This window comes from Chionomys nivalis, chromosome X, assembly GCF_950005125.1.
Source record: "Chionomys nivalis chromosome X, mChiNiv1.1, whole genome shotgun sequence".
NCBI lineage: Eukaryota > Metazoa > Chordata > Mammalia > Rodentia > Cricetidae > Chionomys > Chionomys nivalis.
This window is the reverse complement of record NC_080112.1, coordinates 1,679,992-1,805,727: the sequence shown is the minus strand read 5'-3', so window position 1 is coordinate 1,805,727 and position 125,736 is coordinate 1,679,992. Positions and strand designations below refer to the sequence as shown.

General features: G+C 45.6%; 6 protein-coding genes across 17 annotated transcripts; 2 read left to right on the top strand and 4 right to left on the bottom strand.

The window, feature by feature from the left end:
* The first annotated feature begins 15,447 nt into the window (after positions 1–15,447).
* On the top strand, positions 15,448–17,022 carry Avpr2 (arginine vasopressin receptor 2). Of its 2 annotated transcripts, none has more exons than XM_057760511.1 (3): positions 15,448–15,472; positions 15,749–16,633; positions 16,817–17,022. In XM_057760511.1, exons 1-3 carry the CDS (start codon positions 15,448–15,450, stop codon positions 17,020–17,022), a joined length of 1,116 nt encoding a protein of 371 aa, XP_057616494.1. The 2 variants fall into 2 exon arrangements, with proteins under 2 accessions (XP_057616494.1, XP_057616495.1); XM_057760512.1 differs by having other exon boundaries at positions 15,749–16,545; positions 16,817–17,002.
* A 713-nt stretch (positions 17,023–17,735) lies between these two features.
* Arhgap4 (Rho GTPase activating protein 4) lies at positions 17,736–33,999 on the bottom strand. 3 transcript variants are annotated; one of them, XM_057759535.1, is made up of 22 exons: positions 33,880–33,999; positions 29,374–29,581; positions 29,131–29,293; positions 28,869–28,931; positions 28,376–28,588; positions 27,112–27,240; positions 26,782–27,003; positions 24,627–24,728; positions 24,264–24,455; positions 24,083–24,167; positions 23,807–23,834; positions 23,547–23,649; positions 21,331–21,391; positions 21,168–21,245; positions 20,956–21,090; positions 20,756–20,861; positions 20,431–20,664; positions 20,282–20,355; positions 20,023–20,206; positions 19,612–19,698; positions 19,220–19,319; positions 17,736–18,123 (listed from the first exon to the last, which is right to left on the bottom strand). In XM_057759535.1, exons 1-22 carry the CDS (start codon positions 33,944–33,946, stop codon positions 17,890–17,892), a joined length of 2,868 nt encoding a protein of 955 aa, XP_057615518.1. In that variant the 5' UTR covers positions 33,947–33,999; the 3' UTR covers positions 17,736–17,889. The 3 variants fall into 3 exon arrangements, with proteins under 3 accessions (XP_057615518.1, XP_057615519.1, XP_057615520.1); XM_057759536.1 differs by having other exon boundaries at positions 20,023–20,203; XM_057759537.1 differs by having other exon boundaries at positions 20,023–20,200.
* Positions 34,000–40,361: 6,362 nt separating this feature from the next.
* Positions 40,362–45,614, bottom strand: Naa10 (N-alpha-acetyltransferase 10, NatA catalytic subunit). Of its 3 annotated transcripts, none has more exons than XM_057760388.1 (8): positions 45,475–45,614; positions 44,959–45,057; positions 44,562–44,620; positions 43,516–43,561; positions 43,308–43,423; positions 43,060–43,104; positions 41,370–41,454; positions 40,362–40,694 (listed from the first exon to the last, which is right to left on the bottom strand). In XM_057760388.1, exons 1-8 carry the CDS (start codon positions 45,493–45,495, stop codon positions 40,458–40,460), a joined length of 708 nt encoding a protein of 235 aa, XP_057616371.1. In that variant the 5' UTR covers positions 45,496–45,614; the 3' UTR covers positions 40,362–40,457. The 3 variants fall into 3 exon arrangements, with proteins under 3 accessions (XP_057616371.1, XP_057616372.1, XP_057616374.1); XM_057760389.1 differs by having other exon boundaries at positions 40,385–40,785; XM_057760391.1 differs by having other exon boundaries at positions 40,589–40,781.
* Positions 45,615–45,831: 217 nt separating this feature from the next.
* Positions 45,832–53,687, bottom strand: Renbp (renin binding protein). Of its 2 annotated transcripts, none has more exons than XM_057759993.1 (11): positions 53,602–53,687; positions 53,287–53,396; positions 53,052–53,127; positions 52,870–52,945; positions 52,546–52,718; positions 51,904–52,128; positions 50,778–50,859; positions 50,070–50,245; positions 49,243–49,374; positions 46,056–46,143; positions 45,832–45,968 (listed from the first exon to the last, which is right to left on the bottom strand). In XM_057759993.1, exons 1-11 carry the CDS (start codon positions 53,632–53,634, stop codon positions 45,844–45,846), a joined length of 1,296 nt encoding a protein of 431 aa, XP_057615976.1. In that variant the 5' UTR covers positions 53,635–53,687; the 3' UTR covers positions 45,832–45,843. The 2 variants fall into 2 exon arrangements, with proteins under 2 accessions (XP_057615976.1, XP_057615975.1); XM_057759992.1 differs by having other exon boundaries at positions 53,531–53,681.
* A 3,107-nt stretch (positions 53,688–56,794) lies between these two features.
* On the bottom strand, positions 56,795–81,486 carry Hcfc1 (host cell factor C1). 6 transcript variants are annotated; one of them, XM_057759130.1, is made up of 26 exons: positions 80,354–81,486; positions 74,024–74,172; positions 73,544–73,704; positions 72,570–72,778; positions 71,733–71,817; positions 71,099–71,205; positions 69,953–70,132; positions 69,514–69,873; positions 69,060–69,220; positions 67,350–67,547; positions 66,758–66,982; positions 66,494–66,598; positions 66,063–66,282; positions 65,822–65,964; positions 65,549–65,687; positions 65,151–65,371; positions 63,141–64,608; positions 62,835–62,998; positions 61,845–62,421; positions 61,205–61,525; positions 60,941–61,059; positions 60,715–60,852; positions 60,100–60,285; positions 59,149–59,449; positions 58,662–58,725; positions 56,795–58,501 (listed from the first exon to the last, which is right to left on the bottom strand). In XM_057759130.1, the coding sequence occupies exons 1-26, from the start codon at positions 80,544–80,546 to the stop codon at positions 58,462–58,464; spliced, it is 6,234 nt and encodes a 2,077-aa protein (XP_057615113.1). In that variant the 5' UTR covers positions 80,547–81,486; the 3' UTR covers positions 56,795–58,461. The 6 variants fall into 6 exon arrangements, with proteins under 6 accessions (XP_057615113.1, XP_057615114.1, XP_057615116.1 ...); XM_057759131.1 differs by having other exon boundaries at positions 61,205–61,522; XM_057759133.1 differs by having other exon boundaries at positions 61,845–62,289.
* A 13,556-nt stretch (positions 81,487–95,042) lies between these two features.
* On the top strand, positions 95,043–95,811 carry Tmem187 (transmembrane protein 187). The gene is given in 5 exon segments (XM_057759487.1): positions 95,043–95,123; positions 95,125–95,202; positions 95,204–95,406; positions 95,408–95,663; positions 95,665–95,811. Coding segments are annotated over 5 exon segments (765 nt in total).
* The last annotated feature ends 29,925 nt before the right edge of the window (positions 95,812–125,736 follow it).

Below are 125,736 nucleotides of genomic sequence, written 5' to 3'. Positions count from 1 at the left end.
GTTCTCAATATTGTTTGTTATATTTATTATTTGTTATCATTGTATATAGTTGTATTTGGTTTGGTTCTATCTTATTTAGACAAAAGGGGGAGATGTAGGGACATAGCCCCACCCATTGGGGGCGTGTTCGCCTCGGGCTAATGTTTACGGATAAATCTGCCGGGGCATGAGCCCAGCAGCCCCTTTTCTTTTGCTCCGCTTTTCCAGTGCTCCGCGGGAACCTGTGGTCCTGTAAGTCTATTTCCTTATTAAAGCTGTATATATCTATATAATCTGTCTGCATTCATTTGCGCCGCCACAGACCTGGATGAAGGGGGGAGGGCCTTGGACTTCCCACAGGGCAGGGTACCCTACCCTCTCTTAGGACTGGAGGGGGGAGGGTGTGTGGGGGAGTGGGAGGGAAATGAGAGGAGGGGAGAAGGTGGAAATTTTGAATGGTATTATTTATAAAGCAAAAAATAAAATAAAAGCTTGAAAAAAATCAATGAAAAAAAGAGAAGTACCTCTGAGGTAGCAGCTGGCCTGGGGGTGCCTAGGCCTGCCTTCCTGGGACTAGATGGCACCCAGCCTGTTCCCCAGCCTGATACTTCCCCCACAGGTGGGGCACCCACCCCCCTTTGGTGCTAACAGCTCTCCCCTGGTGGTATGAGGGTGGGGTGGCCAGAAGAGGAGTCTGGGTTCAGGGTGGAGAGTACCCCTGTCCCCAGACCCCTGACTTCATGCCTTTAGTAAACACTGTGCCTTATATTTAAAGAAAGAGAGAGAGAGAGAGAGAGAGAGAGAGAGAGAGAGAGAGAGAGAGAGAGAGAGGGGAAGGGTCTTTTGACAAGGAAGCAAAAAATATCAAATGGAAAAAAAAAGCATATTTAACAAGTGGTGCTGGCATAACTGAATATCAACATGTAGAAAAATGAAAATAGACCCATATCTATCACCATGCACAAAACTCAAGTCCAAATGGATCAAAGACCTCAACATAAAGCCGGACACACTGGACCTTATAGAAGAGAAAGTGGGAAGTACACTTGAACCCATTGGCACAGGGAACCACTTCCTAAATATAACTTAAGCAGTACTGCCACTGAGAGAAACAATTAATAAATGGGACCTCCGGAAACTGAAAAGCTTCTGCAAAGCAAAGGACACGGCCAACAAGACAAAACAACAGCCTACAGAATGGGAAAAGATCTTCACTAACCCCGCATCAGACAGAGGTCTGATCTCCAAAATATACAAAATATTCAAGAAATTGGACACCAAAAGATCACATAATCCAATAAAAAAAATGGAGTAAAGACCTAAACAGAGAACTCTCAACAGAAGAATCTAAAATGGCCGAAAGACACTTAAGGAAATGTTCAACATCCTTAGCCATCAGAGAAATGCAAACCAAAACAACTCTTGAGATTCCATCTTACACCTATAAGAATGGCCAAGATCAAAAATACTGATGACAACTTATGCTGGAAAGGTTGTGGGGAAAAGGGAGCACGTTTGCATTGCTGGTGGGAATGCAAGCTGGTACAACCCCTTTGGATGTCAGTGTGGCGATTTCTCAGAAAATTAGGAAACAACCTTCCTCAAGACCCAGTAATACCACTTTTGGGTATATATCCAAAGGATGTTCAGTCGTGCTACAAGGACATGTGCTCAACTATGTTCATAGCAGCTTTGTTTGTCATAGCCAGAACCTGGAAACAACCTAAATGTCCCTCGACCGAAGAATGGATAAGGAAAATGTGGTACATTTACACAATGGAGTACTACACAGTAGAAAAAATAATGACATCTTGAATTTTGCAGGAAAATGAATGGAGCTAGAAAACATTATTTTGAGTGAGGTAACCCAGACACAGAAAGACAATTGTCACATGTACTCACTCATAGGTGGTTTTTAAACATAAGGCAAAGAAAACCAGCCTACAAACCACAACCCCAGAGAACTTAGACAACAATGAGGACCCTAAGAGAGACTTACACAGATCTAATCTACATTGGAAGTAGAAAAAGACAAGATCTCCTGAGTATATTGGGAGCATGGGGACCTTGGGGGAGGGGAGAGGCAGGGAGGGGAGCAGAGAAAGATGTAGAGCTTAATAAATATCAATAAAAAAAACCCAAAAAATAAAAATAAAGAAGAGAAAGAGAGGAAGGGCCTAGAGATGGCCTAGTGGTTAAGAGTATTGACTGCTCTTCCAGAGGACTTGGGTTCAATTCCCAGCAACCACATGGCAGCTAACAACTGTCTGTAACTCTAGTTTCAGGGGATCCAACATCCATGACAAAACAGCAATATATATAAAATAAGAATAAATAAATTTTAGAAAGAGAGAGAAAGGGTCTGGAATAAGTATAATAGTAGACTCTTTTGCAAAGTACATGGGATCTCTTTCCTTCTTTCTGTTTTTAGGTCCTGGAACTCACTCTGTATATCAAGCTGGCTTCAAACTCACAGAGATTTGCCTGCCTCTGCCTCCCCTGTGCTGGGATTAAAGGCAAGCATCACCACCACCCAGTTGGAACCTCTTTCTTAAGAATAGGTTCTGTTGGGCTGGAGAGATGGCTCAGAGGTTAAGAGCCTCTTCCAAAGGTCCAGAGTTCAATTCCCAGCAACCACAGAGTGGTCACAGCCATCTGTAATGAGCTCTAGTGTCCTCTTCTGGCCTGCAGGCATACATGGAGGCAAAACCCTTATTTACATAATAAATAAATATTAAAAAAAGAACAGGTTCTATTGACTGAGAAACAATGCTCACAAGTCTGGGATAAATATAATAGTCTCGGGGATTTGGTTGAGGCCTGGCTCTATAGATTGCAAAAGATCACTAGATTATTAACTACATCTAATCACAGAAAAGAAGTGTAAAACCCTTTTATTAAAGAGAAAAGCCTGCTAGTTTAACAGTTTTGGTTTCCTTACTGCCATCTGTGAGCATGAGGACCTTGTGCCCTCAATGATCCCATGAATCACTAATTAAGAAAATGCCCTACAGGTCGGCTTACAGAGGCATTTTCACAATTGAGGCTCCTTCCTCTCAGATAACTTGGGCATGTGCCAAACTGACATAAAATTAGCCAGCACATATTTTTTAAATTGTGTCTGGTACTATAGGCCTATAATCCCAGCATTTGGGTAGCTAAAGCAGAAGGATGACTAAGAGTTTAAGGTCAGCCTGGTCTACATAAAAAATTCAAGGCCACTGTGAGACTTTGTCTTAAAATAAAACAAAACAAAACATGAAGCTGGGCAGTGGTGGCACACGCCTTTAATCCCAGCACTCAGGAGGCAGAGGCAGGCAGATCTCTGTGAGTTTGAGGCCAGCCTTGTCTACAGAGTGATTTCTAGGACAGCCAGAGAAACCCTGTCTCAAAAACAAGCAAATAAACAAAAAGAACAAAAGAAAATAAAAACCTGGACAAATAAGTCCTAGTGTGGTGGCACATGTCTGTAATCCTAGCACTTGAAGTATGGTGGTTTGAATGAGAACAGCCTCCATAGGATGATATATTTGAATGTTTGGTTGCCAGTTGGAGACTGTCTGGGAAGGATTAGGAGGCGTGGCCTTGTTGAAGGAGATGTGTCTCTAGTGACAGGCTTTGAGGTTTCAAAAGACTCATGGGATTCCCAGTATGCTCTCTGCTTACAGATCAAGATGTGAGCTGTTAGCTGTTGTTCAAAGTATATACCTATGTGACCTTGCTCGGCCATCATAAATTCTATCCCTCTGGAGCCATAAACCCAACTATACTCTCTTTCTTTTAGAAATTTCCATTGTCATAGCATTTTATCACAGCAATAGAAAAGTAACTAAGACATGAAGGCAAGAGGATAAGGTGTTTAAGGCTAGCCTCTGCTACTTAGCAAATCTGAGTCTAGTCTGATATCCCTGTTTCTTCTCAATTGCTGTCACAAGACACCATGACCATGGCAGCTTATAGAGGAAAGTGTTTAATTGGGGCTTACAGTTTCAGAGGGCAGGCTCATGACCATCATGGCAGGGAGGATGGCAGTAGGTAGACAGGTAGGCATAGTTCTAAAGCTGTAACTGAGAACTTACATCTGATCCACGGGCACAAGAGGGAGAAAGAGAGGCAGAGGAAAAGGCTAACTAGAAAATGGCATGGACTTTTGAAATCTCAAAACCCACCCACAGTGGTACATACAGCTCCCCCAGCAAGGCCAAACCTCCTAATCTTTCCCAAACAATTCTACACACTAGGGACCAAGCATTCAAATATATGAGCCTATGGGGCCAATCTCATTCAAACCACTACATCAGTGCTACATGAGACGGTTTAAAAAAAAGAATTTTTTTTTCTGGGATGGAGGATGCTATGGTTTAGTGATAGGACATTTGCATAGCATACACAAATTCAAATGATAACTAAAACGTCAATAAGGGCTGGGGATGTTGTTCAGAGATAGAGCATTTGCCTATTGTGTACAAAGACCTGGGTTCAATCCTCAGCACTATAAGATAAATAAATGAATAAATAGTAAGTGAATAGTCAACCAACAGAAGATACATTTTTTCATTTTTCGAAACAGGGTTTCTCTGTGTAGCTTTGGAGCCTGTCCTGGAACTTGCTTGATAGACCAGGCTGACCTTGAACTCACAGAGATCTACCTGCCTCTGCCTCCAGAGTGCTGGGATTAAAAGGCATGTACCAACACTACCCGGCCCCGAAAATATACTCTTTAAAGGCTCAAATTGTCCTCCCAAATGTCAGAAAAGGATAAAAAGATAAATAAAAATGGAGCAAATAGAGATCAGACTGTTTGACTTTGCTGGGGGAAAAAACAAACATTTTATTCACCCCAGATAGGATGCCAATGACAAACCAAAGCAATGAGTCCATTCATGTCTACCATGATGAACCAGAGTTTAATTGTCCTGGAACTAGCTCTTATAGACCAGGCTGGCCTCGAACTCACAGAGATATGCCTGTCTCTGCCTTTTGAATGCTGGGATTAAAGACATAAGCCACCACTGCCCAGTAGAATCAATATTCTTAAAAAGAATTTGGGAGGGGTTCATCAAGTCATTCTGCCTTGGAGGTTTTTTACATGCTTGTTGTCCAACAAGGGCTACAGATGGAGCTAGCTAAAGCTGCCTGCCTGGGCCTGTCTCCTTTATACTCTCTGTGATGGCTGCTCAGGTCTTCTCATGGGGTGGTAGGGAAGTTGGGCAGCTAACATGGCTGTGATGGGTGAATATACCAGCTAATAAGATAGAAACCACATGCCTTGATTTTTCTGACCCAGCCTCAGAAAGCAAGCAGCACTTTTTTAGCAGATTATCTTAATCACAAGCAATATGCAAACCTACTCAGATTGTAGGGGGAGGGCTAAATTTCAGCTCTTGATGGGAGGTGGCAAGGCTCCAGGAGAACATGTGGGATGGAGTTATTGTTGGGGCTACCTTGGAAAGCCACAATCTGCCACACACCAGTTAAAAGGCAGAGACTGTCAACCTTAAACAAAGTAGCTATATGGTATTTCCAAGAAGCACCTTTAAGCATAAATACACATTGAAAGTCAAAGTATAGAAAAAGATAAACCAAGAAAGCACAGAGCACAGGAAAGCTGGTATGGCTTTACAAATACCAGATAGAGTAGAATTCAGCATAAAGAGTGTTACCAGAAGTAGGACGGACACTATAGGGGACAAATAACAAGACCTAAAAGCCAAATCTTTCAATACATAAAGTAAAAAATTGTTCCCTTTAAAGGGCTCTAGAAATAAATCTTCCAACACAGTTTGATACTACAACATATGTTTTTCAGGAATTGATCAAATAAGAAAAAAATCAGTCAGAATATAGATTTGAACAGTATTATCAAGCAAATTAATGTAACTGATATTTAGGGAGCACTATATCCCCATGTGGGATAAACCACTCTTCTTTAGTGTAGATGGGAAATTCAGCAACATCAACAAACACCAATAAAGCACAAAGGACGTGAATATCTCTCTATTGTGAAGCTGAATTAAAGAGTAACAATGATGGGCTGGCAAGATGGTTTAGTGGGTAAAGGTGCCTATCACCAAACCTGGTAACCTGAGTTTGATTCCCAGGACCCACATGGTGGAAGGAGAAAAATAACTCCGAGAAGTTTCCTCCCAACCTCACATAAATAAATGTAGTAAAATTTTTTAAAAAATTAAAGCTACAATAAGCCGGGCAGCAGTGGCACAGACCTTTAATCCCAGCACTTGGGAGGCAGAGGCAGGCGGATCTCTGTGAGTTCGAGACCAGCCTGGTCTACAAGAGCTAGTTCCAGGACAGGCTCCAAAACCACAGAGACCACCACTGGCAGGAACTGGTCATTGCAGGTTAAAAAAAAATTTTCTTTTATAAATAAAATGTCTGAACACATTACCATTCAAGAATTTAACAGTTTTTTAAATTGTACCATGTGGGAGATTTTACAAGAGGTGTTTATCACCCTACATCTACGGATCCTTCTGGGATTCGTAGTTTTCATTGGCACTAAATGGTTTGATAACAGAAATATGATAAAGTCTTTATGAGATGAATCCAGGATTCTTTTTTTTTTTTTTTTTTTTTGGTTTTTCGAGACAGGGTTTCTCTGTGGTTTTGGAGCCTATCCTGGAACTAGCTCTTGTAGACCAGGCTGGTCTCGAACTCACAGAGATCCGCCTGCCTCTGCCTCCCAAGTGCTGGGATTAAAGGCGTGCGCCACCACCGCCCGGCCTGAATCCAGGATTCTTAAGGCAGAGATTGAACACTTAAAAACAATTGAGAATGACAACAATCTTCTCAAGAATCAGTTTGAAGTTCTCCAGGAAGAGAACAGATCTTTGTTTAACATGACTCAATCAACCGAGCAAAATTTTAAAAAGGTACAGGCTGATGTTAAGGAGAAATTCATTACTATGGAAGAGGGAACAGCTGATTTGGATCATAAGCTTCAGTCCCTTTCTGTAGGAACTGAAACATTAGTGGCTGATATTAAGGAGAAATTCATTACTATGGAAGAGGGAACAGCTGATTTGGATCGTAAGCTTCAGTTCCTTTCTGTAGGAACTGAAACATTAGTGGCTGATATTAAGGAGAAATTCATTACTATGGAAGAGGGAACAGCTGATTTGGATCGTAAGCTTCAGTCCCTTTCAGTAGGAACTGAAACATTAACTGAGAGAATCAAAACTGCTGAATGTGACAATCGGATTTTGTCTAAAACCTGTGACAGATTGACAGAAAGACTGTCAATACAAGAAGGCACGGTTTATGCCATAAAAATTATGTCCAAAGATGAGATCTTATCTCTATTGGACAAACTTCATACTTTAGAATCCTCAATGAAGGCTTTGGAACATAATTCTGGATAGGAGATTCAGATATTGCAGAAGGCAATGGTGAATAGAATTGAAAAGATTGAGGAATTTCTAAATTCTGATAAAGAAGAGCAAAGGGTAGAAAGGCAAATTTTAACTACATCTGTGTGTAAATCTCTCCAGGACAATTTCCACAAAGCTCTACCTACAGCTCTACCTGCCTTTCCAGTAATAACAACAGAGAAGGTGATTGGTTCCAGAAACCCTAGGGTCATCAAGGAATATACATGGGAGCCTGTCCGTATGAATGATCTCAAAGAAATTAAACAGGCTGTCATGACTTTTGGGATGCACGCCTCTTTTGTTAAAGAGATGCTAAAATCTTGGGCCACGACAAGCAGAGCAACCCCCTCAGACTGGCTCCAGCTGAGCTCTGCGGTACTTGAGAGTGGACCACAATTGAAATGGAAATGCTTATTCAGGCAAGAGGCTAGACTTTTAGAACAGCAGGAAAAAGTGAAGGGAATTGACATTTCCCTAGATAAAATTCTAGGTGAGGGGCTCTTTTCCGACCCTCAGGAACAAGCTAATTTGGATGAAAACATACTCTCTGTGTGTACTACAGCAGCCTTAAGGGCTTGGGACAGGGTGCAAGACCCAGGACAGAGGATGGAATCATTTGTCAGAGTTAAACAGGGTCAGAGAGAACCCTTTACTGACTTTTTACAAAGAATAACTAAAGCTGTACAAATAGGGATATCTGACCCAGAAGCAAGACGTATAATGATTGAGTCTTTGGCTTATGAAAATCCAAATGTGGAATGCAAAAGGATTTGAGGGTCTTTAAAGCTCAGATCAGCACCCTTGGAAGAATGGGTCTTGCATACACTAGATGTTGATACATTTGACTATGGCACTGAAGCATGGGTAGAAGAAGCAATTTCCAATGGTAAAAGGAGGCACCAGAATACCAAATGTTTTAATTGTGGCAAAATGGGTCATATGAAAAGGAATTGTAGACAACGGATTTTCAGAAATAATAATAATGCATCTTCTAGAAATAACAGAAATAGGAGGACTCAGCCTTCAGGTTTATGTAGAAGATGTGGAAAAGGCAGACACTGGATGAATGAATGCAGGTCTACAAGAGATAGACAAGGCAATCTGATACAGATGGGAAACGTGAGGGGGGGGCCTCACAGGCCCCCATGGCAAACATGGTTCAGTCATTTCCAGTTACTACAGAGAACGTGACTCGTCAGGACAATTAGAAAGCCCCATGCCTACTGTTACAAGCAATAATGATCAGAAAGATGAGTTCCGTGTGTTTTGGCAAACTTCTATAAATGACCAAAGACCAAAGCTGAGAGTGTGTGTAAATAGCATTTTTATTACTGGCCTGCTGGACACAGGTGCGGATGTAAGTATCATTACCCCAGAATCGTGGCATCCATATTGGCCTCTTCAGAATGTAAATGTTCAGCTCCTGGGAATTGGAACCCTATCTCGAGTAAGGCAGAGCACGAGATGGGTTGAATGTATAGGACCAAAGGGACAAATAGGAAAATTAAGGCCATATGTAGCCAATATTGCAATGAATTTATGGGGTCGTGACCTATTACAACAATGGAATACCCAAATTAACATTCCTGCTACTTCTAGAGCCTATATTTCTGGGGATAATATTAAAAGATATTACAAACGAAGAAAACCAGCCATTTGGGCTGTACAAGAACAAGCAATTGATGTCTCTTCAGAGATACCAACAGCCTTGCCTCTAAAATGGTTGACTGAGAAACCAATATGGAGAAAGCAATGGCCTTTAGCTGAGGAAAAGTTACAGGCTTTAGAACAGCTGGTACAAGAACAATTAGATGCTGGACATATAGAAGAATCTACCAGCCCTTGGAATTCTCCTGTATTTGTGGTTAAGAAAAAATCAGGTAAATGGAGAATGGTGACAGATCTCAGGGCCATCAACAAGGTTAGTCAACCTATGGGCCCTCTGCAATCTGGAATTCCTTTGCCCTCTTTATTACTAAAAGGATGGCCTCTCATAGTTATTGATTTAAAGGATTGTTTTTTCACTATACCTTTACAAAAAGAAGATAGAGAAAAATTTGCCTTCACAGTGCCTACTTATAACAATTCTCAACCTTCGAGGAGGTACCACTGGGCCGTCCTCCCCCAGGGTATGTTAAATAGCCCCTCCCTGTGCCAATATTTTGTGAACCAACCATTGCAAATAATATGCAAGAAATTTCCCAAATCTATAGTATACCATTACATGGACGACATTTTGTTATCCGATTCAAACATGGATACCTTGAACAGACTGTTTGAAGAAATAAAGATACTTTTACCTAAATGGGAATTGCAAATTGCTCCTGAAAAGATTCAGAAGGGAGATTCTGTCAATTATTTAGGTTATAAAATAGATTTGCAAAAAATTAAGACACAAAAGGCACAAATTAGGAGAGATCACCTACAGACTCTCAATGACTTTCAAAGACTGTTAGGAGACATTTCCAGTCTACGACCGGTTATTGGGATAACACCTGATCTAATAATTCATTTGAACAAAACCTTGGATGGTGATAAAGATTTAAACAGTCCCAGAGAATTAACAGCTGAAGCAGAAAAGGAACTGACAATGATTGAGGAAAAATTACAATAGGCACATGTGGACAGGGTCAATCCAGAGCTCGATTGTATTCTCGTCATACTACCATCAAAAATTTCTCCTACAGGAATTTTAATGCAGAGAGATGATATTATCTTGGAATGGATCTTTTTACCACATAAACCAAGTAAGAAACTGAAAACTTATGTGGAAAACGTCTCTGAGTTAATTATAAAAGGCAAGTTGAGACTTCGTCAACTAGCAGGCATAGACCCAGCAGAAATTATAGTGCCTTTCACTGCTGATGAACTAAAGAAATTATGGGAAGATAATGAACCATGGCAAAGAGCTTGTGCTAATTTTTTGGGAGACATTAATAACAACTATCCAAAAAGCAAGAGGCTTAACTTCATAAAGAGAACTTCTTAGATCCTTCCTCGAATCGTCCGTGATGCTCCAATAACTGGAGCCCGTACATTCTATACTGATGCCAATAAATCAGGGAAGGCAGGTTACAAATCAGAAGACTTGGGTAAGGTGGAACAAAGTCCTTATGATTCTGTCCAGAAGGCAGAATTATATGCCATTCTTATGGTGCTAAGGGATTTTAAAGAACCTATTAATATAGTTACTGATTCAGAATACGCAGAAAGAGTTATTTTACATATTGAAACTGCTGAATTTATACCTGATGATACAGAACTAACCTCATTGTTTCTCCAGGTTCAAGATTTGATCAGGAACAGGCTTTGCCCTATGTACATAACACACATCCGATCCATACGGGTCTGCCAGGTCCTCTAGCACAACGGAATGCAGAAATTGATCAATTATTAATTGGTAGTGTGCTACAAGCCTCTGAATTTCATAAAAAACATCATGTTAATAGCAAAGGTTTGAAGAAAGAGTTTTCTATTACATGGCAACAAGCTAAGGAGATTGTAAAGAAATGCCCTACTTGCTCTTTCTATAACCAAACGCCACTGCCTGCAGGGGCTAATCCAAAGGGCACCCAAAGGAATGAAATCTGGCAGATGGATGTGTTCCACTTTGCAGAATTTGGCAAATTAAAATATGTTCATCACACCATTGACACTTATTCAGGCTTTCAGTGGGCAACTGTTTTAAGTTCAGAAAAAGCTGATTCAGTAATCACTCATTTTTTAGAAGTCATGGCTATCATGGGTATACCTACACAAATAAAGACGGATAATGGTCCTGCTTATGTCTCTAGGAAAATGAAACGGTTTTTTGATTATTACAATATCAAGCATGTTACAGGTATACCATACAATCCTACAGGTCAAGCAGTCATAGAAAGATCAAATCGAACTATAAAGGATATGTTGAACAAACAGAAAGGGGTGGAAAACACCCCCAGAAATAGGTTACATAATGCTTTGTTAACCTTGAATTTTCTCAATGCTAATGAGAAGGGAACAACGGCTGCAGAAAGACAATGGATAATGGAAAAATCTACTGAACTAAATCAACCAGTTTATTTCAAGGATGTGCTGACCTCACAATGGAAGCCAGGAGATGTGCTGTGTTGGGGAAGGGGTTTTGCTCTTATCTCCACAGGTGAGGAAAAATTGTAGATACCGTCAAAATTAATAAAGGTTCAGTTTGAAGAAGAGAAGCCACTTGGAAAAGATAAATAACAATTCATTCACAAGGATGGCGAGCATACTGATGGTAAGAAATACAGATAGGTTGGGGGCAGGGTTCTTTCTTATCTCCACAGGAAAATACTCATCTTCAAAGAAATTAAGGGACCCTGAATATTTAATTACTGATGGATGGACACATTTTGTAAGTATTAATTTTTTTATATATACGTCTTATTAAACATTTCTTTATAAATATGTAGAGCTGGTTTTGAAGTTGGACTCTGGCTCAGTCCCTCTCCAATTCCAAGCCTGTTAGTAAGAGAAAAACCCAGAGTTTCTGGAGTTTCTGTCTCATGTCAAGAGCCATGATAGGGGACAGAAAGAAATATGAGTTTAGAAAACATCTTTGCTTTTCTCATATCTATCATACTTTTCATTGAATATATCTATCATGCCTTTCATTGAATATATATATGTATGTCTATATGATTAATGTTTAAGTTTTTCACAATGAACATGGGTTTTTCCTGAAGTGACATTTGAAGTTTCCAGGAAGAAGATGGGGCCCCATAACAACAACTCCACCTGGTTGATATGACGTCATGATACTGATAGCGCTACTACAAGACCCGTTTTGGGTACCAGCTGCACAAGACAATCCCAACTTGGTTAGCTGAAATGGTGCATATCTTGTATAACATTCTGGCCAGACCGCCACAAAATACTCAGAGACTATTTGCAATTTTAAAAGACATTGATCTTGAAATTTAACCATCATTTTACTTTCACAGGATCCCCCAGAAAGAACGTCGCCCCCATGACAGCTGGAAGTAATTCTAGAGAAGGATGTCCCCTCTCCCAGTAAAGTTTGCCCCTGGGTTTAGGGACATCATTTAGGGGTTGGGAGATTGGAGAGGAATTTTATAAGCTCAGGGATCATTTTGAAAAAAAAAAAAGAAGAGGGAATGATGGGATAATAGATTTATAATTGTGAGTTACTGTTTTTAGACAAATATATTGGTATCGATTCTTGTATATTGATACAAAGTTAAATTATATTGACTATTGTATGCATGCATGTTTCTACCTCTGTTTAAAACATTTTTTATGTATTGACATATATTGTATTGATATATATATTATATATTTACCATATTGCAGTGTACATCTCTACCTCTGATTAAGATACTTATATAATGTTTGTGTATTGATATATATTTACCATATTGCAATGTATATTTGTACAGTGTTTATATTTGGAGGTCATTATCCTCATTTGTTACACAGTCATTTATTGTCTTAGTCTTTAAGTTAGATAGATATTGAGAATTATATAGATTAATAGTCATCTAAGTTTGTCATTTATAATTAGACTAATCAGGTTCTTTAGATATATAGAGATTATACTCAGTATAGATAGATAATCTTCAACCTCTTCAAAGAGCTGTAGAAAATGGCCTTTAATCTAACTCAGAGTTTCGTGATAGTGAGACACAATTGCTCCTGGCAACACTGCTCTATTCCCGAGAAAATGTTGAGCACCAAAGACACTCCACCTGGAGCCTTTCTTTTTGGCAGAACTGGCCTTTGGGCAAAGAAATGCCCATACCTCAACCACTGACAGAGATACAGAGCATGCATCAATGGATAAAACAGGACTGTCATATCCTGCCAAGACAAGTTAGATAGTTTTGAAAAGTTCCTTGCCTTTAATAATGGTATGTCAGTTATGTTAGGCCTTAGCCAAAGTTGGTTGACTCAACATTGCAAACGAGACTTTGGGTGATTGCCCAGGTAGTCAGTTGTCTCTGTCAATTGTTGCACATTTTGGATATATCTCGTTTGTTAAGTAATATTTATTCCCTTCTCAGATCTTTTTTTAAAAATATTTATTTATTTATTATGTATACAATATTCTGTCTGTGTGTATGCCTGCAGGCCAGAGAAGGCACCAGACCCCATTACAGATGGTTGTGAGCCACCATGTGGTTGCTGGGAATTGAACTCAGGACCTTTGGAAGAGCAGGCAATGCTCTTAACCTCTGAGCCATCTCTCCAGCCCCCCCCTTCTCAGATCTTTGACGGAGTTGAAGATTATAAAATTGTAGTTACTCTCTACATTATTTAGACTTCTTGAGATAGAATGTTTAGCAAAACTTTTGTTCTCAATATTGATTGTTATATTTATTATTTGTTATTATTGTATATAGTTGTATTTGGTTTAGTTCTGTCTTATTTAGACAAAAGGGGGAGATGTAGGGATAAGTCCCGCCCCTTAGGGGGCGTGTTCACCTCAGGCTAATGTTCACCTATAAATCGCTTCTGCTTTCCTGGTCTCTGAGGGAACGGTGGTTCTGTAAGTCTATTTCCCCATTAAAGCTGTATATATTTTTATAATCTGTCTGCATTGGTTTACGCCGTTACAGGAGTTGGGTGTGTGGGAGAGAGGAAGTCCTAAACATCTGGGTCCTTAAGCTCTCTGCTCAGGTTCTTTCACACGGGACCTTGGATCCTGAGCCTGCTGTTTGTGCGCAAATGCATGAGTCTTCACGTTGGGTGAAGCATGTATTTGAGGGTGTGTGTATGAAGAGAGAGAGAGAAACAGGTAACTATACTGGAGATCAGTCTGAAAAGCCTTCTTCCTCCTGGAATGGGTGCTTACAGGTGGGGCATGAAGAAGAGGGTGCAGGTGCTCCTGGTTCCTACAGGCTCCTGGAGAGGAACCTGGATCACACATGGGCACATTAGCCCTGGTTTAGCCTTCCCTTCCTGTCCTTCATCTCTGGGCAGACAGCCCTAATTGAGGAGGAGGGTCTTGAATGGTCCTGAGAGGTTCTCCCATCCCCAGGCTTTTGGCACAGGGAGATGAAGATAAAAGAAGGAGCTTGGCTTGGCTAAAGAAGGTCAGAATTGGGGGCTGGAGAGATGGCTCAGAGGTTAAGAGGTCCTGAGTTCAATTCCCAGCAACCACATGGTGGCTCACAACCATCTGTAATGGGGTCTGATGCCCTATTCTGGCCTGCAGGCATACACACAGACAGAATATTGTGTACATAATAAATAAACAAATATTTAAAAAAAAAAAAAAGGTCAGGATTTGTCATGAAAAAGTAGTGATTCTGGATCAGTTCCAGCCTCAGTTTCCCACTTAGGAGATGAGGTGCTGCACTAAATAGTTTCCCACAGCACTGCTGTACCAGATGTTCTAGAAAGATGGACCTGTGGAATAGGGGCAGGCAGGATGGAGGCTGCTGCTGCTAAACCAAGGGGCCTGCGCTTGCGAAGGGTGTCCTGGGACTGACCGAGGAAGCCTGGGGCAGAAAGGGAAATTGGAGAACAGGAACTTACTTCCTGGTAGAAGGAGGAAGGAGGCCAGCGAGACTAGGGGAGGCGGGAGGCTAGGGGAGGAGGGGGAAGTCTCCTGTGCAGGTCATTCCCTGAGGCTGGGTTGGGGCGGGGCCGACAATGGAGAACGGTTCTGAGCGCTGAGCCACCTTCACGCTGCTGCCCAGCTGCCCAGAAGCCCAGGAGCTGGAGCAGGTAAGGGGCTGTAAAAGGGCTCTGAGAAGCATAGTTGGTCTCTCTTGTCCAGTCCTTAGCCCTCCAATGGTGGTCTATCCAAGTTGCTGTCTGGGCAGGGGGATCTTAGTGTTTACCTCTGATGCATAATCACCAGTCTGGCTCTTGCGTGCTGCCTGGATGGAATCTGAGTTTCATATGTTGTTCTGTCTGATTGTTCTTTATATTCCTTGCCCAGGACCTCCACCCTGTGAATGCACCTTAAGAGAGGTGCCTGCCTCCTGGCACCTCTATCCTGTGCAGTGACCCTGGACAGCGGGGCTGGCCCCTGGAGTGAAGGCTGAGTTGGCCCCCGTGACAGGTGTGCAGGTCACCTGCAGCCACCCCCACCATGCTCCTTGTGTCCACCATATCCGGTAAGGTTCCAGTCACTGGGTTCCTACTTCCCCTTGCTTGGATGAGCCAGGTGGGCTAGGTGGGTTTGATGAAGCCAACAAGGCCCTTTTTCTAAAACCTCTTTCCCTTTCTTGTGAGCGGGTTGAAGTCCCTTCTGCTGGGAGCCAGGAAATGGGCAGTAAGACCAACAAGGGGTTTAGGTGTCAGCTGCACAGGCCACCATCCCTGGCGCTAGGGAGCCTACAGGGCACCCCACTAACTTGTCGTCGTGTTCCCCCCCCCCCCCCTCCGCCTAGCTGTGCCTGGGCCTTTTTCGCCCCTTAGCTCTCCCAGCAACAGCAGCCAGGAGGAGCTACTGGATGACCGAAACCCATTGCTAGTCCGGGCTGAACTGGCCCTGCTTTCTACCATCTTTGTGGCTGTGGCTTTGAGCAATGGCTTGGTGCTGGGAGCCCTAATACGACGGGGCCGGCGTGGACGCTGGGCACCCATGCACGTCTTCATCAGTCATTTGTGCCTAGCTGACCTGGCTGTGGCTTTGTTTCAAGTGCTGCCCCAGCTGGCTTGGGATGCCACTGACCGCTTCCATGGCCCTGATGCCCTGTGTCGGGCCGTCAAGTACCTGCAGATGGTGGGCATGTATGCCTCCTCCTATATGATCCTGGCCATGACGCTAGACCGCCATCGCGCCATCTGCCGCCCTATGCTGGCATACCGCCATGGAGGTGGGGCTCGCTGGAACCGGCCAGTGCTGGTGGCCTGGGCCTTCTCACTCCTTCTCAGCCTGCCTCAGCTCTTCATTTTTGCTCAACGAGATGTGGGAAATGGCAGTGGAGTGTTTGATTGCTGGGCCAGATTTGCAGAGCCCTGGGGCCTTCGTGCCTACGTCACCTGGATTGCCTTGATGGTGTTTGTAGCACCTGCCCTGGGTATTGCTGCCTGCCAGGTTCTTATCTTCCGAGAGATTCATGCCAGTCTGGTGCCAGGGCCATCTGAGAGGGCAGGGAGGCGCCGCAGAGGGCACCGGACAGGCAGTCCCACCGAGGGAGCCCATGTGTCAGCAGCCATGGCCAAGACTGTGAGGATGACATTGGTGATCGTGATCGTCTACGTGCTGTGTTGGGCACCCTTCTTCCTTGTGCAGCTGTGGGCAGCGTGGGACCCAGAGGCTCCTCTGGAAAGTGGGTGTGGGTGTGGCTAAGGCTGGGGATGAGGGAGGTAAGGGCCTGGCTATAAACATTCAGGTATTCCACCTGCTTTACCTTTATGCCCTACTAGTGGGTTCACATGTGGTGCCCCCATGGCTTGCTAGCATGAGCAAGGGACACCCTAAGCTCCAACCTGGACTCTTCTCTCCTTCATAGGACCTCCCTTTGTGCTGCTCATGCTGCTGGCTAGCCTTAACAGCTGTACCAACCCCTGGATCTATGCTTCCTTCAGTAGCAGCATCTCATCAGAGCTGCGGAGCCTGCTTTGCTGTGCTCAGAGGCACACCACACCCAGCCTGGGGCCTCAAGATGAGTCCTGTGCCACGGCCAGCTCTTCTCTGACCAAGGATACACCCTCCTGAGCAATCACTGGGCTTTTTCCATCCAAAGGCTCCCTGTAGCTGACTGTCTCGGTTTGGCCCTGGGAGTACCAAGAGAGGGGTACCTTGGCCATCCTTGATCCTCCCTAGGTCTCATTGTCCTCAGGTACGCAAGAAGGAATGTTCCAGGACTGTAAGGAAACCCTCAAGTTGACTCCTATGTGCCAGACATGGGAAGCAACTGGAACAGAGGCCTCAAGGTCTGGAGAGGGAACAGGGGACAGAGGTGCTTGTGCTTCTTATCCTGGCAAGTACCCTGTGGATGAAGAAGAATCCCAGGGAGGTGAAGGAAGGACCAGAATGGGGCTAGTAGAACTTCCCGTTATTCCTCCCTTCTGTCTATCTCCTTAATAAAAGTTGCAGTTAATTTTCCACGTGGAAAAGATTTTTCAGACCAGGTAAATGGTGGATAAAGACAAAGACCCCTCCATACCTATAAATATACATATGGTCAAGAGCATGTGATATGAGCAACCAAGATTGCACTTTTGGGAGCAGGTCCCCAAATGACAACAGGCAGCTAGCTCCATGTCAGAGGATCCTCTTTCCCAGGAGAAGCTGTTGAAGCTGTTCAACCTTCTGTCTTGGTATCTGGCCTCTAGCAGTGCAGGCTCTGGGAGCTGCACTGCATCAGACCCGTTTAGCACCCCCCAAACAGAGTGTAGGTTATTACAACAGCAGCCAGTGTAAGGGTCTTTATGAATTACTGCAACTTCCATCCTCCACAGCCATAGCCCAGGGTTTCCCAGCAAAGGTACAGAGGGGCTTGTCTCTAGCCTCCTTCCTTTGCTACTTCTCAAAGAGGCCTAGAGAGAAATGATGGATTGGTGACTGCTGAGGTAAGCTGCCTCAGAGCGGTTTGCGAGTTGAGTCTGGACCCTGGGGATGGGAGGCTGAGGGAGAGACTGGAGCCCCAGGTCCCCGGGAGAAGACTTTGTTTTTGCCGAAGCTGCTGCAGGCCAAGGGCTTCAGGTTTCGGGTTCCTAGACTGGGGGAGGTTGTAGATGCTAGCCCATGTCCTTGGCGGACAGTAGCCTTTCCCAAGAGCTCCTTAAACACAGAGTCCATGTTCTGCGCCACAGCCTAGCAGAAAGGAAAAATGGAGGGCCCAGTGAGTTTCCTCCATTGCCCAAATTGAGGCCAGGCTCTCTCTCCAGGCCATAGAAGAGACTGCTTGAGCCTCCAGGCCACCTCCCCCACTTCATTCCAGCTTTCTTCCTCCAGTCACTTTCAGTGTTGCTTGTGGGACAGTAACTTCGTGGTCTGGTTCTGGAGAAGGGGCCCCTCTGAGTCCTGGGTTTCCCTTTCCTCACTCCTACTTTTTCTCTGGCTGACAAGAGAGCTTCCATCCATTGTCTCTGGGGCTGTCAACATGCTGGGGACTCCCGGGTCAGTGGCTTCCCCTGGGTCTCCCAGCTGAAATGCTTTAGTGTCTGTGTATTTACCAGCCTTTACTAGGCTCCCTAGGCCTAGGAGTGGGGACACTCTTCCTAAGACTTAGCATCTGTCTTCAGGGATTCCCTGCTCAGTTTACAGGGGTTAAAAAGGACTCGGCGTATAAAGGTGACTCCCCAAGTTGTACCACTCATCAGAGCCTCAGTCAGCTGTCCCCTCTACTTCCCTATAATCTGTTTTTTTTTTTTTTTTTTTTTGGTTTTTCGAGACAGGGTTTCTCTGTAGCTTTGGTGCCTGTCCTGGAACTAGCTCTTGTAGACCAGGCTGGTCTCGAATTCACAGAGATCCGCCTGCCTCTGCCTCCCGAGTGCTGGGATTAAAGGCATGCGCCACCACCGCCCGGTTTATAATCTGTTCTTTTACTCTCCCTGACTTGCTAATGACCAAAACCTAGCTCTAGGTGCCAGCCTTGAAGTCTATCCTGGAGCCCCTAGCCCACATCAGCCTAGACAGTCTGGCTTCTCCCTAGCTCACGAGTACCACAGCAGGGCTGATGATCTTCTGCCCTCTTATCTCTGCCTCTATGTCTCTACCCCTGTCCCTCCCACCCTGTCTCTTCTCCCTTGTCCCCCATGCCCCTCCCTAAATTGTGACTGGACTTGCTAGCACCAGGTGCCCCTGGACTGGGACTAAGGATAAGAACAATGAGCCTCACCTTGGTAAGGGCAGAGACCATGTAGAAGAGGCGCCCCCTGCTGGTTCCATAGCCAGTCCTGGCTCTTACCTTATCTATTTCCACAGGTCGCTCAGGGGAGGTGGGGACCAAATAGTGTCCTCTGTGCCCAGAGGCACCCACAGCCTCCCGTGGGATGCCTAATTCCAGCCTACAAGGCACAGATTGGAAGATTGGCAATGGCCCTGGGAAATCCTTAACATAAGCTGGCAGTGCCCATCTTATTCCTCTAGAATCCCTCCCAGTCACAAATAGGGCTGACTCTGTTCTGGGCACACTTAGAGTCCTTTATGCAACAACGCCCCCAATCCCATGTGGCCAAACCCAGAGCCCATGCCCTCAAGCTTAACAGTACAGGTAGCCTCTGATCCACGGTGCCTGCTGCTTCTAACAGCACACACAGCTGAGGGGTCTTTCCAAAAGCCTATCTTCTCCTGGCTCACCGATTAGTAAACTCCAAGGTCAGGAAGCCCTCTGGCTGGCTCACAGATTCCGTCGTGGTCTGCAAACTAGCTGTCCGCTTTTCATCCCTGGGAAGGGAAAAGACTGGCTTTCTTTGTACTCTCTCCTGGCTGGAGCTTGGAGGCCAATATTCCCTGCCCCAGTCAAAGGACTTGGGAATAGTTGTGTTTGGGTGAAACCCAGGCCTATAGACTTTGTTTTAGGGTTGTGGAAGGCAGCAACCTTGGTTAGAACAAGTCCTGTTTGAGCATAGCAGAATGTCAGCGACTACTTCCAGAAAGAAGAAGGCCTGGAGACTCTACTTTGAGTATAGGCTAAAAAGCAATCATGAATATGACAGGAGATTCCAGGCAGATACAATGAGACTCTCCCCAGGATGTCAGCTCACTCACCCCTCAGGCAGTGTGATGTACTTATGGGGAATAAGTCCCTGCACACCAGCATGCTCCCCTCGCCACCAGTCACTTGATGCCCGAGCATACAGCCGCAGTACATCGCCCCGCTGGAAGGTCAGCTCCTGGGCCGTGCGGCCAGTATAGGCAAAGCAGGCCACAGCCTCCACAACTCCTTCTGCTTCTGTCAGGAAGAAATGGTCAGGCTGAGGGTAGAGTAAAGGATGGGGCAGAGCCTCCCTGCTCGATCCCTCCTCACCATCCTCCTGAGCTGTGGTCCCAGCTTCCAACTCCAGCTCCGGCTCCCCAGCAAGGCTATCCAACTGGCCATCCCTGATATTTCAAGCAGAGTAAGGCAGGTTTCCCTCCACTCGATTCCCTCTCCCCCAATAAGCCTCCAAAGCATACCCCAGGCAGCTGGCAGAAGGTGGTGCCATGCACTTCTCATAGATGGGGCCTGGCAGCATGGCCAGGGATGGGAAAACTTGTGCTGGCTGCAGGATAAGAGTCTGCACCAGCTGGTTCACCCGGCCCTGCAAGGCTACAGGGTCCTGCCCAGCAGGCACAGGCAACAGTGTGGGCCCGAAGCATACAGCCAGGTTGTAGGAGTCCATCATGTTCTCATCGCTGTACTGGGCCAGGCTGGGGAAATATGCAGGTCACAGGCAGGGAGCTATAGCACTAGTGACCCCCTCCAACCCCAAGAGCCAACTGGCTCCCCAGAAGTACTCACTGGTTGAGGAAGGTGAAGAGATATCGCAGAACCACTAGTACGGGTCTGGGCAGTCTGGATAGCAGATGGCTCACAGGCTGTATGCGCTCTCCCACAGCCTCCAGTTCTGTGGCCAAGGCAGCCCAAGAGAGCAGACCAAGTAAATTTGTATCCACTACCATTAGTGGGTGCCCTCCTACCCATCTGGCCTCAGGCCTTACCTGCTGAAGCCAGCAGCTCATTAAACATGTCCAAAGGGAAGAGTGGGGGCTCCAGGCTCCGAAAGTACAGCTTCAGCACCCCAGCCACTGAGTCTAGGTCATGAGCAGTACAACCTTCCACCAGAGGGTCCTCCCCTGTGGAGGGTAACATGGTAAAATGAGGTTACTTGTGCCTACTGAAGCCACTGCCACACTTATCTATTGGTCCTCACCTCTTTCAAAGGCATCTCGGATCTCAGAGATACGGGCCTGGGCACCCGACACCCGGAAGATGCCTTCATGCTGCAGGCCTGTGAAGGATAAGGAGCTGACAGGCAGAATCCCCTCTCCCACAAATTCCCAGTGCCAGGGTGACAGAAGATAGCCTATACTTACCATTGAGATTAATGAACCGGATACAGCTCTCCACCACAAGGGGCACAGGTTGACCTGAGCTCTGGTAACAGAGAACACATTTATTTTACTAGGACACAGCAAGTTCCCTGGCCAGTCTATCACTTTTCTCTTAATAGTGTTATAGTGGAGTTTATTGGAATCTCTGTGAAGAAATTGATTCGCTGGTGCCATATAAGTGGCACTTTACCTTTTATTTGCAAATAGTTGCAAGTATAATAAGGCAATCAAAATTTAGATGGTGACCTGCAGTCAAAGAACACTCCAGAACTTATATCTGCTCATTTAAATGGTCTGATTCTTTTTTTTTAAAGATTTATTTATTTATTATGTATACAACATTCTGCCTTGATGTATGCCCACACGCCAGAGGAGGGCACCAGATCTCAGTACAGATGGTTGTGAGCCACCATGTGGTTGCTGGGAATTGAACTCAGGACCTCTGGAAGAACAGCCAGTGCTCTTAACCTCTGAGCCATCTCTCCAGCCCAAATGGTCTGATTCTTACGGATGCTCTAGGTACATAATGGGATGGTTGTAAATGATGCTGTTATTTTTCCTCCCTTCCCTTTGAGTCAATACCTCACTAATCCCAGGTTGGCCTAATGCTTGCTATATAGCTAAGGCTAGCCTTGATCTCCTGATCCTCTTGCCTCTCTGCCCATTAAGTGCTAGGATTATGGGCTGTACCACCACACCTGGCTCTTTCAGATCTCTCCTGCATTTTTTCTGTTTAGAATTGTCAAGGTCATACAGGCCAGAAGTATGACCTATAAGCATCTTGTGCTGATCCTAACCATAGGATAGAATCTTCGACACCTTATCCCTAAAAATGTTACAGTCCCAGGTTTTCTTTTTTTCTCTTTTAGGTATATATTTAATTTTTAAAAACTTTATGTGCATTGGTGTCTGCCCACATTTATATCTGTGTGAAGGTGTCAGGTCCCCTGGAAGTGGAATTACCGACAGTTCTGAGCTGCCATGTGAGTGCTGGAGAATTGAACCTGGAATGCTCTGGAAGGCCAGTCAGTGCTCTTAACCACTAAGCTATCTCTCCAGCTCCTAGAGCCCCAGGTTTTTTGAGTTCCTTAAGAGTTCCTTTAGACCAGCCTGGTCTATAGGGGCTAGTTCCAGGACAGGATCCAAAGCTACAGAGAAACTTTGTCTGGAAAAACCAAAAAAAAAAAAAAAAAAGAGTTCCTTTAGAGGGTTGGAGAGATGGCTCAGAGGTTAAGAGCACTGACCCATGTTCAATTCCCAGCACCATATGACCGCTCACAACTGTCTGTAACTCCTGTTCCAGGGGATCTGACAACTTCACACCAATGCACATAAAGTTAAATAAATCATAATAAATTATTTTAAAAAAGAGTTCCCTTCAATGCTGGGTAGTAGTGGCGCACACCTTTAATCCCAGCACTCAGGAGGCAGAGACAGCAGAGACAGACAGATCCCTATGAGTTTGAGACCAGCCTGATCTACAAGAGCTAGTTCCAGGATAGACTCCAAAGCTACAAAGAAACCCTGTCTCAAAAAACCAAAAAAATAAAAATAAAAAAAGTGACTCTGTCTCAAAAACCAAAAGTAAACAATAATAACAAAAATATAGTTTCCTGCCGGGTGGTGGTGGCGCACGCCTTTAATCCCAGCACTCGGGAGGCAGAGGCAGGCGGATCTCTGTGAGTTCGAGACCAGCCTGGTCTACAAGAGCTAGTTCCAGGACAGGCTCCAAAACCACAGAGAAACCTTGTCTCGAAAAAACCAAAAAAAAAAAAATATATATATATATATATATATATAGTTTCCTTTAATTGTTACAGGTCACTAGAAAGCCCAGGGAGCCCTCAGCAGCACTGGTAAGTGGTATGCATGGGTAGAGGCGCTTGAGCTACACCCAGGAAGGTTGGGACTAGAGAGCTCTGGGATTATGCAGTTGCTTGGGTCACCAAGGCTGGCAAAAGACCAGAAGCAGCCGCGCAGTGGTGGCGCACGCCTTTAATCCCAGCACTCGGGAGGCAGAGGCAGGTGGATCTCTGTGAGTTCGAGACCCACCTGGTCTACAAGAGCTAGCTCCAAGACAGGCTCCAAAGCTACAGAGAAACTCTGTCTCGAAAAACCAAAAAAACAAAAACAAAACAAAAAGACCAGAAGCAACAGGGATAGCCTTCAGTGGCTGGAGTGTGGGTCAAAGCAAATACCTGGATAAACTTCTCCAGGTTGACTCCAAAGAGTTTCTGGTTATACTGGGAGGTAGGACGGGGATGGTGGCTCTTGTGGAATTTTCTTTCTGTGCACCGGGTCCTGAGAAGAATGGGAGCTGCCTCTTAGGGGAACACGCCATGGAGGAGTCTTCCCATCCCTAACCCAGCCAGGCCACAGGTGCTGGCAGTAGAACTAGAGCTGGGGAGTAAGAATAGGGGAGATGGGGACCTCTAAATAGGCCGCATCAAGGACTCACCAAGATGTTTTTTGCTCTTCCTTATTACCTGGAAAGGAGAAAATATTGGTCTGTCTCTCAGGCTGAAGATCTTCAATTAACCCCAGAGAGAAGAGGCTTGGGCTGAAAGCTCAGGATAGTCAAAGGACCAAGGGGTAGGAGAGAAGTCAGTACACCTATGCTGGGTTAGTTCCTGTATGTCAAACAACCTTTGGTCAGGAAAGAACATGGGCCAGGTTAGAGGGAGGACAGGGCAGCTCTGGGCCCTAGAAAGGGCGTGTCTGGAGCAAGACGCACCTCGTTGTATGGCTTCCTGCAGCTTTTCATGCTTGGCCTGCAACTTGGCAAGCTTGCTCCGGCCACTCAGATAGTCCTGCAGCTTCTGGAAAACCCAAAGAAGAGTCCCTAGTTTGAACCCAACTCAGTCCCCTTTCCCTCTGCTGCCCTTTATGGCCTTGTCCTGCCTGTCCAGCCCCACCGTAAAGTAGAAGGTTTCTGTCTCCTGCTGCTGATTCCGTCTGCGGCCTGTCTGTCGGGTGCCTGGGTCTGAGCTTGTGGACTTGAGGGACTCAGTGGAAGGGCTGGCCTGCAGAGGGTCCAGCATGTCCCCATCCTCTGATGCCACCACCTCTAGCAGAGCCTGAAGTGTTGCCTTCAGTGTCTTATTCACCTGAAGGGAGAGTGCCAACGCAGTGAGAGAGGACAGCATGGGAAGAAAGAAGCCTAAATTCGCAGTAAGAGAAAAGGGAAGCTACTGCCAGCTAGGAAGGAACTGTCTGGGCAGCTGAAGCCAAGAGAAAGCTCTAAGGCCTGTCCCCACCCCAGGCGCATCCATTCATGCCTCTTCTGTTTCGAGGGTCTTTCGGTCCAGGAGACTCTGGATGTTTTGGGCTCTGGGCAAAATTTCATCCCGAAGTTCCATCTCAACCTGGATCTCAGCCACCTGAAGAAGGTAGTACCAGGGACTGAGGAGGACTAGGCCAGGGCACAGACCTCAAATGAGGAGTAAGAAGAGGCCTGAAGAAACAGGATACATCTCTGTTGCTTGCCTCCAACTCCTGAGTGCTGGGATGACAGGATGGCTACCATGCCAGATTAATGGGGTGCTGGGGAGAGAACCAAAGGCTTCAGACATGCTAGATAGACACTTTACCAGTGGAGCTGCAGTCTCTGCCAAGGATATGACTTGTATCTTCAGTAAGTTTCAAATACCAATACAAAGGAATACATAATGTTTAAGTCATATGAAAAAAGGACACATGCTACAGGATAGATGAACCTTGAGGAACAGAATGAGCTGGTCCCTACAAATGTTGTAGAAGCTGACTGCTGTGAGAGACCTTTATGTGTCAGTGTTGTAGCCAAGTTCACAGAGACAGTAAGATAGTGAGTTCTAGAAGCTGGAAGGAGAGCAATGGAGACCCAAATATTTAATAGGGACAAATTCTGTTTAAGAAAATAAACGGGCTGGAGAGATGGCTCAGAGGTTAAGAGCATTGCCTGCTCTTCCAAAGGTCCTGAGTTCAATTCCCAGCAACCACATGGTGGCTCACAACCATCTATAATGAGATTTGGTGCCCTCTTCTGGCATGTATGTATACACAATAAATAAATAAAGTCTTTAAAAAATAAAAATAAAAAATAAACAGCCGGGCAGTGGTGGTGCACACCTTTAATCCCAGCACTCGGGAGGCAGAGGCAGGCGGATCTCTGTGAGTTCGAGGCCAGCCTGGTGTACAAGAGCTAGTTCCAGGACAGGAACCAAAAAGCTACGGAGAAACCCTGTCTCGAAAAATCAAAAAAAAAAAAAAAAAAAAAAACCAAAAAACAAACAAAAAAACCCCCAAAAAACAAAACCAGTCTAGAAATAGACAGGGTAACAGTCACATAGCAGTGATGCTTCACATCACTGAACTTTGCACCTGGAAATTGCAGAAATAATGTTTTACCTTTTATCATTAAAAAACTTGCTGTTCATCCCAAGGTTCTGAGTTCAGTTTCCAGCACCCATGTTAGGTGGCTCACAACCACCTGTGCAGAGGCAGGTGAATCTCTGAGTTTGGAGGTCAGCCTGATCTACAAAGCAAGTTCCAGAATAGCTAGTGCTGTTATATAGAGAAACCTTGTCTTGAAAAACCAAAGAAGAGAGAGAGAGGAAGGAAGGGAGGGAAAGAAAGAAGGAAGAAAGAGAGAAAGGGAGGGAAAGAAGGAAGGAAGGAAAGGAGAGGGAGGGAGGGAGGGAAGGAAAAGAAGGAAGAAAGGGAAGGAAAGAAGGAAGAAAGAAAGGGAGGGAAGGAAATTAGGAAGGGAGGGAGGAAGGGAGGAAGGAAGGGAGGAAAGGGAGGAAGGAAGGGAGGGAAGGAAATTAGGAAGGGAGGGAGGAAGAAAGGGAGGAAAGGAAGGAAGGAAGGGAGGAAGGAAGGAAGACAGGGGAGGAAGGAAAGGGAGGAAGGAAGACGGGAGGGAGGAAGGAAAAGAGGAAAGAACGGAGGATGCTGCACTCTATAGTTCCTCACTAGTATCTGTTATGAAATTTGTTGTTGTTGTCGTCATCAGTTTGTCTATTTGTAGACAGATTTTTTACACTGAAGCCCAAGCTATGGGCTTCATTATGCAGCCTAGGCTAGCCTTAAACTTAAGGTAGTCCTTCTGCCTTAGTTTCCCCAGTGCTAGGATAAAAGGCACGCATGGCTACAAAGAGTGTTCATTGTATAGTGTATGGACAGCCATGGTGAAGCTCTGGATGCTGGGGCTGTCCTGTGTTTGAGGGCAGCCCCTCAGTGAACTGCCACAGCAAACTGTTCTAATGGGCCAGAGGCCACAGACTGAAGGGCTAAATTTCAGCATCCTAGAATTTCTTGTTTGTTTTGTTTTGTGAAAGTGTAAATTATGTGACTGACCCACATTAGCATGAAGTCCAGAGAATGTAAAGCCCTTTGCAATCAGCTTGGGCTGTAAGGGTAGCAGGAGCAGGGGTGGAATAAACTGACCCTCACCTCATCACCTTCATGGGGCTGGTAGTCAAAATGTTCAGGGGAACAGAAGGCCATGGCATAAACCTCAAGCACCTTGGCCTTGTCCCCTGGAGGATCCAGAGCCTCCAGAGCCTCTTCCAGGCTGCCCAATCCCTGCATCTGGCAGGCTTGGGTGCGGTTCTCAGCAGCTGTGTAGCTCCGGATGGCCTGCCCCAGGGCCAAGTGGAAACCTGTGTCACAGCACTGGGAAGAAGCAAGCAGATACTGTTGTGGGTCTGGAGCCAGAGCCAATGGTTCAAGCATTTAAGCTCCAATACCATGATCCCATTTGCCTGCCCACACAGGACTTACATCCATGAGGTCCAAAATATCGTGTGAGTAGTAGTTGCTGACAGCAGCATTGACACTGGCCAGGCTGAGCAGGTACTCGTTTCGGGCCTTCGTGCACTTAAGTTTATGCTCCAAGAACTTGGCCTGACGCTGCTCAAGACACCAAAGCACATCAGGGCCACCCATTTGGAGACCATTTGTTCCCATTCCCTCTGCCGAAAAGCATGACCAATGTGCCACAGGTCCCTTATGCTTAATACATCATGAACTTCTTAACACTGCCATACACCACAGGGCGGTGGTGGCGCACGCCTTTAATCTTAGCACTTGGGAGGCAGAGGCAGGCGGATCTCTGTGAGTTCGAGGCCAGCCTGGTCTACAAGAGCTAGTTCCAGGACAGGCTCCAAAGCTACAGAGAAACTCTGTCTCAAAAAACCAACAACAACAACAAAACAACAACAACAAAAAAAAAAAAACAAAAACAAAACAAAACAAACAAAAAAAAACCCCACAACAACAACAACAAAAAAAACCAATGTCATACACCAGTCCTTGGTGCACCCTCAGTGCTCAGCTCTACTGTGCACAGAGTTCCCCACTCAACTCCCAGAACCTGTCTTGACTCCCTACCTCTTCTGTGGCTACTTCTGACCTTTTGGCAAGGGCTGATCTCCCCACCCCTACCCTTGTCTTGGTTTGAGTCCCTAACATGCCCCACTGTCATTCTTCAGAGAAGTGGAAGTGGGTCACCTGGAAACAGATGGCTAAGTAAAAGGCATTTGTATTCAGACCCCGTGACAGAGGTATGAGCTATGAAAATGTATGAGAAAGTCACGTAGGCTCCACATGGGGGTGGCACAAAACAAAAGCCATTGCCCTCAGTTCCACTTAGTGTGGAGCCTCTCCATCCTCTCCATGGGGTCTCCTTGAATGCTTCTCTCAGAATGGCACCCAGTCCTTCACTCATCCAGAGTTGTTCTGCTTCTAAAATCTTAGAAGCTAGCTAGGAAAAAGTCCTCCAGGCTTAGAGTACTCCAGCTCTCTGCTCTGGCAGGGCTATGGGACAACATGCTTAGAACTAACGTGATAGAATCAGTCTGTCCTGACAGTATGATTGTCTTTCCACATCCCAGAGCCATCAGGTCTGACCAGGAAGGAAGAATCTTGTTGGAGGATTATGGTTCTTCCCCACACTTTTTTTTGCCCCGGGGACAGTCAAGAACTTGGGGACAAAGGCCAGGGACCAGAGCTGGAGAGAGGGGGACCCACAGCTTTCCAGGCCCACCTTCTCCACTAGTCGCCCTCCTTTCTTGAGAGAGCTCTTTCTGAGGGGCACTGTCTCAGTGGTGGTGACAGTAGTCGTGGTGCTGGCAGAGGCAGCCATGGTGGCAGGCAGGGCACTCCGGCCTGACCGCTTCTCCTCCTGCCGCTCAGCTTCCCGGAGTTTGGTCTCAGCATTCATGCTCTCCAAGTGGTATGCATGATATGTCTTCTTGGTCTGCAGGGAAGCCCAAGTAAGGCAGCCCTGATAAAGGCCATGATCAGGAACAGTACCCCTCAGCCCCCCTGGGATTCAGATCTGAGGGTTAGGCCATTTCACCTAAGTATGTTATCATCTAACTACTCTGTCCCCAGAGCATAGAGCAGCCCATGCCTGCCCCCCGCCCCCTGACTCAGGTCATCCCTGAGCATCCATTCTCTTGAACCTGACTAGGAGATGCAATGGCTTGGGACTGTTCCTGCTTCCCCCTGATCAGCACACAGCGGGTCCTGCTTACTGTCTGGAGTTCTGAGACCACCTCCAGGAGCTTATCCTGCAGCTGCTGCACCAGGTCCTTACTCTAGAGATGAAGGGATATGTGTGTCTATAGCATTATCCTACTTAGTGCCTCCCACCATCCTGTGACAACCCATTCCACCTGAGATTGAGACAAGCCGACCTTGGGCTGCAACTTCCACCTGGCCTCCCATGCCTCTCAAGCAGTTAGATCCCCATGGGCTTTGTTAGATCCTGAGGCCTTCCACAACTTGTGTGACTACCTTTTTGACTATGCGTCCCACATCCTCAGCAATATGACTCAGGCGCTGAGCCAGGGGCCCAGCCAGCACCTCGCCAAGGGCGGCACTTTCACGACTCTGTTGCCGCGTGTGCTCCAGCAACACAGCCCAGCAGTGCAAGGGTGACAGGAGAGTCGGCTCCTTCCTGTTATAGCAGAGGAATACTCAGACCAAGGAGCTTAGGTCTCAGGCCCAGCAAGGCACTGCTGCCCGCGTGGTACCTACCGGAAGCTTTGCTGCTCCCGGCCGCTGCCCCCCAGGCGACCACTGCGGCTGGCAAAGCGTTCAGCCAACTTGTCCAGGCCCCGAGAGTACTCCAGCTCCACCTCTGCCCGGCGCCGCATAAACTCAGCTAGCTCCTGCAGCAAATCTCGTCGCAGCTCTCCCTGAAGCTCCAGGCAATGGAGCTGCTCACTCAACTGCCAGCGCATCCCTGCAAGGGGACCTTGGGTCAGGCCTGGTCAACATGCATGGTGTGAACCAACCAGACCAGCAAGCAGTAGGAGAGGCAAAGACAGTCATTCTGTCCACACCAAAGACTCCTTGGCACCCGACTGAACAAACTGGAACTAAGGACAGAAGAAAGTGTGTCCAGAAGCAAGGTACCCAGGCTCGGCAGCCCCTGTGCACTTGGGAAGGAAGGGCCCTGAGGCAGAAAACTCTGTGCTGTGGCTTCTGAACAGACACAAGAAGCTGCTCAGTGGCAGGACTGCTGTGGCACTTCAGGCCAGGTGAAACCAGTCCCATAGTAAGAAGGGCCATGGCCTAATGTTCCAGTCAAGGTTGAGGAGTGAAGGGACTGGCCTAAGTTTTTTGTCTGTTGTTTTCTTTTCTGTTCCTTTTTTCTTTTTTGTTTGTTTTTCAAGACAGTGTTTCTCTGTAGCTTTGGAGCCTGTCCTGTAGTTTGTTCTGTATAGACCAGGCTGGCCTGGAACTCCCAGAGATTCACCTGTCTCTGTCTCCCAAGTGCTAGTTCTAAAGGCATGTGCCATCACTGTCTGGCTTCTGTTTGTTTTCTACTGGAAGTTACCCACCCCAGGGTTTTTTCCTCTGTTCTACAGGGACTCATAGCTGAGGGCCCCACACCACCACTGGCCTTTTGACATCTTATCTCTGGCTTGATTTAGCAATACTTCTTCCCTCACCCATATCTCAAGCAAGAACTGCCTGTCCTGCAAGCTGATAGCAACACTATGCCCCACGCCCCCACACCAAAGACCCAGATGAGCACCTCAACCCACACACCATTACATCAAACACAAAAACACACTTTCTTGGCTTCCAGGAAGCAGAATGTCCACAGATAGGTCTTCAGCCATATCTTCAGAGCAGAACACTAATTGATTTCTTCATTTAGTAGAAAGGTGACTTCACATCTATTTCATTCCAGGCATATTCAAGACACAGTGCCTGCTACTCTGGAGCTGGGACCATATCGGGGGGACAGAGACATGGTAGAATGACGAGGAACAATGATGGGAGCTTATAAAATGCACACACAGGCCAAGTATGGTGGTAATCCTAATACTTAAGAAGTAGAAACAGGAATATCCAAAATGCAAGATCATCTTTGGCTACACTGTGAGTTTGAGGCTTGCCTGGGTTATAGGAGACACTGCCTTTAAAAAAGTATACAAAAAGCTACAGGAAGCCAGGCAATGGTGACATATGCCTTTAATCCCAGCACACAGGAGGCAGAGACAGGTGAATCTCTGTGTGTTCGAGGCCAGTCTGGTCTACAGAACAAGTTTGAGGATAGCCAGAGTTGTTACACAGAGACACCCTGTCTTGAAAAACAAACAAACAAAAAGTAAGGGGGAGGAATCTGGGAGGAGGGGATGGGAACAGATGACCAAAAGCTTGTGGTCCAGGATTCCAATAAGATGCCCAGGGAGAGATAAGCCAGGGGGTAGAGCCCTGTGGACTCATTTCATTTTCAGGGTCCCTATGGCTACTGTGTAGAGCCCAAGGGGCAGTTACTATATTTGTCTAAGAAAAAGATGGTAGGTATTGGAACCAGGAAGTCAGACTGTTCAAAAGAAAGTTAATATGAAGAGATCAGAATGGGTGAACTGTCTTGACAGTGACTTTCCTGGGGCTATGAGATGAAAGGCCTCCTTAGGTATCTCCTGCCCAGAAGTCCCCATCTCCCCTTCTGATTTCCTTTCTCGGTATGTCTCTTGCCTGTTCTCAGACTCCACTCTGTGGTGGGACTGACTTCTTTCCCTGAGTCCAGGGGCTCCAGATCCACCTGCTTGCATGACCTACTTATCAGCCTTCTATCCCACCCTCTGGACTCTCTTAGGGGTGGGCTTTGGGGCATACCCTTAACCTGGTCACTGTAATTGCTAAATTTCCACTAAGGGCACAAGTTAGGCAGAAGGAAGCTGGTGTGTGTGTGTGTGTGTGTGTGTGTGTGTGTGTGTGTGTGTGTCTGTAAACTCCCAACACTGAAGCCAAAGCAAAGCCTACAATACCAAGTATCATTGTCACCAGCCTCATGTGGCTGAAGTGGTATGTGCCAGCTACTCATTAGAATGAGTGGTAATGCTGCTGACTTCAATCAGGGGAGTCTCTACTAAATAAGACTAAAAGGGTTTGAAGAATGGCAATTTAAGTTCATAACAAGCAGGGTCTCAAGAATATCCAGCATACCCTTCCTTGTAGGAGGGACCTATTCTAGCTACACAGTGCCAAGTGCAACAATATTGTGTGGGTTCTCTACCAGTAGCAACAGCACTTCCTGTTCTGAACATGCACACCAGCCAGTGTCAAGGAGCTATAGATTGCAAGTCAATTGCATCTGAGGTCCACACTGGGCAGGAAACTGCTGCCTGAAGTCTCCAGGTTGATTTCAGCTCAAAGAACCCTGATCTCCTACCAAACTAGCTCTGGTCCTTGTCTAACCCCATTGTACTCTTGGCACCTTGGCTGTCCTTTGCAGTGCCTATCATCATACATGAAATCAGTGTGTGCAATTTTTTTCTCCTCAGGCCTGTGAACCACCAAGAAGGACTGCTTCTCTTCTATACAATAAGGCATTTCCAGAGTCTAGAGCAAAACAGATGTGTTAAAAAAAATCTGGTAGCACAGACTTGTCATCCCAGCCCTGGAACGTTGTGGAAGAGGATGCTGCAAGTTACAGGCCAGCTTGAGTAAAATAATGAGTTCAAGACTAGCCTGGACTACTACCCAAGCTCCAATCCCACCCACCCAAACAAAGAACAGCTGACAAAAGAAGTGAGAAATCCTGCATATTTGAATTGCAAAGCTGGGACCCAGGCCCCTCCAGCACTTCCTGTGAGCCAGGCATCCACTCTCACTTCTGCTGACCAGAAGAGCAGAATAGATGGCCTCTAAACCACGACTTTGCTGACCTGTCAGAATTTAAAGTGTGAACACAGTGCCTCTGTTCTAGCATTGTTGGAAGACCTTTTTTCTTTTTTTGAGGGAGGGGCACGAGAAATAAAAGCCACAAAAAACCGGACACGTTGAATGAGCAAGGGCCATCTTAAAGACAATGGTACCGAACTCCACTTTCTTAGTTGGAACTAACTGATCCGTGTTTGCTGATTGAAGTGATTGAAGACTTTTTAAGGTCCTTGGGTGTCACAATTTTTGTTGTTGTTCTTTTGTTTATTTGTTTTTTTTAAGACAGGGTTTCTCTGTAAGCCCTGGCTGTCCTGGAACTTGCTCTGTAGATCAGGCTAGTCTGGAACTCAGAGAATTACCTCCTTCTGTCTCCCACAGTGCTAGGATTAAAGGCATGTGCCACTACCGCCCAGCTGCTTCTTTTGAGGAAGTAGGAGGTAGGAGGAGATCCTTGTCTCCACCTGCTGGCTCACCCTCTGCTGTTACCTCAAGCTGGCTCTGGACACCAAGAAGAGAACTGTGTCAAACTTTCAAAGGTAGCTATGCTCACCACTATAGCAGTAACACATCACTAAGACATACTTTGGTATAAATTGCTTGCACCAAATAAGTGCACTGGAATTTCATCTACAGGTTGGGAAACTCCAAGGGTTATTTCATTCCTCTTTTTGGGAGCTGTTGTATGTGACACTGCTTCTCTGAGCTTGTATCCACAATAGATAAAATATAGAGCCATTGAGAGTGGTAATGGAAGTAAGGATATCTGGAAACAACAAGAAACTGGGGGTGGGGGCGGGAGGTTAGATGCTGCCTCTTTTCCTGTGTGAGAGTTACCTACCACACCCTGAAGAAATGAAGCTGTCAGCTAAGAACTTACAAAGCTCATTTGCATGTGATTTGCAATGTGTTTGCCAGAATCCAGAGATCTAATATCCTAAGGTTATAAAGTCAGTCTGGCTGGACTTCTCTAATCCACAGCCTTCCAGCCTGACCCAGGGTCAACAACCCTAACCTGCAAGCTACTTCAGAGTTAAAGGAAGGCAAAGGCGTTGAAGCTTCATGGATTCTAGTGATATTGAATGAGGTGTCAGGCCACCAGCAAAGTCAAGGTGGCCCAAAACACTCCAGCTATAAAGCCACCCTCTCAGTCTGCCCTTCCCTCAGGCTACCAGAGTCATTGCTGCCTGAGTGAACAGCAGGCGACCCAAGTTGAGTAGAAAGGACAGAGGGAGGGCATGGGCAGGCAGTTGAGGCCAAAGAGGTTCCAAGAAGCAGGACCTGGGATCCCTCCTCCACCCCGTTCCGGGGATGTCTGAAGATCAGCAGCAGACACTCGGGGTCTCCAAAGTGCCCTCTCACCTTTGACTTGTGCCTCATACTCAGCCTGCAGCCCCCGCTCCCGCCGCAGCTTCCCGTGCGCCGCCATGGCCGAGGGCTGATCGCACCTTCAAGTCCCGATGCTCCCACGCCGCAGCAAGGCAAGACCGCCGAGCACAGGGACCAGGGGCGCCAAAACCAGCACCCTCCACCAGCTACGCCCCGCCCCGCCCCGCCCCCAGCAGGTCCCCCGGAGGGGCGGGGCGACCTAGACCAAGAGCTGCCTGCTGCTCTGGTGGGCCTCAGAAGGACAAGGTGCCCCTTCCCACGTGCACAGCTCTTGAGGCAGGCTGCCTTCCTCCTCCCTCTGCTCATCTACCTAGATCATCTTGAGCCCTAAGACTCAGCATAAAGCAGCCAATGCAAGAGAGCCACAACATGCCTGGGACCACCTGCTGCTGTTCCTCACCATCTACAGAAAGCTTTATGTGGTCTCCAGTGTCAGACCACATCCCTAAGGCCACTGGCCCTCAATACTAGTGGACAATGGCGCCATAGCTGCTCCAAGCCCAAGACTGCCCCTAGGCAGCCTGCCTCCCCGGACATCAGATGCCACCCTCCTTCCTGGAGTCACAGTTCTGAGTGAGGCCTAAGGGAGTCCTGACAGCTGATGGGAAGTTCCCCAGAGGACTGCAGGCCTGTGTTCCCTCTGGGCCCCCTGAGGGGGAGGGAGCAGGGTTCAGCTACAGTTCCCCTTCTACTCAGCCCCAAAGGAAAGAACTAGCCTCATTTCCCCATAGGTAGTTACCACTTCCTGCTGCCGGAAGAGACTTTCTGTCTTTTTTCCCTTCTGTGTTGCGCCTATAGGAACCTATATGGGTGGGGGCTATGAGACAGCCTGAGAGCAACTCCTTTTGCCTCCTTTATTCAGGGATAATGGGGCTTTGCTCCACCCCCACCAACTCTAAGTCGCAGGGCAAGACCTACTCATCAGTTTGTGATGTTTTGTTTTGTTGAGATAGGGCCTTACTCTGTAGCCCTGCCTGGCCTGGTACTCTTTATGTAATTCAGGCTGGCCTCAAACTTGAGGCAATCTTTCTGCCTTTGCCCCAAGTGCGAGGATTACAGGTGTGCACAATCACACCAGGCTGTTGAGAAGGCAGGAGACAGATGACAAGCCATCGGCCCACTTCTCTCTAGCTGGAGAGAAAGCCCTGGGGTATACAGATGATGAAAGACAGGCAAGGTACTAAAATTCAAAAGGAGTCTGGACCTGTATTTGCACGTATGGATGGCAAAGTGCATGTGAGCACGCGTGACACTGACCCAGAGCTCTGGTAGGACAGGGAGACTATTCTGGTCCTTCAGTTGTGTGCAATCAATTCTCTTGGCCAGAAAGAATACTTACTCCCTTGATTCTTGGTCTCTACTCACTCCCAGTACCGAAGCCCTTCTCTAAGATGCTGCTAGGTGCTAAAAGACCCTTGAAGAAAAGGTCTGGAGGCTAGTTAGATGTTGATTTACTCCAACAGTGCCCCCTACTAAGGGAAACCAGGCACCCATGACCTTATTTGTTAAAGCAACCCACCTTGCCTGGCTTTAATTCTATCTGAGCCTTAACTAATCCTCAGAAGTCCTTCATCCACCCAGGGCCTGGCCAGGGCAGAATTCAGGAATCAGGCACATAAGAAATAGCTACTGAACTGGCCTTCAAATGTTCTCAAGTCCTAACTCCAGGAATCTGAATGGTGCCTTCATTCAGTCCCTTTGCATAAAAATGAGTGAAAAGCAAAACAGAAAACTTGAGTGATTGCCCTAGTTCTGAGGATACTTGTTTGGCATCTGAAGCCATGAGTAAAGTTGCTTTTTATATTGTTTTCACCTGTTCTCCCCCCACTTTTTCTGAGACAGGGTCTTACTATACAGCCCTGGCTGTCCTAGAGCTCAGTATGTAGACCAGGCTGGCTTTGAACTCACAGGAATTAGCCTGAGTCTGCCACCTGAATGCTAGGATTAAAGGCATGTGCCAGCATGCCTGTCCTGTTCCTTTTTGACTTTAAAAACATATTATTAGATTTATATTAATTTCATGTGTTTTGCTTTTATGTGTGCATGTATGTGCAATTTGTGTGTGTGTGCTTGGTATCCATAGAGACCAGAAGAAGGTTTCAGATCCTAAATACTGGAATTACAGATGATTGTGAACCTCCATGTGAGTGCTGAGAATTGAACTCGCATCCTCTGTAACATGCTCTTAACCACTGAACCTTCTCCTCAGCTCCTTTCTTGAGCATTTTTAGACAAGGTCTCATTCAGTTGCTCTAGTCAGACTGGAACTTGCTATGTAGACCAGGTTGGCCTTGAATTTATGAGATCTGCTTGCTTCTGACTCCCAGTGCTGAGACTTAAGGCATGCACCACCACCTCACCTGGCTAGCTCCTGCTTTAAGAATCCAAAAGCCTAGGGGCTGGTGAGGTAGCTCAGAGATTAAGAGCACTGGTTGCTCTTCCAGAGAGGTCCTGAGTTCAATTCCCAGCAACTACATGGTGGCTCACAACCATCTGTAATGAGATCTGATGTCCTCTTCTGGCCTGCAAGTATACATGCAAGCAGAACACTGTATATGTAATAAATAAATCTTAAAAAAAAAAAAAAAGAATCCAAAAGCCTGCTGGGCAAGGTGAGAGTTTTGGCTCAGAGGTAAACCAGGGTTGCACAGTGACTTCCATGCCAGCCTAAGCTACAGAGTGAGACCCTGTCTTAAAAATCAGATAAGCTGGGCAAGATGATGCTCACCTAGAGGCAGAAATCAAGACTACATATGGAGACTCTGTCAAAACAAACAAAAACAAAACCCAACAAGACAGGCAATGGAGATGGTTCCAAGTGGTTAAGAGCTCTTCCAGAGGGCAGAGTTCTTAGAATCCAAAGGCAGCTCACAGCTACGTAATACTTCACTTCTAGAGGATCTAATGCCCACTTCTGTACTCTGAGGGAACCCGCACACACACATGTAGACACAAAAGGAGAACTAGATATTTTTATTTTGTTTTCAAGACAGGGTTTCTCTGTGTAGCTTTTGAGTCTGTCCTAGAACCCGCTCTGTAGACCAGGGTGGCCTGCCTCTGTTTCCCGAGTGCTGGGATTAAAGGCATCTGCCACCACCGCCCAGAGAACTAAATTTTTAAAAGGAGCTAGATTTATAGGATTATTTATGACAGGGTCTCACTATGCAGGACAGTCAGGCATCCAACTGTTTATATTCAACATGACATCATAATGGTTAATATATTTGACTTTATGCACTTATCAGAATCAATAGAAAAATTAAAATTAAAACAGCCATAGCTGCCAGAAGGTGGTGGCACACGCCTTTAATCCCAGCACTCAGGTCCAAAGTGAGTTCCAGGACAGCTAGGGCTACATAGAGAAAACCTGCCTCAGAAAAACAAAAAAATGAGAGCGAGGAGAGAGTGTGGGAGGGATGGAGGAAGAGAGAACCCTGTCTCAAAAAACAACAAAACCACAAAGAAACCCAACAACACAACCCCCCCCCCCAAAAAAAAAACACACAGAGCTACAGAGCTGCCTGCCTCTGTCTCCGGAGTGCTGCTAGACCTTTTTTATTTTATTTTTCAGGACTTTTATCTTACGTGCACTGAAATTTTGCCTGCATATATATCTGTGTGCGTGAGGATGTCGGATCCCCTGGAATTGCCTGCATATATATCTGTGTGCGTGAGGATGTCAGATCCCCTGGAATTGGAGTTACAGACAATTGTGAGCTGCCATGTGGGTGCTGGTAATCGAACCTGGGTTATCTGGAAGAGCAACAAGTGCTCTTAACCACTGAGCCATCTCTCCAGTTCCGCAAGACCTTTTTAAAGACGTGGAAGAATGTACACTTGGTCCTGATCACATGACTGATGTGATCAGACTGGTTGGCTACTCTGGACAGAGGGAGATGAGACGAACCCTAAGGACAGCGGGGGCTCCGGAGAGAAAAAAATATTAGGCAGTGAGGTACATCCTGGAGAAGCGTCCCTGGAGCCAACCCCAGCCACCCTACAATCTGCCTTCCAGCCTCAGCTCACAAGGCACTTAAACCGTGGGCACTTTCAAGAGACAGACGCCGCTGAAACAGAGGAAGTGCTAGGCCACCAAAGCCTAGTGGGCCTGCGGTTTCACCCCCCCCTCCAGATTCTACCTCCACCCAGGAAACCTAACCGACTAGGGGCGGAGCGAACAGAAGAGCTTCAGCTGGCCACCAATGACACCCAAGAGGGTGGGCCTCCGCAAGCGCCTTCGGAAAAAGCTCTGCGAGCTCCCTCTTGCCAACTATGGGGCGCAGGCGAGGCAGTGCGTATCTCCGCCCGTTCTGCCAGGCGGCGTTTATTCTGGCACTGTAGAACCAATCAGAGTCTGGGAACTAACATCAGCGGTTTGTGAACCGGAAGATAATGACGTCAGCACGCTAGGCGGGACAAGCCGCTGACTCCACTCGTACAAAGGGAAGTACGTATTTCTGACCAATCAGAATGCAGTTTCGCTTGAAGAAGCGAAGGGGTCGGGGAGCAGCATGCGCTGGCGTAATTTTCTCGGTTTCTAAAGGATAATTTCCACAACCAAAGAACTAAGGTCCAGGACAAATCATTCAACCTATCGATGGACCGCTGTGTCACTTGCGGGAGCGGGGAAATTGTTAGTATAGTGACAGCTCAGATGTCAGGTGTAAAAGCCAGAAAGCACGTTTAGGAGAGAATGTTATGACAAAGCGTTTGAGGTGAACTCACTCTTTGCTTTTTTAGTTTAAAAAAAAAAAACAAAAATGTCGGGAGTGGTGGCTCACACCTGGAATCTCAGCACTTGGAACACTAAAACGAAAGGATTAGGATTTAGGCCAAACTTGGTTACACAGTAAATTCGTTTGCAGCCACCCTAAAATACTTGAGACCCCGTGAAAGAAAAGAGGGGAAGAGCAGGGCAGTGATGGTACACGGTCTTTCATCCCAGCACTAGGGAGGCAGAGGTAGGCAGATCTCTGAGTTTGAGGCTAGCCTAGGCTACAAAGGGAGTTCCAGATCTATCAGAACTGTTACAGAGAAACTCTGTAACAAAACAAAAATGGGGGGGGGTAAAAGAAAAAGACATGAGGGTTTATATTCAATACAAAATTATAATAAATCTCTATTTGATTTTTTTTTCTTTTTTGGTTTTTCGAGACAGGGTTTCTCTGTGGCTTTGGAGCCTGTCCTGGAACTAGCTCTTGTAGACCAGGCTGGTCTCGAACTCACAGAGATCCGCCTGCCTCTGCCTCCCGAGTGCTGGGATTAAAGGCGTGCGCCACCACCGCCCGGCTGTATTTGATTTTTTTTGCAATTACCAGAAGTCACAGAAATGTTATAAGACATTGGGGTAACAGTGCACAGAACTGTCTCAGCATAGCAACAAAACAAATAACGGGGGACAGCTGACCGGGATGGCTCACACTTGTAATCCCAGTACTTTGGAGCCCGAGGCAGGAGGATTACCACAAGTTTGAGGCAAGTTGGACTACATAAAGAGTTCCAAGCCAGTATTGGCTAAGGAGATCCTATCTCAAAAAACGAATAAACACCAGGCCGTGGTGGCACATGCCTTTAATCCCAGCACTCAGGAGGCAGAGGCAGGAGTTTGAGGCCAGCCTGGTCTACAGAACGAGTTGCAGAACAGCAAGGGTTACACAGAGAAACCCTGTTTCAAACTCACCCCCCCACACCAAAAAAATTGTTATTTTGAATAAACAAAATAAAGGAAATAAAAATGGTGAATGTCAGTATGCAAAGAACACCTTAGAGGACCAGGCCTTTGAGGCCAACAGTTAGGGCTAGGAATGTGGTTCGGTTGCTAGAGTGCTTGCCTAACATCCAAGAGGTCCCGAGTTAGGTCTCCAGCACTGTATAAACCGGGTGCGGTGGCAACAAAGACCCAGCCTCTCTAAAAATATATATATATATATTAATGTGACTGAACTGACAGGACTTAATGACTGTTGGGACGGTATGGAGGAAAGAATCAGGGCTAATGAAGAAGGAAAAGCCCAAGCAACTGGGTAGCTAAATAGGCCAGGATCCAGCTAGGACATCTCCAGGTAAGTGAAAGACAAGCAGTTGGCGTTTGGGATTTACGAGGTATGAACCGGAACTGCTGCAGGTGAGAGCAAGTATGACTGGGGAAAGGGCTGAGAGCAGGACATAAGAGGACGAAGCAAAGAGTATCAAGGTGGGAAAGTTGCCTCCGAAACGTGAGGCTCACTAGAAAACACCAAGAAATCATCTACTCTAACCCTAGAAAATTAGGAAGGCAGTGAGGCCTGCTGGCCAGGAAGGAGACAGGAGAATAGGGCACCTAAGCCAGTGTATCTGTCGACCCAACTCAGTTGCTGAAGGTGGCCACATTCTCCCAATCTGTTTGACTTGTGAGTTCAGTAGGCTCTGTCTGGGTTGTTAAGATGATATCTCTGCCATCAAAGAGCTGGAAAGAAGCACAGCCCTAGTATGCACATTCACAAATTCCCCAAGGGTGACATTTATTGTAAAAGCACATGGGAGGAGGAGGCTTGCACCAGGTGGAGCAGGCTCTAGGAGGCAGAGTCAGAGGCCTCTGAGCTGTCTTTGACATCTGTGCTCTCTGTGGTCTCGCTGACCTCGCTGAGGTCCTTGCTGTCCCCACCACTATCCTCAGCAGTCAGGCCCTTCTCCTCACGACAGGCCTCTCCCGAGCTCAGAAGCACGCTGCCTTTGCTCTCCGCCTTGTTCTCCATGGCCGCCAGCACCATGTGCCTGCCCTTTTCCTTCAGCTCCAGGTGCCGCCTCAGCTGCCGCCGGGAGCCCAGAGGGAAGCGGGTGGAAAGAGACAGGGCCTAAGTCTCCAGACAGGAGACAAGAGGAGCCAGGCCCTGGGGCTGGCTGGGGGAAGGGACACAGTGAGAAGTGGTAGGGCCACGCAGGAAATAGGACTGGGTAGAGATGCAGTTCAATCCTGGCTCTCTGCTCCTAAGCCTGTTTGCTTATTTGTAAAATGACAAGGGTCCTGCTGCCCTCAAATGGACTTCTGGGGAGCTCCCAAGCACAGTATTGCCCCCACTAATTGCTCTATACCCAGGAGGCTTGGTCAGGGACCCTTTCTCCCCAGCCCAGTTTGGTCCTAGAACTGAGCAGGCTAGCCATGACTGCTCCTTACCCTAGTAGTCCCAATCCCTTTGCAGACAAAAATCTCTTCCTACTGTCTCCTCTTCCATCCACCTCCAGGCTTCTTCCCTGAAGAGCATCCCATGGCCTCCTCTACAGTCAACCAAGGCCATGCCCCTACTTGTCAGTTTCCAAAGTGAGGGAAAGAGGGACTCTGACTCCTAGCTCCATAGCTACAAGGGCTGACACTCAACCTTGGCCTTGCCTCGAGCCACCAATGCCCCCCTGACTCACAGGTCTTTCCCAAGTACTAAATACCCTCTACTGCTGGAACTGCTGGCCTGATTTGACTGAACTCTTACCTCATCAGCCATCTGCGTAAGGTCCCGCTTCATTGCATATGCATCTTCTCCATCTGCATAGTATTTGGGCTCCACTTCACTGATTCTGAGGGTAGGATGGAGACACACGCCTGGGGGCAAATTCTCTGGTTCTTAGGCTACTAGGGTGAGTGTATCTCTGGGGGCGGGGTGCGTAAAGCAAAAGGCCAGCCTGAATGGATTTTTATTTTTTTAGTTTTTCATATGAATGGATTCTTTTCCAACAGTCTGATGGTTTTCTCTGCTCTCCCCACTGAAGCCAAGCATCGCGTAGCATCCAGGATACTTCCCATCCCTGGACTTGCCACTACTTTGTCCCTAGCTTCACTAGCAATGACTTGTGTCTTTCTGAGTTGAAGTCCTCAATTCTGCTTCTTCCTTCCTCTCTCTGATCTGCTTGCTTCCTGTCATTTACTGAACATACAGCTGGTTCCTCTGCTAGGAAAGAGAGACACTGTACCTGCATGTAGGTGGTCATCACAGACTTACTACTGAGGGGAGATGTGTGTGCACACTTGAGTAGCCCTGACAGTGGAAGGGAAGCCATTTGATGGCCTAAGACATGAAGTCAAGAGAATTGGTGTGTGTACACATGCTCATGTGTTCATGTGGAGGCCAGATGTATATGTTGGGTATCTTCCTTAATTGCTTCCCACCTTATTTTTTTTTCAAAATAGGATCTCTTCACTGAATCTGGACTGTTCCCATTCAGCTAGGCTGGTTGGTTAGTGTACCCAGGAATTGTCTTAACCTCTGATTCTCTTGTCTTAACCTCCTCAGCACTAGGATAACACTGTATGTGGCTTTTATACATGGGTGCCAGGGATCAAATTCAGGTTCTCATAACTAAGCTAACTCCTTAGCACCCCCATTTTGGAGACAGGGTCTTGCTGTGTAGCTGAGACTGACCTGGAACTCCCTGTGCCAGGCTCCTAACCCACAGTCCCCCACCTTCTGAGTGCAGAGATTAAGAGGCATGTACTACCACACCTAGCTGGGAATTGCTGACTTAAGAGTGTTAAGTAGTTCTCACCAGAGGCATCCTTAACTTGGTCAAAGAGCCCTCCATGAATCTGGGTACTGAACCCAGAAAAGCCTGAAGGCCACTGCCCTGTCCCAATGGTCTCATCTTCGCTTTACCCTCTCAAAGCCTAGTGTGTGACTCAGTGGATCCTCCAATCAGTTCATCCCAGTCACTCTCTTCAATACTCGTCTCTTGAACATGAGCTGACATCAGTCATCAGGACATCCAGAGCTATCGGTCCCTCATTGCTTTTGCTCATAGCCCTTTTTCTCTGCCATCCCCTTTCATCTGCTCTCACCTGATGCTTCCTAGTACCAGTCACTTCTCTGCCTTTCTTCATGCCCTAGCCTATCTCTCTTTACTCCTAGACCAACACTAAGAAGCCTTGTGTGTTCTTTACCCCATTGCCCTTCACCAGCCTCAATAGTACCAAGCCATCCTTCCTCTACTCAGCAAGATGTGTTGGGCCCCTTCTCTCCCACACACACAGAAAGCAGGAGCCTTCTCCACGTTCACTTGTCAGTGAACAGCCAGCCACTGAATATATACAAGGCCTCCTAGCAATGTCTGAAGTCCCTCCACCCCTTTCTCAGTCCACCTCAACCAAATGGATGGATCCCACTTAAAAAAAAATCTTGATCTACTTACTGAAAGTTGAGGGTGTTGGAATAGAGATGCAGGGCAGCCCGGTTACTGCAGGGGAATAAGGCACCGCTGAACTTCACAAACTTGGCCAGGCATATTGGCCAGGTCCTGCCTTTCTTCCTGGTCCTCTTTCCCCACTAATGCTACCTCCCATCTTCTTCTGAAGGCAGTAAGCCCCAGTATCCCTACCAATTGGCTACTTCTCCCACCCCACTCCCTAGTGTTGCCCTTTTCCCCAACTTGGCTTTCACCTCTTTCTGACATGCAGGGAGACATATTTGGCATTGAAGTTCTCTATCATGGCTCGAGAGGCCTGGTCCATCAGCTTCTGAGCCAGGCCAAGGCGCCGGTGGGAACGCTTCACAGCCTAAGAGAAGAAGGATGGGTAGAGTGGGACCTTGGAGGCTGTGTTCAACTACCTCCAGTCCACCTCTGCCAAACCGTCACAGCTCTACTCACCAGTGAGGTGATATGTCCGTGGGGCACATCATCTGGGTCCTCTTCCCTAGAGGAGAAAGTTAGAAAGGAGCCTGGTACAGGTGCAGTCTATCTGGGACACCTGTGTACAGCAAGCGTGCAATTTGTGGAGGATTCTACAGCACCCCAGATCCAGGTGAGGAGAACTAGGAACTTCTCAATCAGAATAAAGCCCCATGCTATACCCTCCAGATATGTGCAGTGTTAACAGAGCATTGCCCTGAGATTGACCCCCCAAAAATGTCAGCTGCCAAGTCACAAGAGTAGTGCTGGGACTGGAGAAATGGTTCAGTGGTTAAGAGCACTGACTGCTCTTCTAGAGGACCCAGGTTCAATTCTCCAGCAACCACATGGCACCTCACAACTGTCTAACTTCTATTCCAGGGGATTCAGTGCCCTCATACAGACATACCTGCAGGCAAAACACCAATGTACATAAAATAACTAAATTAAAAATCTTTAATAAGAGAGTCGTGGTGAATGCAACACTCTGAAAAGGCGACCCCATTGTTGGAGGTTGTAGGAAGATGGACTACTCTGAAGATGTACACTCTTCAATTGTTCAACTAAGAGGGCATGCAACACAGACAGAAGCACAACAATGAAAACATGAATCTAAACAAAATATGGGCTAGTTTCTCACTTCTACTAAGTGTCCCATACACGGTAGTGAGAGAACAAATGTGGAGGAAGGGGTGCGTGGAAATACTCTGTACCTTCCGCTCAATTTTTCTGTCAACTTAGAGCTACCCTACAAGCAACCTGTTAATTAAAAAAAACAATTTACAGCAAGCTGGGCATAGTTAATCTCAGCATTAAGGAGGCTCAGCATGAAAACTGCTAAAAGTAAAAAAAAAAAAATAGAAAACTGCTAAAAGTTTGAGACTAATCTGGGCAAAAGAGTGGGAACCCCTCATTCACCAGATATGGTTGGGGTTGACTTCCCATTCCCTTCTCCAAAGCTTTTCCCCAGCCCCTCAACAGCCAGTCGTAGCATTAGACTCTTTTCTTCCTCCTTGGTGACTCACATTTTGGCCAAGACGTACCCCACAATCTTCCCATTCTCATCCTCAGCAATGTAAGAGAGCTGGAGACAGAGAGGAAAAGGAAGTCAGGCAGAGCAGGCAACAGGCTAGAGCTCACTACCAAACTCCTGCTGTGTGTAGGATAGTGGGAAGCTGCAATGCAAGGAGCCCAGTTTCCATACTCCACACGTGTGCCTTCTCTTGGAAGAGCACAGGCACAGGTGGGAATCCCATCTCCAACCTGTGTCTAGCTTACAGTTCCTACATACACCTTTTCATTTGCCAGGCTTCCCCATCAGCCAGGGCCTCCCTGTGCCAAGAGATACTGCCCACTGCTTTTAGCCTACCGGGATCTATGTTTCATTACTGTTGCCCCTAACAAAACACAAAAGCTGCCCACCTGGGGCCAAGAGAGGCCATGATAGAAATAGTACTTCATCTGGTAGTTCTCGGGCAGGCAGAGGAGGTTGCAGTGCTGCATGTTCATCAGGTCCTCGGGCTGTATAACAGCAGGACACGGTTAGTCCAAGACTGCAGTGACTAAGAGGGCCTCACACACGCGAGACTCCTGTTCTCTGTTAATCTCCGGGCCTCCCCTTTCCCCCGGGAAGGTCAGGGTTGTGACTGACTTTGCACAAGCCTGGTTTCTATGCGCCCTGCAAAAGATGCCAGTTTCACGACTAAGCAGCAGCGCCTGGAGGTCGCGGAGCCCACTCTATACTCTATGGAGCCTTGACATCAGGCAAACGAGGGAGACTATACTCGCGAGATGTCTAAAGCAGGTTGCAGCAGCCTGAAGGTCCAGCGGCCGCAGACGTGTAGGGCCACAGCTCCCAGGTCCCTAGGTAGCATGCGCACGCGGTCACCCGGGAAAGTACCCATACGGTGGGGACAGGCTGGCTCCCCATCACCTCACCCTAGCATTGCGGATGTTCATCACGGCGGCGGAGCTCGCGGGTCCTTGTGGGTCGTGAACGCGTGCGCTCAGCGGCCACTCAGAAGCACCGCACGGACGACAGGGGCCCGGGCTGGGAATGGGGCCAGGCTCCCAGGGGGGCGGTGGCGGAAGGGGTGGGCCACTATGAGCCGCCTGCAGCGGAAATGCGCGGCTACGCGATCCGCCTCCAAACTGCAGTCAGTGAGCGCCCAGAGCCAATGGGCGCGGTAGAGATGGCGCCTTTGAGTCCACGGCGAAGGCCCGCAAAGCGGGCAGCATGGGAAGTAGCTGTACCCTCCCGCGGGGCCCACAGAGGTGCGCACACAAGCTGGTGGAGCAGGGTCAGATTTATTTCGAGCCTCCGCAGATGGGGTCAGCGGGTGAGGACACGACGGGGGTGGGCCCGAGGCGGTGGATCAGGGCTTCCAGAATCTGCTCACACATGGCCAGACACCGCGGCACGTGGAAGCAGCCTGTGAGGAGAATGGATGCCAGGGTTGGGAGGGCCCAGGCAGCTAGGTGTCACAAACCCTTGCAGCCTCGCCCCTCTCTCCGCTCACCTTTAAAAGGACCTCCCTTGATGTTGAGGGCCACCTTTCCCTCTCTGTTCAGATAGCCAAACCATTCTCCAAACTCAGGATCATGAAACTAGGATAAGGAAGGAGACAATGACAGCTAGTGTCTGGCCCACCCGAATATCACTGGCTGAGGAAGGGGCCCTTGCTGCCCCTTTGCACTGCTACCAGCAGAGTTCAAATAGCATGATCTCAGAAGAAAGCTGAGGATGGTAGGCAGTAGGACTTTCCAGCTTGTGTAACCCAGTGGGATAAGGGGCTGCAGGCGGTGTGCTAAAACGCTGGGAGAACAGGCGTTCTATGTTTGATTGGAGTCCAAGTGTTATCCAACACTTTGAATACTTAAAAACAGGCACATTTTTTACCTCATCTAAGTTAAAAGAGAAAGGGAGAGAAAGAAACAAAGAATCCTGCCAGCAAGGTTTGCGACAAGTGACATCCCTGGAGTTCATGTCCTCTACTTCACAAGCCTTTGGTCTAAAAAACCTTTAGATTATCAAGCAGAGACACATAACTCCTGTCCATCGCATACTGAGGTTTTTATAGCAGGTTCTCAGACTTCCCTCTAACCCTGTGTGATGCCTTTACTCCCACCCTTCAGGAGGCTGACACATTGCTGTAAGTTTCAGGCCGACCTGGTCATCTGCCTACCTTCACCATGGGTTCTGAACATATTTCTCACTTCTGATGCTTCAGATATGGGGGATAGTAGCTGAGCTGGCTGGAGAGACACATTGTACCTGTCTCACTGAGGCTTTTCAGTTCCCCAAAATGTAGCCCAGGTCCTTATCCTAAACCCTTCCCATTTTGTTCTCACTGATAAAATAGTTAAGTAGAACCCCTTCTTAGAAGGCATTCAAGTTTACTGTCAAAATTCTCCTTTAAATTGTGACATATGAATTGTGGATTTTAAGCTGTGTAATGGTTCATGTCTATAATCCCAGGACACAGGAGGCTGAGGCAGAAATGCTTCAAGTTCAAGGCAGTACAGTCTGTCTCAGAAAGAGTGGTGGTAGTGTATTCAAGGGAGGTATAAGCAGCACTGTATCTAATCTTTGTCGCTTTTGACTAGTCTTGTCCTTGTTATGTATTTATTTTTGAGAAGGAGTCTCACCTTGTATTCCTGACTGCCCTGGAAGTTTCTATGTGGCTCAGCTGGCCTGGAATCCAAATGAAGTCTTCTTGTCTCTGCCCCCCATTGCTGGAACTAAAGGCACGCACCATAACTGGTTCATGCCCTTTCATTTCTAGTTTTTTTGAGACAGTATCTGTGTAGCCTTGGCAGTCCTCAAACTCACAGAGATCCACCTGCCTCTGCTTCCCAAGTGCTGGGATTAAAGGCATGAGCCACCACCACCCAGCTCTCCATGTTGATTATAACTTTTGCAATTCATTTTTTTTGTTGTTCTCATTTGAGACAGTAGCCCAGGAAGGCTTTGACTTCACAGACCTCCTGCCTTGGCCTCCCAACTGCTAAGATTACAAGGATGCACACCACAATGGGCTCTTGGAATTGTTTAATGTCATCTCCACCTTGTTCAAGTTCATTCTTACTTCATTTTATGGTTAAGATTGGTGGCTTTAGCTGGGCAGTGGTGGCACATACCTTTGATCCCAGCACTTGGGAGGCAGAAGCAGGTGGATCTCTGTGAGTTCAAGGCCAGCCTGGTCTACAAAGTGAGTTCCAGGACAGCCGGCAATGTTATACAAAGAAACCCTATCTTGAAAAACCAAAAAAGAAAAAAAAAGATCGATGACTTCTATTCTTCTATTTCACTCCCTTAACATATATATTCAGTATTCAAGCAGAGATACAACCTAATGGCTCGTGTTTGGAATTAGCGCTGAGTATCTGAGAGAGCTCTAGCTGCCTGTTTAGACACACTGTAGTAGAAGCATGGTTTGGATAGTGTTGCCTCTAATCACAATAAAACCATACTGGATTTCAGTTACAGTTAGTACAAACCAGCCAGATGTAGTACACCCATCTGTCATCTCAGCATTCAGGAGTCAAGGTGGAGGCAGGAGGGACAGAAGTACAAGGTCATCTTCAGCTGTTGTTATTTCTTTGTTTGAGGCAAGATTTCCATATGTAGCTGGTTGGTCTTAAACTTACTATGTAGACCAGACTGAGCTCTTCTTTGCTGTGATCTTCTAGTTCCAGCCACACAAGGCCTGGGATTACAGATATGAACCATCTTACCCACGTCACCTACATTTTTTTATTGACAATGAGGCGTTTGTAACAGGCCAAATTTCTCTCTCTGAACGACAGCCTCAGAAACTCATCTGCTGGGCCAAGAGTCAGTAAAGTGCCTTGCAAACTAGCTTGGCAGTGGTGAACACCTTTAATTTCAGCACTCAGGAGACAGAGGCAGGTGGTTCTCTCCCACCACTGGAGAGAAAGACATAGGATGGTCCCAAGGGTTAGCCTGCTAGCCAACATAGCTAGTGAGTGACTCTGTCTCAACAAAAAGGTATGTAGTGCCTGAGGACCACCTGATGTTGTCCTCCAACCTACCTATGCTCTCTCTCTCATACATGCACACGTACACATGTGGGGAGGTAGTGTTCAACTGGTGATCCAGCAGCCTGACATCCTAGCTGTTGGATTCCCTGTCAAGACCCAGGCTGCTGGACCTGGCAGATCAAGGATGTTCCTGCCTTCCATTGCTTTGGATCCTTGCTCACAAGGTTTTCTCTGACCCCTCTATGAGAAAGTTCTATATCATTTGCTGTCTACTTTGTTTTCCACAGCTTATTCTTCTCTACATTTGTTTACTTGATTAGAGTCTGATCACCCAGAAAGGTGAATTCCTTGAGGCAGGGTTTCTTGGTTTACCAAACAAAAGGCACTCTTGGGAGGCAGAGGCAGGCGGATCTCTGTGAGTTCGAGACCAGCCTGGTCTACAAGAGCTAGTTCCAGGACAGGCTCCAAAACCACAGAGAAACCCTGTCTCGAAAACCAAAAAAAAAAAAAAAAAAAAAAAAAAAAAAAAAAAAAAAAAAGGCCCTCTTGGAACTGTCAGAACAGCTGAGAGCAATACCTCACAAATGGGCCCTAGGAGCGGCTGAGGGAGAACCTACTGGACCTCCTGTTTTTCCCTCCTGCTGCCTCTTAGACCCTTCATATCTGAACTGGGCTTCTAAGGAACGAGGAAACAGCACTTACATGGCTGAAGGTGTACTCAGCAACCTGGTTGAAGATTTGAAGCAAGGCAGGGTTCCCAGTGTCACTGAAAGCCATGAGGAAGGCAATCATGGCTTCACTGTGTGGCCACCAAAGCTTCATGTCCCATTCTAGCTGAGAACAGAGCAGAGATAGGCAGTTGAGGTCCCCTTAAAGACACTTCCATCCGATGTTCTGGCTCAGGCTGACTGGCTCAGGACTTGGTTTTAAATCATAAGACATGGGGGATAGAGTTTGAATAGTCCTTAAGAGGAGGGATAGCTTTCTAAGCAGCTCCTTAAAAAGAAAAGTACTGGGGCAGACTCCCTTTAGCTCTTAAATCAGAATGCTGTCTTGCCACATCATCTTTAAGCCTCTTCGATACTGCTGCTACCCATGGCTGGTATAGTACCCTCTGTAGACCTCCAGCAGAATCAGGACACAACTAATGAGAAGAGCAATTTCACTCCTGTCTGCCACCAAGTGAGAAAGTGCGAACCACCTAAGAGCCCTTCTAGCCACTGGCACCAGACAAAGGAGATATGTGCCTTGGCACCAGCATTTGCACACACTCTTCTTAACTGGACTCTAGGTTCAAAGTTTTGTTGTTGTTAGTTTTTTTTTGTTTGTTTTTTGTTTTTTTTGGAGACAGCGTCTCTCTTATGTTGTCTTGGGTGTCCTGGAACTCATTCTGTAGACAAGGTTGGCCTCAGAGATCCTTTTGCCTCTTGCCTCCAAGTGCTAGGATTAAAGGCGTGTGCTACCATGCCTGGCTCTGAGTTCCCCTACTATGTGCCAGGTTTCAAGCAAGTTGCTCTGGGCATTCTCACCTGGGTGGGGCAGAGCCCATCAACATCCTGGAAGTAGAAGAGTCCTCCGTGCTCAGGGTCCCATCCAGAGTAGAAAGGCAACAAGAGAAACTTGTCAATGATGTGCATTTGAAGTTTGGCATCACCTTTTTTGTGGGCATACTGGAGCAGGAACCAGCCAGCTTCTATTGCATGGCCTAGTAAGGGTTTAAAGAAAGTAAGGCAACACCTTTAATCCCAGCACTTGGGAGGCAGAGGCAGGCAGATCTCTGTGAGTTCGAGGCCAGCCTGGTCTACAAGAGCTAGTTCCAGGACAGGAACCAAAATCTACAGAGAAACCCTGTCTTAAAAATCAAAAAAAAATCAAAAAAAACAAAAACAAAAAAAAACGAAGGCAGGAATCAGAATTTCCCTCCCAAGCATCTGAGGGCTTGAGTTCCTGGAACCTCCCTTCCTCATATTAAAGATGTTTGAACTCTGTCACAACCCTTTTTCCTGAACTCCATTCCCTGCAAAAAAAAAAAAAAAAATATATATATATATATATATATATATATATATATGCCTCCCCCAGTAGATACTTAAGCTCCTGCAGCCAATGCCCAGTCCTGTGCAGACTATCTCCTTCCTGTCTGGTCCTTGGTGGAGGGAGGAGGGCAGCCCCCTCCCATATGAGGCCAAACTGAAAGCTGAGTTCTTTTTCCTGATGGGCCCAGCATACATCTTCACCTGGGTTCTGATGTCTTCCAAGGCAACCAGGAAGTTCTTTACCATCCTCTGATATATTCTCCAACACAGCTTTTCCATCCCTCTGTCAGGAAAGGGGCAAAAGAGAGATGTTTCCAGTTCCCTGTCATGCAACCAGAAAGATCTAACTTCAAAAATCCCTCCGCAGGGCATGGTGGCCCATACCTTTAATCCCAACTCTGGGGAGACAGGCAGATCTCTGTGAGTTCAAGGCTAGCCTGGTCTATATAGTGAGTTCCGGACTGTTACACAGAGAAACCCTGTCTCAAAAAAAAAAAAAAAAAAAAAAAAAAACACCTTTTTTTCTCCACCCTTGGTACCAGCCATCCACTTATTCAGTAGGACCAAAGGGGGTGTCTTTTGGTTTTGGTTTTTCAAGTGCTGGGATTAAGGGCGTGCATCACCATCACCTGAAGGTTGTGTGTTTTGAAACAGTCTTGGGAAGTCTTGGGAGGACTCAGGCTGGTCTCAAACTCTACACCTGCAAGGCTGACCTTGAACTCTAGATTCTCCTGCTTCAACCTCTGGAGTTCTGGAATAACAGAAGAACATTTTTGGAATGGCTGATTGTCTCTCAGGGGTCTGTAGGTTCTGATCCTTCCTTTAGGTCTGGATCTCAGGCGGGAGAGAGTAAAACACTGAATGACAGGTGAGATAGATTTGGGTGCCCAGAGGCTGAGGAGGGCGTAGAGTAGATCAAGGTCTCAGGATATGCCTGGGGCTCTGGCCTCTTCATTCTACTTTAGGACCCACCCGTCTGTGTCCTAGCACGCCAGGCTCTACCTTCCGAGGGCCCCCCGGACTGTATTTCAAAAGAATGTTCATGCCCGGCGACGGTGGCGCACGCCTTTAATCCCAGCACTCGGGAGGCAGAGGCAGGCGGATCTCTGTGAGTTCAAGACCAGCCTGGTCTACAGAGCTAGTTCCAGGACAGGCTCCAAAGCCACAGAGAAACCCTGTCTCAAAAAACCAAAAAAAAAAAAAAAAAAAGAATGTTCTTCCTTAGATCCAATCCACCTATCTAGAAAGCTGAAGAACATATTTCAGGCGTAGGGGCCCTTGTATAATGGGAGGATGAGGTTCACTCTGCCACTCTCTCTGTGCCTACCTGGACGTGCTGCAGAATCCTGTGGGCACACCAGTCCCCTAGTTCTGCGTACTTGCTGGTCAGTGCCTCATCTTCCTCCCCAAGCTGCTCCACCAGGCTGAGCAGCATCATAGGCACCGCCATGGGCTCTGTGGCTGGGGTCCCCGAGAGCTGAGGCCGGCCTAGCCCAGTGGGGTCCACCCGCACCCAGTGGACGATCTGGTCCATCATCTCCACAGCTTCATTCTGAGGGGAGAACAGAAGCTACAAGCCCATCTGTCTCCCCTAGGAAGGACCCAGTACTCAGCTTGTTCTCCAAGGACACCTGCTCCTTCTACAGCTCTCCAGGGCCAGCCCACAGCCAGGCACCAGAGGCCAAGCAGATCCACCCAACACTGCTTGGGGGCTCTGGGATTCAGGTCACTTTCAGGCAGTAAAGCCCAGGAAGGAAGGAAGGAAGGAGAGGACCTCTTCTACTTGGATACAGGGCACGGACAGATCCGTTTGCCCAGGGTCCCTATAGTGGTATAGGAATTGAGAGAGAGCTGAGGAGAGAAGGTGGTCACAAAATGGTAGGACAGGAATGAATGGGAGTTGTGGCAGGCTCCCAGGCCTGTGAGAGTGCACTCACACCCACAGCCTGTAGCCATCCCTCCCACATACCTGATAATGTGTTTCCCCTGTTACTTTCCAAAGCTCATTCATGGCCATGGTGTAAAAACACTCGCTGAAAATGGTCCGCTGCACCTTTACTGGACGGCCATCCCGAGTCAACACAAAGGCACATTTCTTGCCAGGTGGTGCCACCCGGGCATAATGCAGCAAAAACTCACCACCTGGGGTTGGGGAGAATGCATGCTAGGTAAGGGCTGGGAATATACTGCCTCTTGAAACATGCCCAGTCCCTTCCCTTTTCTAGACCCTTTTAGGTCCACTGAATAAATGACCCACTGAAGCTCCTGAGGAGATGGGGATAGGTGAGAGTACCTGCTTTTGCTGCATCCAGAAGCTCAGCACGGTGGAAGCGCTCAAAAAGGCGGTACAAGCGACAATACATCCATACCTGTGAGGGAATACAGTTTAAAGAGAGGCAGCTGGGGTAAGGGAAATCCTAAGTATCCCTGGGTATCTCCAATTGTTGTGTGACAGTCTTAAGTGTAAAAACTGACCTGCCTCCCCTGTAGCCAGACATATTTGAGGTGATCATAGACCTTCCCATTGCGGCCAAGACATGTGAAGAAGCCCCTGTGAGACATGTATTGTTAGAAAAAGAGGGAAGGAGACTTGCACCCTTCTTCATAGCTTCACTACTCTCCTGAAGCCAGTAGATCTGTGAAACTTCAGAACGAATTAGGGGTTTCAGAGGGGCAAAAGCCCTGGGACAATCAGTGAGGGGTAGCTAACCCGTGTTCCTCGTCATGGGAGTGCTGTAGCCAGAAAGCGACCACAGTGTCGAGCTCCTGTCCCACTCGTTCCTTCCAGACCTGCAGTGCCTCCCGTTCCTTCTCCATGTCCTGTGAAGTGATTCAAGTCAGGGCATGGAGACAGAGTTCTTCACAGCGACTTCCTGAAACAGCTCAAGTGGGCCCCAGAGCTGTTTGCTCGCACCCCACCCCCCTTAGGTCCTTGAGTCAAGGATCCCTCTTGCCTCTGCGATGGGCTTCTGACCCCACCGTTGCCTGGGACCTTCCAGAACAGCACCTCTCCCGCCAAGGATACCTCTGACTCGTAATGCTCGGTCCATATATTCATTCGCTTTCCTCCAGGAAACGGGAGTTGGTTGCAATCCCGTGACAGTCACTCAGCTGACCGAGCAGTGCCCCACCCACCTGATCCTCCTCTGGGTTCAAAGGGCCCAGAGGTAGGGGCGGGACAGTGGGCGGGTTTTACCCGCCCCCTGCCCATCTAGGCCCGGGCTGAGCACCCTTGATCTAGATCACCCTGGTGGGAACTGGATGAGGAGTCTTGTCCCATTGGGAGAGAGTAGGGAGGAGAATGACTTGGGCTGGTGATCCCAACAGATGTGTGGGGTTGGGGTTCTCCTGGAAATGCCCGATTCCTGAGACCCTATGACCCCCATATAGTGGGCAAGTCATATCTGCCAATTTGATCCTTTAGCTGCTTCAGCTGTCAGTATCCAGTAGTTTACAATCATTGGCCCTGATTGGTCAGTTCCTGGATACTTCATCCCAAAAGATGCTTCTGAGAAAACAGTGGGTAATCATGTAGAGCAGAATGGGAACCTTTCAGATCTCCGGACCTGTATAGGTTGGCTCTGAGACAGGCTGGTTGATCTGTTCCACCCATTTTTATTTTTAGAATTTATTTATTATGCATACAATAGTCCTTCTGCATGTACACCTCTATGCCAGAAGAGGGCACCAGACCTCATTACAGAAGAGCCATCCCTCCAGCCCCTCCACCCATTCTTTTTTTTTTTTTCAAAGATTTTATTTTTTATTATGTATACAACATTCTTCCTCCATGTATGCCTGCATGCCAGAAGAGGGCACCAGATCTCATTACAGATGGTTGTGAGCCACCATGTGGTTGCTGGGAATAGAACTCAGGTCCTCTGGAAGAACAGTCAATGCTCTTAACCACTGAGCTATCTCTCCAGCCCCCCCCCCCCATTCTTGTTACCCATTGGGCAACCTCATTGATCAGCAGAATTCTGTGGAGGAAGAGTTTCAGTCAGAAAGCCTGAGGTAGTTGGGGAGCTTGAACATGTTCTAAATCTTACTATTATTGCCTCTATGTGTGTCTGTGCACCACATGCTCTTACTATCCTCAGAAGCCAGAAGAGGGATCCTCTGGGGCTAGAGTTACAGTTGGTTGTGAGTTTTCATGTAGGCGCTGGGAACTGATCCTGGGCCCTCTGGAAATGTCAGTGTACTTAACTGCTAAGTCATCACTCCAGTTTCTACAACATGCCCTTAAGGATGGACAGCAATCCAAGAGTGTAAAGTAACTAGACCTGCTGCCTCATCAATGCTGCTCTAGGAGTTGGTTAGTAAAAAGAATCCAATCCCTGGATATGATTATGTTTTTGTGCCACCCACACACCCCAGCTGTGTGCAGACCTTTGATTTCATAAAGACTATGGCTGCTGGCTAGCTCTGCAGGTTGGAGTGGCTTTAGCCTGAAACACTTCACCTTTGTAGTGCTTGGAGTAAGCCTTGTTCCCATCTGTTAGGTGTCTACTGCAGCTGCTGTGTTCATTATCTACTCTCAGCTTATAGCCACGGGACCCTGGATCTGTGTAGCTAGGAAGCTTGTGTGCCATTATTTAAACTGTTTTTATCCATGTCCATCCGCTCCTCTGCCTCCCTTACACACATACCATCCTCCTCAAGACCAATCAAGGCCAAGTCTTAGTATAATACTAAAGGTGGTTTGACCCTGGATCTCATGGAAGCAGGGTGAGGCAAGACTGTGATGCCTCTTTCTGCCTTCAAGCTCAGTTTGCTTGCAACAGTCTCATGTATTCCAGCCTAGCCTTAAATTCTATTTGCCAAGGATGGTCTTGAACTCCTGACCCTTTTGCCTCTACCTCTCAAGAACTGGGATTAAAGGTGTATTGCATCACACCCAGCTTGAAGCTCAGTATTTGTTTTTTTTTTTCTTTTTTTTTTTTGGTTTTTCGAGACAGGGTTTCTCTGTAGCTTTGGAGCCTGTCCTGGAACTCCCTTTGTAGACCAGGCTGTCCTTGAACTCACAGAGATCCACCTGCCTCTGCCTCCCGAGTGCTGGGATTAAAGGCGTGCGCCACCATCGCCTGGCTTGTTTTTGTTTTCTAAGACAGGGTTTCACTATGTAGTCCTGGCAAGATAGCCCAGTGGTTAAGAATGTATATTGCTCTTACATAGGACCCAAGTTCAATTCCCAACACTCAAGTTGGTCAGCTCACAGCTGCTTGTAACCCTGGCTCCAGAGGATCATGTCTTTGTTATCTGAGGGAACCTACACATACTTATCCACCCACCTACCCACACATAATTAAAAATAAATTAAAAAAAAAGTTGGGTGTGACAGTCTATAATCTAGCACTTGGGAAGCAGTAAGATTTGTGAGTTTGAGGCCTGCCTAGTCTACATAGTGAGCGCCAGGAATGCAGTGAGACCGTCTTTAAAAAAAAAAAAAGCCTAAAAGGGAGTAGCAGCAGAGATGTCAGAAAGAAGTGAGGTGCTGATTAAACATGTCTCCACACCCCCTTCTTTCTCTAGCTCAAGCACCAGGGATGTGGAGATGCATGAAGGTGGTATGCTTACTACTCTCAGCCTGCTGGCACCTAGAGCTGTCAACACTGAGCTCTGGCTATAGGCCAGGACCACCTTATCTCCAGGCTTTCTTAGCTTTCTGCCCAGATAGCACTATTCAATCAAGTCATAGCTGTACCACCCAACTGGCTGCTGGACTGCCAGGGTCAGTAATTCTGCCTCGACCTCTTTGGACGCTTGGCCTGTGCACAAAGTTAGAGGATTTGGTCCTACATTGAGTATCCACCCTTTGTCAGACATACCTGTTCTGCTACAGCTGCCATCCTGGAGCCTCCTGAGCTTACGTTGGAACGATAGAGGCTGTAGTTTACTCACATGTCTGCCAAATGGCCAGCCAGGCCTTGATCTTGGTCTGCCCCTTAGTGGGAGAATAGGTGACCTGGCTTCCAAATGCAGAATCAGCAGCAAGCACTCAAGAGGGCCCTCAGCCTTGGACATATTAGGTAGCATGGAGGACCCAGTGACATATCTTGTTCTGGAGCCTTCTTAGAAGGGCAATTGAGAGTCACTCACCTATGGTTCCTGGTAACAAAAGATTCCCTGTTCAAGTGAACCTTGGGTAGGTCCCAGCTTCCCTTTTCCAAGGGTCGCAAGACACTCTTGACACAGGGGTAGACACCAGATGGTTATTTCAAAAAAAGTCTTTTAATTGTTCAAAATAGCACAAAACAACATCGCACTATGGTAATATTGAGTCACGGGTTACTCTACAATAGATGAATGGGTAGTACTGTTCTCAGAAGAGAAATCAAAGGGTGCTTGGGAAAAGGGATAGGGAGAACAAACGGACCAGGTGAGTGGGCTCCAACTTGACTAAACATGACGTTTTCCACAGAGAAATATGATACAATACACTAGAGGCCCTAGGTATGGGCCTGAGTGGCTGAACACATTGGCTGTCCATTTTTAAATCCTTCAGTAACTTGCTTGCAAGCATTACTCACCGCCTAAAGCTGGGGTCCTGGAGAGAAAAATCCAGAGCTTGGGGACAGTGCTACGAAATTAATTACCGAGTTTGTGTTATGTACCTACCCCCAGCCTCCATGGGATATATGGCATACCTCACCCCCTTCCTGGGCTGCCTTCAAGGTGGCCCACCTGTCCCCTGCTCCTGCTATGTTGTTCAGGGCCAATCTCTGCAAATGATGCTGATGAAGGCGAACCCCACCTTCAAACCCAAGTTTCTACATATCAAGTGCTAACCCACAGGGAATAAAGGTTAATGTCTCACACTGTTCCAAAAGCAGGCAGGGGCTAGCAACAGGAAATTAGTTGAGGAGGCAATGTCTACCAGGTCCTACCCAGGACACTGCTTCTCTCCTGCCTTAGCTGCTCTCTCAGCTTTTCCCTAGAAAGATCCCTGCCAATGATTAGTTGGGGGGGGGGGGGGGGGCGGAAGAAAAAAAAATTCGATACACATTCTGTACAGAGCTAACAAAAAGGGATAAACCCCCACACGCTAAGGCTAAAATTACAATAAAAATGTTAACTTCATTAATTTCAACTTAAAAAGTACAACAAACGCAGCAGTTGGTGATAGGGCCCCCAGGCTCAAACAAGGTGGGCCAAAGCCAGGGTCACTGGGGACCACTCTGTGCCCAATGGGAGGATTTCACAGCCACTGCTCAGACCACCCAAGGCTCCTTTTCCCTCATCTGTTTTGTAAAGAGGAAGGGAGAGGTGTTAAGTGGTAGCACAAAGGCCTCTGAGATGTGTTAAGCTTCTGATAGGCTTGCTAGATGAGACAGATCTGACTAAGCCTGAAGAAGGGCTGGGAGGTGGCTAAAAATAAAAGGGTAGTAACAAAACAAACTAGAACCAGACAGATACCCAGAATGGGGCACCTGCTGGGAAAAGCCTCTGAGGGAACTTGGGGGACACCACTTCCCCCTCTAGCCCTTGGCGCCTCTCAGGCCAAGGGTGATTAGCTACAAACAAGTGCAGGCTTAAGTGTGGGTGCTATCTCCTTTGTTTTCAGTTTTAATCTCTCTTCCCAAAGTCTCTGAACTGTCCAGTCATAATTTAACTCATGGAGGTCACCAGGGAAAGGAAGGAGCACAACTTGCACTCATTTGCTTACTCGCCACTCTTTCCAATCTGTCTTCTGCTTTCCTCCCAACAGCAATGGTAAAATGTGCTTTCTTTATTGTAAAAACAGAGGGAAGTGGGGAGACTGAATGGTAGCCAGTGGTTGGTGAGGGTGAAGTGCAAAGGCTGGGTGGGCAGGGTGGGAGGGTGGGCCCTATAGGGCGTTCCTGAAGCAGAGGGGTCTGGAGGATTCAGATGCTGGCCAGCTTCCTCACTGACCATCAGCCTTAGACTTCTTTGGAGCAGATTTCCTTATGTAAAAAAGAGAGGAAGAACAGTTATAGAGAGTCCCAAGAACATTGCAAAAACACTGATTCAGGACCTTATGTGAATATAGTACCAAGCAGCTGAAGCCTATTTCCACTCTAAGTACCTCCTACAGAAGAGTCTAGAAAGAGACTGGCTACTTACATTTCTGGAGACGACATGGGTCGCTTGCTGGCCGGCTTGGTGCCCGAGCTGTCTTTACTGGTTTCTGAAAGGAATGGGATAGATGGTAAGCAGCCCACCAAAAGGCAGGGAATACTTGGGTGTATCCTACTTGTCATGGTCCTGATTGCCCATGTCATCCTTCAGGTCCCTGATCTTTGTAGAACAGGAGCCAGAAATCCTTCTGGCTCAGCTCCTGTCGTCAATGCCCCTTTTGAGAAAGATGCCTCCTAGAAGCTGGCCTCAGCCTAGGCTACCCATTTTAAGGGCCTAACAGCTTTTGCTTTCTTCTAGCCCTCTCACCTTTCGACACGCCAGGGTATCTTCTGTGTACCCCCAGAGCATGAGAGGCTCCTCTGTAGTACCTATACACCCTTATATCCCAATGTGAAGCCTCCTTAGTCTAGCTAGTTATCTCTGGTCTCCTATGCCTCCCCTAGAAATTGCCAAGAGGTTTATAAATACTTACCTTGCAACCACCTCACTTGTGTAGCAGGGCCGTAGCCCTTTTCATTGCGGGCAGCAATGCGGAAGATGATGGCAGGCTTGGTGGTGTAGTCAATGTGGGCATTGGAGAGGCTGGAGGACTGCACGAGGCAGGAAGGGCTAGGCCCACAGTACACTCGCATGAAGGCTAGCTGGGCTGGGGTGGAGCTCTTGGGCTCACCACCAGCCTGTGAGCTCTGGATAGCCAGGTACACAGAGTACTCGATGATCTTGCCGGAGGTCACAGACGGTGGTTCCCAGGTGAGGTGAGCACCATCTGGGCTCTAGAACCCAGGACATAAAAAGTCAAGCCTTGTCTACTTCAGCCACTGTGGCTTCAGCCCACCCTGTCTATGCCCAGAGCAAGAGGGCTAGAAGTTTCTAAAACTGTTAGTAACCCCCATAAACAACCTCCCCCAACACAATAGATATTCCAGGGGCCAGTGAGATGATTCAGCGGTATGGTAAAGGCGCCTGCTGCCAAGTCTGATGACTGAGTTCGATCTCCACGACCCACATGACCTCTTCTGACCTTCACATAAGCACTGTGACACACCTATGCCCACATATACACACCCCCACCCACAAAAATGTAATACAAAAATAACCAAAACAACCCAGATATTCCACATCAAATTTTAAAGGGTTTTAAAGAGCCTCTTTAACACCCCCATTCCCTAATCCATAACTTAGCTTCTTAGTACCTCAGTTTCTGCATTTGGGAATCAGAGTAACAAGACTCAGACCTCCTTGGGATTTTCAGGATTAGGCAAAAAGATTTATCAGAAGAGCCTAGCACATAACCTCTGTGGCTACCTTGCCCTTATCTGGTATACTTCTGGTCCAGCCACCCCCGGCTCTGTTTATTTGTACCTCCTTAGGGCAGAGACAGTAGATCAATAAGGAACAGAAAGGCAGCCCTAGAAAGACTCACCTTGCTGATTTTAATGGCACAAGGAGCCCCTGGGAAACCAGGCAGACAGGTCTTAAAGGCTGAGATCTCACTAAAAGGCCCCCGGCCACAAGCATTGATTCCAGCAACACGAAATTTATAGGCAGTGCCTGGCTGTAGCTCCTGCTTCTTCAGCTGGTTATAGTCTGGGACCGTGCCCGAGTCATCCTAGAGCAAGAGGTGGAAAACCAGGAGAGAAGAAAAATGGCACAAGGCCTGAAGTCAAAAAGAATGCTAGAGAAACTAGGGGGCAGTTCAGGGCTGAAGTACTTGTTTAGAATGGCCAACATCACAGGGGATCATTGGACCAAGACTTCTGTTCAGGGATGGTTGCCCCTTAATAGCAAGACCAAGGGATATGGTGAAGTTAACTTGGTGCTGTGAGGAAAGAGTATTTTGCTTTTTTACTCTCTGGGGAGAAGGTCTCCATCTGGCTGCCCTACCATTTCTTAATTGTTCAAGTGGTATGAAGGTGGAATTCTCCTGTGAGCACTCTTGCAAAGTTGTAAAGCTAAGTTTGTTTCTATTGATAGTTGCCTCACAGGCAAAGCGGGATCTACCTACCACCCAAGAGTGCCAACTACTAGGTATACTTACATCTGACTGAACAGCATCATCTGGTGGCAGGAAATAGTGTGTTACCATTACACTGGTACCCTTAATGACCCCCACATCAAACCACTGGTTCTCCTTTTTCACAGGGGCTTTGCTGGGTGGGGGTGGCAAGTCCGGTTTCTAGAGAACAGAAATGAGTGACATCAAGTACATGGGGCCCAAAGGCAGTGCTGCTCTTATTCCCTGGGGCCCATTGCATCGAACTCACCACACCCAGGGACTCAATGCCATTGGCCACTTCAGTTAGGGTAGCCGCAGCCTGCATCTTCGCTGGGCTGGCTACAACAACAGGCTGTGGAGCCACAAATGTGTTGGATGGAGCAAGGCCTGGGAACAAAGTATCAGCGGGAAGAAGGTTCTGTGTTGAGCCAGAAACTCTTGGAACCCCCATGCCACCCTGACCACAATGTCCACCTCCCACCAGTTCAACTCTATCAACAATTTACCCCTGCCAAAATGCAGCCCAGCTTACTGTCAGTGGCTGTTGAGGGTAGTAAGGCCACAGTGCTAGGGACAGCACTAGCTAGCTCATTGAGGCAGTTGCTCTCGATGGATGGGTCATTGAGACTGTCAGCTGGAGCCAGAGCCTCAGTAGGGAGGTGTTGCTGCTGCTGGGCTTGAGCCTCCTGGAGCTGCTGCTGCTGCTGCACCAGGGCTGCAAGCTCCTGCTGTGTCAGCACAATGGGTATGGTGGTGGCCTGACCCTCTTGTGCCTCAGCTGAAAGGTGGCCCAGCTCTGCTTGTGTCACTGCTGCTGCTGCTTCAGATGTATCCATGGGCTCCCCAGTGCCTGCTCCAGGACCAAAAAAACTACTATTCAAAAAGAATACCTGGCAAAAAGTGTGCCTGGCCCAATGGACAATGATAGTGCTCCTGAGATTTTGTTTTCCACAGCTTTCAACCCGCTCACATCCTACTACACCCTCACCTCTGGGCCCTGGGTCTCCTTTCTAGGACTACCTGTCCTACACAGGCCTTCCTCGAAGTACACTATGCACCCTCACAAGAAGCAGGTCTTCTTAAGCTGTCCCCACATGGCACCTTAGCCCACCCTGTTAGGTGGTCACTCATCCCAAGGGAACTACCTCTCGAAGCTCTCAGCTGATACTTACCCATGACAGCCTGCTGTGCAGCCTGGAGCACGGCCTGGATGGCCAAGGCTTGAGCTTCTTCAGTGGCTGCAGCTTGGGCAGCTGCTTCTGCAGCAGCAGTCACAGCCAGCTCCTCTGGGGTGAGCCCTGTTACCATAAGGGTGGTGGTGCCCGCCTGGGCCTCAGCCATCAGCTCTTGGGGAAGTGATAACTGGTCTACTTCAGACTGTGTGGGTGGGGGTGGCTGGACCACCACAGTGGCCACAACAGCAGAGCTGGCAGGCTCCTGGCCTGAAGATGGGTCCCCAGTGCTGCTCAGATCCACGGCGGCCTGGAGCTCAGGGGTCTGGGAGGCTGACAGGACCTCGGCGGACTCCCCCATCAGGGGGGTGGAGGCAGACTGCAGGAGTTGCCGTGGTGGCAGCTGCTGGCGAGGCCCTGGTGAGACCTGGAGTTCCTCTGGGGGCTGCAGGATGTCAACAGCAGAGAAGGGCATGTCAGAAGTTTCTGTGTTGGCTATGGTCACTGTTATCGTGGCTGGAATGGGGACTTCGGAAGTCAGAGCCCCTGGGGTAGTCTCAGTCAGTGATGAGATGTTCTAGAAAGGGAGAGAAGCCCCCGTCAGAGGAAGAGGGGAGGAGACGGAGGCTAGTACTAGGCAGTGGGAATGAAAAACAAGATGGTCTTTGTTTTTTCCTGCATCATCCATAACAGGTTACATGCTAAATGGAGATGGGAAAGGTGAGTCAAGGAGCAGCATGAAGGGTATTGTTTCAACTTATGCTAAGAGAGGCTTCACTGTAAAGACAAATGATGGAAAACAGCCCAAGATGGAAACCAGCAACAGAGATAAAGTACCCAGGCACCAAGACTGCCCTTTTATGGTCTGGAAGAACCAAGGAGCAATACCATATCTGATACAAGGGCGACACCTGGTGTCCATTCTGGAATAGCACAAATAAAAGGCATAGTGGGCAAAAGGCCACCGAAGGGATGCCCTGGGAAGCTTACCGGCACAGAGGGACCTGGGACTGGTGTAGACTGTGTCACAGTGGTCACTGCTCGTGGCAGTGTGGAGGACACAGTTGTTGTGATGCCACTGGTGCTGGTGATGTTTGCGCTGTCACCTTGGGTGTTCACCACCTCTCCCTGATCACTGGCAGCTGGCGGAGGATCTGTGGGTTTCAATGAGGGGGGGGGTGACACTATTGACCTCTACTTACTTTTACCACCACATGTTTCCTAGAACCTGCCCCCTCCACTATAGCTAACACAGCCAGAATATCAGCACCATACTATAGCAATACTTTTACTCACCTTGGTTTGAGCTCATGTTAGAGGTGACAGTGGTGGCTGTGTGTGTGGTGCCTGTCTCATGGGTCTCGCAAGGAGGGTTGGAGCATACCCTCTGTGTTGGGAAAGAAGCCAGCAATGCGGCACCAGCCGGAGAGGTGACGGTGGGCACTGCTACCACCTCTAAGCCAGATTCCAGGGTTCCACGAGAGGAAGTGGCATCAGAAAGCAGGGCACCCACACTGACTGACATAGTGGTGCCAGTGGAAGTCGTCTGGTGTGTTTCACAGGGATGGCCACTGGCAGGCTGTTGTCCACCTTCAGGCTGGCCTGCACTTCCATTTGATGTGGCAGTGGTGGCTGTGTGTGTGGTGCCTGTCTCATGAGTCTCGCAAGGTGGGTTGGAGCATACCCGCTGGGCACTGCCCGCATTGGAGGTAGTGGCAGTGTTGGTGGTGCCCGTCTCATGGGTTTCACACGGTGGGTTGGAGCAGACTTGGGTCACGGTAGCTGAAGGGCACAGCAATGCCTCTAGGGCTGTCATAGTCATGGTGCTGCTGGGAGAGCTTGCCTGGAGGCTCTCGTATATAGATGTAGGGGCCACCTGACCTGCACCAAGTTCCCCAGTACCCATGATAGAGAGGGCTGTGGTTGGGGTATTGGTTGTATAAGTCTGATATGTCTCTAGCTGGTGCCCTGTGGGCATGTCCTTGCTGCTGGGGCCACTCAGCCCAATTCTAACATTTGGAAGGGCTAGCTGCACAAAGGCAGGGCTGTGGCTCCCAGCCGGGCATGGAGCTCCAGTGGCCTGCACAGTCATGGTGGTGCTGGTCATATTGGTCTGCTGTGTTTGGCACTGAGGCTTCACAGTACCCTGGGCTCTCTCCAACGCCCCAGGAGCCACAGTGATCCGCACTACAGTAGGGGTGCTAGAGGCACGACGAGTGTCTCGCTGCTGCCCAGTACCCATGCTGGACAATGCTGTAGTGGCAGTGCTGGTGGTGCCTGTCTCATGAGTCTCGCAAGGGGGGTTGGAGCAGCCATGCTGCCCAGCCATGTTGGAGGTGGCTGTTGTGGCAGTGTTGGTGGTACCTGTCTCATGGGTCTCACAGGGGGGGTTTGAACAGACACGGACCACATTACCATTCTGTTGTCCCACAGCTGAGGTCACAAGAGAAGCAGCTGCCTCCTGTCTGTCACAAACAAATTGTACCTGGGTGGGCTGGGGATGTCCCCCAAGGTTAGCCACAACAGTGGTAGTGGCTGTGTTGGTGGTGCCTGTTTCATGGGTTTCACAGGGTGGGTTGGAGCACACCAGTGTTACAGTGCCAGGTTGTACATCACCCTGGCCCGAGTCAGCGATGGTGACTGTTGTCGTGGGTTGCTCTGTAGTAGGTGAGGCCAAAATGGACACAGGAAGGTCATGTACAGGCTGGGCCTCAACCCCACTGGGTGCTGTGATCAGAGTCACCTGGGTAGGCTGGGAGACAGGCTGGGGGACATAGTAGAACAGAGGTGTTAGTGCTTGAACAATGTGATTTCTCATTTGCCTCTCCTTCTATCCTATGCTTCTCAATGCTGGCTGGGACCACCAACTCTACTAACTAGCCCAGACAAATCTAAGACTCACTTGCCCCATGATCTCAGAACAACGACTTACTGAGAGACCAAGATGGAGGGGCTATGAGGCAGAGCTGGGGCAGGAGAGGGGATTGACCAGTTTGCTGGTACAAAGACTAACAATAGATCCCTTACCACTTCTTATCCAGTTTGAGAGAAAAAACATGTCAAAAGGACAAATAGTATATGCATATATAATACATTATAAGATCCCATTGTCTGCAAACTGAACCTAGCTCAAATAAAATATGTCATTGGGAAAAACTGAGGCAGAGATCACACCATGTGTGTAAAAACTGTCAGAGCTGTACAGAGATACAGAACAGCACCTGGAAAGGGGAGAATGGCCAAAATGCCCCCTACTTTCATGTGGGAATGCCGTTATATGGTGGTACATCCTTGGAACTTACTTACCTGCATTGTGATTGTGGGTGTGGTAAGGCCACCAGCAGCTGTCAATGTGGTCTGTGCAGCTGATACTGTGATGGCAGTAGGGTTGATGACCTGGCTTGAAAGAGTGGCAATGGTGCCCAAGGTGGTAATAGGTGTGGCCAGAGAGGCACTGGTGCTATGGGTTCCAGCTCCTGCAAGGCTGGTAGAGACAGTGCCTGTCACTGTGCCTAGGGTTGTGACACCTAACAGGAGGAAAAGGCAGAGGTAGAATGAGGCTTATTGCTACTACTTTCTATCTAGCAGCATGTCTCTGGAGAAAGCACCTGTCATCCTCTCCCAGCCAGACTAGAGGTTATATACATAGGAAGACTTGGGGAAAGCCCAGTTACTGCCAAGGACCTGGCCTGTGGGCTACACACCTGTGGTGCCCTTCACAACCAATGTTGTGACAGCTGGCTTGACAGCGGAGACGGTGACAGGGGTGACTAGGCGAACGCCGCCCATGGGCACAGTGCGGAGGATGGTGCCTGGCTGTCCAGGGGCCCCCTTTAGCACCACCTGGAACAACAGAGCAAAGTACCACCAATGTAACTTTCAGGCTTGGCTGGACTACGCTGCCCCTCTCAGGCCTGTTATGAAGACACATGTGGTCTGCACTAGACTGAGGTGAAAAGGGGTCACGTGTGTCTCACCTGGGTCACTCCTTGCTGTCCATGACCAGTAGCAATCTTGGGGACAGCAGTTATGATTTTTGCAGGTGCTCCTGTTCCAGAAGTCATTACCTTGGTGGTGATAATTGTGATAGGGGACTTAATGCCAGGATTGCTGGTAACACCTGCATTGGGGTAATCCAGAGAAAATAAGCTCTGTGGAAGCTTCCGATCTTCCTGATTTACACTCACCAGCAAGGGCCAGTGAAAGCTGTATGTTTACCTGTGGCACCTGCCTGGGTGATAATGGCTGACATGGGAATGGTCTTGATGATAGTAGTCGTGCCAGGTTTGGTGGTGCTGGGAGAGACACTACTGATGCCCAGGATGGTAGGTTTGGTCCCTGCTCCACTAGCCTGCGTGGTGGTAATGATGGTTGTGGGCTTGCCATCTGCTGATGTCACCAGCTTCAGGATAGTCCCTGCTGGCAGAGGCCCTTTGGTCTGAAAGGGAAAAGCTGCGAATGAACAGGAGCTACTGCCAGAAAGGTACTCTAACTCAGAGAATATTCTGAATACTGTGGGTGCTATGATATCAGCAAGTCTTTGAGCCACTTGTGCTCATGGAACCTTCTGTCCTTATCTCCCAGTGCTCATTCATCCCTGTAGTCCTAGTGTTTAGGGATGACTTCTGGGGGGGATAGTGAGAGCTCACCTGGATGATCTGAGTCACAGGGCCTGTAGAGGCTTGACCTGTGACTGCTGAAGTCTGAACTGGTTTGGTCTGGACCACTGACATCACTTTTCCCAGATTGGAAATCTAAAAAGGAAAGAATGGAGCAGGCAGTGATCTGGAACCAAACAAGGGCATGGCCTGGTCTAAGACTATACCGGAGTTAGCCCAAGACAGCAAGTCACCAGTGGCATTCACCATAGCCTGGCAGCTGTCACATGCAGCCAGATGGTGGCTGTCACTCACCAGAGCACTGCCTCCTGGGACAGAGATGGGGCTCTTCACTAGGGTGATGGTCTTGGTGACTCCGCCTACCACTGTGGTCACCACCTGGGCTTGCTGGGCCACCGTCACAGTGCCTGATTTGTGTACCGTGATGATAGGGCGGGTAGATGTGTTGGCAGCAGAGGACACAGATGTTCCCACTTGGGCAGCTGCAGTCTTTAGCATACGAGTGGCTGGATTGCTCACCTGGAGAAGAGAGATGAATGATGAGAATAGTGGTAAAACAAAACAACAAAAAGAAAAATAAAAAAAAAGAAAGAAAAAAGGGAAAAAAAGAGAATAGTGGTAATATAATGGTTATAGCTCTGATGACCTGTCCACATAGCTTGGTTGGCTGAGCAACAAAAAAGTAGTCTGAACTCCCCACAGCTGCACATGATTAAAGTAACTGCATGTTCCATAGCCCATGCTAGTACCAATTATAAACCAATGGCCTGAAGGGTTGGTCCAAAGCCTGGAACAAATTGCCACTGCTTGTTTGATCATAGTGACCAGATGTCACTAAGCCCCAGGGTTACAGGCTCAGAACCAGGCCCAGAAGATAAATGCTCACCATGACAGGGGAGGAGGCCACCTTCACAGTGGCTGGAAGAGTGGTTGTGCCAGGTGTCACAGCCACTGTCTTGACAATGGTGGTGCCTGCTGGGACACTCAGCACTGTGGGTGCTGAGGAAGGAGGGATTTTCTGTGTGGCAGCGGCAGCAGCAGCCAATGCAGCCATCCCACTCATCTGTGGGTTGCTGCCAATCACCTGTGGTAGGCACAAAGCATGTGAGCTGCAAGGGTTCTATCTGCCTCCTGCCTCCCAACTCCATGGCCCTTTCAGAGCTTGACAGGGGGCTCAGTAGCATCCCTTAGTTTTTCCTAATGCTGGATCCTCTCTCTTAGTGAAAGTAACAAGCGGGTAGGTGCTTGCTAAGTGCCTAATTTTTCTTTCTTTCTTTTTCTTTTTTTTCCAGAAAGTATCTCATGTAGCTTAGGCTGGTCTCAAACTCATGAAGATGACCTTCAATTTCTGACCTCTCAAATGTTGTGATTACTGATATGTAACACCACATACTTGGTTTATGCAGTGTTAGGAACTGAATCTAGATCTTAATGCATGCTAGGCAAGCACTCCACCAACTGAGCTATACCCTACAACTCCAGAGAAGATTTTTATTTTATTTATGTTTTATGAGATAGTTTCTCTGTAGCTTTGGAGCTTGTCCTGGTACTTGTTCTGTGGACCAGGCTGACCTCAAACTCAATCCACCCATCTCTGCCTCCCAAGGGCTGGGATCAAAGGGGTGCGCCACCACCACCCAGCTCAGAGATTTTTTTAATCAAACAGCACAGTCAAGGTAGCCCTGGGGCATACACTTTTAGTCCTAGTGACTCAGGAGGCTGAAACAGAAAGATCACAGCTTATTGAGACCCTGAATCAAAAGCAAAAGCTGAGAGTATAGTCAGTCTCTGAAATACTCCTGTACCAGGGTTCTGTTCCTAGTACTGCAGAGATAAAGAAAGAAAAAGATCAAAGCCAGAACTGGAGATGCATCTCAGCAAAAGAATGCATGCTTAGTACACAGGCAGTAATGGGTTTCACAGACAACACCCATCAATACCATCAATGCCCCTGCTGGGTGTGATGGTTCACACTTTCAACTCTTTTTTTGTTTGTTTGTTTGTTTTTTTGAGACAGAGTTTCACTGTAGCTTTGGAGGCTTTCCTGGAAGGAACTATCTCTGTAGATCAGGCTGGCCTTGAATTCCCGAGGGTGGGAATTAGTGGTGTGTGCCACCACTGCCTGGCCCACACTTAAACTCTTTAACACTCAGGAGGCTGAGGCATGACAACCTCTCCAAAATAGAAGATAGCTTGAGCTACAGAATTACTCTGTCAAAACCCAAAACAAAACAAACACAACCCTTGAGTTGGATATAGCTCATTCTTATAGGCCTGGCTCAAACCCAGCTAACCAGATTTTCTCCTTGGTCTTTCCAAATCAGGAAGTTCACACTGAAAATGCTCCAAGGAATACATGGAACATTAGGCCCCTTTGATGCACTTCCAATGCAGCAGTACCTCACAAACAAAAAGGCATCTGATGTACAATGTGGGAGTTGGTGGGCTTCATGTATGCTAGGCAAATAGTCTTATCAACTAAGTTACATCCCCAGTTCCAGAGGAGATATATATATATATATATTTAAAAAGATCACATGAGAACTGTTTATGCTCCTGGGTTACCAGAAAACCCCACTCAGTAACAGATCCTCACCGTCCCCTGGGCACTCTGTGTGGGCACAACCATTCGCACACTAGCAGGCAGGGAGGTCACAGTGACAGGGGCTTTTCCAGTCTGGCTGGCAGGTCTCATGGTAACCAGAGGGGTTCCTGTTGTAGCCTGAGGACCAGTCACTTTGAGAACAGTAGGGACACCTGATAAGAAAAGAAGGTTGATCATCAGGAGGTCCTCTTCCACACATTATCCTGCCACCCTGCCAAGTTTTAGGTAGGCTTGAGCTACTCCTTGACCTGCCTATTCTTTATGTGTGGCTCTTCTATGTCCTCAACACAGTCCCTGCCAGCAAGACAGAGCACTCTTATCCCCTAATCCCCAACAAGCCTCAAGCTAAAATCCACCAATGAACAAAGCAGCAGCCACTACTCAAGCAATGAATGTCTCCAGTGACTATGCCCTAATCCAAATGCCTTTAGCATTTGTGGCTTACCTTGAGTCCTGGCTGCAGTGGGCACAGAAATGGAGCTGCCTGGTACTGTTGGCAAGACCTGGATGGTGGTAGTGCTTGGGGGTGCAGTGGCAGCCTGGGGCACAAGTGTGATGCCTACTTGGGTCAGTGGCTGTACAGCAGGTGCAGCTGCAGCTGGTGCAGGGCTCTTGGGAGGGTTGGCAGGCACAGATGGGACTGGATTGGGAGTGGGGGAGGTGGCCGTAGCAGCCGTGGCAGGAATGTCGTATTTCTGGAGCTGCAGAAGGTAACTGTCGGCTGTTGCTACTGCACCCCAGCTAACCTCCAGTGAGTTGGTGTTGGCTCGTACTAGTTGTACTCGGGCTGGGGGTGGTGGCTTTTCTGTAATACAACAACACAACTGTTAAGACAGGGATTGGAAAGGCTTCTGCAATGGGAATGGCAGTGGCCCAGCACTTACCTGTCTCCAAATACCACAGGTCCTTGCAACAGACCTGGTTGTTCCAGGCCTTGCGGTAGCCATCACGGCCACTCCAAATGTACAAGCGAGTATTGATGGCAACAGCACAGTGACCAGCTCGAGCTCGAGGAATGTTGTCTTCCAGTGTATCCATCAGGATAGTTTCCCAGGCCATGGTATCTAGGTGTACAAGGGCTGGAGGTTACACGAGACAAAAACAAAAACAAAACAAACAAACAAAAACCCTGCTCTGTTAACTCCCAAGTTGTTCTCTATTCTTTCATTGTTGGGGATAGAAAAGTTATTGGAGTATCAAATTAAAAGTAAGCAAAAACACCATAAAAATTATGGTGAAAAATTAACTTGGGAGGCAGAGGCAGGTGGATCTCTGTGGGCAAGACCAGTCTGATCTATAGAGGGAGTCTCAGAACAGCCAGGGCTACATAGAGAAACCCTATCCCTCAGGGGGAAGAAAAAAAAAGAAAGAAAAAAGAAAACTAAGCCATAAATTGGGCAAATATTTGGAAGATATGACCAAAGGTCTAACTCCTTGCATATAAAATACAATCCTAGAGATGGAAAGAGAAATACAACATATGAAAAAACAAATAAAAATCTTATTAAAATGTATACATCTTCAGTCAAAATAAGAGCAACTCATTTTTTTTTTTTTGTTTTTTTTTGTTTGTGAGATGGGGGCTTCACTATGAAGATCTCACTGGTCCTGAACTTAAGAGATCCACTTGCCTTTGCCTCTTAAAGTGCTAGGATTAAAGCCATACGCCATAGTAAAGAATGTGATATTCATTGTGCAGGGGCATGAAACGATCTCCAAGACATAGAAAGGGAAAAGGGCCATTTGACCCTGTGTATGGCAGGCTAAGGTCCTAGAATTGCCTGTATAGAAGAATCCCTGCAAAGGGTTACAAGAAGCATCTCCTCTTCACTGTATGTGCTTTTGCACATATAAAGAACCTATTCAAACTAAAAGGAGCGCTGCCTGAGGAGTTCTCTACTTATTGGATACTTCTGGTGAATTCTAGAAAGATCCATGAGCCCAGGTTTGCTCCTGTACACTATAAAATCTTCCAGGGCCACCCCCACCCCACCCCACCCCTGGCCACTCTAAGCCTGAGGAAGCCATACCCAGGTTGAGACAAGCCAGCGTGTTGGTACACTTCCACTCCTTCTCGTGTGTGGCCACTTTGACATCGTCCATGACAAGAGGCACCCAGCCACCAAATACATACATTCTGGGAGGGTGAAGGAAAAGCAAGAGAGGACTGAAGAGGAAGTACCAAGCTAGGGGGTACCTCTTCTAACCAGAAAGTTCTGAATATGTTCAGTTCTGTAGAAGGCCCCAAGAGTCCCTGAAGAGTCATGAAGCTGTTTAATAAGGCACTTTCTACTGGATGGTTCAACTAATACTACAAAGAATTGTCATTTGTATGGTAGAACATTGTTTGGCTCATCTAAGGTGTACCTGAATCTCCATGAACTCCAGACCTTGGCTTTCACAAAGAATGAATGCTGTTTGTGTGAGGAGCTACAACAGTCTTACTGGACAAGGAAGGGTCTCAGGTTGAGTTACATGCAGTCCTTTCCATTCTAAATTTGCCTTCTCTATGTTATTATATTAAGGTGGGTATGGGACAGCTGAAATGACAGCCCTGACAAAAAGAAGTCTCCTTGGACTGAGGGACAGTTGACAAAACTGACTTGAGAACCCTTCAGAAATCAGGGGCAGCTCAGGTCAGGGAGGAGAACAGCAAACACTCACTTGTTTCCTATGGTGGTTGCAGAGTGAAGGCTTCGAGGAAGGGGTGCCACCCCACTAAGGCTGGGTTTATTCCATGTCAGTGTCTCTGCAGAGAAGGAGAGGAGATTACCTATACTGGATCAAATACCATTTAATTCCAGGACTTGGACCAAAGGGGCACTAAACCAACGTAAGAACTGCATTCCTGTCAACAAAAATCCCTCAGGGGCCCTCCAATTTATTGCCCTAACAGCTAGGTTTCAGCATTTCCAAAGCTGGTTATATGATCCAGGCAAGGTTTCTTCCCAAATGTATTGGGCACCTGCTATAAGGCAGTACTGTTCTCAGGGATGACATAAGGGTGTCAAGTTCATCCCTGCTTCTCCTTTACACTACCCCTATGCCACCTTAGCACTAGACAATCTACACTTTAGGAAACATTGCTACTCAAGTTTTGCTTATGTTCAAATGTTCTGATCCAAAGGGCAATATAACCAAGATCTACCCACACCCAACCCAGTACCCACTTTACACCCAAAGTAAAAGATATAATTGGTCTATGAGTAACCAATTTTACTGTGCTACTCACATCAGAATACACAAATCCACACATACAGACTGTTCACTGAGGAGTTAGTAGGAACTCTACCCAAATTGAGAAAATTCTATTCTAAAAAGATTGTACTCTCTCCCTATTCTCCATATCAACTGAGGCTTACTGTTTCCTATCCACTGACAAGGTTAAGGGGGAAGGAGCACACTAGCTCCCCATGAGCCTCACCTCATCAGTCACTCAAAGCCAGCTACCCAGAAAACTGGCTTTGTTCTGAAGCAACTGAAACAGTAGCAGCTTCTTACCGATATCCAGAGTCCAAAGGTCCCCTAGCCTGCAGCCACTCATCCCTCCATAGATCACCAGCTTTGATTTCTTGTTATCTTTTTCAGTGTAGACCACGGCAGTATGTGACTCCCGAGGTGGAGGCAGGACTCCGTAAGTGATGGGGATGTCCCAAGCTACCACTCCAGAGCCTGGTCGTAGTTCTAGTATATATAAGTCATTCAGGTACCTGAGGAAGATCATTTTTATAGCAAGCCTTGAGCACATCTTGAGCACAGGCACCATAGGCTTTACCGGTTATCTCAGTGAGCAGTAGATTTGTTAGAACATAAAAGAGGAAAGGCCAGGAACAGGCATGGTGGTGAACACCTTTAATCCCAGTGCTTGGGAAGAAGAGACAGGTGGATCTCTGCTGAGTTTGAGGCCAGACTAGTCTACAAAGCGAGTACCAGGACACCTAAAGCTGTTACACAGAGAAATTGTTTTGAAAAACCAAAGAAAAAAAGGAGCAAAGACCATAGAACCCTTGCCCTTGAAAGAGGACTGACTGCTAGAAGTTTACTAGCGAGTACAGTTGTAGCAAGGAACGGGTATATGTGTGAAACTACAATGCCAGATATTATACCTGAGCCTCTCTAGAGCAAGGGGATGTCAAGCTTGGAACTACCTCCAGATATAGTAAGGCCTTTTGCCACAGAACTTAAAAAATACCCATCAGGAAATGTGTAAGCGGCAGAAGCTGCAAAGGAAGCACCCAGATCTAATTTCGGTCTGAGGTATAGGGACCAGGTCAAGATAAAGCGGGCTTCTACTTCTTGCCCAGCTTTCTCCTACAAGACCACCCAGGGGTTCAGATTTCAAAGCTGGGAACTTCTTGGAAGGGTAGTGAATGTATTCTCCCATTGACAACCCAGCCAAGGAGAGAAACATGGCTCTGTACCTGGGGTAAGTAGATACCCTAGTGATGTTCTCAGAAAAAGGACAAAAATCTCACCTCGGAATGTTGTTCTTGGGGTCCTCACTATCATTGGCTAGACCCCCAAATAGGTAGCATTTGTTGCCCACAAGGGAGAAGCTGTGTCCAAGCCGAGGACATGGAGGAGGCCCATTTTTGGGTGTCTTTGCTTTCAGTCTCTTCCATTCCCAGCGACTAGCCTGCAAAATCAAGACTTAACAGAATGAGCCACGAGATGAAAAGGCCACTGGTAGGGGGCCTAGAGCAATTTGTGGCATAAGAATATGGTCAGGAATGAGGAAGCATATTGATGGAACATGCAAGTCCTAAGGAATTGGTCCTCTTCTCTCCTCTGACACTATTCAAGGTGAGAACAGTCTTGGTAGACTCTTAACTGATCCCTTCCACTGCCTCTCCTGTTGTAACCCTCACACCATTATAAGGAACACTATGGAGAGTCCTGTGAGGACTGGGGCAGGGCAGGAACCCAGGTCCAAAGGGGCTCTATGCTATTATTACCTGGAGTTCATAGAGGTCATTGCTGTATTTTCCATACTCCACCATTCCACCAAACACCAGTAGGCGAGTACCATCACACACAAAGCCATAGGCTGCACATCCTGGAGGGATATCCCCTCTCACAGCTGGGATGAACCACTGGTTGGTTGCTGAGGAAAAAAGGAAACAGAAGTCAAAATATCCAAAAGCTTCTAGAACCTGAGCCCCCGTGCCCCCTTCTTCTTATTCCTTAAATCTTGTACTCTCCAACTCCTTGTCTTCAAATGTAGCCAAGAGAGGAGAGGCTAATTCGGCATACTGTCCCTTAAAGAGCACTATCACCCCAAATCTTTAGTCACTCTAGTCAAACCATCTGCAGAGCCCTAGCTTTTCAAAATACTGCATAACAGCATGCTCCTCATCAAGGTCGTCTCAGAAGGTAGTAAGACACCAAGCAAAATAGTTCACCAGCCTCTGGGAATCTAGTAGTCTCTGACTTCCTTCCCCTGCTGTTCACACGATCATCACAAACTTCTATACCCCAAATGCCCTCTAGGGCTTATGTTCCTCCTCTTCAGAACCCATGATTCTCTCCCTGTACCAGTTAAGACAGCTAGAGCCTTTGGGGGCTGGAGAGATGGCTCAGAGGTTAAGAGCACTAGCTATTCTTCCAGAGATCATGAGTTCGATTCCCAGCAACCACATGGTGCCTCCCAGGTACTTATAATGACATCTGGTGCCCTCTTCTGGCATACAGGCATGCAGGACACTGTATACATAATAAATAAATAAATCTTAAAAGAAAAAAAAAAAAAGAACACTGGCTGTTCTTCCAGAGGTACTGAGTTCAATTCCCAACAACCACCTATAATGGGATCTGATGCCCTCTTCTGTCAGGCAGGCATACATGCAAGTAGAGAGCACTTATATACATAAAATACAAACTCTGCTTTTGACTTCTCTACTGGCTTGTCTCCTAGGTGATAGTCCATAGGCTTTATGGCAGTAGCCCCCCCATCACACCCACCTAAGTCCAGAATATTCTCAAGCCTGAGGTGGCAACTGCAGCAGAGCTTTTGTGACAGAAACTTTCAGGAGCCCCTCACACTTCTAGCTGGGGGTGAGGTGGGGAAGTCGCCAAGAAAGGACAAATCACAACTCAGGCACCTCCTGATTCCCTTAGGATGATACACGATGGTGGCCAAACCTTCACTGGGACAAAGCCCTTCCCTAGCGTGTCTGGCAGTTTGCTCTTTCACCTAGGTTCCCATGTCCTTCACATCTGTAGCGGCAAGGATTCTAGAATTGTTACAGGCAAGCATGCTCTTCTGCCATGTCATATATTCAAAGGATAAGCCACTTTCTCTCCAAAGTCTCCCAGACGGGGGCCCAGAGGCAGACTTGCCACATGTACAAGTCAGTCAGATAAGATCTGAGAGGGCTGTAGGAAGGATTTCAAGTCCTGACTCCAGGGTAGGGAGGTTGAAGCTGCAGTGGGGAAGAGTTTCAAAGTCAAGACCAGACCCTCTCCTGGGAACTAATGGGAGGTCAGGTTATGTTCTGGAGGAGGTGACACAGGAGACATTTGTGGACTAGTCTAGGTTTTTCATCTGCTTCTCGGCCATACTGTCCACACAGGGAGGTGGGTATACTTCTGGAAATTAAGAAATGGATGTTTGATTTGGAGACCAATGTACTGAGAAAAAGAGGAGAAATGCTTGTTTTGTGCCCCCCATTCAGATGCATTTGGGAAAAGCTCCCTCGCTCCCCCCATTTATAAATTCCCATGTTCACAACTCCAAGGCTCTATAAGCAACAACTGCACCTTGTCTTAGGGAGGAGAATCTCCCTAGGTGCACACAGCACAGCTATTGGACTCCTCAAAAGTTTAGCCGAGTCACTGAAATAGGCTGCCTAGTCCCCATCCTCTCAGGCATTTTCCTGCTGGAGCAATGAACCACTTGTGCACATGCATTCACGTGCCCACACACCCGAGTGCTGGTTCTTGACCTCTTTTCTCATTCCCAGTGCAAACATGAACCAAGAAATGTAGGGGTTTTCAGTACTGAGGCAAATCAACCTTATACAAGTTGGGAGAGGTGGTCTTAATCTGTGGAAGGAGTTTTTCCTTCAAGTTACAAAGGTAAAGCCAACAGGAACCTCTGAGGAAGCCCCAATCCAGCTCTCAGTCAATAAGAGTCCAGAGCATGCCTATAATCCCAGTACTTCAAAGATGGAAACAGGAGGATCAGTTCAGGGTTAGCCTGTGCTATAAAAGACCTTGTCTCAAAACAAAAACACAAACAAAAGACTCCAGAGCCCAGGAAAGGAAACTCAATTGAAATTAGTGTAAAACCCAACAGGGACATGAACTTGATTCAGCATCTGTCTCATGTATGGGTAGCCCCTCACTTAGCTTAGAACCCTTGTATTAAAGGCATACAGGTATGAGGCAAGGATTGGGTGAAAGCTAAATGGCAAATGGGATTGGCCTACAGCTTTCCCATCATGCTGATTCACTGACCCAGATGGTCAGGCAGACGTTAGCTAAGTAAGATGTCCCTGGCCTCCGAGATCACCAGTTTCTCCTATGAGACCTAAGAGGTACTAATCTGGTTCTAGAATATTTCTTCTGGCAAGGCAGAAGCCATTCCTAACCTCCATCAGTAGTTTGTCAGGGTATGAAGATTAACACCACCTCTCATCTCTTTTATGAATCCTGGTTTTAGTGTGCAAGTATGTGAATTCTTCTCTCCATCTTACAAATACAACAGCTACTCTCCTTTTACCCTCAAACACACAGTGGGGTATCATGTAACTTAATCCCTGGGTTCCTCATTCTTGATATGCCCTGGCATGCCCCTGGCCCTCAAGCCTAACCCTCACCAAAGAGGGGAATTTGAGGAAAGGAGGCCACCTATTTGCATACTCCTGACTAAGATACTTTTTACCTTCCCTTTCTTCAGCCCTACTCCATTTATAACTTCTGCCTCCCTATCACCACCTAGACTGATACCCATACAGCAGAGAACACATTGGTGATCAAGGAAATATCTTCCTTTCAGTGTACCTGGTTACACCAAAACAATCACTTCTATGGCAGGCCCCATGCTGGAAGGCACAGAGGAGCCCCAGCCTCCTATTTCCCATCCCAGTAGGTAGGCTGTGCATCCCTCCAGTGATGGGAAGAAACCCAGGAAGAGCTTGGGACCATGCCCAATCCTTGGGAGCAGAGGAAGAGTGATGAAGGGCATAACTAAAGGTTTCTCTGGGTAAAAAACATTTAAGCCAGAGCTTTGAAAAGTAAACAGGCTATTTCCTAATCAACAAAACTAACAGGCCAATAAGGAAGTGAGCCAGCTAAAAAGTAAGGAGGGCCTGAAATAGATGGGGGAACAAAAATGATTCCCATCTGATTTAGTGAAATTTAGGTACAGGGACAAAGGAAAAAGGATGCTTCTAAAATGGTGGTTTCAGGCCGGGCGGTGGTGGCGCACGCCTTTAATCCCAGCACTCGGGAGGCAGAGACAGGCGGATCTCTGTGAGTTCGAGACCAGCCTGGTCTACAAGAGCTAGTTCCAGGACAGGCTCCAAAACCACAGAGAAACCCTGTCTCAAAAAACCAAAAAAAAAAAAAAAAAAGGTGGTTTCAAGTGGTGACACAAGCCTTCAATTCCAGCACTCAGGAGGCAGAGGCAGCTGGATCTCTGTGAGTACAAAGACAGTCTGGTCTACAGATCAAGTTCTAGTACAACTAGAGCAGTTAGTTACACAGAGAAACCCTGTCCTGAACAACATACATACACACAAAGAAACAAGTAGTACAGCAGTCCTCATAAAGGTTCACTTCTACCACTAGCTAGTGCAGTGCCCCTGGACTTGTCATTTCCCCTCTTGGGCTCCAGTTTCCTTAAGTGTACGAAGTCCCTTTAGATTTAGATCCTCCCGCCCCAAACCTCAAGAGTCTACGGTAGGACTGTAGATGTGGCTCAGTGGCACAGCACTTGCTTAAGGCCCTGTTCCACACCCCAGCCCTGGGGGGAAAAAGTTGATGACATCCAATAGCCACTGGATCATTTTTCTCTTCTCAAAGTGGAATGTTTCTAGACCAGCCCACTCTATAAAGGGGTAAAGACCAATTCCACAAAAGCAAAGGGATGAACAGATTATGAACTCAGGCCTCTTTGGAAACAAAACCCCGCTAAGCAAAAGAGGCAGCTGTTGAGAAGGATGGGTGGCCAGGGCAGACTGTTAGAACTTGAAGCCTGTCAAATACAAGACACACCCCAAGCTCATCAAAACAAGAGGTACATCTTTTAAGGTGAAGAACAGAGTAGCAGGGTTGGCTAGTTGCTTTCTCAAATCACCCAAAAATGATCAGGACACTTTGAAAACTGTTACTCTTGGAGGATTCCAGGCTTTTGCTGTGAGCCGACTTTTAGAAGGCTGGTTACCTCCTAACACACAACCTCTTTGCGAAATAAATTAGTAATAAATTAATACCAAAGTAGTCAATTGGTTTCAATAAACTAATGAGTATGTAAAGATTCCAGAAAACCAAGACAGAGGCCTGCAATGGACTTTGGAGCTGACTGTAATTAGGCCCCTGCCCTACTTTCTAAAATTGTATTTCCCTGCCAGAAAGTCTGCTCCAGGCTTTAGTAGAAGGTGTTCCAGGGAAGGGAAAAGGTGTTGCTGTCCCCATGGAGGGCATCTCTATAAACATCTCTACCACTCCACAAGTTGCACCCCTGCCCTTGGCCTTACCTTTCTGGGCTAATTCTTGCCATAGCTGTCTGGGCTGGCACAAGCATCACCACCCCACCCTCCTTTCTGCGGGGACCCGAGAAAAACCCTGCTCCTCAGAGGCAACAGGTGCGGAGAGACAAGGAGCTTGGAGGGTCATGAACAATCCACCCATCAACTCTGAAGGGAGAAGTGGAGCTGCCAGAAGGTTCTGGCTCCAACCCTCACTTAATGAACTACCCCAGACCATAATCTCCTGTCTGCTTCCTACCTCACTAGACCAAGGAGACGTGTGTGTGTGTGTGTGTGTGTGTGTGTGTGTGTGTGAGAGAGAGAGAGAGAGAGAGAGAGAGAGAGAGAGAGAGAGAGAGAATAGGATGCCTTGCTGCACACTTGGTCCTGCCTTCATATCAAGAGAAGGTGCCAGGGACAGCAGGGGCCCAGAAAGGATGAAAGCATATAAAGCATATATAAGAGGCTAGGGAGCTGACAAGCTAGGGAGCACTACAGGCTACACCTCCTGCAATAGAGGGAAGTTTCCAGTCTACCACAGGCAAGGGGGCCGACATTGTCTGGCTACACTAGAATTCCAGGTTCTCACCTGGACACAACCGCACGTATTTCCAGTCTTAGCAAGCCCCAGCACTCTCCCTTAGGGCAAGGCAAAGGTCCCGGAGGCCTTTGGGCAGTCAACCGCAACTCAGGACAATCCCCTGTACTAGATGTGCAGAAAGTGATATCACAGGGGAAGGATGCGAGAAAGGTTACTACCCTAGAGGCAGAGCAAGGGAACCAAGCAAGGAACAACATGTGGCTCCCAAAAGGGAGGGGGGCAGAGAGCAGCCTACAGATCAGTCATACCTGTAGACAGAGAGGCTCCTCCCAATTAGCAAGGGTTTGGGGAGGAAGGCACTAGAAGGGACTGGTTAACCCCTTCAATCTCACAGCTCTCCGGTCTGCTATGGCGGGGAAGGTGGGGGAGAATCTCAGCTGTTAAGGCATCACATTAAGAAACAATTTGGGAAAAAAAAAACAACCCCCAACTTGTACAAGTAAACACCCCCAACTGTGTGTGTGTGGGCAGCATAGCCATCGTGCCATCGGCACTTGACACGAGGGTTGCATTAGGCTGTTAAAAGTCTGCTCCTTAAGAATGCTCCCCTCTTTTTTTGGGTGTACAGAACGGATCTGTGATAACAGAAATCGTCTTTTCTCACGAACGAGCGTGGACCCTGGAGATGAGGACGAGCGCAGGAGGGGGGAGGATTCCGCCTGCGCCAAAAGAACACATCCGCTGCCGCGCCAGCTCCAGCCTGCCGGGTAACGGTGTACGTCTGAAGTCACCATCGGCGGCGACATCCCCTCCCCCTCACCAGTCAGACTAGAGGGTTTCTCTAAGTACCAAACGCAACCTTTAAACACAGGAGAGTCCGGGGGTGTAAAACGGGGGTTGAATAAGCAGGAAGAAGCGGAGATGGCAAGCAGAGCAGAGAGGAGGGAAGCACAGAAGGGTAGTGTGAGAGCGAGATGGAAGGACGGGAGAAGTCTGTGAAGAGTGAGGAAGAGCGGTGGAGGGCTTTGGGAACCCAGCGGGCTTACACTCACCAGTGTTGTACACGTGCAGTTCGTCCACTATCCCTTCATTGCCGCCGCCAAACACCACTATGAGCTCCTTGATAGCCACGGCACGGTGGCCGTGGCGGGGTCGGGGCACTGGACCCGACCAACCCACCACTCGCTTCCAGCGGGGCTGCAGAAGCACCGCCGGCAAGTTGGCAGGGGACACAGCCGAAGCCATAGTTCCGGTTAAGGATGCAGTGGGAAGAAGTCACTGAGCGGGAGGGAGACCCTTAATTCTTCACACACCCCCTTTCCTCTAAGGCAGCTCTCACGGAGAAGCGGCTCCTTACACGGCGATAGACGACTCCATGGAGGCCGCCATCTTAACTATGCTCCTTCCCTTTGGCTCTTCCCCCCTTCTCACTCGGCTCGCCTCCTTAAAAGCTTCTCGAAACTGTAGAGCATCTACTCCCGAAAAGCGGGAGGCCACTGAGCGCTGCCGCTCTAACTATTTGCCCGGGCGTTCCCACTTAGAAGCTCGGGCAGGAGGCTCTGGGAGCCGCCATCTTGAGACGCCTCTCTCTCCTCCCTTCCTCAGTCGTAGCCCTCCCCCGCCGGAAATGGCGGAGCCCCGGCCCGGTTCCCACACCCCCCAGTCCCCAGCACTGGCTGGCTTCCGGGGCGGGTGGAAAAGAGCCACAAATGCCGCGGTTGTCTCAACCCCGCCAGTAGTCAGACCACAATTGTGGAAGCCGCCATCTTGAGGCCGTCTTGCTTCCCCGCCCAGCACTTAGTAGAGCTACCAATCTCAGAACCCCAACGTTCCTAAAAAAGGAGCGTCAGAAGCTGGAAGAAGCGGCTCGAAGTCTCGGGGACCCCGCGTCGCCGTACGGCTCCTGAGGTTTCGCACCTCTCCCTTGAGTCCGCCTCTGCTGTTCAGGCTATGCCTGCCACCCTGGGAGCCGCCATCTTGAGACTAGCTTCCCCTTCCCCCTATTCTCTTCTTCCTAGACAGTTCTTCCACAGCAAACCAAACACAAGGTAGCGTCCAATCCTCGCTTCCCTTCTTATGACTCCTTCCCACAGGAGCCGCTCGAAAGAGCACGAGTTAGGCCCCGAAGTGACAACTGTACGGCAGAAGCAGCGGTAACGGCAGGGCGCTCATGCCTCCTCCCTGGGAGCCGCCATCTTGTGTGAAGAAGTAACAACTAAACATGGCGGCGGTCGGGCGAGGGGGCGGAGTCAGGAGACGTCATCACTCCCTTGCGCTCACACGTCCCCGCCTCTGTGCTTAGGCGTCTTAAAGGACCCAAGGCTCAAAAAGAATTCAAGCTTCTTAAAAGTGCAGTGTGCTGGTTGCGGGTGAGCAGGCGCTGCTGCGCAGTAGGCTAGAGCACAAGCTGAGCTCGGGTCAGGTGCAGTAGTGCCCCGCCCTGCGTGCCCCCCCCACCCCAGCGCTCCTCCACGCCTCCTCCCTGGGAGCCGCCATCTTGCCACTTCCCCACACTGGGCCCTCTGCAGGCGTCAATAACGACTTTCAGCACAAAACAAAGATGGCCACAGCATCTGGGAATGCCCGGATGAAAATCTAACTCCCTCTAGGCTGGCTTGACCCCGCCCCCCCCTCGGGAACAGTCTCCCGGGTCGCTGAAGGGACACAACCCCGAGAAATAGCCTTTAACTAGCTGTGGAGATAGGGTACATAGTGTTTAACGGTAGCAGAGAGGAAACGCCATTGCATCTCTGGCTGGGAAGCCGCTCCTTTCCCGCCCTGAACACTCAACAGCCAGCCAAAACCCCGCCACAGGGGCGAGCTGGAGGCGGAGCGAGAACCAAAGGTGACGTCATGAACGCGCGGGGGCGGAGCTTTCGCCCGCTCCCAGGCCCGTCCGCACCAGCCCTGGGCTTCGCTGCCACCGCCCGCGCCGCCCGAACGGGTCCGGGTGCGCGCTCCGATTCGCGGCGCGCCAGGCCACCCTTCCCCAGCGGCCCAACAAGGCTGACAGCACGGGAGTCAAGCCAGCGCGGGAGCAGCCTGCGCCACTCGCGTCATCCGCCCCGCCTGCTTCCCAGGGCTCCTCGCCCCGCCCTTGCGCAGGCGTATGGCAGCTTTACGGGTCCGCCCTTTTTCGAGATTTGAATTTTCCCTAGCAAAGCGAGAGAAACAAAATACCCGGATGGTGAGCGCTGGCCCTTTCGCGCCAATATTGTAAATACACAAAACAACCTTGAAAGGGGAACATTACGCTCTTCATTTCTACGTTTCAAGTCTCCCAGAAGACCGGTTAGGCACTGCACTGTCATCACTGTCAAAGTCAGGTTTTAGCATAGGGTTCCTAAGATGATGTCCCAGAGCCTAGACCAAGAGCTGATTGTTTCTCCACGTTAGCCTCTACTTATTTTATCCTTATTTTAACGAACTTCTGGTGGAAATTTGGCATTTCCCATGATTACAAATATAGGAAGCAGAACCCATGTTCAGACACACCTGTGACTTTGTCATCAAAGGACGTGTACAGATCATTACAGGTCCTGTAGCAGCAGCTTTGTACAGATCTAAAAATTAAATTACAAGATCTACCTGCAGTCTGAATAATTTTAACTTTGATGTTACTGTATTGAGCCTGCCAGTAAGTAGATCTTGCAATTTGTTACCAATAAGGAATGCATATTACCATCTCACACTATAAACAATGTAATACTCCTGTTTTCATGTATTAAATTTATTTAGTAATTCTCAGTTTTAGTTTATCCAGTTGCAAGTACTCATTTGGCACAGGCCAGAGACAAGCCCCTGCTTAGATGGCTATACCATAGCTATGTGACCTTGACCGGTCTCTTTTATATCCCCCCTGTCCTCTCAGTAAAATAAGAGAGCTGACCTGCTGGTCTGCCAGGGGGCTTGACTGAATTTAGCAGGTTTTACTGTCAAATTCAGAAACTACTAGTTCCTCTGGGGTCTGTGGGCTTATGGGTGGCCAAAGTTATTCAAATCTTCTGTTAAGTGTCCCATGCTATGCCTTCATATCTGCAGAAAGATCTCAGCCTACAGTCCTGGGGTACAACAGAATGTTCTCATTAGTGCTGCAGGCCAAAAAGCCACCTCTGCTCCACTTCCTGGAGGTCACAGTGGCTGCTGCTTAAATCCATACAACACAGGGGAAAAAAAGCAAGTGTAAGGAACATACATTTTATAAAAGAAGCTCCTTACCTGGGAAATTGTTACACTTAGCTAGACATGGTGGTGGAAATTTGAAGCCAGTACCTGCTACTAGGTAGTTCTGTCAAACAGAAGAGGGAGGGAGAGGCAAGATATATTGTCATATTTTACAGGATGTTCCAAAAGACCCAAGACCTAAGAGCCAATGCTGTGAGTCTTTTCTGTGAGTTGCCAGGGGGAAGCTCTGAAGAGCTGTGACAGGGAAGAAGGGTACAGGGTTTTAAGAGACAGTGTAACTGGCCTGGTTTTCCTGATAAACTTGAGCAATTAGTTTCATTGTATGTGGTTTTCATATTGGATCCAGGTAGATTCCACTGCTTGGATGCTGAGACTGGCGTGTGTGTGTGTGTGTGTGTGTGTGTGTGTGTGTGTGTGTATGCTGGGATTGAGACTCGGAGGCTCCTTTTCAGGTGGAAGAATAGCAGCCTTTATTTTTCCCTGAGCTAAAGCCTTTTATACCTCTACTCCTGTGGAGACCCACCAGCCAGAAAGAACACAAAACATCCTTGTCAATTACAGACCACAAGGAAGTTCTGCTGTAGGTCAGGGGGAGTGAGGGAAGCTAGATCACAACATTTAACTACACCCTTCATGAGTGTCTTTTATTCAGTTGACAGTGTTATTATTCCTGCGGGGTTGGAAAGGAAACACGAGACGCGGGGTCCCACGTGGGTAAACTTTAATGGGGGGGGACAACAGGTAAGGGACGGAAGTGAAGAGACGAAAGGAAAAGAGGGAGGGCGGGTTGAGACGTCCTGTTTTTAAGGGGCCTCCAGGTGTCTGGGAGAAAATGTCCTGCGGGACTGCTGGGATTTGCAGTCCAGAGAAATCCAGGTGCGTCTCAGAGAATGTCCTGCGCATGTGCGGCCTTGTCTCCAAAAGGAACAGCAGACAGGATCTGACTCCTGCTCCCAGTACACCATTATGCTTGCTGGAGGATAGAAGAGTCAGGCCAATATGGGTGTTATGGAACTCCATACAGGTAAAGGGAAGAAGGATGCAGGAGCAACAGGTAGGGCCTCAACTTGTGTCCCAGCTGAAGCCTCTCCAGGGATACATATGGATGGCATTTGAGTCTAGCCAAAAGGTTGGCTAGAAGGAATATGATGAGATCCAAGTGTACTTAACGACAATTCAGGGCCTCAGAACACAGACAATGTTAACCCAGACTTGAAGATGAGAATCCCAGAGCAGAGGTGGCCTCCAGATGTGGAGACAAATTAAAGATAAAATCTTCAGTTCCCTGGTAGGGGTAATGCGTTTGAGAGAGCAGTGGAACCCACATATTCTAGATATGGTGGTCCTTCTTAGCAAAAGATACTCAAGGTAAGCAAGCCTCATATTAAAGCCTAGCAGCCCAGAATCCAGGAAACTCCAGGGCATGTCTAAGAAGACAAAGAGGAAATGGGTCTGGTAAGAAGGTAAGGGAAGAGAGTAGAAGCCAATTGTCCTACACTAAACATCAGGAAAGAAGTTGGACTTTTGCCCTTAAACTAAACAATACTTGCTCATGCCTATAATTCCAGGACTTGGGCAGTTGAGGCAAGAGGATGGGAATGATAAGTAAGACAGACTGGACAACAGTAGAAGATTTTGTCTTAGAAACAAACAAAATATATGTTGTAAGCATCCTAGCACTAAGCTATATCCTCAGCCATTTTTAACTTTTTGAGTCAGGGGTTCATTCAAGCAGTCTTCCCTTAAATTTTCAATCCTACTGCCTCAGCGTCCCTATCAGCTGGAATTACAGATATCAGACATGAGGCCACATTTTTTTTCATAACAGGCTTTCTCAGACCACCAGCCCCCAAATCATGACACAGAGGCTTATTATTAGTTATGAATACTCGGTCTTAGCTTAGCTTGTTTCTAGCTAGCTTTTTAAATTTTCCTATTTCTCTTCACCTATATTTTGTCTTACGGTTTTTTTACCTTTCTTTCATTCTGTATGTTCTACTTTTCTGTTTCTTCAATGTCTGTCTGTCTGGCAGATGCCTGACTGGCTGACCCATGGCATCTTTCCCCTTGCCCCCTATATTCCTCCTCTTATTCTCTCTGCCCGCCAGCCTTGCCTATCCCTTGCCTACCTAGCTATTGGACATTCCATTTTTTTTTATTAGACTAATCAGGTACCTTAGGCAGGCAAGGTAAAACATCTTTACATAATTAAACAAATGCAACACATTTTTACATAGTTAAATATTACACAACATAAATATATCTCTACATAGTTAAACAAATGCAACATAGCTTTACATAGTTAAAATAATATCCCGCAACATTAACAAGTGTAACACATCTTTAAAAGTTAAAGTAATATTCTACAATATTTTTCTTTAAGTTGAGAGTTTTGTTTGTTTTTAAATATCATTTATTTGTTTGTTTAGTTATTGTTTTTTGAGACAGGATTTCTCTATAGCTTTGGCACCTGTCCCAGAACTTGCTCTATAGACCAGGTTGGCCTTGAACTCACAGAGATCCATCTGTCTCTGCTTCCTGAGTGCTGGGATTGAAAGTGTGCACCACCACCACCCGGCTAATATTATTTATTTTTAATTTATGTGTATGGCTGTTTAACCTGCATGTATGCCTGTGAATGGTGCAAATGTAGTGTCTGGCCAGAATAGGGCATCAAATCCCCTGGAACTGGGCTGGTTGTGAGCTGCCTTCTGGGTGCTGAGACTTAAACTCTGATCCTCCAGAAGAGTAGCCAGTGCTCTTAACTGCTGAGCCATCTCTTTAGTTCAAGTTGAGAGTTTGTTAAATAGATAAGAGATAGTCCTGAATTGCAGAGTTGAGAACCAGGGTAGAGGAGGTAACACTTGTGACTGTTAGGAAAAGGACAGTAATAAACTGAGTATAGCATATGTTAATTCCAGCACCCAGGAAGCTGAGAGAGGAGGACTGCTGTGAGTTTGAAGCCAGCAACCTGGGCTATGCAGTGACATTCTGTCTCAAAGAAAATAAATATTTTAAAATAAATGTGTATTTTTTTAAAAATACAAAACCTGGGTGAGGTAGTTCATACCTGTAATCCCAGGAGGCCAGAAGATGAGACAGGCAGATTATCACCTGTTTGAGACCAGTTTGGATTATAAATTGAGTTATAGTAACAGCCTGGACTATAGAGAGAAACCCTGTTTCAAAGGCAAAAGAGACTACTATGCACCAGAAACATGGATGCAGGCTTCAACAAAGAACTGCCAGGGCTGGAGAGATGGCTCAGCCATTAAAGGCTAGGCTCACAACCAAAAATATATGGGTTCAGTTACCAGCACCTACGACTGTCTCTCCAGCCAATAAAAGAGAGAGAGAGAGCTGCCAATTTCCACATTTTATGGGTATGTAAATTGGTCCTGGTCCAAGGTCACATTGTTGAGGAAAAGTCACAGCTGGTAGTTGCATAGCTTGGCATTAGAGTACAGAGAGCTTAAGGCCTCTGTGTTCTCCTTTCCCTCATCTCTACCTCCTCTTGACTATGACTGGCTGTGTGTCATTTTCAAAGCATTGAGCTGAGCCTAGTCTCCCTTCAGTGCTAACTAATACATTTCTCACTGGGAGTGCTAGAACATGCAACTAATTCCAACACTTGACAGGTAGAGGCAGGAGTAAGTTTATTAAGTAAGCCTGGGCTATAATGTGAGACACTCTCCCCCCTCCCCCCCAAAAACAAAGCAAGTACCTATGGATTTGATTGATGTAGATACACTGTATACATGTATTAAAAGTGTTGAAGAATAATAAATGATTAAAGACAAAAAACAAGTACTGTGGAACAATCTTTTTCTACACTATGAAAATGTATTACTTTCATTGGTTAATAAAAAGCTGATAGGCTGGTAGCTGGGCAGGAAGTTAGGAAAAAAGTCAAACTGAGAATGATGGGAAGAAGGAGCATAGAGTCAGGAGAGAGATGCCAGCCAGCTGCATAAATATGTAAAAAATGAGGTAACAAGCCATGAGTCACACGGCAAAGCATAAATAGAAATATGGGTTAATTTAAGTGTAAGTTAGTAACCTGAGCTATCGGTCGAATATTTGTAATTCATGAATCAGTTTTTTTTTTGTGTGTGTGACTGGACAGTGGATATAGGAAACATCTATTTACAAACAAGGACCTAGCAGAGTATGAGAGTGCACCTCTTTAATTTCAGATCTCTGAAGCGAAGGCAGGTGGACTTCTGTGACTTTGAGGAAAGTCTGATCTACATAGCTAGTTTCAAGCCAATCAGGGATACACAGTGAGATCTTGTCTAAAAAATAATGAATCATGAGGTGATTTATGATTAGGAAATAAAAGCACTAGTTGTAGAATATATTTTTTTTTTTTTGATTTTTTGAGACAGGGTTTCTCCGTAGCTTTGGGTTCCTGTCCTGGAACTGCCTCTTGTAGACCAGGCTGGCCTCGACCTCACAGAGATCCACCTGCCTGTGCCTCCCGAGTGCTGGGATTAAAGGCGTGCGCCACCACCGCCTGGCTACTAGTTGTGGAATATTATTTTAAGATGTGTTACATCTGTTTATGCTGTGAAACATTTGTTTAATGATGCAAAGATGAGTTGCATTCTCTTATGTTGCATTTGTTTAACTGTGAAGCTGTGTTACTTTGCCTGCCTAAAACACCTGGTTGGTCTAATAAAGATCTGAACTGCCAATAGCAAGGCAGGAGAAAGGATAGGTGGGGCTGGAAGGTAGAGAGAATAAATAGGAAGAGAAATCTGGGAAGAGAAGATCTGGAAGCAAAAGGAAAAGGAGCTAAGGACTCCAGGGGCCAGCCACCCAGCTACACAGCAAGCCACAGGGTAAGAAGTAAAGAAAGGTATACTGAAATAGAGAAAAGTAAAAGTCCAGAAGCAAAAGGCAGATGAAATAATTCAAGAAAAGCAGGCTAGCCGGGTGGTGGTGGTGCATGCCTTTAATGACAGTGCTTGGGAGACAGAGACAGGAGGATCTCTGTAGGCCCATATTTCGGTATGGCACAAGAGCCATTAGCCGGGTCTGAGCTGATCACGTAACTCTGTAGACAAGCTGTCTCTGCCTAACAATAGCCAGGATGTGCTGCTCCTAGTTTCTTTTTTTAAAAAAAAATATTTATTTATTATGTATACAATATTCTGTATGTGTATATGTCTGCAGGCCAGAAGAGGGCACCAGACCTCATTCCAGATGGTTGTGAGCCACCATGTGGTTGCTGGGAATTGAACTCAAGACCTTTGGAAGAGCAGGCAATGCTCTTAACTGCTGAGCCATCTCTCCAGCCCCCCCCCCTTTTTTTGGTTTTGTTATAATGTAGATTACCTGAGAAGAGATGTTGGCTAAAGCTGATGACTTAAGAGTTAAGCGGTTCGGTGCTTCCTTTCTTTGTAATTTCGAGCATGTCTTATAGAGATGCTAATTCATGGCCTAGCTGACTGCTAGCATACAGGTAGATGCGGACATGACTTGGGCCCAGGCACCGTGGTTACCTAGGATACAGCCTAATGTGTTTTCCCACTCAATTGATGTGATGATATATAAGGTGTTTGAAGAATAAATGAGGGATCTTTTTGGAGAGATCTTGCCCTTGAAGGATAACCGTGTAAGCTGTGTCTGATTATTCCTCGCGACTCCGTTCCAGTCCAGTTAGGGAATTTGTGTTGGACCCACACGGGCTCCGACAGATCTCTGTGAGTTTGAGGCCAGCTTGGTCTACAGAGTAAGTTCCAGGTACAACCATCTGTAAGATCCAGTTCTAAGGGATTCTCTTCTGGCTTCTGTGGATATTACATTAGTATGGTGAATAGACATACATGCAGGCAAAACATCTACACACATAAAATAAATATTTTTTTAAAAAAATGTAAATAGGATTACTAAAGACGTAACATTTGTACCTGTCCTTTCACACTGGGGATATATGTCATTAGGTTGTGTAGTTGAGACACTGTGCCTTCAATCCCTCTCTCTGGAGTTATGCTACTGACTGAATGTTAGGCTCACTTGTTTGAGTTTTGATAACCAGGGGTTCTGATGTGGGATTCCCCTCTGTATGCTGTGAATACCATTATGTGTATGCTGTGAATACACGTAAGTGAAATTATTCTACACTTATCTTTAAATATGTATTAATGTGCATTTATTTATAAATATATGGAGCTGGTTTTGAAGTTGGACTCTGGCTCAGTCCCTCTCCAATTCCAAGCCTGTTGATAAGAGAAAAACCCAGAGTTTCTGGAGTTTCTGTCTCATGTCAAGAGCCATGATAGGGGACAGAAAGAAATATGAGTTTAGAAAACATCTTTGCTTTTCTTCATATCTATCATACTTTTCACTGAATATATCTATCATGCCTTTCATTGAATATATATATATATGTCTATATATGATTAATGTTTAAGTTTTTCACAATGAACAATGAGTTTTTCCTGAAGTGACATCTGAAGTTTCCAGGAAGAAGATGGGGCCCATAACAACAACTCCACCTGGTTGATATGACGTCATGATACTGATAGCGCTACTACAAGACCCGTTTTGGGTACCAGCTGCACAAGACGATCCCAACTTGATTAGCTGAAATGGTGCACATCTTATACAACATTCTGGCCAGACCTCCACAAAATACTCAGAGACTATTTGCAATTTTAAAAGACATTGATCTTGAAATTTAACCATCATTTTACTTTCACAGGATCCCCCAGAAAGAACGTCGCCCCCATGACAGCTGGAAGTAATTCTAGAGGACGACGTCCCCTCCCCCAGTAAAGTTTGCCCTTGGGTTTAGGGACATCATTTAAGGGTTGATTATAATTAGTATACGGTTGAGGGTTGGGAGGTTGGGGGAGGAATTTTATAAGCTCAGGGATCTTTTGAAAAAAAAAAAAGAAGAGGGATAATTGGATGATGGGATAATAGATTTATAATTGTGAGTTACTGTTTTTAGACAAATATATTGTTATCAATTCTTGTATATTGATACAAAGTTAAATTATATTGAGTATTGTATGCATGCATGTTTCTACCTCTGTTTAAAACATTTTTTATGTATTGACATATATTGTATTGATATATATCAATAGTCATCTAAGTTTGTCATTTATAATTAGACTAATCAGGTTCTTTAGATACATAGAGATTGTACTCAGTATAGATAGATAATCTTCAACCTCTTCAAAGAGCTGTAGGAAACGGCCTTTAATCTCACTCAGAGTTTCGTGATAGTGAGACACAATTGCTCCTGGAAGCACCGATTATTCCCGAAGGAATGTTGAGCACTCCACCTGGAGCCTTTCTTTTTGGCAGAACTGGCCTTTGGGCAAAGAAATGCCCATACTTCAACCACTGACAGAAATACAGAGTGTGCATCAATGGATAAAACAGGACTGTCATATCCTGCCAAGACAGGGTAAGATAGTTTTGAAAAGTTGCTTTCCTTTGAAAATGGTATGTCAGTTATGTTAGGCCTTAGCCAAAGTTGGTTGCTTCAACGCTGCAAACGTGACTTTGGGTGATTGCCCAGGTAGCTAGTTGTCTCTGTGATTTGTTGCATGTTTGGAAGTTGTTTTACTGAACTTCCTAATTACCTAGGTAACATTATTTGCCTTCTCAGATCTTCGATGGGGTTGAAGACTATATAAATGTAGTTACTTTTCTCTCATGACTTGGCCAAGTTATTTATTATACAAGACCTAAGCTAGTTAGAATAGGATATTTGTACTTATTGTATATAATTTCGTAGTAGGTTTAGAACTCTCTTACTTAAACAAAAGGGGGAAGTGTTGCAGGAGGTCCTTCTACTCCTTTAGCCAATAGCCACTGAGATACCAGCCCATTGGGGCGTGGTCTCTCTCTTTAAAAAAAAGTGGCCACTTCCCTCCTCTTTCTCTCTTGCTTCTGGCTCTGCTTCCAGCGACTAGACTCCTTCCTGATTGTGCAGAAGGCTGTTGTCTGGGACGGTGATCTGTAAGTTTTTTCCCCTTTAAATAAACACCATCCTATTAATCATAATTCCAAACTGGTGCGGGATTGTTTGTGATTTATGCCTTCATCATCTGGCGCCCAACGTGGGGTCAGTAAAGAAACTGCTTTGAGCCTATAGCAGAGCAGGGCAGAACAGAGCTAGACAGGGAACACTAAACCAAATGCTGGGAGAGAGAAGATGGAGTCAGAGAGAAGCCATGGAGCCACCAGAGACAAATGCACTGAAACTTTTCTGGTAGGCCATGACCTTGTGGTGAGGCACAGATTAATGGAGACAGGTTAAATTAAGATGTAAGAGTTAGCCAATAAGAAGTTAGAGATAATGGGCCAAGCAGTGATTTAATTAATACAGTTTTTCTGCGTGGTTATTTCAGGAGTCTGGGTGGCTGGGAAATGAACAAGTGGCCTGCAACAACAGGGTTCTTTTTTTTTTAAAATGACAGATGTGTATCACCTTACCTGACAATCAGATATTACATTGTAAATTTAAATTTTAGATCAGACATAAGCCACTATGATTGTAATTCCAATACACAGGATGCAAAGGCAGGATAAGTTCAAGGCCAGCTTGGTATACATAACAAGTTCAGGACCAGCCAGGTCTACATAGACAAACCCTGTCTCAAAATATATTCTTATAATTATGTAATATGTTGGTTATAAGGTTCCACAGGAGGCAGGCATGGTGGCCCACACCTTTAATGCCAGCAATCAGGAGACAGAGGTAGGCAGATCTGTGAGATTGAGACCAGCCTGGTCTACAAAGCAAGTTTCAGCACCATCCAGTGTTGTGGGAGCTTTCATTGGTTAATTAATAAAGAAAACTGCTTGGCCTGATAGGGCAAAATTTAGATAGGTGGAGTAGACCAAACAGAATGCTGGGAAGAAGGGAAGTGAGCCAGACGCCATGATTCTTTGACCCGAGACGGATGTAGGCTAGAATCTTTCCCGGTAAGCCACCACCTCATGGTGATACACACATTAAGAGAAATGGGTTAATCAAAATATGAGAGTTAGCTGCGAAGAGGCTAGATATAATGGACTAGGCAGCGTTTAAAAGAATACAATTTGTGTGTTGTTATTTCGGGTGTAAAGCTAGTCGTGTGAGAGCCGGGCGGGATGAAAAGCAGGCCTGCAGCTCCTTCTACATAGCTCCCAGGTCTCTTGGATGGACAGGACCTCACACGGGATGAAAAGCAGGCCTACTCACCTCATCACTACAATCCAGGGCTCCATAGACCCTATCTCAAAAAACCAAAATAGTAATAATAATAACAATAATATTCCAAAGGAAAATCTAGAATATAGGATAGATTTGAGCCCATCCCACTTAGTTGTTTCCTTCCCTGTATTCCTTACAAACTTTTTGCCTGGGAGTTCACTTTTGCTATCTTTCTCTTGCTCATTTCTTTATGAATCCTGTTCTACTACTTTCAGGCAGGAGGGACAGGCTGCTCTGGTGTCATTGCTAGAGGCTCTGATCCCCTTGCCTTGGCGGCTGCCTGGGCCTAACTGATCCTTTACCCACTTTTGTCAGTGCTCTTCCTGGTTTGGAGTCTAGCATCTGGAAAGGGCTCTGGCTCAGAAACTGTGACATTCAATTGCTCTCACCTCTTTGCTTGTCTATAAACTAGAGTTTCTAAATACCACCCAGTTACTCCTCCTCTGCTCCAGTTCACTTGCTGTATTTTCTCAGGGGAAATACATTGACAGTGTGAGGGTTCTCTGTTTTAGGGTCTATTAAAAGGCCCCATTGTTGTTGGTGGTTTTTTTTATCTTACGCTTTTGAGGGCCTGCCACCCAGCTCCCAAATAATCACACAGAGACTTATTATTTCTTATGAAGGTCCAGCCTTAGCTTGGCTTGTTTCTAGCTAACTTTTCTTAACTTAAATTATCCCAGCTACCTTTTGCCTTTGGGCTTTTTTTTTATAACCTTTCTCTATTTCTATATATCTTTTCTTTACTTTTTATTTCATGTCTGGCTGTGTGACTGGTTGGCTTACCCCTAGCATCCTCCTCTCCTCCTTTTCTTGTTTCTTGATCTTTCTTGCTTCCTGATCCCTCTTTTTCTCCTTCTATTTATTTTCTCTGCCTGTCAGTCCCACCTATTATTCTCTTCTGCCAAGCTATTGGCCATTCAGCTCTTCATTAGGCCAATCATTTGTTTTAGATAGGCAAAATAACAGCTTCACAGAGTTAAACACAAACAATATAAAAGAATGCAGCATATCTTTGCATCATTAAACAAATGGTTCCACAGTATAAATAAATGTAAATCACCTTAAAATAATATTTCACAACACATTGTCCTGGGTGGCACATGCCTTTAATTCCAGCATTTGGAAGGCAGAGGTAGACATATCTCCGTGAGTTCGAGGCTGGCCTAGCCTGATCTACAAAGTGAGTCCTAGTACAGCCAGAGTTGTTACACAGAGAAACTCTGTCTTGAAAAACCAAAGGGAAAAAAGCATGTCTTTAATCACAGCACTATAGAGGTAGAGGCAGGTGGATCACTATAAATTGAAGGTCAGTCTGTTCTAGGACAGCCAGAGGTACATAGTGAGATACTGTCTCTGAGCAAAAACCAATGTAGATATTTAAAACAAACAAACAAACAAACAAACAAACAAACACACACACACTTGCCTCTGGTTTTGTGACTGTGTGACTACAGGAAGTAGAAGGTTAAGGCCGGGCGGTGGTGGCGCACGCCTTTAATCCCAGCACTCGGGAGGCAGAGACAGGCGGATCGGATCTCTGTGAGTTCGAGACCAGCCTGGTCTACAAGAGCTAGTTCCAGGACAGGCTCCAAAACCACAGAGAAACCCTGTCTCAAAAAACCAAAAAAAAAAAAAAAAAAAAAAAAAAGAAAGAAGGTTATTTGGGGCTCCACCCTTTGGGTAGGGAAATCCTCATTGTCTTCCTTTAATTTGGTCTAGATTCCCAAACTCAGACTTTACCTGATGGTATTTGGTTTTAAAAGGCCTTGAGACAAGTTAGCCTGGAAAATCCTACATGTGAAATCCCACCAAAGGGGAAGGTTGTTCTAATTTGTAATAAAGATCTGGGAAATGTCACTCCATGCATTTAAAGCATCTAGGACAATAAGCAGGATTTTTATAGCATATAGAAGAAAAATAACAGCTTAGGCACCAAGAGAGACAAATTCAAAGTCCTCAGGAAATAGAAACTTCCAGAGCCTTTTAGAGGCTATGAACTAGAAGGTGAAGACACTGTGGATACTGTTTCACTTTTATTTACTTTTCTTTTTGGTGAAAATTGTTGGTGAAACTTGAGGCTGAGAATTGGGAAGATGGAGGGTTTTTGTTTTTTTTTTTTTTTAACATTTTTTAAAACTGCATTCTTTTTGTAACCACAGAAGAAAAAAGCACACTAGGCCTTCTCATGCCAGCCAATCAGGAAAAGTCTTGCATCTACAGAAATCACAGAGATTTCTTGAATGCGCAGCCAGGAAGGCTGATGTGTGCTTTTCAAGGGTCTTTTTCTGAATTCTGAATAAGCAGAACACTGCCAATCTTTTCTCTGCTCTTGTCAAATGGAACCAAAGTGGAAGGAAGCCCTTTTATACGTGGTTATGGCCAGCTGCCTCTGTGTAGCTAATACTTACACTGGCATTTTTCAACAGTGTCTTTATAAAAGTGGGCTATGAACATTATGGTGAAGCACTAGTGGCCAGCCTGTCGACCTTCCTAGCCCATGTCCTTCAGCTCAATCATTAACATAGCTTATGTGCTCCTGGGAGTGTACTGGCCACAAAGAAATGCCAGCACCACTAGATGCCCCATAGAGCTGCAGAGAGCTCATTACCTGAAGGATGTCTTTGCCAGCGTGGTCCTGATCTATGGCCCTGTTCAGAGGCTGTGGGTCTGGACCCAAATGTACCCCACTGTCATGCTTGCCCCTCACTTTGCCCATTTTCACGTGGCCAATGTTGTTGTTCTTTTCCCTATACAGAGGTTGGATGCCCTGGTTGTTGCTCTGTTTTGAATGTCAGTCCTTGTCAAGTTACAACCTTGTCCTTTGTCCATAGAGGTTTGAGATGGCATTGGGTGCTCATGTGGTAGCAGCTGTTGGAGAAGCCCTTTGCCCTCATAGGCAGTTCAGTAGTATCTCCATAGCCACCTACTTAGCTCTGGGCCTGCTGTCATGTCTGGCTCTTTGTGGTCCTCAAACTGTGGGGCCATCAGCTTTTATAATGGCATCTGTTCCTGCGCCTCACAGGCCACTTCTGGTCTAAGGTCTATGATGTTCTCTAGTTCCACTTTGCATTTTTGTTTCTGACAAATGCAAACACTTGCCCATGACCACGTCTAAAGAAGAAAATGTGCTAAAGTGTGAGTAGACCATGCCTAACAGATGAGTCTTGCCATGGAAATGGACTCTGAAATACAATTCTCCATCAGGGTTGGCTGCTCTGATTGTGCCTTATATGAGGACTCCATAAGAGGCTGGCTGGGCCTCAGATTGGTTCCAGGTGTCAATACTTAAAGGTTAATTAATGACTGTCCTCTCTGCAGTTTACTTGAAGACATGGTGCAAAAATATTTCAGAAATAAAACAGTAGGAGAAATGACTCCAGAAACTCCAATGCATTCTAGGTTAAAGAGAATATTTGTCTGCAGTATCTTCTGGGTGTCACTTAAAGGTATAGCCTGGTGACAGCCAACCAGTATGTCCAGAGGTTAAGCATGACACACCTGTAATACAACCATTTTGGGGATGGATGTAGGAAGAGCATGAATTCAGGGCCAGCCTGGGCTCCATGGGGCTCAATCTTAAAAAAAAAACAAAACAAAATAAATTAGACTTGGTGACCCATGCCTGCTATCTCAGCACTTGGGAAGTAGAGGCAGGAGGATCACCACAAGTTTCAGGCCAGACTGGTCTATATAGTGATTTCCAGACCAACAAATCAAGACTTCTGGAAAGTCACCCATTGGAAATACTTTTTTCTGAGACAGCATAGGTGTACATGAAAATGTTAAAATGCATTTTTGGAAACAGGGGCTCTCTATATGCTGGTATTAAAGGCATGTGCCACCATACCTTATAAAATGTTGTGTTGTACACTGTGTGAAGATGTGTTTCTGTGATTGGTGTAATAAAAAGCTGAGTGGAGTCCAGTGGTGGTGCATGCCTTTAATCCCAGCACTCGGGAGGCAGAGGCAGGTGGATCTCAGGCCAGCCTGGTCTACAGAGCTAGTTCCAGGACAGGCTCCAAAGCTACAGAGAAACCCTGTCTCGAAAAACCACACACACACACACACACACACACACACACACAAAAAAAAAAAATCTGAACAGGGGCTGGAGAGATGGCTCAGCGGTTAAGAGCATTGCCTGCTCTTCCAAAGGTCCTGAGTTCAATTCCCAGCAACCACATGTAATGAGGTCTGGTGCCCTCTTCTGGTCTGCAGGCATACACACAGACAGAATACTATATACATAATAAAATAAATAAATATTTTAAAAAAATCTGAAGAGGCAATAGCTAGGCAGGAGGTATGTAATCGGAAGCTTTCTGTTCCAACTGCCCGGTCCCAAATAACTGATTCAGAGGTTGAATATGAATTATGATTGGTTGATAGCTCAGGCTTGTTACTAGCTAACTCTTAAACTTAAATTAACCCATATTTCTATTTATGCTTTGCTACATGATTCATGGTTTGTTATCTCTTTTTCTACATGTCCTATTTACTCAGTGACTTTCCAGCCTAGCTTTATCCTGTTCAGCTATTGGCCAGTCAGCTTGTTTATTAAACCAATCATAGCTGCATATATTCATACAGTGTATAGAAGAATTATTCACAACAGAGGTATACACAGGACTTCTGGGCAGAGTGAGACCTCTGGGAAGAAGGCAGCAGAGTTGCCAGCTAGACACAGAGGAAGCAGAATGGTCAGTATGGAGATGAGATAACAGCACACAGCAGAATGTAGATTCGTATAAATGGGTTAATTTAAGTTATAAGAACTAGTGGAACAAGCCTAAGCTAAAACTGAGCTTTCATAATTAATACTAAGTCCCCATGTCATTATCTACCCTCAGGTTTGGTTTAATGTCCTTAGAGGCTTAGGACACCTAAGGGTCATGAGTCTGTCACCATCGGAGAGACCTAGAGTATGCAAGTGTCAGAAATTTTGTTGCTGTTGTTGTTCGTTTTAAGTTTTATTCAAGAATTACTAAGAATATTCCAGATCAATGAGAGTTTGACTCCTCTTCCTCCAGGTTAATGTGGAAATGTCATCAGTTGTGACTCTCTTTGTTATTAAAGACCATGCATAACCAATCACATAGATGATTATTCAAATATTTCTTGTTAAGATACTTAGCCTTTTGGAAGAAGGCACCTTGAAAATTACAGTGATTTTGTTCTTACCCATTAAAAAGGTTATAATCCTCTCCAGATGATAGTTTTGAACCTACTAGCTAAGTAGTCAGACTGTCTGGTATGAATCAGGGTGCTTACTCCTTGGGTACAACTGGGATTCAGAAGGTGTTGAGGAGTCTGCCTTTGGTCTGCATATAATTTCTCTCTTTCTATTTTACCATATTTCACCTAAAACATATCTAGTCTGTAATGGACACTGTCTTTAAAAATCACACATTTTTATGTGTTTGTCATGTCATGCAGGGAGGTCAGAGGACAACTTGTAGGAGTCAATTCTCTCTTGCTATGTGATCATGTGGGACTTAGGGAGCGAACTCAGGTTGCTGCAGTTAGCAATCTCACCAGCCCTGTAATGGGAACTTTGTGACAAGGTCTCACTGTGTAGCACAGGTGGGCTTCAGATTCACAGTCCTGTTGAGCAGTGGTGGTGCACACCTTTGATCCCAGCACTTGGGAACCAGAGGCAGGTGGATCTCTGAGCTTGAGGTCAGCCTGTTCTATAGAACAAGTTCCAGGACAACCAGGGCTGTTACACAGAGAAACCCTGTCTCAAAAAACAATAAAGCAAGCAAACAAACAAAAACAGATTCACAGTCTTGCTTTAGTTTTCTGACTGCTAGCATTACAGGTATGTGTGTCACAACTCAGGAGCTATAAAGGGGATTTTTGAAGAAAGTTAATGTTGCCTACTAATTTACTTCAGAATCTCTCCTCAACTATTGTCTAAGTATTTCTTCTTCACTGGTAGACAAAAATGCAGGCCTATCCTGCACAAATCAAATGGATAAGTAAACAGATCAAAGGAGATGACAAAGGAGAAAAGACACCTTATCCATGCTAAATGACCTGTGTGGCCAGCGTGCCCAGAGGCACCCACTTAGTGCCGCAAGGCCTGATCACCATGGTTTGGCATGTGACCAATGCTGTGATCTCTGAGATGCTTTAGTTCCTGGGTACCTAGACCGTATGTTCTTTCCTGGCTGGGCACATCTCAAGTGGGAGTTTGCTGCTGAATCGTAACCAAACCCACATGTGAAGAACCCTTTGGAAATGCCAGCAAAGGTTCCAGATGCAGTGCCTTAGCCCACCTCTGTCTATCTTTCAGGATATGGGTCCAATGATGATATTGTTGCAGGCTGCAAGTGGAGCCTGCTTCAGAAATAACTTTGTTCAATTAGGAGTGCTAGCTTAAATTAAAGACTCCAAACACTTTAAACCAAGGCTTCTTAAACCTTTTCTGCTCTAGCAGAATGTTAGTGGCACACACTTTAAATCCTAGCACTCAAGAGGTAGAGACAGTCAGGTCTCTGAGTTCAAGGCCAGACTTGTCTAGAGTGAGTTTCAGGATGGCCAGGATTGCACAGAGAAACCCTGCCTGGAATAAACCAAAACAACAACAAAATTTTCCATCCATGAACCCTTCTGATGGAAGACATTTTTATATAAAATTGTGTGTGTGTGCCACACAAACATTTACTGATAATAAATAATAAATTTATTCTAAAACAATTCTTTGGGTATATGCAAAACATATTGAGATGCTATCTCAAAAAAAGAACATATTGAGAACATATTGAGACCCTATCTCAAAATAGGGAGAGGATGTGGATGGAGAGTTGGCTTAGTGGTTAAGAGCACTTGTTGCTCTTGCAGAGGACCCCTAGGTTCAGTTCCTAGCAACTACATATTGGTTCACAACCATCCATAACTCTAGGCACAGATATGGTGTACATACATGCATGCAGGCAAAACATTCATACACATAGTTTAAAATAAATCTTCAAAAAATGTAAAAAGAAATCTTGTCCACATCTGATATTGCAACGTTTTTCAGAGTTAACATTTTTATCTTTTTTTATTTTTGGTGTTTCAAGACAGGGTTTCTCTGTGTAACATGTCTGGCTGCCTTGGAACTCACTCTGTAGACCAGGCTGGCCTTGAACTCACAGAAATCCATCTGCCTCCCAAGTGCTGGGATTAAAGGTGTGTGCCAGCACAACAAGCTAATATTTTTATAATTGTCAATGCTGAGAATTCTTCCTCTCATAAATACTTAGTACTAAATGGCAAAAGTATGTTCAGAGCCATTTCAGAAATTGTTGGAAATTCCATCTTAATGTCAAGGAAAAATTCATTGACCATGTTTTGAAACTCAATTCAGCAACTCAAGCAGCAATTAAAAACAATCAAACATAGCCAGGCATGGTAGTGTACACCTTTAATCCCAGAATTTAGGAGGCAGAGGCAGGCAGTTCTGTGAGTTTGAAGGCAGTCTGGTGGTCTACATAGTGAGTTCCAGGACAGACAGAGCTACATAATAGAGAGAACCTGTCTCAAAAAAAAATAAATAAAAATAAAAAATATCAAATATTTTTCCGGGCATGATGGCACATGTCCTTAATTCTAAGTCTAATCCCAGCACTCTGGAGGCAGAGTCAGGGAAATATGTATGAGTTTGAGGCCAGTCTGGTTTACAATTGAGTTTCCAACCAGTCATGACTACATAATGAGACACTGTTGAAAAACCAAACAATATGAAATATTCTAACAAAATATAATCCATAGATAAAATAATTTTATACTTACATGCTGAATAATAATGGTAAGAAAATATTCAGTCTTTATTTTTTGTAATTAAATTATTGTGTGTCTATAAGAGCAGAAAACTTGTATGCACAGTAAAAACAATGCAGTTCATGATATTCAGTAGTTTTGAATCATAGTATGGATATTTTAGGCATCATGAATTGGTGGTGTAGGGCATGCTGTATGTAAGTGCAAAGTAAGCATAGAAATCCAGAATGATCCTGCACACCTGTAATCCCAGCACTTGGGAGCTGAGGCAAGATTAGGAGTTTAACTATGTAGTCGAGACCAGCCTCAGGTAAATAGAAAATTCAAAGTCAACCTGGGTTACATGAGGTCTTTGTATCTATGTGTGCACACTCATATATACAACAGCATGTGTGTGGAAATCAGAGGACAGCTTGCAGGAGTTTGTTGTCTCCCTCCACCAGGTAGATCCTGGGACTCAAACTCAGGTTGTTAGGCCTGGTACTGGTAACAAGTGTATTTATCCAGTGAGCCTCCCATCCTACCCAGTTTAAAGTCCAGAAAAAACTCAGGACAAATGGCTAACTGTGCTGTCTATTAGCATCCCAAAGTACAAACTGGCAGCTAGGCTCACTCAGTACCTATGGCTCCTCTCTGATGCCCCCCCCCCCATTCCCTACCTGCTGCTGCCACCAGCGCAGGAAAGAACATAAACATCCTTGTCAATTTCAGACTACAAGGAAGTTTCGCTGTTGGTCAGGGGGAGTGAGGACAGCTAGATCACAACACCTACCCCAAACCATCCACTCTCTAGGTCGGGGCTTTGCTTCCCTTTCCCCAGTTTCTGATTCCTATAAAAACTTCCCATTTCAGCTATATTCTCTTTTTGTCTTCTCTCCTAATGCTCTTGGTTTTTGGTCCCTTCTCTTACCTCTCTCTCTCTTCTCTTCCTCTCTTGCTCCCTCCAACCCATCCTCTCATGGCCTGGTTCAGTCTACTGGTCATGTTTAGTCTACTACTTTCTCTCCCTGCTCTGGACTCTTCCAGATGTCTTTGGCTGTACTCTTCCCTGCCCTGCCTGGTGATTAGTTGTAGGGCATTGTTGACTCCATCTTTGGCATGGTAATTTCCCACCTGCCTGGGAGGAAATCCTTGTGCAGCAGCGAGGTATATAAGGATTTCCCCAAGGTTGAATAAATGGCATTCAGCTGATCTCCTTTCGAATGACCCAGGTTTCTTTGTGTGTTCTTTCAATCTCCAGGCCCTTGCCCGACTAGCGTAAGGTACAGTGGCATGCGAACTGTACCAAGGGGGTAACACTGAATCGGGTGTTACAATTGGAGGCACCGCTGGGATCTTCAGCAACTGCAGTCGGAGACCCATCTGCAAGATCGAGAAGTAGAGATCCCTGAGAGGTTGCCCTCGGAAGGCTGGCCAGCAGGTAAGAAATTGAGTGGTGAGGGTTTATTGGTAATGGGTGCAAGTAATTCTGTTTCAGTATTGATGGCCAATAAAGGGCCAGTTGATAGTGCTTTTAGAGAAGCAAGGTAAGGAAGGCACTGGTATTAAAATAAGATAGCATAAGAGTTCCTTAAGACAGTTTTATTTTGTGTAAGGTAGTTAATTGCCTAATTTTTTGAGAGTTTAGTCCCTAGTTTCTACACGCAGGGGGCTTTAATATTACTAATTGGGAGCAGGTAAAGGTAAAACATTGAAAGAGCGAGGGCCAGAAGAATTCCCCATAGCAACATTTTCACTATGGCATTTAGTCAAAGGTGATGTAAAGTAAAAGAGCAATTAGAGAGTTTGAACAAAACCCTTGAGGAGATTCAGGATGCAGAATCTGTGAGTTCTATGAAGAGTTTTGAGGAACAGGAAGTTAAGAGTATAGAAGAGGAAGAAGAAACTTTGGAAAAGGAGATTGCACTGATAAAAAAAGTTAGTAAAAGAAGGAAGGCAGCTTTGCAGAGCCTGTCGTCTGGGAGGAGATTGTTGTGGAAGGTAAAATGCAGAAGGATTGTAATGGGTTTCCCTCCAGCATCACCTTGGCATGTGGCTGGTGCAGGAAGGTGCCTGGGTTTAGCAGCAGAGATTAAATTATTGATCCGCAAGAACAGAGGATCAGGCAGCATAACCCCCTGGTCTTTTAGGACATTAAGCAACTAAAAGAAGAAGTTACTGCCTATGGAATTTATGCCCCCATAGAAATGGAAATTTAAATGACTTTATCCGGCTATGCAGGGATATTGATGGCACTCACGTGATGGGTCAAGTAATTGTTTCTGCCCTTAGTGGGGGTCAAGGTGGAGCTAGATCAAGGAATTGTTTTCAATGTGGAAGGTCAGGACACATCAAAAGGAATTACCCTGCGGGTAAAGGGGCAGTTTATCAGCCCAAGGAGAAACCCTGGTGTGGTGGCACACGCCTTTAATCCCAGCAACTGGAGGCAGAGACCGGCGGATCTCTGTGAGTTCAAGGTCAGCCTGGTCTACTGAATGAGTTCCTGGAACAGCTAGAGGCAAGACTCATAGAGTCATCCACTGCTTCCTAAAATGCCCCTATCTTTGTTATTAAGAATAAGTCTGATAAATGGAGGTTGTTGCAAGATCTTAGAGCAGTAAAATCTATGGGGACAATTCAATCTGGGTTGCCTCAACCTGTGGGAATTCCTACAAGAGTCTTACATTCTGCAGGGGAATCCAGATCCAACCTCCTCCCACGAGTTGACACCTCAGGCAAGGTAATGTATTACTTTAATTGAAGAAAAGCTTGCCTCTGCTCATATTCATTATATTGACTATAATGATAATTTTAGTTGCTGTTGATAATTTTTCCTTTTCAGCATAGTCCTACTGGAGTTTTTGGCAGCAAGGACCCATCCTGTGGGTACATGAACATGTGTCACCTGTAAAAATTGTTATCTCGTACCCATCAGCTATGCTACGTGTTATTCAGAAAGGGTATAAACTTAGTTTACAAACCTTTGGAATGTTACCTGATAAGGTTATTACACTATATACCCAGGCAGAAATAACTTGGTTGATAAGTTGGTCACATTTTTCAAAAATTATCCGGTATGCTTACTGAAGGGTCTTCCGCCAGGAGAGCTGTGGTAGCCTCCCCTCCTGATGGTGATATTCAGCCTGTTAATGCTAAATCTGCTCAGGTGGCTGAATTGATAGCTGTAAACAAAAAAGGAGGAATATGGTTCCACCCCCAGAGACCATTTGTCTTTTATGTCATACATTTTAAATTTTTTGACTGTTGATGCTCAATCTCCTACTGCTGCTGACCGGCATTGGTGGCCAGATTCTTCCAGGATGCCTCATGTCAAATGGAAGAATCTAGCAGATGGCACCTGGTGTGGTTCAGATCCTGTACTGGTGTGGGGAAGAGGGGCTGTTTGTGTTTTCCCACAGGATACTGACAGTCCAATATGGGTACCTGAGCTATGGTGTGTGCTGTGGATTTTCCTAAAGACAGTACAGAGCCTAGAGATCAAATAGACACTGGCTTGTCAACTGAAGAGTTGCTGGGATCCTGAGGAGCTGGCTGTGGTGGTCCGAGTGCTAAGGATTCCTGTACCTATCTACCCATCCCATGATATTGGCAGCCATTGCTGTGGCTGCCAGATTGGCTATGGCTGCTGGATTTTTCATTAGTCAGTTGCTTCTGCTAACACAATGGATACCTTCTCAGGGCAGGTTGCAAATGCCTTGGCCATTCAAATTGAGCTAAATTTGCAAATGAAATATTGCAGTTAATTTTGCTATTGTTTTGGTTGAAGACCACTGCTAGATTATACAGTAAAAGGCTTATTGCTGTTATTCACGGACGCTGGAAAGCACAATTTACAAATTGGCTCTTGAGATTATTCTAGTTTACTATATCAGGGTTCCTCCAAACCAGCACTGAGACCTTACTTAAAGGGCTCCAATTTGGGCAGACTTATTAAGGATTGAACAGGCACAGTCTCCTTAAGGAGTGCTTATATGTGCTGGAGCATCATCTTCATGGTTTCATGGTGCCAGAGCCAAAGGCAAGCTCAGGTCAATGTTGCCACATGGCAAGTCCTCTTAGCTATTGACCCAGAGAATCTTTCAGCACAAATCTGGCTGAACTCGGTGATGGATGACTAGTGAGCCAATGATGGGAAAGGTTTTGGGGGGGCTGCCCCAACCTAAGACAGGATGCTTTCCCATGATGGGTAAGGGGTATTGCCTGACGTCCAATGCCACCCAAGACAGGCCTAGTCATATAATTTATATAAAAGGGGGACCTGTAGGGCCCTGGTCTACCCTTGTTCCTGGGGTGCATCTTGAGGACAGTTTCTGGTCAGCCAGCTAACTAAATCATTCTGTTTGTTCCTGTGCTCCCTCTGCCCCGCCTGGTGATTAGCTGTAGGGCATTGTTGACTCCATCTTTGGCATGGTAATTTCCCACCTGCCTGGGTGGAAATCCTTGTACAGTAGCTAGGTATATAAGGATTTCCCCAAGGTTGAATAAACGGCATTGTACTGATCTTTCGAATGACCCAGGTCTCTTTGTGTGTTCTTTCAATCTCCAGATCCTTGCCTGACTAGCGTATGGTACAGTGGCGCGGTACAGTGGTACGCGAACTGTACCGAGGGGGTAACACAGAATCGGGTGTTACAATTACACGCTGAGCTACTGATCCATCTCTCCAGCCCCTGTACATACATTTATAATCTTGTTCAAGGTATTGTACCTATACAATTCATTTAACAATGTAATGCAAATTTCTGATCCTTGAAAGTTATTATTATCAACTAATTAGGATATAAAGAAATGCAAGTTAGTAGTTCACCATTACAAACAAAGTTGTACTGCACCCAAAGTTCCTCTGCAACATTGGGGCATCCATCTTCAGCCTACAGACCTAGCAAAGCTGACAGACTTTTCTGTGAAGCAGGATATTCTGAAGGGCTGTCCTACCTTGTCTTGGCAGAGTTCGATTCCCAGCATCCATGTCAGGCGGGTCACAAGTGCTCATAACTCTAGCTCCAGGGCATCCTTTGGCATGGCTTCCAAGAACACCTGTAAACACATAGGTACAAATAATTAAAAATAATAAGAATAAATATTTTTAAGAGAAATGTATGTATAGAATGTTCCAACAAAATTAATCTCAAATTTGTATCAATATACAAAGATCCATATCAATATAAAATATTAAAAACAAGTAGTTGCTTTTTTTGTTTAAAAGTAGATTCAATAATCTACTTTTTTATCCTATTTCTATAACCCCTATTCTTTTCAGAGTATACTCAATTATCTACCTTTACATCCTATCATATCTATATCCCTCTTTTTTCTTTTCAGAGTAGATTCAATAATTTACCCTTATATACTATCATATTGATATCTCCTTTTTTCTTTTTAGAATGAGATCCCTAAATCTATTCTACTTAGTTCAGCTTTTTCCCTAACCATTACAACAACTTGAAATCAACCCCCCTAAACAATGACAAATATCCACATACTATGAAAGACCAAAAACCACCTACCCCATTTCTTGGGAATATGGGTGTCATGTTCTTAAATTTACTTCCTGCTGTCTGGGGGGCAACAGCATCTTTAGGGGGTCTTGAAAAGAAAAATTTGGATTGTTAAGTCCTGGGAGAGGTAGCTGTGTCATTTGTTGTCTAGTCTCTGCATAATGCTAAAGAGCACGACCTGTCTTAAGTTCTGGCTAGAGTAGTCTGTGAGGCTAGATCATCTCAGCTAACCACTTGAAATTATCCTGAACAGATTGTAGTTCAAAGTCGATCTTTATGTGGTTTTTTTCAGCTTAGTGGTGCTATCATAGTCCTGGTTGAATTGTTGTTGGGGGTCCCCATCATCTTTTTGGAGATTTCAAAGGTCATGGTTAGGCATGGTTTTAGTTCATTGCAAAAAAAATTTAAACATTTAAAGTGTTGTATGCAGCAGATCTCAAAGAGGTTAAGGATTGGTGTTTGTTATGTACATTCAGAGTACAAAAACTTAATTCCTAGTTGCCTGATAGAGACTCAAACCTGAAATCATGTACAGGAAGCTAGATGAAGCCTTTTTTAGAATTAGTTAGTACTCTATATAATCATTAATATCATGATAAAAAGTATAAACTCACACATACACACACACACACATATATATTAATCTTCTAAATTTTGAGATAATATTTATACCTTAAGAAAAGTTTTAAAGAATCAAAATAAACTGGGTGGTATTGGCACACGCCTTTAATCCCAGCACTCAGGAGGCAGAGGCAGGCAGATCTCTGTGAGTTCAAGGCCAGCCTGGTCTACAGAGCTAGTTCCAGTGCAGGCTCCAAAGCTACAGAGAAATCCTGTCTCAAAAACAAAACAAAACAAAACAAAAAACAAAAACAACAAAAAACCAAAATAAAACCAAAGGATTATGAGATTAGTGGCAATAAAGTAGTCCTTAAGTCTTTTTCTTCTTTCCCATACCAGGTGACTCTTCTGACATGAGTCGGAGATTTTGGATTTTACTTTAACAAGCATGCTTGGGTTTAGAGAAGGAGAGAGTCACACTCCAACTCCAAAGCCAGCTTTAATTTTTATTTAGATTGGGACTACAAAAATGCCATTTACATTATATGCCTGTAGAGAATAGCAGAAACAAGCATTTGGGAAGATTTATGAAGTTTTATCCTGTTAGATATGTGATATACTAATAGGCCAATTTATTCTTTTTCTTGGGACATTATCTTTGGATGATTCATCTTTTTTCTTCAGAGGTTTCATTTGTCCAGTAGTGTTTAGATCCCTTATGTGGATGCCTTCATTCTCCTGAAAAGACAAAAAAGAAACAAAAGGAGGTTCCCTTTTGGCAAGATACACACACACACACACACACACACACACACACACACACACACACATGATCAAATGATAAGTTATTAGTTTTATAGGTTAGTTTAGATTAAATGGCCTTGCTGTTTGATGAACTATCATCCTTTCTAATTAAGAGGTCTCTTTTGTTCAGATTGAACCTTTATCAATTTTGATGGTATCCATAGCTTTTTTTCTATGGAAACAAAATCAAAACCCCTTCTCCAGTGTAACACACGTGTCCTGGTTTCCATTCTGAGGTCAGTACATCTTTAAAATATACTGGCTGATTTCATTCCATAGTTTTTTCTACTATCCAATGTCTCTCCACAGCTGTTATTCATTTCTCATTAACTTTTAGAAAATTCAAAGTTAATAAAGCATTATGCAATCTATTTCTGGGGGTATTTATCAACCTTTTCTGTTTATTTAGCATATCCTTTATAGTTTGATTTGATCTTTCTATAACTGCCTGGCCTGTAGGATTGTATGGTATATCTATAACATGCTTTAAATTATAATAAGCAAAAAAATTTCATTTTACCAGAGACATATGCTGAGCATTTTCAGTCTTAATTTGTGCAGGTATACCCATGATGGCCATAACTTCTAGAAAATGTGTGATTACCAAATAAGCCTTTGCCAAACTCAAATTCATTGCCCATTGAAAACTTGAATAAGTGTCAACGGTGTGGTATACATGTTTTAATTTTCCAAATTCTACAAAATGGAACACATCCATCTTCTAAATTTCATTCCTTTGAATACCCTTTGGGTTACTTCCTGCAGGTAGTAGAGTTTAGTTATATAAAGAACAAGTTAAGCCGGGCGGTGGTGGCGCACGCCTTTAATCCCAGCACTCGGGAGGCAGAGGCAGGCGGATCTCTGTGAGTTCGAGACCAGCCTGGTCTACAGATCTAGTTCCAGGACAGGCTCCAAAGGCACAGAGAAACCCTGTCTCGAAAAACCAAAAAAAAAAAAAAAAAAAAAAAAGAACAAGTTAAGACATTTCCTTATAATTTCCTTGGCTTGTTGCCAAATGATGGAAATATTTTTTTCAAATCTTTGCTAGTGACATGATTTTTAAATGAAATTCTGAGGCTTTCAGCACATTTCCAATCAATAATTGATCTATTTCTTTATTACCTTGAGCTAGAGGACATGGCAGACCTGCGTGTATAAGGGATGATTGCTATTCCTGATTATTTCTTGTAACTGAATAAATAGGAAAGTCAATTCTGTATCAACGGGTATAAATTCAGTGATTTCAATACGCAAAGCAACTCTTTTGGCATATTGCAAATCAGTAACTTTATCAAGAGGTTCTGGAAAATATATTAATACCATGAGAATAACATATAATTCTGACTTTTGGACAGAATCATAAGGACTTTGAGCCACTTTACTTAAATATTCTTGTTTGTAACCTGCCTTTCCTGATTTGTTTTCATCAGTATAGAATGTAGGGGCTCCAGATATTGGTGTTCCCCATACAATGTGAGGAAGAATCCAGTTAGTTCTCTATAAATTGTATTCTTTTGCTTTGAGATATTTGTTGTTAATCTCTCCCCCCAAAATTACTGCAAGCTCTTTGCCAAGGTTCACTTTCTGCCCATAATTTGCTAATTTTATTATTAGCAAAAAGGTACTATAATTTCTGCTGAGTCTGTTCCTGCTAATTAATGAGGTTTCAATTTTCTTTTTAGAATAAACTCAGAGACCTTTCCCACATAAGCTTTTAATTTTTTACTCTATGTGGTAAAAAGATCCATTCTAAGATAATATCTTCCCTTTCCGTCTGCATTAGTATTCCTGTAGGAGAATTCTTAGAGGGGTAAAATAACTAAAATGCAATCAAGCTTTGGATCCAAACGATCCACATGTGTATCCTGTAATTTTTTTTCCACCAAAGCCAATTCTCTCTCAGATTTTGCTGATAATTCTCTTGGACTATTTAAGTCCTTGAGACCATCTAAGGTTTTAAACAAATTACTCAGTTCATTAGGTTTTACCCCAATAGTGGGTCATAGACAGAAAATGTCTCCTAACAATTTTTGAAAGTCATTAAAAGTCTGGAATCACTGGGTGGTCAAGGCGCACACCTTTAATCCCAGCACTCAGGAGGCAGAGGCAGGCAGGCCTCTGAGTTCAAGGCCAGCCTGGTCTACAAGAGCTAGTTCCAGGATAGGCACCAAAGCTACAGAGAAACCCTGTCTCAACCCGCCCCCCGCCCCAAAATAGTCTGCAATCCATCTCTCCTAATTTGCACCTTTTGGAGTCTAATTTTTTGTTTTTTGTTTTTTTTTTTTATTTTTGGTTTTTCGAGACAGGGTTTCTCTGTGGCTTTGGAGCCTGTCCTGGAACTAGCTCTTGTAGACCAGGCTGGTCTCGAACTCACAGAGATTCACCTGTCTCTGCCTCCCAAGTGCTGGGATTAAAGGCGTGCGTCACCACCGCCCGGCTGAGTCTAATAATTAATAGACTTTCCTCTGTATTTTTTCAGGAGCAATTTGCAATTCCCAACAAGGCAAAATTTTCTTCTCAAACATTCTTTCTAAAGTATCTATATTTGAATCAGCAAAATGTCTCCATGTAAATTATAGATTGAGGAAATTGCTTATGTATAAGACTGACATGCAAAATATTGGCACAGAGTGGGGCTATTTAGCATTACCTGTGGGAGACTCTTCCATTGATATCTCTTTGCAGGCTGAGAATTATTTTAAGTAGACACTGTGAAGGCAAATTTTTCTCTGTCCTTTTCTTGTAAAAGCATAGTGAAGAAACAATCTTTCAAATCAATAACTATAAGAGGCCATCCTTTAGGCAATAGAGAAGGCAAAGGAATTCCAGGCTGTAGAAAGCCCATTGGCTGAATCACCTTTTTAACAGCTCTTAGATCTGTAACCATTCTCTATTTTCCAGATTTCTTTTTAACAAGAAATATAGGAGAATTCCAAGGGCTGGTTGATTTTTCAATATGCTAAGCATTTAATTGCTCCTGTGCCAGCTGTTCTAAAGCCTGAAGCATCTCTGTTGTTAAAGGCCATTGTGCAACCCATATTGGTTTGTCTGTCTACCATTTTAAAGGTAGGGCTGTTGGTGACTTTGGAACATCAGCAGTTGTTATGCCCCCTTCTTGTACAACCTGAATGGTTGGTGACTATTCTTTATAATACCTTCTAATATTTTTCCAGAAATATACATTAAATTATGGTTTGTTCCTAAAATTGGGAGAATGCTAATCTGAGTATCCTATTGCTGTCACAAATCTCTGCCCTACAAATAAATTGCTATGCTAGCCATGTGTGGCTTTAATTTTCCTCTCTGTCCTTCTGGCCCTATACATTCAACCCATATCATGCTCTGTTTTACCTGAGATCATGTTCTAATCCCTAAAAGCTGAACATTGTCCTCCTGAAAAGGCCAGTTTGGATGCCAAAATTCTGGTACAATTATTGTGACATCCACATCCACCTGTGTCTATTAGACCTTCAATGATGTAATTTATTCATATTTTTAATTTTGGTCTTTGTTTATTTATAGAAGTTTGCCCAAATAACTGCTTTATGGTTTCTCCTGGATTTTTTGTTCTCTCCTCTATAGCTTTTCTATTATTCAGAGTAATATGGTTTCTTACAATAGGCATTAGGTTCTTTAATTGCTCTGAGAAGGAGATTTTTACATGGTTACAGGAAATAACTGAACCAAATTTGGTGTGGGGGGACAGTGAAAGGCCCCTCAAGGTGTTTCCTGACATCAGAGGATTACCTTAAATGTCACTTATTGATCTACATTCATCAGTTCAGTGCCTGTGTTTGTCACACCTTTTGCATAATCCAGAAGGGAGGGGTGTTCTGTTTGAATTATGCTTAGAAAAACATTGTTTCTAGGAACACCCTGTTTACAATCCATTTTTAGGTGACTGTGTTTACCACAATTGAAATACTTGACATTTTGATTTTTCTTCAAAACCTTTCCTATCTAAGCACCATCATGGTCATGATGACAATATTGATTGTATTTCGGATCCATTCTTCCAAGGGTGCTGATCTTGCCTTTAAGAGGCTAATTATCCTTTTTCATTGTACATTAGCATTTTCAAAAAACAGAGATTTAATTATTACTTATCTACCTTCTGAATTTGGTATTGTTCTATTTACTGCTGATGTCAATCTTTGTTAGCAATCCAGGAAAGTTTCCATTGGGCCCTGTATAACTTTATTAAATGACTCAATTTTCTTTCTTCTCTAATTCTGTCCCAAGCATTCAAAGCTGCTGGCATAAATCCAGGGTGTGTGTGGTCATTATATAAAGATTGCCTTTGTATATCAGTATAATCTCCCTCTCCAAGAAGTTGGCCTTGGGAGATTTCCATACCTCTAGACCTACCTTGTTGTTCAGTAGTCTCAGCCTCATATTTCCACCAGGTCCTCCATTGTAACTGAGGATCAGGCTCCAAGACTGCTGTAACCAAGTCTCTCCAGTCTTTAGGGATACTTCTATTATAAGTTGATCATGAGTTTAACACCTGCTTCACAAAAGGTAAATGTATGCCATATGAGACTATTGCTTCCTTGAATCTCCTTAAATCTGACATTTCCACAGAAGTCCATTCATCTCTTACACAGACTTGGGATATTTATCATTTGTCAGTTCCTGTAAGGTTACTGGATAAATTAAAGTTGGCTGTTTGAACATCTTAGGCTGTTCCTCTCTAACCTTAAAATATAATGTTGAGATTGGCTCCCCTTTAAATTCCTCTTTGTGATCTGAATAGCTCTATGATCTATTTTAATAAGTTTTTCTAAGGCCTGTATCTTGGCACTCATATCAACCCACCATTTAAAGGATAAACCAAGAATTATCAAACCAACAATAAAGATTATCAAAGTAATGATTATGTCAATACCAGTTAAATTGATTATCCTTTCATCTCATTGTTCCAATTTAAACCATCCATTGTGTAATCATACAGAGACCTCCCTCCATTGTAATAGTGTTTTTCATTTTTTAACATGGGAAAATCTCTCTCTCTTTCTATCTTTCTCTCTCTTTCTCTCTCTCTATTAACTAATTCCTCCCTTTAAGAATTCCCAGTTGCAGTTTGTGAGGCCACTGGCAGTGGAACCAATATTTATCCCAAGTGCATCAACTGGCTTTTTGGAGTTCATTCCCTATGGAGGGATACCTTGCTCAGCCTAGATACAGGGGGCAGGGCCTTTGTCTCAAGTGATATGACAGACTTTGTTGATTCCCCATGGGAGGCCTCACTCTCTCTGAGGAGTGGATGGGGTGGGGTGAGGAGAAGTTGGGGGGAGCAAGAGCACAGGAGGGAGAGGAAACTGGGATTGGTATGTAAAATAAAAAAAAAGATTGTTTTTAAAAAAAGAATTCCCAATTGTCTCACCAAATCTGCTGACAATGTGAGTCATAGCATGTCTGAGCAGAGAACACAGTCAGTGAACAGCTTGGCTGAGAACAGCTGCAGCTGCCAATGTGTACCTGTGAGTTGAGAGTGTGTGGAGGTTGCAACAGCAGTAGAAGCCTGAGCAGGTGTCAAGGTAGCTACCCAGTAAGGCAGCAGTTTGAGGAGGGGGTTCAGAGGTAGCCTACAACACACAGGGGAGAGGGAGCTGGTGGTTTGAAAGATGCACACAGGATTGTGCAGTAGAAGTATGTGTTGCAGGAGCTGCCTTAAGTCAGTGCCAGTAGGTCTAGGGTGGGTAAGCCCTATGTCGTTTGGAGCCCAGGTACTTCTGGAGTTTGTGTGGAAGTTAAAGACTGGTATAGAAAGGCTACAATAGGAAAATCCCAAACTTGCTTAGAGGTTTGGTTTCTTTTAATTAATTAATTAATTAATTAATTAATTTATTTATTTATTTATTTATTAAAGATTTCTGCTTCCTCCCCACCACTGCCTCCCATTTCCCTCCCCATCCCCCAATCAAGTCCCCCTCCCTCATCAGCCCGAAGAGCAGTCAGGATTCCCTGCCCTGTGGGAAGTCCAAGGACCACCCACCTCCATCCAGGTCTATTAAGGTGAGCATCCAAACTGCCTAGGCTCCCACAAAGCCAGTATGTGCAGTAGGATCAAAAACCCATTGCCATTGTTCGTGAGTTTTCAGTAGTCCTCATTGTCCATTATGTTCAGCGAGTCTGGTTTTATCCCATGCTTTTTCAGACCCAGGCCAGCTGGCCTTGGTGAGTTTCCGATAGAACATCCCCATTGTCTCAGTGTGTGGGTGCACCCCTCGCGGTCCTGAGTTCCTTGCTCGTGCTCTCTCTCCTTCTGCTCCTGATTTGGACCTTGGGATTTTAGTCCAGTGCTCCGATGTGGGTCTCTGTCTCTGTCTCCTTTCATTGCCTGATAAAGGTTAATATCCAGGAGGATGACGGATGACTATATGTTTTTCTTTGGGTTCACCTTCTTTTTTTTTTTAAGATTTATTTATTATGTATACAACATTCTGCCCCCATGTATGCTTGCACACCAGAAGAGGGCACCATATCTCGTTACAGATGGTTGTGAGCTACCATGTGGTTGCTGGGAATTGAACTCAGGACCTCTGGAATAGCAGCCAGTGCTCTTAACCTCTGAGCCATCTCTCAAGCCCTGGGTTCACCTTCTTATTTAGTTTCTCTAGGATAACGAATTATAGGCTCAATGACCTTTATTTATGGCTAGAAACCAATTATGAGTGAGTACATCCCATGTTCCTCTTTTTGGGTCTGCCTTACCTCACTTAAAATAGTGTTTACTATTTCCGTCCATTTGCATGCAAAATTCAAGAAGTCATTGTTTTTTACTGCTGAGTAGTACTCTAATATGTATATATTCCATACTTTCTTCATCCATTCTTCCATTGAAGGGCATCTAGGTTGTTTCCAGGTTCTGGCTATTACAAACAATGCTGCTATGAACATAGTTGAGCATATACTTTTGTTGTATGATAGGGCATCTCTTGGGTATATTCCCAAGAGTGGTATTGCTGGGTCCAGGGGTAGGTTGATCCCAAATTTCCTGAGAAACTGCCACACTGATTTCCAAAGTGGTTGCACAAGTTTGCATTCCCACCAGCAATGGATGAGTGTACCTCTTACTCCACAACCTCTCCAGCAAAGGCTATCATTGGTGTTTTTGATTTTAGCCATTCTGACAGGTGTAAGATGGTATCTCAAAGTTGTTTTAATTTGCATTTCCCTTATCACTAAGGAAGTTGAGCATGACCTTAAGTGTCTTTGGCCATTTGAACTTCTTCTGTTGAGAATTCTCTGTTCAGCTCAGTGCCCCATTTCATAATTGGGTTGATTAGCATTTTACAGTCTAGTTTCTTGAGTTCTTTATATATTTTGGAGATCAGACCTTCGTCAGTTGCAGGGTTGGTGAAGATCATCTCCCAGTCAGTGGGTTGCCTTTTTGTCTTAGTGACAGTGTCCTTTGCTTTACAGAAGCTTCTCAGTTTCAGGAGGTCCCATTTATTCAATGATGCCCTTAATGTCTGTGCTGCTGGGGTTATACGTAGGAAGTGGTCTCCTGTGCCCATGTATTGTAGAGTACTTCCCACTTTCTCTTCTATCAGGTTCAGTGTGTTCAGACTGATATTGAGGTCTTTAATCCATTTGGACTTAAGTTTTGTGCATGGTGATAGATATGGATCTATTTTCATTCATCTACAGATTGACATCTAGTTACGCCAGCACAATTTGTTGAAGATGCTCTCTTTTTTCCATTGTATACTTTTAGCTCCTTTATCAAAAATCAGGTGTTCATAAGTTTGTGGGTTAAAGTCCGGGTCTTCTATTCGATTCCATTGGTCGACTTCTCTGTTTTTATGCCAGTACCAAGCTGTTTTCAATACTGTAGCTCTGTAATAGTTTGAAGTCAGGGATGGTAATGCCTCCAGATGATCCTTTATTGTATAAGATTGTTTTGGCTATCCTGGGTTTTTTGTTTTTCCATATAAAGTTGATTATTGTCTTCTCCAGGTCTGTGAAGAATTTTGATAGGATTTTGATGGGGATTGCATTGAATCTATAGATTGCTTTTGGGAGAATTGCCATTTTTACTATGTTGATCCTCCCAATCCAAGAGCAAGGGAGATCCTTCCATTTTCTTGTATCCTCTTCAATTTCTTTCTTCAAAGAATGAAAGTTCTTGTCAAATATATCTTTCACTTCCTTGGTCAGAGTTACCCCAAGGTATTTTATGCTATTTGTGGCTATTATGAAAGGTGATACTTCTCTGATTTCCCTCTCTGTACCCTTATCCTTAGTGTATAGGAGGGCAACTGATTTTTTAGAGTTGATCTTGTATCCTGCCACATTATTAAAGGTATTTATCAGCTGTAGGAGTTCTTTGGTAGAATTTTTGGGGTCGCTTATGATACTATCATATCATCTGCAAATAACGAAAGCTTAACTTCTTCCTTTCCAATACGAATCCTCTTGATTCCCTTATGTTGTCTTATTGCTGTTGCTAGAACTTCAAGCACTATATTGAAGAGGAATGGAGAGAGTGGACATCCTTGTCATGTTCCTGATTTTAGTGGGATGGCTTTGAGTTTTTCTCCGTTTAATTTAATGTTAGCTGTCAGCTTGCTGTAAATAGCTTTTATTATATTTAGATATGACCCTTGTATCCCTAATCTCTCTAAGACCTTTATCATAAAGGGATGTTGAATTTTGTCAAATGCTTTTTCAGCATCTAATGAAATGATCATATGGTTTTTTTCTTTCAGTTTATTCATATGGTGGATTACATTGATAGATTTGTGTATGTTGAACCAGTCCTGCTTCTCTGGAATGAAGCCTACCTGATCATAATGGATAATTTTTCTAATGTGTTCTTGGATTCGGTTTGCCAGTATTTTATTGAGAAGTTTTGCATCAATGTTCATGAGTGAGATAGGCCTGTAATTCTCTTTCTTGGTTGGGTCTTTGTGTGGTTTTGGTATCAGGGTAACTGTAGCTTCATAAAAGGGATTGGCAATGACTCTTCTGTTTCTATATTGTGAAATATATTAAGGAGTATAGGTATTAGTTCTTCTTGGAAGTTCTGCTAGAATTCTGCATTGAAACCATCTGGTCCTGGGCTTTTTTTGGAAGGGAGATTTTTGATAACAGTTTTTAATTTTTCGTGACTAACAGGTCTATTTAGATCATTCACCTGGTCTTGGTTTAACTTTGGTATATGGTACTTATCTAAAAAAATGTCCATTGTCTTTTGCATTTTCCAGTTTTGTGGCATACAGGCTTTTGTAGTAAGATCTAATGATTCTCTGAATTTCCTCTGTGTCTGTGGTTATGTCCCCCTTTTCATTTCTGATCTTATTTATTTGTGTGTTCTCTCTCTGTCGTTTAATTAGTTTGGATAGGGGTTTGTAGATCTTGTTGATTTTCTCCAAGAACCAACTTTTTGTTTCATCGATTCTTTGGACTGTTTTCTGTGTTTCCATTTTGTTGATTTCAGCCCTCAGTTTGATTATTTCCAGTCTTCTACTCCTCCTGGGCGTGTTTGCTTCTTTTTTTCTGGAACTTTCAGGTGTGCTGTTAAGTCCCCAATGTATGCTTTCTCCATTTTCTTTAAGTGGGCACTTATTGCTATGACCTTTTCTCTTAGCACTGCTTTCATCTTTTCCCATAGGTTTGAGTATGTTGTGTCTTTATTTTCATTAACTTCAAGGAAGACTTTAATTTCTTTCTTAATTTTTTCCTTGACCCAGGTGTGGTTCAGTAGTTGACTGTTCAGTTTCCATGAGTTTGTCGGCTTTCTGGGGGTAGCATTGTTGTTGCCTTCTAACTTTAATCCGTGGTGATCTGATAAGACACAGGTGGACACTGATATTGTTTTGTATCTGTGGAGGTTTCCTTTGTTTCCGAGTATGTGGCCAATTTTCGAGAAGGTTTCATGAGCTGCAGAGAAGAAGGTATATTCTTTCCTATTTGGGTGGAGTGTTCTATAGATGTCTGTTAAGTCCATTAGCTTCATTACCTCCAATAATTCTCTCTTTTTTTTTTTTTTTTTTTTTTTGGTTTTTCGAGACAGGGTTTCTCTGTAGCTTTGGTGCCCGTCCCGGAACTAGCTCTTGTAGACCAGGCTGGCCTCGAACTCCCAGAGATCCACCTGCCTCTGCCTCCCGAGTGCTGGGATTAAAGGCATGCGCCACCATTGCCCGGCCCAATAATTCTCTTAATTCTCTATTAGGTTTCTGTCTGATTGACCTGTCCATTGGTGAGAGAGGTGTGTTGAAGTCTCCTACTACTAGTGTGTGTGGTTTGATGTCTGCCTTGAGTTCTAGTAATATTTCTTTTACATAAGTGGGTGCTTTTATATTAGGGGCATAGATATTCAAGATTGAGACTTCATCCTGATGAATGTTCCTATTATGAGTATAAAGTGTCCATCTCGACCTCTTCTGATTGATTTTAGTTTGAAGTCAGTTTTGTTAGAAATTACTATGGCCACACCTGCTTGTTTCTTAGGACCATTTGCTTGAAAAACCTTTTCCCAACCCTTTACTCTGAGTAGATGCCTGTCTTTGTGGTTGAGATGTGTTTCTTGTAAACAGCAGAATGTTGGATCCTGTTTTCATATCCAATCTCTTAGCATGTGTCTTTTTATAGGTGAATTGAGTCCAGTAATATTAAGTGATATTAATGACCAGTAGTTGTTTACTCTGGTTATTCTTATTGTTTTTGGTAGTAGAGTTTGTGTGTCTCCCTTCTTTGAGTTGTGCTGGTGAAGGGTCGCTAGATGCCTGAGTTATTGTAGGCAGTGTTGGCAGTGTTGTATTCCTTGGGTTGTGATTTTCCTTCTATTACTTTCTGTAAGGCTGGATTTGTGGCTACATATTGTTTAAATTTGTTCTTATCCTGGAATGTTTTGTTTTCTCCATTGATAGTGAATGATAGCTTGGCTGGGTATAGTAGTTTGGGTTTGCATCCATGGTCTCTTAGTTTCTGTAGTACCTCTATCCAGGACTTTCTGGCTTTCATGGTTTCCATAGAGAAATCAGGTGTAAGTCTGATCGGTTTACCTTTATAAGTTACTTGACCTTTTTCCTTTGCAGCTCTTAATATTCTTTCTTTAATCTGTATATTTTGTGTTTTGATTATTATATGGTGAGGGGATGGTTTTTTTTTTTTTGATCCAGTCTATTTGGTGTTCTGTATGCTTCTTGAATATTCAAAGGAATATCTTTCTTTATGTTGGGAAAGTTTTCTTCCACAATTTTGTTAAAAATATTTTCTGGGCCTTTGAGCTGTGATTCTTCTCCTTCTTCTATTCCTATTATTCTTAGGTTTGGTCTTTTTATTGTGTCCCATATTTCCTGAATGTTTTGTGATGAGAATTTGTTGGCTTTGTTGTTTTCTTTGATCAGTGTGTTTATTTTCTCTATGGTGTCCTCAGAATCTGAGATTCTTTCTACTATCTCTTGTATTTTATTGATTATGCTTGTTTCCGTAGTCTCTGCTCGTTGACCTAGATTTTCCATATCCAGCTGGTCCTCAGTTTGTGTTTTCTTCCTTGCTTCCATTTCAGTTTTCAATTCTTTTTATTTTTTTTTTTTCAGTTTTCAATTCTTGAACTGTTTCCATTACCTGTTTGATCGGTTTTTTTGTTGTTGTTGTTGTTGTTGTTTGTTTCCTAGGGTATCATTTACGTATTTACTCATTTCTTCAAACTTTTTATTAAACTTCTCATCCATTTCTATAAGGGCATTTTTTACATGTTGTTTAAGGGACTCTATTGCTTTCATAAAGTCGATTTTTTTTCCACTTCTTCTGTGTTAGGGTGTTCAAGTCCTTCTGTTGTAAGATCATTGGGTTCTCGTGTTTTCATGTTGTTTTCAGATTGTTTGGTGAATTCTTACCTTGGCGCCTGCTCATCTCCTCCTACCGATGCTATCTAATGGGTCTTCTAAAACAGCATCAGGTTTCCCTGCTGGCCAGGGGCCCCGCTTACAAAATGCCCCTGCTCCTTTTCCTGGTTCCCGCCGCGGGCCAAGATCCTTCTCACCACTCAGAAGGGTCTTCAGGAACAGGACCAGGCTCCCCATTCGCCAGGGACCTTGCCAACAAAAGGTCTACCACTTTGCAGGCCAGTCATCAAAACAAAGAAACTCCCGCTGCCCTCTGCCCCCGAGCACCTGACCCAGAGCCCAAACAGGCTAAACTGGGTGATCCTGCGGCCCCGCGGAATGGAGGGAGAAGGAAAGAGGCCCCTGGGGGCAAGCTGGGATGGGCCAGGGAGAGAGAGGTCGCCCCAGCAGAGGGGAGCAACCCTCACAGACTGACCGGGGAGTCAAGGGGGTCGGGGAATGCCCCCACTCCATTTCCTGGGTCCCGCCGTGGGCCAAGAACACTCTCACCACTCAGGAGGGTCTTCAGGGACAGGACCAGGCTCCCCGTTCACCAGGGGACCTCGCCAATAAAAGGCCTACCACTCTGCAGGCCAGCCCCCAAAAAACCTACTTGATTTAATTGTCGTGGGATGATCTGCTCTCAGTGTGGGCTTCACTGTTTCATGCTTGGACCATCCCGCATCCACCACATCTGTGCTGCCTGTCTGCGCCTGTCTCTGTGCCATCCGTCTCAGAGATTTGGAAAAAAAAAGAAAACCTAGCTGTCAGGAGACTTCCCCATCCCCGCATGTGCCAGTGGCTGCAAAACCACAGGCAAGTAGTTTTTTCATGAATTCGTGCTGTAAAGTTGGGTGCCAATTGTTGCATGAGGTCTAATTGGTCTTAATAATAAAAATGCAGAGCCAGATATTGAGGTAAATGCTGAAAGATGAGAGAGAGAGAGAGAGAGAGAGAGAGAGAGAGAGAGAGAGAGAGACAGAAAGGAGCAAGCCATAGTCAACTCTTGCCTTGCTAACTCCTCAGCCAAAAAAGAGTCGAACTACTATGTTCTCCTGCCTTATATTCCTCTATCTGCCCAGCCATATCATTTCCTGTCTGTTGGTACAGACCTCCAGACTTCTATGGTTTACTAGTGGTTAGTTCCACCCTCTGATATCCAGGCAAGCTTTATTTGTTAAGGTACAAACAAGATATCACCACAAGTACCCATCTCTGAGCTCTTCTGTGTTTTTCTTTGCTAAACCAACAACAATGAGCTAATTCAAACACAGCCAGAAGCCCTATAGCATATATAGAATGAGCAGAGGATCTGAAAGGGCTCTGGTAACTCAGGGTCTAAAAACCCCACCCCATTTTGATTGGCCTTCAGCCCTCCATCCATAGTGCTGAGTTCTTGTGACTACTGATTTCAGTCTTGCTCCTCTATGTGGCCACTATACAGCTATGGAGCCAATGTTGGTTGCCAGATAGGGTCTCCCCCATGTTTGACCTAATGGTTTAGTATACTCTCTGCTCAGCCATATCACTCCTGTCTCTACCTCCCTAGTGCTGGGATTAAAGGTGTGGGATCCCAAATGCTAGAATCAACTTTGTGTGAATTCTTTTATACAGGATCAATTTCGTGTAGTCCTGAGTAGCCTTGAACTAACAAAGATCCATCTGCCTCTGTCTCTTCTGTCCTGGCATTAAAGGTGTGAGCCACCACTCCCTGGCCTCTAGAGGTTTAGTTTTGCACTCTGATCTTCAGGCAAGCTTTATTTGTTGAATTACAAACAAAATATCACTATAGTTTAGAGGTTCCTAAGATAGTGGGGGGAGATCTCAGAAGACATCTGCACAATTTTCTTACTTTACAGAATAAGAAACTGAAACTGGAGTGCTTCTACTTGGCTTGAAAAGTCACAGCCCAGACCATCCGAAGGCCAGGTGTCTACAATGGGGGCCAGCAATCTCTGCCTGAAAAAGTGCTTTTAGGTGTTATCGCTGAATATTTTCTTCCCAGGGGAAAGATATGTTTTCTTGGCTGGGCGTGGCATACAAGCTTGGAATCCCAGCCAGGAACACATAGCGTGACCCTGCCTTAAAAAGAAAAACAAGTCTTATTGTTTCTGCTCTGATTGTGTAGGTGATACAGGCTCATAGGGCAAGGAAATGAACAGCATAGAATTTAAACATTATCCACAACCACCTAAAATAACTTCCAAAACCTCATCACACACATCATTCGCAGTTGACTGGCATGCATGCAGTCTTAAGGAGCATACAGTGTCTTTGTCGCTGACTCAAAGGATCCACATGCCTCGCAACTGTGCCTCTAATCTCAATTTGCCTTAAAGACACATGGTGCTGGAAACAGCATGTATCACCCCTGTATCTTGTATGTAGTACCACTTCCTTGAGTAGAAGGAGGCAGATTGCAGGTGGGTGGACAAGTAATTATGCTTTCCATCCACGTATCAGTTTTCCCAGAACTTTCACAATTCACATTTTTACCAGTAACTTCAGGCACTGCCTCTGGCTCTTACCCGAAAGAAAAGGGGGGCTCTTTTCATGCCATGCCAATCTCAGGTGGAAGTTTGATTTGTGACTAACAGCCCACACATGAAGGTAGACACACTGGTGTGTTGTGGAATATTCCTTTACACTGTGTGATGTGTCACTGTGATTGGCTTAATAAGAAGCTAGGCAGCCAATAGCTGGGCAGAAGGTATGGCAGGAGTTCTGGATAGAGAGAGCTCTGGGAATAAGAAAAGAGGAGTTTCCAGCCAGACCTTGAGGAAACAGCATGGCAGTACAGAGTAAAGGTAACTGAGCCACATAAAAGAACATAGATTGAAAAATATGGGTTAATTTGAGTTATAAGAACTAGTGGGACAAGCCTAAGCTATTGTCTGAGCTTTTATAGTTAATAATAAGTCTCCATGTCATTTTTTGTGAGCTGGTGGCCCAAAGAAAAATCCAGTTACACTGGTGAATGTACATTTGTCTGTTTCCAGTTTGTTCTAGAAATTTCCTTAGTGGAGAGTTGTTTGTTTGTTTTGTTTTTCTTCTGTTATCAATTTGTAGGCATTCTTTTTATTTGCTTGTTTTGAGGCAGGGTAATCCAGGCTGACATAGGACTCACTGTGTAGCTAAGGATGACCTGGAGTTCTCATCTTCTTGCCACCACTTCTTGTATGCTGGGATTATGGGTGTCCATCACTCCTCTTCATTTGATGCTAGGAATGGAACCCAGTACTCCTTGCATGCTGGGCAAACCACTCGTACTTGATCCATTCCAACCCCTTTCCTACCAACTGAGGTATGTTCTGAGTACCAGGAGCTCTTTTTATATTATAGACATTAAGTTTTTATCTCTTATATGATAACAAATGTGTTTTCTTTTTATTTGTTTGCTTGTTTTTTGCATTTCTCTATGTAATATCCCTGACTGTCCTGGCACTAGCTCTGTAGACCAGGCTGGCCTTGAACTCACAGAGATCCACCTGCCTCTGCCTCCCCAGTGCTGGGATTAAAGGCGTGCACCACCACCCAGCATGTTTTCTTTTTTGATATCTATTTTAGTTTTAATTATGTGTACGAGTCTGTGTGAGTATGCACAAATGAGTGTTGACCCACAGAGGTTAGAAATTTTGGGTTTAGCCGGGCAGTGGTGGCGCACGCCTTTAATCCCAGCACTCGGGAGGCAGAGGCAGGCGGATCTCTGTGATTTCGAGACCAGCCTGGTCTACAAGAGCTAGTTCCAGGACAGGCTCCAAAACCACAGAGAAACCCTGTCTCGAAAAACCAAAAAAAAAAAAAAAAAACCAAAAAAAAAAAGAAATTTTGGGTTTCCTGGAGTGTAGTTGAACCACCGACATGAATGCTGGGGTTTTGAACTTGGGTCCTATGGAAGAGCAGTATGTGTTCTTAACTTTGGAGCCATCTTTTTCACCCAACTGAGTTTTAAAAATCTACTGCTTGTTATTTGGTTTTGTTGTAGATGGAGACTGCGCTTTTGTTTCCTGGCTGCTAAGACCCAAATAATCACACACAAACTATATTAATTATTGTACTGCTTGACTAATGGCTCAGGTGTATTCCTAGTTAGCTCTTACATTGTAAATGAACACATTTCTATTAATCTATGTATTGTCACGAGGCTATGGCCTACCAATAATGTTCTGGCATCTTTCTCCTTCAACAGCTGCATGGCATAACTTTGACTCCTCTCTCTCTCTCTCTCTCTCTCTCTCTCTCTCTCTCTCTCTCTCTCTCTCTCTCTCTCTCTCTCTTTGGATTTCCCATATAGATTTACTCTTCTTAGCCACTGACCAAAACAGTTTTATTAATCAACCAGTAAAAGCAACACATATACAGAAGGTCATCCCGCATTACTTTGTAGATATCTCTTTTTGTTTTTGAGATACAGTCTAAGTTACCTATGCTGGCCTGGATCTCGTATGAGGCACTAGCAGGCCTTGAACTACTGATCTTTCTGGATCAGCTTTCTGAGCCATTCTGAGCCATGCATAGGACACAGAGAAACCATATCTCTGAAAACAAGAACAAGTCAATAAATAAATATAAAGAAAATAGTAGAAATAAATCTCTTTTAAAAATATAGTTATCCGGGCTGGAGAGATGGCTCAGAGGTTAAGAGCATTCCCTGCTCTTCCAAAGGTCCTGAGTTTAATTCCCAGCAACCACATGGTGGCTCACAACCATCTGTAATGACATCTGGTGCCCTCTTCTGGCCTGCAGGCATACACACAGACAGAATATTGTATACATAATAAATAAATAAATATAAAAATATATATATAGTTATCCTCAGGGCTGGAGAGATGGCTCAGAGGTTAAGAGCATTGCCTGCTCTTCCAAAGGTCCTGAGTTCAATTCCTAGCAACCACATGGTGGCTCACAACCATCTGTAATGGGGTCTGGTGCCCTCTTCTGGCCTGCAGGCATACACACAGAATATTGTATACATAATAAATAAGTAAATATTTAAAAAAAATATAGTTATTCTCAAGACTGAGATTTCAGTACAGAGTATGCTCCGCAGGAGGCCCCATGTTCCATTTCAGCATTCAAGCAATTATTCTCAAACATAATTGCTCCAAAGAAGTCACTATCACTATTGTCTTGAGATCATGTTTCACAAGAAAAAGGAGATGGTTACACACTACACCATAGCCCGGGACAAAATAGGTTTTTCTGCCCTTAATGCCAAGCACATCAACTAGGTAATATAAGGCCTTACCCTTCATCTGAAAGTCTCTAATGATAGAAGCCCCAGATAATATGAAGAAGGCAGTTTCTGTCCTCAAGCAAGTCCCTAAATAGTTATGTGTTTGGGGAACACTTCTTTCCTGTCACCACAGGTTTCAGCCCAGGTGTCTCCTCAGACTTGATCTATTTTTATACTCCTGGCATTCTGTGCTGGCAAGCATCCTCCATTCTGGGTGGGATGTCTTTGCTAAGTGACTCTGTAGCTAGTAGGCTTGAGGCCATCTTGATGCCAGTACTGGACTGCTGTGGGTTTGAAAAATCAGGGGCCTGGTGGGTGTGGGGGTAAGCCTAGTCTTCTTTTTTTAAATTTTGAGAGACAGGGTTTCCCTGTGTAGCCCTGTCTATCCTGGGACTTGCTCTGTAGATCAGGTAGGCCTTGAACTCACAGAGATGTACCTGCCTCTGCCTCCCAGGTGCCACCACCATCTGGCATGCCCAGTCTTTTTAATTTTCTTGTATTTTTCTGGTAGTTTCTTCCATTGTCAGCTTCTCTTTTGACTTTTGCTCTCAGTTTTTCTCCAGTGTCCTGACTACTGTGGAATAATCTTTCTGTACACCGAGTATGTATTACCCTCATTGATTAATAAAAAGCTGATGGTAGCCAGGCAGAAAGTATAGGTCAGACACAGAGGGCTCTGGGAAGAAGGGAGGAGTCAGGGAAGATGCCAGCCAGTCTCAGAGGAAGCAGGATGTATGGAAAATGATGTAACAAGCCATGAGTCACGTGGAAAGGCATAAATAGAAATTTGGGTTAACTTCCAGTAGGGGCTCAGCCAGTGTGGCTCAGATCCTTTTTCCTGATGTTGTCTTAGTTAGGGTTACTATTGCTGTGATAAAACACCATGACAAAAGCAAGTTGAGTAAGAAAGGGTTTATTTGGCTTATACTTCCATATCACAGGAAGTCGGGACAGGAACTCAAACAGGTCAGGGACCTGGAAGCAGGAGCTGATGCAGAGGCCATGGAGGGGTGCTGCTTACTGGCTTTCTCCTCACAGCTTTCTTAGAGTATCCAGGACTGCCAGCCCAGATATGGTACCACCCACAATGGCCTGGGCTCTACCTTGTTGACCACTAATTAATAAAATGCCTACCAGCCAGATTTTTATGGAGACATTCTCACAATTGAGGTTCCTTCTTCTCAGATGACTTTAGGTTGTGTCAAGTTGACATAAAACTAGCCAGTACAGACATAAATCTTTATGCACAAGGCCCTGGGTTCTATCCCTAGTGCCAAATAAACCAGGAATAGTGGCATACACATGAAATTCTAGCACTCTGGAG

Coding starts and splice junctions, on each gene's coding strand:
- Avpr2 (XM_057760511.1), top strand. CDS start 15,448: ATGCTCCTTGTGTCCACCATATCCG. Junction 15,473..15,748: donor CCTTGTGTCCACCATATCCG/GTAAGGTTCCAG, acceptor CCCTCCGCCTAG/CTGTGCCTGGGCCTTTTTCG. Junction 16,634..16,816: donor CCCAGAGGCTCCTCTGGAAA/GTGGGTGTGGGT, acceptor TCTCCTTCATAG/GACCTCCCTTTGTGCTGCTC.
- Arhgap4 (XM_057759535.1), bottom strand. CDS start 33,946: ATGGCGGCGCACGGGAAGCTGCGGCGGGAGCGGGGGCTGCAGGCTGAG. Junction 27,241..28,375: donor GAGGGCGACTAGTGGAGAAG/GTGGGCCTGGAA, acceptor TGTCTTGAGCAG/CGTCAGGCCAAGTTCTTGGA. Junction 23,835..24,082: donor GCAGGAAGCCATACAACGAG/GTGCGTCTTGCT, acceptor TCTCCTTTCCAG/GTAATAAGGAAGAGCAAAAA.
- Naa10 (XM_057760388.1), bottom strand. CDS start 45,495: ATGAACATCCGCAATGCTAGG. Junction 45,058..45,474: donor TGAACATCCGCAATGCTAGG/GTGAGGTGATGG, acceptor GCTGTTATACAG/CCCGAGGACCTGATGAACAT. Junction 44,621..44,958: donor ATGGCCTCTCTTGGCCCCAG/GTGGGCAGCTTT, acceptor CTCTGTCTCCAG/CTCTCTTACATTGCTGAGGA.
- Renbp (XM_057759992.1), bottom strand. CDS start 53,626: ATGGACCGAGCATTACGAGTCAGAGGTATCCTTGGCGGGAGAGGTGCT. Junction 53,128..53,286: donor TCCCATGACGAGGAACACGG/GTTAGCTACCCC, acceptor CATGTCTCACAG/GGGCTTCTTCACATGTCTTG. Junction 50,246..50,777: donor TGGAAGACATCAGAACCCAG/GTGAAGATGTAT, acceptor AACCCTTACTAG/GCCATGCAATAGAAGCTGGC.
- Hcfc1 (XM_057759130.1), bottom strand. CDS start 80,546: ATGGCTTCGGCTGTGTCCCCTGCCAACTTGCCGGCGGTGCTTCTGCAG. Junction 69,874..69,952: donor CCTGTGGTATTTGGAGACAG/GTAAGTGCTGGG, acceptor GTTGTATTACAG/AAAAGCCACCACCCCCAGCC. Junction 66,599..66,757: donor TCCCAGGAGGCAGTGCTCTG/GTGAGTGACAGC, acceptor TTTCCTTTTTAG/ATTTCCAATCTGGGAAAAGT.